This window comes from Oncorhynchus kisutch, linkage group LG2, assembly GCF_002021735.2.
Source record: "Oncorhynchus kisutch isolate 150728-3 linkage group LG2, Okis_V2, whole genome shotgun sequence".
NCBI classification, from domain to species: domain Eukaryota; kingdom Metazoa; phylum Chordata; class Actinopteri; order Salmoniformes; family Salmonidae; genus Oncorhynchus; species Oncorhynchus kisutch.
The window spans coordinates 42857431-42990617 of NC_034175.2; the positions used below are offsets into that span (position 1 = coordinate 42857431).

Sequence of the window (133187 nt, forward strand, 5' to 3'; positions counted from 1 at the left end):
ACAGGAACACGCCAGTCTTCAATGCACCATCTGACAAGTTGTTCTATAGAGGAGCAGGAAAAAAGGCATACATATCCCGCCTCACATCTCTAATACATTGCTAGGTGCTTTCAGTGTTGACAGTATTCAAATAAAACAACTAATGTAGAAAAACATTGTATTACAAGCAAGCTACAATGTGAAATTGCATTTATTCAGATTTTAGAGTGCAAAATCTCCCATAATGCAGTGCTGGCATACGTTGGCGGCACATTAGCCATCGGCAGCACAGAAAGACATGCTAGCTGTCCGATACCTGATATTTTCCTTGCCCAAAAAAACGATACCGATAACCGATATTTACAATTTTAACGGCCTTTTAAGCATTGTAGTACAGTTAAATAGTTAACACACACATATCGACGCAGCTGTCTAAGGCACCGTGTCACGTCTGCTCCCCCCCCCCCCCCCCCCCTGGCACTTGAGGGTGCCAGGCTGCCCTGCATCACACACTCCTATGATCCATTACGCACACCTGCCTTCCCTCGTCACGCGCGTCAGTGATATTGGACTCACCTGGACGCACTCATCACCTGTTATTACCTCTCCTATATTTGTCAGTTCCCCTGCTCTGTTCCCTGCTGATGCATTAATTGTTTTTTGTCTGTGTTACCTGTTTGCTGACGCTGTTCCTGTCTCGTTCCATGTCCGTTCTATATTAATGTTTTACTCCCCGTACCTGATTCTACTCTCCAGTGTCATCCATGTGACACACTGTGTCTCAGTGCAAGAGGCGTCACTATGGTCCCTGGTCCGAATCCAGGCTTTATCACATTCGGGCCGTGATTGGGAGTAAACCCACCTCAAACTTGTATGTCAAACAGGCCGTTTCAAAACTGCTTCCTATTTCTTCATAGAACAGGATGAATTGGCCAATCAGTGAATGAATTGGCCAATTCACCTGCATGAATATTTTTAATGACTGGTATATGCCCACACCATTCCAACACAGAAAAGCAGATTTTGACATACTTAATACATTTTAAAAATTACCATATTTCACTCATACTGTAAGTAATTATATGTCATACAGTATTTCAGTATCATACAGTATATACAGTAAGCCAGCAGCATACCACCCTGCATCCCCCTGCTGGTTTGCTTCTGAAGCTAAGCAGGGTTGGTCCTGGTCAGTCCCTAGGTAGGAGACTGCTGCTGGAAGTGGTGTTGGAGGCACTCTTTCCTCAGGTCTAAAAAACTTTAGACTCTCTGTAGTCACTAAAGATCCCATTGCACTTATCGTAAGAGTAGGGGTGTTAACCCCCAAGCTGTCCCTCATACCATCACGGTCACCTAACCATCCTCAGCTTACAATTGGCTCATTCATCCCCCTCCTCTACCCTGTAACTATTCCCCAGGTTGTTGCTGTAAATGAGAATGTGTTCTCCGTCAACTTACCTGATAAAATAATGGTAAAATTAAATTAAAAATACATTCAAAAAATTAATAGAAACTTGGAAATGTCATGTTGGAATGAATGATTCGGGAGACAGACGAAGGAAGGCGTAATATATATTTTTTTATTAAGCCCCAAATTACAGCGTGCCGTGTAAAGTCACGGGAACGAAGACCAAACAAACACGTAACAAAACACAGGGTAGAATCCCAAAACAAAAGAGCGAGGAGCACCTCGAGTAAATAACACACACGCACAATGATTAACACACGGGACGAGACCCGTCATCATCTGCGCAATCCACAAGGGCAGAAAAGCCCTATACACACAGCAGAGGTACTCACACGCACCAAAGGACATTGTAACAATAATCAGCACTACAATGGTGAACAAAGGGCACATATACTGTATGAGGAAATACAATCATTGGAAATAGGGGCCAGGTGTGCGCAATGAAAGTTCCAGAGGGATCCGTGACAGGAAACACCGGGCAGTTATTTTAATGTAGAAAGAAGAACAAATGCAATTTCCACGTTCAGCTGAAATTGTCCTTCATCAGGGTTCAAATATGTGCCCCCTGAGGTTAACGTGGAAATTAGCAAAATAATTTGACTCTTCTGTAGATTTTCTATGAAAGTATCATTAATTATTCCAAGATTATGGATTAAAGCCATTGTAATCAGCTCAAAAAGGAGTGATTAAGTAAAACCATTGTTTTCACACAAGCCAGCAGTGTGCAGCGAACCGTTCCTGACTTGCTCTTTTCATTTTTTTTTTACATGATCTTGCCTCAAGGTAACAATGTCCATGAAATGCATTAGAGGTTTTTGACTCATTGATTAAAGCTGTTATGATTGCAAGGAGCTAAGGGAATTGAGTGTGACCTCGCTGTAAGCAAAGTGCCCTCACATAACCTATTATCCCAGTCTCAAATTATAGCCCTATCAGAAATCATCCGTTTTTCCCATGTTATTTGTCACATGCGACGAATACAACAGGTGTAGACTTTACTGTGAAATGCTTACTTACGAGCCATTTCCCAACAAGGCAGAGTAAACAAGTACAAAATGTGCACAAAATTACAAAGAAGGGAATAGTAACATAATAAAATAACAATATACACAGGGGTCCACGACCGAGTCAATGTGCTGGGGCACAAGTTAGTTGAGGTGATTGAGGTACTATGTACATGTAGGTAAGGGTAAAAGTGACTAGGCAATCAGGATAGATAACAAACAGAGTAGCAGCAGGTGTGAAGAGTGTGAAAGAGTATGAAAGTGTGTCTGTATGTGTGTGTGGGAGTGAGTGAGTGAATGTGGCGTCAATATACATGTGTGCGTGTGTGTGTTTTGTATGTGTGAGTGTATGTAGCGAGTGTGTGTGTGTGTTTTTTGTATGTGTGAGTGTATGTAGCGAGTGTGTGTGTGTGTGTGTGTGTGTGTGTGTGTGTGTGTGTGTGTGTGTGTGTGTGTGTGTGTGTGTGTGTGTGTGTGTGTGTGTGTGTGTGTGTGTGTGTGTGTGTGTGTGTTGAAGTGTCAATGTAGTATGTGTGAGTGTGTGGGTAGAGTCCAGTGAGTGTGCATAGAGCTAGTGCTTGAAAGTCTGTCTCCAAAAAAAGGAGGTCAATGCAAATAGTCCAGATCAATTCAAATCAAATGTATTTATATAGCCCTTCTTACATCAGCTGATATCTCAAAGTGCTGTACAGAAACCCTGCCATAACAGGAAGCCAGTGTAGGGGGGCTAGCACTGGAGTAATATGATCAATTTTTTTGGTTCTAGTCAGGATTCTAGCAGCCATATTTAGCACTAACTGAAGTTTATTTAGTGCTTTATCCGGGTAGCCGGAAAGTAGTGCATTGCAGTTGTCTAGAAGTAACAAAAGCATGGATACATTTTTCTGCATCATTTTTGGACAGAAAGTTTCAGATTTTTGCAATGTTACATAGATGGAAAAAAGCTGTCCTTGAAACAGTCTTGAAATATTCATCAAAAGAGAGATCAGGGTCCAGAGTAACGCCGAGGTCCTTCACAGTTTTATTTGAGACAACCATTAAGATTAATTGTCAGATTTAACAGAAGATCTCTTTGTTTCTTGGGATCTAGACCAAGCATCTCTGTTTTGTCCGAGTTTAAACGTAGAAAGTAGCCATCCGCTTCCTTATGTCTGAAACACAGGCTTCTAGCGAGGGCAATTTTGGGACCATGTTTCATTGAAATGTACAGCTGTGGGTCATCCGCAAAGCAGTGAAAGTTAACATTATGTTTTCGAATGACAACCCTCATGAGGTAAAATATATAGTGAAAATAATAGTAGTCCTAAAACGGAACCTTGAGGAACACCGAAATTTACAGTTGATTTGTCAGAGGACAAACCATTCACAGAGACAAAGTGATATCTTTGCGACAGATAAGATCTTAACCAGGCCAGAACTTGTCCGTGTAGATCAATTTGGGTTTCCAATCTCTCCAAAAGAATGTGGTGATCGATGGTATCAAAAGCAGCACTAAGGTCTAGAAGCACGAGGGCAGATGCAGCGCCTCGGTCTGACGCCATTAAAAGATCATTTACCACCTTCACAAGTGCAGTCTCAGTGCTATGATGGGGTCTAAAACCAGACTGAAGCATTTCGTATACATTGTTTGTCTTCAGGAATGCAGTGAGTTGCTGCGCAACAGCTTTTTCTAACATTTTTGAGAGGAATGGAAGATTTGATATAGGCCGATAGTTTTTAATATTTTCTGGGTCAAGGTTTGGCTTTTTCAAGAGAGGCTTTATTACTGCCACTTTTAGTGAGTTTGGTACACATCCGGTGGATAGAGAGCCGTTTATTATGTTCAACATAGGAGTGCCAAGCACAGGAAGCAGCTATTTCAGTAGTTTAGTTGGAATAGGGTCCAGTATGCAGCTTGAAGCTTGAAATTTCCTCAATTAAGTTTGAAAAATAGGATGATCGAGCAGCAGTGAGGGCTCTTCGATACTGCACGGTACTGTCTTTCCAAGCTAGTCGGAAGACTTCCAGTTTGGTGTGGCACCATTTCCGTTCCAATTTTGTGGAAGCTTGCTTCAGAGCTCGGGTATTTTCTGTGTACAAGGGAGCTAGTTTCTTATGACAAATGTTTTTGGGTATTGCACAAGGTTAAATTGAGTTCCTCAGCTAGGTGGTTAACTGATTTTTTGGTCTGAGTGGATTATTTGTTGCTATTGCAAACGTAATAAAATGGTGGTCCGATAGTCCAGATCCACAACATTTATTCCATGGGACAAAACTAGGTCCAGAGAATGACTGTGACAGTGAGTAGCTCCAGAGACATGTTGGACAAAACCCACTGGGTCGATGATGGCTCACAAAGCCTTTTGGAGTGGGTCTGTGGACTTTTCCATGTGAATATTAAAATCATCATAAATTACAGTATTATCTGTTATGACTACAAGGTCCGATAAGAATTCAGGGAACTCAGTGAGGAACGCTGTATATGGCCCAGGAGGTCTGTAAACAGTAGCTATAAAAAGTGATTGAGTAGGCTGCATAGATTTCATGACTAGAAGCTCAAAAGACGAAAACTGCATTTTTTTTTGTAAATTTAAATTTGCTATCGTAAATGTTAGCAACACCTCCGCCTTTGCGGGATGCACGGGGGATATGGTCACTAGTGTAGCCAGGAGGTGAGGCCTCATTTAACACAGAAAATTCATCAGGCTTAAGCCATGTTTCAGTCAGGCCAATCACATCAAGATTATGATCCGTGATTAGTTAATTGACTATAACTGCCTTTGAAGTGAGGGATCTAACGTTAAGTAGCCCTATTTTGAGATGTGAGGTATCACGATCTCTTTCAATAATGGCAGGAATGGAGGAGGTCTTTATCCTAGTGAGATTGCTCAGGCGAACACCGCCATGTTTAGTTTTGCCCAACCTAGGTCGAGGCACAGACACGGTCTCAATGGGGATAGCTGAGCTGACTACACTGACTGTGCTAGTGGCAGACTCCACTAAGCTGGCAGGCTGGCTAACAGCCTGCTGCCTGGCCTGCACCCTATTCCATTGTGGAGCTAGAGGAGTTAGAGCCCTGTCTATGTTGGTAGATAAGATGAGAGCACCCCTCCAGCTAGGATGGAGTCCGTCACTCCTCAGCAGGTCAGGCTTGGTCCTGTTTGTGGGTGAGTCCCAGAAAGAGGGCCAATTATCTACAAATTCTATCAAATCAAATCAAATCAAATGTATTTATATGGCCCTTTGTACATCAGCTGATATCTCAAAGTGCTGTACAGAAAACCAGCCTAAAACCCCAAACAGCAAGCAATGCAGGTGTAGAAGCACGGTGGCTAGGAAAAACTCCCTAGAAAGGCCAAAACCTAGGAAGAAACCTAGAGAGGAACCAGGCTATGTGGGGTGGCCAGTCCTCTTCTGGCTGTGCCGGGTGGAGATTATAACAGAACATGGCCAAGATGTTCAAATGTTCATAAATGATCAGCATGTTCGAATAATAAGATGGCAGAACAGTTGAAACTGGAGCAGCAGCACGGCCAGGTGGACTGGGGACAGCAAGGAGTCATCATGTCAGGTAAATCTGGGGCATGGTCCTAGGGCTCAGGTCCTCCGAGAGAGAGAAAGAAAGAGAGAAGGAGAGAATTAGAGAACGCACACTTAGATTCACACAGGACACCGAATAGGACAGGAGAAGTACTCCAGAAATAACAAACTGACCCTAGCCCCCCGACACATAAACTACTGCAGCATAAATACTGGAGGCTGAGACACTGTGGACCCATCCGAGGACACCCCCGGACAGGGCCAAACAGGAAGGATATAACCCCACCCACTTTGCCAAAGCACAGCCCCCACACCACTAGAGGGAGTGGGCAGAAAACAGCTTTTGGGAGGGGCAGAAAACAGTTTTCAACCAGCGATTGAGTTGTGAGACTCTGCTGTAGAGCTCATCACTCCCCCTAACTGGGAGGGGGCCAGAGACAATTACTTGATGCCGACTCATCTTTCTAGCTGATTTACACGCTGAAGCTATGTTGCGCTTGGTGAACTCTGTTTCATCCTAACATCGTTGGTGCCGACGTGTATAACAATATCTCTATACTCGCCAGTTTTAGCTTTAGCCAGCACCATCTTCAGATTAGCCTTAACGTCGGTGGCCCTGCCCCCTGATAAACAGTGTATGATCGCTGGATGATTCGTTTTCAGTCTAATACTACGGGTAATGGAGTCGCCAATGACTAGAGTTTTCAATTTGTCAGAGCTAATGGTGGGAAGCTTCGGCGTCTCAGACCCTGTAACGGGAGGAGTAGAGACAAGAGAAGGCTCAGCCTCAGACTCCGACTCGCTGCTTAATGGGGAAAACCGGTTGAAAGTTTCTGTCGGCTGAATGAGCGACACCGGTGGAGCACTCCTACAGCATTCCCTCCAGAAGCCATGAGAAAGTTGTCCGGCTGCGGGGACCGTGCATTACTATCTGTACCCCTCATAGCCTGGTTCCTCTCTAGGTTTCTTCCTAGGTTTTGGCCTTTCTAGGGAGTTTTTCCTAGCCACCGTGCTCCTACACCTACATTGCTTGCTGTTTGGGGTTTTAGGCTGGGTTTCTGTACAGCACTTTGAGATATCAGCTGATGTACGAAGGGCTATATAAATACATTTGATTTGATTTACTTACTGGTGGCACAGACGCTGTTTCATCCTTCCCTACACTGAAATTACCCTTGCCTAACGATTGCGTCTGAAGCTGGGCTTGCAGCACAGCTAACCTCGCCGTAAGGCGATCGTTCTCCTGTATATTATGAGTACAGCGACTGCAATTAGAAGGCATCATGTTAATATTACTACTTAGCTTCGGCTGTTGGAGGTCCTGACGAACCATGTCCAGATAAAGCGTCCGGAGTGAAAAAGTTGAATTTAAAAAAAGTGGAGTGAGGGAAAAACAAAAATATAAACGGTAATTAAAAAGTAAAAACCGTAAAGTTGGCAGGTAGCAAAGTAAGGTTGGCAACAAAATGCACAGATACACATAAACAAGTCTGCGAGTTGTGACCGGAAATTACGAATGACGAATTTGGTTGCAGAAATAGATAGCCTATTTGATTAACTGTACAGCAGTCTTATGGCTTGGGGGCAGAAGCTTTTCAGGAGCCTTTAGATACCAGACCTGGTGCTTCGGTACTGCTTGCCATGCGGTAGCAGAGAGAACAGTCTATGACTCGGGTGGCTGGCGTCTTTGACAATCTTTAGGACCTTCCTCTGACACCGCCTGGTATAGAGGTCCTGAATGGCAGGGAGCTCTGTAGCGCCTTGCGATCGGATGCCAGGCAGTTGCCATACCAAGTGGTGATGCAGCCAGTCAAGATGCTCTCAATGTTGCAGCTGTAGAATTTATGGATGTGATGGCCCATGCCAAATCTTTTCAGCCTCCTGAGGGGGAAGAGGCATTGTTCTGCCCTCTTCACGACTGTGTTTGGACCATGGTAGGTCCTTAGTGATGTGGATACTGATGAACTTGAAGCTCACACTCTCCACTACAGCCCTGTTGATGTGAATGGGGGCGTGCTCGGCCCTCTGTTTCCTGTAGTCCACGATCAGCTCCTTTGTCTTGCTGACGTTGAGGGACAGGTTGATGTACTGGCACCACACTGCCAGGTCTCTAACGTCCTCCCTGTAGGCAGTCTTGTCGTCGTCAGTGATCAGGCCTACCACCGTCGTGTCGGTGCAGTAATTCCTCTCAGTGCTCTTTCTCAGAGAACTAATCATAAATCAAGCCTAATTGGAGGCAGAATGGAGATATTAATGTCATTTTAATACAGAGTAATGCTTTCTATGTTAGAGTAGGAAAAAATGAAAGTAGCACCACCATTGTTGCACTGCTTAGATGTTAGCAGTAGCGGCTAACATCTTAATGTTCATCTCAATTCAGGACTAGTGCCTTTAAAGGGCCAGTACATGTTTTTTTTATTGAAAATAACAATTCATTTCTTTGAATGAAAAGGTTGCTTTGATAAGCTGTACATGGATGGACCGGCGCATTTTAAGAATACTGTATTTATTAATGGCAAGCAGTATAAATGCATTTACACAAAAAAGAGATGTCCTTCCAGGATGTGTTCTTGCTTTCATAATTATGTAACAACATCATTGAACATTTTCGATAATTCCGATAGTTGTTTTGGCCAACTGCTGAGAAGATCATTGCATGCTCTGGAAGCCCTTAGGCCTCCCTCTGCTCTGCTGTCTGGTGGAAGACATTATGAATGAATGAAGGGCATGATAACCTTACTGTGAAAATGTAATCAATTTGGCACAGAGGGACTCTCTGTCCATACACGTTGAAGTCAAGTTATTGATGAGATAACAGGGAGTAGGGAGAAGCTAACATTTTCTCAAATGTTCACTCATACGATTTAGCCACTTTTGATCTATTGCTACACATCTTATCAGTTTGATTGATGGATTTAATGATTGATTGCGTGGTAGTGTTGCGCAAGCACAATGAAGACTCTAGAACTGTTTCTATGTTACAGTAGATTACAGTAGTCTACACACCCTTTCACTTGATTGGAGTGTGCATGCCACTTATCTGCGACAGAGCTCCAGCACTGTATGTGATGAGGATAGAAAAACCAGCATAGAGACCAACCAGCAGAAGCACCCCATCTGCCACATTAGTGACTACCTACCTGCTCAGTGCTCTGGCATCTTTGGTTGGAGAGATCTCTTCTGCAACAAACATCCCCCTCATTACATGTGCTCAGGCTCACGTAGGAATCTCAACCTGCTGCTAGATGTGAGGAGCAGATGATTAGGGCTGTCTGGTTTAAAACACACACAGAAACACGGCTTCAACAGCACCTGCCTCACTGAACTCGTTGACCTCTCACTGAAGAGACAAGGTGGTTTTACTTTGCACCGTGTTTATAGTGTGCAGGAGTATGCAAATCTCTCCATCATTGCTATGTTTTGTGATAATGGCTAATTGTTTTAACTGTCAAACACTTAAATGGATTTCCAATTGAAGGCAAACATTTGACTATTTTTAAGTACATAAAATAAGTATGTTTTTGTGTTTTTTTGCCCTGAAGTCAAGGCTTGCATACTAAAATCTGGAATTTTTAGATTTTTGCATGATTTCTTCAGAATAGGTTGTAATATCACCCAGAGCAGAGTGTGTTTGCTTGGCATTTCAGGACTGATTCTCGTTGACATTTCCACAAAGATGAATATTTGCATAATATCTTGATAGTGCACATTTGTCAACAACATTCCAGCTGTGATGTGTTATTGCACAGAAAATAGTATGGCCATGATGTACATTTCACTGCTCACATATTAGCCGTGATGATTTAGACAAACATCCAGCTCATGATATTTTGACTTGGGTCCGTGGGTAGGATAATCCAAATGAGGGAAATTGAGCTTGAAAAAGACAATGAACAAAGGGTTCTGCAAAATGCCACTCGTGAATCCCAATGACACACCACAAACCTGGAGAATAAATGGAAAGTACTGTATTTCTATAAACCTTCTGTGAACGTCTTATGTGTCTAGAATAGGTTGTGTTCACTTCCCTGCATTCAGACAGCAGAAGCATGTAGTGTCCAATGCCCTTTAAGATGTCCTGTCCCTGCTTTTACTCATGTCAAACATCTCATCTTCTCCCCTAGTGAGCCAGCCATCTTTAATAGAATACCAATAATGAATTTAGTTTCACTTTGGCAGCACTGTCCCTGTGGCTAACAGAGCAATCAGTGTGCTGGAAGAGAGAGAACCAGGGATTTCGTTCTCTCCTCATCCGAAAGCTGTCAGCTTCTGGCAGATGTCTTTTACGCCAATTACATTTCAAAAGAGAATTTATTGCGCTCATTTGCAACGGCATCTGTATTTGTTTGTTTACAGTGGGATGTATTTCCCCTCCCCAGAATAGGGTTGTTTTTCATGAACCATCACCGTTCTCAGACGCGGTTCATCAGCATTTACCACAGCAGCTTCCGTCTCCCAGACACCAGGGTCAATAAATTCCTGTCATGGTATGTTCACTCCAGAAGTTTGACTGGATTAGCATAGTTTGATGGAGTTCTGAAACCAGCGTTTGTCTCATATGATTTTCTATATTTTAGATAACAAGTAATGCAAGTTTGGCCGGCGTCACCTGGGATGACACATCAGAGCCAATTAACTTGGCGTGGCATAACTGTGTTTAAGGAATCATTTGCGAAGCTGGTGGCTGCGCTTGCAGAAAACTCCCCTATCTTTATTTAAATTTGATCCGTTCCCTCTTTTCAGAAATAGCAATTATGGGGACAGCCAGAGAACCTGAGAGCAGATTCACTGAAAGCGGAATGGAAAGTCTCTATTAAGCTGGTTCATAAGGAACTACACAGTCTTCTTTGTAAAACTAACACCTCCTAACCATTGATTACCATTTTATCAGCATGGCTCAGATTTGAAAGACTCGGCTAGAGAGATGTGAATAACTTTGCTTCCACCACAAAGAAGATGTCAGTCTTGCCTCATTTAGACATCCATCATGTGTGAATGGGATATACCTTCCATTTCCCAAATTGGATACTTTTTCTATAGAGGTATTGGTTTCGCCATGGGGCTAGAGGCAGGGTGTCAGAGGATGGTGAAGTAAATTGTTCCATAACGTGAAATGTAAAGTTTCTGTTAAAAGTACAACTGTAGTAGCCCTAGTAGGTGCTGGGCTTGGAAAAGATTGCTCTTTAGAAGTCATATCAATTCATTCATGTTGATATGACTTTAGAATACTTTTTCAAGAGCAGTTGACATATTGCTTATCTTAGCCATCTAATTTAGATTTGTGATTTATTATTTATATGAATATATTCAAGAAGGTTCTTTAAATAGCATAATGTCTTCATATACACTACCGGTCAAAAGTTTTATTCCTACTCATTCATGGGGTTTTCTTTATTTTTACTATTTTACTATTTCTTTATTTTTACTATTTTCTACATTGTAGAATAATAGTGAAGACATCAGGTCTATGAAATAACACATATGGAATCATGTAGTAACCCAAAAAGTGTTGAACAAGTCAAAATATAGTTTATATTTGAGATTCTTCAAAGTAGCCACCCTTTGCCTTGACGACAGCGTTGCACACTCTTGCCATTCTCTCAACCAGCTTCACCTGGAATCCTTTTTCAACAGTCTTGAAGGAGTTTCCACATATGCTGAGCAGTTGTTGGCTGCTTTTCCTTCACTCTAAGGTCCAACTCATCCCAAACCATCTCAATTTGGTTGAGGTCGGGGGATTGTGGAGGCCAGGTCATCTGATGCAGCACTCCATCACTCTAATTCTTGGTAAAATAGCCCTTTCACAGCCTGGAGGTGTGTTGGGTCATTGTCCCAAACCAGATGGGATGTCGTATTGCTGCAGAATGCTGTGGTAGCCATGCTGGTTAAGTGTAGCTTGAATTCTAAATAAATCACAGACAGTGTCAAATCAAATCAAATCAAATGTATTTATATAGCCCTTCGTACATCAGCTGATATCTCAAAGTGCTGTACAGAAACCCAGCCTAAAACCCCAAACAGCAAGCAATGCAGGTGTAGAAGCACGGTGACTAGGAAAAACTCCCTAGAAAGGCCAAAACCTAGGAAGAAACCTAGAGAGGAACCAGGCTATGTGGGGTGGCCAGTCCTCTTCTGGCTGTGCCGGGTGGAGATTATAACAAAACATGGCCAAGATGTTCAAATGTTCATAAATGACCAGCATGGTCAAATAATAATAAGGCAGAACAGTTGAAACTGGAGCAGCAGCACAGTCAGGTGGACTGGGGACAGCAAGGAGTCATCATGTCAGGTAGTCCTGGGGCACGGTCCTAGGGCTCAGGTCCTCCGAGAGAGAGAAAGAAAGAGAGAATTAGAGAGAGCATATGTGGGGTGGCCAGTCCTCTTCTGGCTGTGCCGGGTGGAGATGATAACAGAACATGGCCAAGATGTTCAAATGTTCATAAATGACCAGCATGGTCGAATAATAATAAGGCAGAACAGTTGAAACTGGAGTGTCACCAGCAAATCACCCCCACACCATAACACCTCCTCCTCCATGCTTTACGTTGGGAAATACACATGCGGAGATCATCCGTTCACCCACACCGCGTCTCACAAAGACACAGCGGTTGGAACCAAAAATCTCAAATTTGGACTCCAGACCAAAGGACAGATTTCCAACAGTCTAATGTCCACTGCTCATTTTTCTTGGCCCAAGGAAGTCTCTTATTATTATTGGTGTCCTTTAGTAGTGGTTTCTTTGCAGCAAGTTAAAAATGAAGGCCTGATTAACACAGTCTCCTCTGAACAGCTGATGTTGACATGTGTCTGTTACTTGAACTCTGCAGTATTTATTTGGGCTCCAATTTCTGAGGCTGGTAACTCTAATGAACTTATCCTCTGCAGCAGAGGTAACTCTGGGTCTTCCGTTCCTGTGGCGATCCTCATGAGAGCCAGTTTCATCATAGCGCTTGATGGTTTTTGCGACTTCACTTGAAGAAACGTTAAAAGTTCTTGAAATGTTCCGGATTGACTGACCTTCATGTCTTAATTAAAGTAATGATGGACTGTTGTTTCTCTTCGCTTATTTGAGCAGTTCTTGCCATAATATGGACTTGATTTTTTACCAAATAGGGCTATCTTCTGTGTACCACCCCTACCTTGTCACAACACAACTGATTGGCTCAAACACATTAAGAAGGAAAGACATTCCACAAATTAACTTTTAATAAGAAGGCACACCTGTAAATTGAAATTCATTCCAGTGACTACCACATGAAGCTGGTTGAGAGAATGCCAAGAGTGTGCAAAGCTGTCATCAAGGCAAAGGGTGGCTATTTGAAGAATCTCAAATATAATTTTTTGGGGTTACTACATGATTCCATAGTGTTATTTCATAGTTTTGATGTCTTCACTATTATTCTACATTGTAAAAAATTTTACAAATAAATAAAAACCTTGAACGATTAGGTGTTCTAAAACTTTTGACCGGTATTGTACACTACATACCCTGCTCATCGAATATCTCATTCAAAATCATGGGCATTAATATGGAGTTGGCCCCCCCATTTGCTGGTATAACAGCCTCCACTCTTCTGGAAAGGCTTTCCACTAGATGTTGGAACATTGCTGCAGAGACTTGCTTACATTCAGCCACAAGAGCATTAGTGAGGTCGGGCACTGATGTTGGGCGATTAGGCCTGGCTAGCAGTCGCCGTTCCAATTCATGCCAAAGGTGTTTGATGGGGTAAAGGTCAGTGCTCCGTGCAGGCCAGTCTAGTTCTTCCACACCGATCTCGACAAACCATTTCTTTATGGACCTTGCTTCGTGCATGGGGGCATTGTCATGCTGAAACAGGAAAGTGCCTTCCCCAAACTGTTGCCACAAAGTTGGAAGCACAGAATTGTCTAGAATGTAATTGTATGCTGTAGCATTAAGATTTCCCTTCACTGGAACTAAGGGGTCTAGCCCGAACCATGAAAAACAGACCCAGACCATTATTCCTCCCATGGACTGCCAGATGGTGAAGCATGATTCTTCACTCCAAAGAACGCGTTTCCACTGCTCCAGAGTTCAATGAAGGCGAGCTTTACACCACTCCATCCGACGCTTGGCATTGCGGATGGTGATCATAGGCTTGTGTGCGGCTACTCGGACATGGAAACCCATTTCATGAAGCTCCCGACAAACAGTTCAGGCTGACATTGTTTCCAGAGGCAGTTTGGAACTCGGTAGTGAGTGTTGCAACCGAGGACAGACAATTTTTACACGCTAAGCGCGTCAGCATTCGGGGGTCCCGTTCTGTGAGCTTGTTGTTGCCCCTAGACTTTTCCACTTCACAATAACAGCATTTACAGTTGACCGGGGAAGCTGTAGCAGAACAGAACTGACTTGTTGGAAAGGTGGCATCCTATGATGGTGCCACTTTTAAATTCACTGAGCTCTTCAGTAAGGCCATTCTACTGGCAATGTTTGTCTATGGGGATTGCATGGCTGTGGGCTTGATTTTATACACCTGTCAGCAACGGGTGTGGCTGAAATAGCCGAATCCACTAATTTGAAGGGTTGTTCACATACTTTTGGCCATGTAGTGCATAACCATCTGATATCGTCCTGTTGTGATGATAAAAATGTAGGTATTACGGTGTCTACGTGTCTCTTCATTAGGTTGAGCAGTGGATGGTGGGTAATTGCACAGGGCACTAGTAATGATGTAAAAGTTAGCGCTTCATTTCCTCTGCAGTAATGTGTCATAGCTCCCTGCAGTGGTCTGGGCTCCCTCTTTTCAGACCAGCGGTGAATAACACTGACACATTACTGTATATTGACCTACACAGCTACACACAGCCTTCACTTGAAGTCAAAATACAGTAATATTTTTGCCACAAAACTCTTTCCCTTGTTGTGACCATGCAGAAGAGAGAGGGATGAGTGAAGAGTGGAGACGTTTTTTGTAAGAAAACGGCACACTGTACTGTCAAGGTGTGCTCTACTTTTGATAAATAGGAAGTCCATGACATGTCCTTCTTTGGTTTGGTGCATTTTTGGACACTGTATGGCAGGCCCTGGGGAAGAGAGCAAAGATCAGTGGGCAGCATCATCTGTGCAGAGTGCTGTTGGCCTCAACCCAGTAGGGATCCAGCTCTGTGTTTGAGAGCAGCTCTGCACAGAGCAGCTCAATACTCGTGGAGATACAGTACGTCTCAAGCATCTGTTACCAGAGGGTTTAGGGGGTTGATAAGGGGTTGATAGGTTCCCCGCAGGACTGGGAGTTAGGATCTTTGACTCATCTCTCCAGACAGATAGACCCCCCCCCCTCTCCCCCCTCTCTCCTGTCCTCATCATTACTCCCCCAGCCCACAGCTCGACACCACCTGCCGTCTAACAGTGCGGCCTGAGAGATGAGCCTTATTGTTTCAGACATGCCTAATGATTTATTTACAGCCTCTGCTGTGTCATGCTTAAAATTAGCAACAACAGCTTTCCCACCAAGTGGGTCTATGTAGGATCTCATAGAATGCTGCATTTTCTGCCTGGCATCTGGGATAAATCAGTGATTCTACTGGGGAGGTAATGTAATTGCCGTCCTCATTCATCTTAAAGAGGATTCTATCTGCTGGTCCTTTGTAGTTGTTTGTAGAGGCTTATTTAAGACGATTAAGATTTATTTCCAGTGTGGCATCAAAGAACGAACTGACTAGCTTTGTGAATTAAGCCAAGCCATGCCCCTGCTCTGTGTGTACTTTGGTATACATGAATAAATATGGCAAGTATGAATAAGGACAATTTAATTCGGAAGTTTACATACACTTAAGTTGGAGTCATTAAAACAAATTTTTCAACCACTCCACAAATTTCTTGTAAACAAACTATAGTTTTGGCAAGTCGGTTAGGACATCTACTATGTGCATGCGACAAATCATTTTTCCAACAATTGTTTACAGACATATTATTTAACTTATAATTCACTGTATCACAATTCCAGTGGGTCAGAAGATTACATACACTAAGTTGACTGTGCCGTTAAATAGCTTGGAAAATTCCAGAAAATGATGTCATGGCTTTACAAGCTTCTGATAGGCTAATTGACATGATTTGAGTCAATTGGAGGTGTACCTGTGGATGTATTTCAAGACCTACCTCCAAACTCAGTGCATCTTAGCTTGACATCATGGAAAAATCTAAAGAAATCAGCCAAGACCTCAGGAAAAAAATTGTAGACCTCCACAACCACTAGGCTACCCTGGGGCGGCAGAGCATTGGACTAGTAACCGGAAGGTTGCAAGTTCAAACCCCCGAGCTGACAAGGTGCAAATCTGTCATTCTGCCCCTGAACAGGCAGTTAACCCACTGTTCCTAGGCCGTCATTGAAAATAAGAATTTGTTCTTAACTGAATTGCCTAGTTAAATAAAGGTAAAAAAAAAAAAGTCTGGTTCATCCTTGGGAGTCATTTCCAAATGCCTGAAGGTACCACGTTCATCTGTACAAACAATAGTACGCAAGTATAAACACCATGGGACCACGCAGCCGCCATACCGCTCAGGAAGGAGATGCGTTTTGTCTCCAAGAGATTAACGTACTTTGGTACGAAAAGTGCAAATCAATCCCAGAACAACAGCAAAGGACATTGTGAAGATGCTGGAGGAAGCAGGTACAAAAGTATCTATATCCACAGTAAAACGAGTCCTATATCGACATAACCTGAAAGGCTGCTAAACAAGGAAGAAGTCACTGCTCCAAAACCGCCGTAAAAAAGACAGACTACGGTTTGCAACTGCACATGGGGACAAAGATCGTACTTTTGAAACAAAAATAGAACTGTTTTGCCATAATGACCATCGATATGTTTGGAGGAAAAAGGGGGATGCTTGCAAGCCGAAGAATACCATCCCAACCGTGAAGCACGGGGGTGGCAGCATCATTTTGTGGGGGTGCTTTGCTGCAGGAGGGACTGGTGCACTTCACAAAATAGATGGCATCATGAGGCAGGAAATGTATGTGGATATATTGAAGCAACATCTCAAGACATCAGTCAAGAAGTTAAAACTTGGTTGCAAATGTGTCTTCCAAATGGACAATTACCTCAAGCATACTTCCAAAGTTGTGGCAAAATGGATTGGACAACAAAGTCAAGGTATTGGAGTGGCCATCACAAAGCCCTGACGTCAATCCTTTAGAAAATGTGTGGGCAGAACTGAAAAGGTGTGTGCGAGAAAGGAGGCCGACAAACCTGACTCAGTTACACCAGCTCTGTCAGGAGGAATGGGACAAAATTCACCCAACTTATTGTGGGAAGTTTGTGGAAGGCTACCCAAAACGTTTGACCCAAGTTAAAAAATGTAAAGGCAATGCTACCAAATACTAATTGAGTGTAAACTTCTGACCCACTTAGAATGTGATGAAAGAAATAAAAGCTGAAATAAATCATTCTCTCTACTATTATTCTGACATTTCACATTCTAAAAATAAAGTGGTGATCCTAACTGACCTAAAACAGGGAAATTTGACTCAAATTAAATGTCAGGAATTGTGGAAAAACTGAGTTTAAATGTATTTGGCTAAGGTGTATGTAAACTTCCGACTTCAACTGTACATATGATATGAGTAATATAAGATATGTAAACATTATTAAAGTGACATTATTTCAAGTGCCGTTGTTTAAACCTCTTATGGCTGAGATCCCGCTAATGGGATCGATATGACAACAGCCAGTGAAAGTGAAAGGGCGCCAAATTCAAACAACAGAGATATCATAATTAAAATTCCTCAAGCATACAACTATTTCACACCATTTTAAAGATACACTTCTTGTTAATCCCACCACAGTGTCCAATTTCAAATCGGCTTTACAGCGAAAGCACCACAAACAATTATGTTAGGTTAGAGCCAAGTCACAGAAAAACACAGCCATTTTTCCAGCCAAAGAGTGGAGTCACAAAAATCAGAAATAGAGATGGAATTAATCACTAACCTTTGATGATCTTCATCAGATGACACTCATAGGACTTCATGTTACACAATAAATGTATATTTTGTTCGATAAAGTTCATATTTATATCGAAAATCTCAGTATACTTTGCAGCGTTATGTTCAGTAGTTCCAAAAACATCTGGTGATTTTGCAGTAAGCCACATCAATTTACAGAAATACTCATAATAAATGTGAGTGTTATACATGGAACTTTAGATACACTTCTCCTTAATGCAACCGCTGTGCCAGATTTTTTTTTAACTTTACAGAAAAAGCAAACCATGCAATAATCTGAGTAAGGCGCTCAGAGACCAAAACAACCCAAGCAGATATCCGCCATGTTGGAGTCAACAGAAGTCACTTACCTTTGATGATCTTCATCAGAATGCACTCCCAGGAATCCCAGTTCCACAATAAATGTTTGTTTTGTTCGATAATGTCCATCATTTATGTCCAAATAGCTCCTTTTGTTAGCGTGTTCAGTTCACAAATCAAAATTCATGACGCGCGTTCACTAGGAGCAGACGAAAAGTCAAAAAGTTCTGTTACAGTCCGTAGAAACATGTCAAACGAAGTATAGAATTAATCTTTAGGATGTTTTTAACATAAATCTTCAATAATGTTCCAACCGGAGAATTCCTTTGTCTGTAGAAATGCAATGGAACAGAGCTCGCTCTCACGTGAACAAGCATCACCAGCTCGTGGCTCTCTGGCAGACCTCTGACTCATTCCCCTCTCATTCGCCCCCCCTTCACAGTAGAAGCATCAAACAAGGTTCTGTTGACTGTTGACATCTAGTGGAAGCCTTAGGAAGTACAACATGACCAATATCCCACTGTATCTTCAATAGGGAATGAGTTGAAAAACGACCAACCTCAGATTTCCCACTTCCTGGTTAGATTTTTTCTCAGGTTTTTGCCTGCCATATGAGTTCTGTTATACTCACAGACGTCATTCAAACAGTTTTAGAAACTTCCGTTTTCTATCCAAATATATATATATATATATATGCAAATATTAGCTTCTGGGACCAGGTAGCAGGCAGTTTACTCTGGGCACCTCTGGACACCTTATTCATCCAAGCTACTCAATACTGCCCCCAGCCATAAGAAGTTAAAGTGACTAGTGATCCATTTGTTAATGTGGCCAGTGATTGGATCTCCATGTAGGCAGCAGCCTCTCTGAGTTTGTGATTGTTGTTTAGCAATTTGATGGCCTTGAGATGGAGGCTGTTCTTCAGTCTCTCGGTCCCAGCTTTGATGCACCTGTACTGACCTCGCCTGCACCTGTACTGACTTCGCAAGGTGCTTCTAAAGAAAAGCCCCTCTGATAGGTGTGGTTGTGGGCATAGTCAGCTAATTAAATCCTCTCCAGATGTTACGTCCAACTATTGTATTGGTTAGGCTGTGAATTGGCTGCTGTACAGGGCTCTCAAGTGGACATATGGTATTGCTTTGTGTGGATGGGCTCAGCCTCAGGCTGCTTGGCAGCTTGTGTAGAGGAGGTGGTTCTGTGTAAGTATTCTGAGACCTGAAGATCAGTAACCTTGCCTGTGACATAGGCTTTAGCTCAGTGGGATAACCTGGCCTTGAGTCATTGCAGACTGTTAGGTTGGTGTGTATCAGCAGCTGGGGTATCTGCAGGGGGAGAAGGTTCCCTGACAGGAGTGGCAAAGTTGTGGAGATATTTGAAACCAGGACATTTCCCCACATAGTTTCCTTTTCCATTCAGAGGTTCAAACAAGGTTAACCTTCCACTTGTTGTACTTACATTATACAGAAACTTACTATAGTGGCTCTAATATTTTCACTTTTTCTAGAATGCTGGATCTAAAATAGGAACACTGGCCTGGATGGGTACAATCACAGTGAGTACTGACACCTTTTCCAGTCTGCTTCAATCACTGCTTACAAGTCCCAGTAAGCATTTTTTTGGACAGTGTATACCATGTGTATCCCGTACGTACATACGACTAATAAAACTTGAAATTGGAAAAATGACAAGCATATTGATATGTTTCCTGTTAGTTCAGACTAACATCCCTTGTTATGACAGGCCTTTTAGCATGAATATTCCACCATAAAGATTCTGGCAAGGGTTGGAACCGGTTCAGGGTAAATAATCTAAAACTGGAAAATAACGAAAACATTTTAGGAACAGAATCAGAACCGGGAACGCAAGTGAATTGTTATTTTCAAAGCATGGGAACCGGTTAATAACAATGTTTTACGTTCCGGGCATGTCCGGTCCCCCCAAAAAAACTCAACAAAGAGCCTATGCAAAGCCTTCACTCTGTCACTAAGAAAATCTAAAAAAAATTGTCAGTGTGTGTAGGCTACCTGCCCCTCTCACGCTAAAGCACCGGCTGCTGACATTACAAGCGTGATTCAGAAACAAGGGAAACATTTGAGAAGAATGGATAAACTTTTTCAGTGCTAATTCAGGATACTATAGTTGTCATGTTTCACATCGAATTTATTAACTACAAAAAGGTAACACGAGTTTTTATTTCAAGCGTGTTAGCTAGCTATCTAGCTAGCTTTGGTCCAACGTTAAGGTCAAAGACATTCAAAGTTCCTTCATAGAAGCTGCTCCTTCTTAGTTATAATTGTGTGGGCCTAATTCAGATAATGCATGTCAAAACAACATGCCCAGCACTTAAAGCCAAGACTCCCCGCTTCCACCCTCTCTTGCTCTCTCCCCTCCCACAAAACTTCAGTCGTGACATGCCCTACACTTTTCTGACTTCGGTCCAATGCTTGCCTGCTCCATAGCAAGCTGCTCTATCCACACTGATTGGTGAAGTAATTTAATATCGCTCTGAATGTAAAAAAAGTAATTTATTTCAGAGGTTTAAAAAGGAGTAGAAAGGAGTTATATAAACTGTTACTTTATTTTGCTGGTCAGAACAGTGGAACGAAACAGAAAAATTATGGAAATAATTTAGGTTCCAACTAGAAACAGAAAGTCTAGCAGCCTAAACTGAAACAATGCTGACTAATTTACCTCAGGGCTTTAGGTGTGATAGAGATGCATTCTCACTACTTGACTTTTCCATATTTTGAGTTATAGCCTGAATTTAAAATGGATTACATTTTGATTTACAGTATCCCATTATGACAAAGTGGAATTAAGTTTTTAGAAATGTTTACAAATTAATAAAATATGAAAAGCTGACATTTTCTGGAGTCAATAAGTATTCAACCCCTTTGTTATGGCAAGCCAAAAAAAAATCAGGATTAAACATTTTCTTAACGTGTCACATAATAAGTTGTGTGGACTCACTCTGTGTGCAATAATAGTGTTTAACATTACTTTTGAATAACTACCTAGTCTATATACACCACACATACAATTATCTGTAAGGTCCCTCAGTCGAGCATTGAATTTAAAACACAGATTAAACCACAAAGACCACAGAGGTTTTCCAATGCTTCGCAAAGAGGGGCACCTATTGGTAGTTTGGTAAAAATATAAAAAAATACTGAATATCCCTTTGAGTATGGTGAAAATATTAATCACACTTTGGATGGTGTATCAATACACCCAGTCACTACAAAGATACACGCGTCCTTCCTACCTCAGTTGCTGGAGAGGAAGGAAACCAATCAGGGATTTCACCATGAGCTCAATGGTGACTATAAAACAGTTTAATGGCTGTGATGGGAGAAAACTGACAACAACATTGTGTGAAAGGAAGAAAGCCTATACAGAATAAAACTCTTCCAAAACATTCCTTCTGTTTGCAACAAGGCACTAAAGTAATATTGCAAAAAATGTAGCAAAGCAATTAACTTTTTGTCCTGAATAAAACGTGTTATGTTTGGGGCAAATCCAATACAACACATTACTGAATACCACTCTCCATATTTTCAAGCATAGTAGTGGCTGCATCATGCTATGGGTATGCTTGTAGTCATTAAGGACTGGGGAGTTACTCTTGATAAAAAATAAATGGAATGGAGCTAAGCACAGACAAAATTCAAAAGGAAAACCTGGTTCAGTCTGCTTTCCACCAGACACGGGGACATCTATTCACCTTTCAGCAGGACAATAACCTAAAACACAAGGCCAATCTACACTGGAGTTGCTTACAAAGAATAGAGTGAAGACAGAGTGGCCGAGTTACAGTTTTGACTTAAATCTGCTTGAAAATCTATGGCAATACTTGAAAATGGTTGTCCAACAATTATCAACAACCAATTTGACAGAGCTTGAAGAATATTTAAAAGAATAATGGGAGAATATTGTATAATCCAGTTGTGCAAGGCTCTTAGAGACTTACCCAGAAAGACTCACTGCTGTAATCACTGCCAATGGTGGTTCTAAAATGTACTGACTCAGGGGTGTTTTTATTATTATTATTATTTTTTACCTTTATTTAACCAGGCAAGTCAGTTAAGAACAAATGTTTATCTTCAATGACAGCCTAGGAACAGTGGGTTAACTGCCTGTTCAGGGGCAGAATGACAGATTTGTACCTTGTAAGCTCGGGGGGTTTGAACTTGCAACCTTCCGGTTACTAGTCCAACTCTCTAACCACTAGGCTACCCTGCTAGGCTACACGGCTACCCTGAATACATTTCTAAAAACATATTTTTACTATTGTCATTATTGTGTGTACTGTAGATAGGTGAGACAAAACATATATTGAATGCATTTAGAATTCAGGCTGTAACACAACAAAATGTGGAATAAGTCAAGAGGTATGAATACTTTCTGAAGGCACTGTGCATATAATATAATATTGCCTCTGAGACTTGATCTCTCTATGTATGGAATAATGTAACAGTGATGCCAATTTTATGAGCTTGTTTGTCTTTTTCAGTCTTTCCTTAAGTTTTCATTCAGCTTAATGTGGCTTCGCTCATTTAACTGTCTAATAGATTTTCCATCTCGTTTCCCTTGCTTTGGTAGTGAAACAAAATGTAAATCAACTCCTAAGCATGAAACATGTAAATGCCAACATTTCTCTAATGTTTCAGTGATCGAGCAACAAATGAGATAGGAGGTTTCATTTTTGGAAGGCAGTGATATTGATTCCTTGATTCACACAATATCTGCATGTCATTACTCTCTTCCTCTGAGTGTACGTGGGGGTTAAACAGAGAGATAATGTGACCCAGAGGTGTAGTGGAATATGAATCAGTTAGAATATGGAGATAGATTTAATTTATTATGCATGTTTTCTTTTCCATGTACACTCAAGAAAACATTAACCACTACATGCTCTATTGATCCCCTTAATACACTTCACATTTCAGCAGTGTTATGATGACAGAATTATAACGTACCAGTCCATTGTCAGAACGTACGGTAAACCGGCAGATAGACAAAGATAAAGCTACAATACTGTCGTCGTTTCAAGGCTCTGCTCAAATTCAAATTGCAGCTCAAAGCACCACAAATAGCTTACCAGCACTGTCAGCTATGTTACTTTCCTCCTCACTGACATTGCCAAAACTCCAAAGCCATTTATCTCACCGGGAACAATAGATTACACAAGGTCTGTCTATATTGATGAAACGGGCAGTGGAATTAGTTTTCAATGACAGTTGCATGAAAACTTGGTTATTGCCTGTAAACTGGGGATAGTCTTCAACGGTAGAATCTTGACTAAGATAACAAATGACTGCACCATTATGGGGGAAAGCACACTGAAAACTAGTTAAATGTTACTCAGTGTGATCGAAAGTCTAATCTACGTAATCCCCCAAAGTAATTATTTATCATGTGAAGGCCAAAAACAATAACATGTAATGCTGCATACTTCTATAAAGGTTCAAATCTCACCTTTCTGGCGAAATGTTTTTATAAATTGCTGAGGTGTCGTCACTTTTGAGGACACAAGCTGAGGTACGCAGTACAAATGTGACATCTTTGATATGATGTATATCCTATTCAACAAAACTGTATGAATAAGGCTTGAAATGACTGATATGCTTTCTAAATATACACTGAACAAACATGTAAACGCAACATGCAACATTTTCAAAAGATACAGTTCAGCCAATTTAAATAAATAAATTAGGCCCTGATCTATGGTTTTCACATGCCTGAGAATACAGATATGCATCTGTTGGTCACAGATGCCTTCAGAAAAAAGTTGGGGGCATGGATCAGAAAACCAGTCAGTATCTGGTCTGACAACCATTTTTGCCTCATCCAGCATGACACATGATTGAATTTGAGTGAATTTATTAGACAATTTTTTAAATGCATACATAAGGTTGCTCCAGCCGGTGATGCCTCCACATACAATTTAAGAAAATCATCAAGGACAACACAATAAAACTTAAACGCTTATTTCTAGTGTGGTCCTTTTTTAGGGGGAAGGGGGGATGCAATTGTAGTGCCAACAAACAATGACAGACAAAATTGTTGTTTTATTCATAAAATGATCTAATTAGTACAGTTTCCTAATAAACAACTATGGACAGGCACATCTCCCTTGTCTCACATACCCTTACTATATAACACAATCAATTCCTAATAAATACAAGACAATCACAATATTATACGCAATAGACACCAAAAGGTAGACCGTATGTTATCCCGGGAATTTTCTTCTCAGCCACGTACTACAATCTTACGACTCACTTTTGAGACATGCTACTATTTAGCAATTTTTTCAATGAGAACTTAAAATTCTTTGGAAGTACATATTTCCCCATTTTATTTCCCCATACCGCTTTTAAATCTAAAAGGAACAACATCAGTTTCACTCCTTCTAGTGGAATAGTTATGGTTATCCCTTACTAAGTTAAAGTAGTTACATAGGTACCTTGGGACCATACTGTGGACGATCTTATGTACAAGAGACAATTTCATCTGAGAGACTCTCTCCTCCACTTTGAACCATCTGAGGCTTTCAAAATGGAATGGTCAAGATTAGTATTTGCTGGAAGTTTAAGAATAATCATTTTTTCTGCGATGTCTACAATTTAGTTTTTATTATCTTAGGGGCACTATTGTACCAGGAAGAGCATGCATAGTAAAAGTGGCACTGAACAAGAGCCCCTGCCAATGACACCATTGCATTCTTATCCAGATATTTGGAGGTTCTTGCCAGAAATCGAATTTTATAGTTCACTTTGGAGATAACTTTTTGTGCCATGCCCCTTTAAAAACCTCCCCTGTCAGATGGTTATCTAGCACACATCCAAGATAATTAACAGAGTCGTTTTTTGCTGTGACTACTGTCACCTACTACCACCTTAAAATCAGGGGATTTCCTCAGTTCCACTTTGGACCCGAACAAGATGGATTCTGTTTTTCCAAGGTGAAGTGACAGTTTATTGTCAAATAGTAATTTACTGACATTCAGAAGTTCAGCACTGAGGGCTTTCTCAACCACATTTTTGTCTTTGTGGGAAACCAACAGTGCAGAATCATCTGCATAGAGTAAAAGGTCATGTACAGGCAGATTTCAGATCATTTATATACAACAGAAAGAAAAGTGGACCCAGCACACTCCCTTGGGGTACCACGCAGTTCACGATTTGGGATTTAGACAGGGTCCCATCCACATCCACTATCTGTTTTCTTCCTTGCAGATAAGAGTGAACCCATTTTACGGCTAAGTTGTTAAAGCCCATGGCTCTTAGTTTGATTAAGAGAATCTCATGATCCACTGTATCAAATGCCTTTTGGAGATCCAACCATACCACAACATTTACCTCCATCTACTTCCTTCCTGATGTGTTCAGTTAGATGTAATAGGCAAGTGCGAGGTGGAATGGGATTTCCTAAAGCCAGATTGGAGATCATATAGTAGGTTATGTAAGGAAATATAACTGTCAATCTGCTCTAACATAATTTTTCGATGACCTTCGATAAAATACACAGGATTGAGACAGGCCAATAGTTTCCATGATCTAATTTATTCCCTTTTTTATATAGAGGAATGACCTTTGCAAGTTTTAGTTCACTGGGGGGAAAAGACCTCTCTCAATAGACAGATTTACAATGTGAGTTTCACGGGGGGTGATAATTATCGGTGTCCCTTAGAAATCTGGCAGGAATGTTGCCACGGCCAGTTGCTTAGAAGGCTTAAATTCTTTCAGCTTCTTTAGCACAGTTGACTCAGACACTTTTTCAAATTAAAAAGTATCTACTTGAATCCCCTCCTGTGAGTAAAACTGCTTGACTTGACTCTCCCCATAGCAACCTGATTGACAAGGTAACTTACTAACTAATGTATTAGCTATTGTTGTAAAATAGATATTCAGACTGTCTGCAACCATGGTCTTGTCTGATGTAACCATTCCTCTAATATCCAAGCAAAAATTTCTAGCTCTAGTCTTCAGAAACTTCCATAATTTTTACTCAGATTGTTCCTATTCTCAACTATTTTGTAATAAAAAAAGTATATTTTTTGGGCTTCTCTATCCTGTTTACCTAATTTCTTAATTTCTTATTGTCTATAAAAACATAATCTGCCGTGGATTTCCTGAACTCCAGAAAGTGTTCATTTCCATGGTTCTGTTCTTTGCTTAATTCTAACCTTGTCTACAGCATCTCAAAACAGTGTTTTAAAATGGCTCCTCTGCTGTCTTCAACCAGGATCTCAGCGATCACTGCCTCATTGCCTGCGTCCGTAATGGGTCTGCGGTCAAGCGACCACCCCTTATCACTGTCAAACGCTCCCTAAACACTTCAGTGAGCAGGCCTTTCTAATCGACCTTGCCCAGGTATCCTGGAAGGATATTGGCCTCATTCCGTCAGTAACGGATGCCTGGTTATTCCTTAAAAGTTATTTCCTCACCATCTTAAATAAGCATGACCCATTCAAAACATGTAGAACCAGGAACAGACATAGCCCTTGGTTCACTCCAGACCTGACTGCCCTTGACCAGCACAAAAACATCCTGTGGCGTACTGCATTAGCATCGAATAGCCCCCGCGATATGCAACTTTTCAGGGAAGTTAAGAACCAAAATACACAGGCAGTTAGGAAAGCAAAGGCTAGCTTTTTCAAACAGAAATTTGCATCCTGTAGCACTAACTCCAAAATGTTATGGGACACTGTAAAGTCCATGGAGAATAAGAGCACCCCCTCCCAGTTGCCCACTGCACTGAGGCTAGGTAACACTGTCTTCACCGATAAATCCGTGATAATTGAGAATTTCAATAAGCATTTTTCTACGGCTGGCCATGCTTTCCACCTGGCTACCCCTAACCCGGTCAACAGCCCTGCACACCTCACTGCAATTTGCCCAAGCCTCCCCATTTCTCCTTCACCCAAATCCAGATAGCTGATGTTCTGAAAGAGATGCAAAATCTGGACCCCTACAAATCAGCAGGGGTAGACAATCTGGACCCTCTCTTCCTAAAATTATTGTAGCAAATTGTTGCAACCCCTATTACTAGCTTGTTCAACCTCTCTTTCGTATCGTCTGAGATCCCCAAAGATTGGAAAGCTGCCGCGGTCATCCCCCTCTTCAAAGGGGGAGACACTCTAGACTCAAACTGCTACAGACAATATCTATCCTACCCTGCCTTTCTAAGGTCTTCGAAAGCAAAGTTAACAAACAGATCACTGACCATTTAAAATCCCACCGTACCTTCTCCGCTTTGCAATCTGGTTTCCGAGCTGGTCATGGGTTCACCTCAGCCACGCTCAAGGTCAATAACCTCCATCGATAAGAGACAATACTTTGCAGCTGTATTCATCGACCTGGCCAAGGCTTTCGACTCCAATTACCACATTCTTATCGGCAGACTCAACAGCCTTGGTTTCTCAAGTGACTGCCTCGCCTGGTTCACCAACTACTTCTCAGACAGAGTTCAGTGTGTCAAATCGGAGGGCCTGTTGTCCGTATCTCTGGCCGTCTCTATGGGGGTGCCACAGGGTTCAATCCTTGAGCCGACTCTTTTCTCTGTATACATCAATGATGTCGCTCTTGCTGCTGGTGATTCTCTGATCCACCTCTACGCAGACGACACCATTCTGTATACTTCTGGCCCTTCTTTGGACACTGTGTTAACTAACCTCTAGACGAGCTTCAATGCCATACACCTCTCCTTCCTTGGCCCCCAACTGCTCTTAAATGCAAGCAAAACTAAATGCATGCTCTTCAACTGATCTCTGCCCACACCTACCCACCCGTCCAGCATCACTACTCTGGACGGTTCTGACTTAGAATATGTGGACAACTGCAAATACCTAGGTGTCTGGTTAGACTGTAAACTCTCCTTCCAGACTCACGTTAAGCATCTCCAATCCAAAATTAAATCTAGTATTGGCTTCATATTCGCAACAAAGCATCCTTCACTCATGCTGCCAAATATACCCTCGTAAAACTGACTATCCTACCGATCCTTGACTTTGGCGATGTCATTTACAAAATAGCCTCCAACACTCTACTCAGTAAATTGGATGCAGTCTATCACAGGGCCATCGGTTTTGTCACCAAAGCCCCATATACTACCCACCACTGTGCCCTGTATGCTCTCGTTGGCTGGCCCTCGCTTCATATCCGTTGCCAAACCCACTGGCTCCGGGTCATCTATAAGTCGTTGCTAGGTAAAGCCCCGCCTTATCTCAGCTCACTGGTCACCATAGCAGCACCCACCCGTAGCACACGCTCTTGTAGGTATATTTCACCGGTCACCCCCAAAGCCAATTCCTCCTTTGGCCGCCTTTCCTTCCAGTTCTCCGCTTTAAGCACCAGCTGTCAGAGCAACTCACAAATCACTGCAACTGTACATACCAATATGTAAATAGCCCATCCAACTACCTCATCACCATATTGTTATTTATTTTATTTATTTTGCTCCTTTGCACCCCAGTATTGCTACTTGCACACTCATCTTCTGCACACCTATCACCCCAGGGTTTAATTTGCCATACTGTAATTATTTTGCCACTATGGCCTATTTATTCCCTCACCCCCCTTATTCTACCTCATTTGTACACACTGTATTTAGACTTTCTCTATTGTATTATTGACTGTATATTTGTTTATTCCATGTCTATCTCTGTGTTGTTGTCTGTGTCGCACTGCTTTGCTTTATCTTGGCCAGGTCCCAGTTGTAAATGAGAACTTGTTCTCAACTAGCCTACCTGGTTAAATAAAGATGAAATAAATACATTTAAAAATTCCATAGTTTACAACCCCATTGTTTGACATCCTTGATCTATCTGATACCAACACAAGGTCAATGATGGTTTGGGTAGAAGGACAGACCCTGGTGGGCTCAATCAGCAGGTGTAAGGAAAACAGATTGCAGAAATTCTTAAGAGCTTTAAAAGTAGCATTATCCTTTTTGAGAATGATTTACCAAAATCTTTACAGTTGGAGCAAGTCTCCTCCAACAATTCATAACACTTGTACTGGTCTGGTGGTCTGTAACAGTTTCCGACTATAATGGGTTTGCATTTTGGTAATAGAATGTCCAACCACACAGCTTCAATCTCATCATGGCTTAAATTTGATCTACACTTGAACCCAATATCTGATCTTACATAAATACAAACTTCCCCGCCTTTGCGATTGTGGTCTCTTCTAAATTACTGCATCATTTCCCACTTTAATCTCGGTAAAGCAAAGCACTGCCACCTTACAGTTACTGGAGAGTAGGCAAATGTCTTGGGAAGAAGGCTTCTAACGTTGAGATGAAGGATGTGCAGTCCTCTCGTAGAAAACAGTTCTCATCTGTTGGAAATTGTTCACTTGAGATGAGTGTTGACTCCCTGCAGGAATGTTGTCCCACTCGTCTTCAATGGCTGTGCGAACTTGCTGGATATTGGCGGGAACTGAAACATGCTGTCGTACACATTGATCAAGAGCACTCTAAACTTACTCAATGGATGACATGTCTGGTGAGTATGCAGGCAATGGACGATCTTGGACATTTTCAGCTTCCAGGAATTGTGTACAGATTCTTGTGACCTGGCGCCATGCTGAAACATGAGAACATGAGGTGATGACGGTGAATGAATGGCCCGACAATGGGCCTCAGGATCTCGTCATGGTATCTCTGTGCATTCAAATTGCCATTGATAAAATGCTATTGTGTTCGTTGCCCGTAGCTTATGCCTGCCCATACCATAACGGGGCACTCTGTTCACAATGTTGACATCAGCAAACCTCTCGACCATACCACGCCATACACTCTGTCAGCTGTCTGCCAGGGCACAGTTGAAATTGGTATTCATCCGTGAAGAGCGTGCCAGTGGCCATCGAAAGTGAGCATTTGTCCACTGAAGTCATTTACGAGGCCAAACTGCAGTCAGGTCAAGACCCTGGTGAGGATGACGAGTATGCAGATGAGCTTCCCTGAGATGGTTTCTGAAAGTTTTGGCAGAAATTCTTTGGTTGTGCAAACCCACAGTTTCATCAGCTGTCCGGGTGGCTGGGCTGAGACGATTCCGCAGGTAAAAAGCTGGCTGTGGAGATTCTGGGCTGTTGTGGTTACACATGTTCTGTGGTTGAGAGCCTGGTTGGACGTACTGCCACATTCTCTAATACGAATTTGGAGGCGGCTCATGGTAGAAAAATGAACATTCAATTCTCTGGCAGCATCTCTGGACATTCCTGCAGTCAACATGCCAATTGCATGCTCCCATTTCACATTCTATGTCACACAGGCTCAGAAAATATACTGCTGTGTCTGTGGGAACCAAGGCTATCGCTCAATGCAAGCCATTTCAATCTATGGTGTCCACAGATCGATTTATAAGTAAAAATGTCAGTCTGAACCAGTACCAGAACCACGCAGGTCACCTAAACGGGGGACTTTAAATCTAAGTTAAAACACACCACACCATTCTGCACTGCATCCTGTCAACTTCCATATTATTTTTCACACATCTCTTCTCTGCCAGGCTGTCTTGCCATCAGCATTTCATACCAGTAATCGTTCAATTATGTGATATCGTGAGAAAACCCAGAGCCATGCCAGTAGTCTTATCAACAAAATGTATATTAGAAATTCTGAAGAAAATAAGTAGGGATTTAACCTTGAGAAAGACCATGCACCATTGCCTCACCCCATGTTCAAGAATGTCCTTTTCCCCTTTATTCAGATTACAACCTCTGACTTGTGATTCTTTGAAAATGAAATCATATCCAAAATATAGCTATTTTTAAAACAAGCCATAGAAAGTTGGTTGCAATTTCAGTTTAATCCACCAGAAAAGACAGGACAAATATTACAGCAAGTATTATGGTTAAACCCTGCACCAAAGTCAAGGGCAGAACAGAAACAAGTTCTCCAAATATAGATTCCCTTGCTCATGTGTGGTTCGGACGGACCAGTTCATCACTGGGGGCGAAATCCCAGTCATCAGCACTATCTGCAGTTCCTCTATTCAAATGTCTCTCTCCTAACTCACACGCCATACGTTGCTGCCACTATTATAATTTTTTATCCTGCTGCTCAGCCACTTTTACCCCTGATTGTATGCATATAACTACCTCATCCATCGCTGAAATCTTTATTGATATTATTCTTGTACATACTGTATATTGTTTTCTTTATATTGACACTATCTATTTTCGATATTGCTACTATGCAAGTAACTATTTCGCTGTACCGTTTACACTTTCTGTAGACACCCATCCACTTAGCAAGATGTGCCGGGGGGTTATCGCGTGTCTTTCACATGACACATCAATTTAGACAAGTGTGTCTGGGTAAGCATCATCTAATATTCATAAAATATTTTTAACTGGACACTTTCTGTTTACCTGGATTTTTTCCTTGTTGTAGGCTACTACTTTTACCACTTTTAGTCTTAATCTTTACTACACTACTCACAGTTTAGCACATAGCCTCGCTATGTGAATCCTTAAAGAGATGGGTGGGGCTAAGGCTTAAGAGGATGTGAACCATGCTGAATGGGTGTAGACAAAGAAGAGCTCTCCAGTAGGTGTACCAAAACATTCAAGGGACATTTTCTCAAAAGTGAGTTTACAAGTTTATCAACTTTCAGAGAATTACTTTCCCATTGTTCCTCAAATGCAATGTATGATATACTATTTTGTAGCTCTGTGTCTCTGCTTTTAATCAATGTAAAAAACACCATTTCCAATTTTGCTGCATAACACCAACCCAAAGCGGTCGGTCATATATACTAATTGATAAAAAATAAATATTTTTTTTTAAAGTATAATCTTTCTAAATTACAGTGCCTTGCGAAAGTATAAATGTCGTTCCACTTCATGATTGTGTCCCACTTGTTGTTGATTCTTCACAAAAAAATACAGTTTTATATCTTTATGTTTGAAGCCTGAAATGTGGCAAAAGGTCGCAAAGTTCAAGGGGGCCGAATACTTTCGCAAGGCATAAACAGGGTCAGAAGAGTTATTTCACACATGCAGCTAACAAAAATTAATGGAAATGTCTGCTCTGCTCAAAATTACAACCAACTAATTGCAGCATTACCACAAAAATGGAAGAGGCAAGTGGAAGGGGGAGAAAGTAAGGAACTTGTCTGTTGGCCCTGCATTAAAGACCAAAATTGCCGAAAGAAAATTGTGATAAATAACGTTCCTGGCACATGGTTTATGAACTGATACACAAAACAACGCTGGATTCAAAACATAGTTTTTCCATTTAAATTATTATACAAAACTCTTGCAACCAATATAACTTTATATATATATATATACAGTTGAAGTCGGAAGTATACATACACTTAGGTTGGAGTCATTAAAACTCGTTTTTCAACCACTCCACAAATTTCTTAACAAACTATAGTTTTGGCAAGTCGATTAGGACATCTACTTTGTGCATGACACAAGTCATTTTTCCAACAATTGTTGACAGACAGATTATTTCACTTATAATTCACTGTATCACAAATCCAGTGGGTCAGAAGTTTAAATACACTAAGTTGACTGTGCCTTTAAACAGCTTGGAAAATTCCAGAAAATGATGTCATGGCTTTGGAAGCTTCTGATAGGCTAATTGACATGATTTGAGTCAATTGGAGGTATACCTGTGGATGCATTTCAAGGCCTACCTTCAAACTCATTGCCTCTTTGCTTGACATCATGGGAAAATAAAAATAAATCAGCCAAGACCTCAGAAAAGAAATTGTAGATCTCCACAAGTCTGGTTCATCCTCGGGAGTAATTTCCAAATGCCTGAAGGTACCACGTTCATCTGTACAAACAATAGTATGCAAGTATAACCACCATGGGACCACGCAGCCGTCATACCGCTCAGGAAGGAGACGCGTTCTGTCTCCTAGAGATGAACGTACTTTGGTGCAAAAAGTGAAAATCAATCCCAGAACAACAGCAAAGGACCTTGTGAAGATGCTGGAGGAAACAGGTACAAACGTATCTATATCCACAGTAAAAACGAGTCCTATATCGACATAACCTGATAGGCTCTTCAGTAAGGAAGAAGCCACTGCTCCAAAACTGCCATAAAAAAAACCAGACTCCGGTTTGCAACTGCACATGGCGACAAAGATCGTACTTTTTGGAGAAATGTCCTCTGGTCTGATGAAACAAAAATAGAACTGTTTTGCCATAATGACCATTGTTATGTTTGGAGGAAAAAGGGGGATGCTTGCAAGCCGAGGAACACCATCCCAACCATGAAGCATGGGGGGTGGCAGCATTATGTTGTGGGGGTGCTTTGCTGCAGGAGGGACTGGTGCACTTTACAAAATAGATGGCATCGGGAGGAGGGAAATTATGTAGATACATTGAAGCAACATCTCAAGACATCAGTCAGAAAGTTAAAGCTTGGTCGCAAATGGGTCTTCCAAATGGACAATGACCCCAAGCATACTTCCAAAGTTGTGGCAAAATGGCTTTTAGGACAACAAAGTCAAGTTATTGGAGTGGCCATCACAAAGCCCTGACCTCAATCCAATAGAAAATCTGTGGGCAGAACTGAAAAAGCATGTGTGAGCAAGGAGGTCTACAAACCTGACTCAGTTACACCACCTCTGTCAGGAGGAATGGGCCAAAATTCACCCAACTTATTGTGGGAAGCTTGTGGAAGGCTACCTGAAACGTTTGACCCAAGTTAAACAATTTAAACGCAATGCTACCAAATACTAATTGAGTGTATGCAAACTTCTGACCCACTGGGAATGTGGTGAAAGAAATACAAGCTGAAAGAAATCATTCTCTCTACTATTATTCTGACATTTCACATTGTTAAAATAAAGTGGTGTCCTAACTGACCTAAGACAGGGAATTTTTACTAGGATTAAATGTCAGGAATTGTGAAAAACTGAGTTTAAATGTATTTGGCTAAGGTGCATGTAAACTTCTGACTTCAACTGTATACAGTGGGGCAAAAAAGTATTTAGTCAGCCACCAATTGTGCAACTTCTCCCACTTAAAAATATGAGAGAGGCCTGTAATTTTCATCATAGGTACACTTCAACTATGACAGACAAAATTAGAAAAGAATCCAGAAAATCACATTGTAGGATTTTTTATGAATTTATTTGCAAATATGGTGGAAAATAAGTATTTGGTCACCTACAAACCAGCAAGATTTCTGGCTCTCACAGACCTGTAACTTCTTCTTTAAGAGGCTCCTCTGTCCTCCACTCGTTACCTGTATTAATGGCACCTGTTTGAACTTGTTATCAGTATAAAAGACACCTGTCCACAACCTCAAACAGTCACACTCCAAACTCCACTATGGCCAAGACCAAAGAGCTGTCAAAGGACACCAGAAACAAAATGGTAGACCTGCACCAGGCTGGGAAGACTGAATCTGCAATAGGTAAGCAGCTTGGTTTGAAGAAATCAACTGTGGGAGCAATTATTAGGAAATGGAAGACATACAAGACCACTGATAATCTCCCTCGATCTGGGGCTCCATGCAAGATCTCACCCCGTGGGGTCAAAAGGATCACAAGAACAGTGAGAAAAAATCCCAGAACCACACAAGGGGACCTAGTGAATGATCTGCAGAGAGCTGGGACCAAAGTAACAAAGCCTACCATCAGCAAGGGCATTGAAGATGAAACGTGGCTGGGTCTTTCAGCATGACAATGATCCCAAACCCACCTCCCGGGCAATGAAGGAGTGGCTTCGTAAGAAGTAGTAGGTGAGCGGTGAGTAGGTGAGCGGATGATCTCTGCATGTGTAGTTCCCACTGTGAGGCATGGAGGAGGAGGTGTGATTGTGTGTGGGTGGTTTGCTGGTGACAAAATCATTAGATCATTTGTTTTGGGGCGTACACACTACCCTCTGTAGTGCCTTGCGGTCAGATGCCGAGCAGTTGCCATACCAGGCGGTGATGTAACCAGTCAGGATGCTCTCGATGGTACAGCTGTATAACTTTTTGAGGATCTGAGGACCCATGCCAAATATTTTCAGTCTCCTGAGGGGAAATAGGCATTGTCGTGCCCTCTTCACGACTGTCATGGTGTGTTTGGATCATGATAGTTTGTTGGTGATGTGGACACCAAGGAACTTGAAGCTCTCAACTTGCTCCACTACAGCCTCATCGATGAGCTTTGGGGCGTGCTCTGTCCTCCTTTTCCTGTAGCCCACAATCATCTCATTTGTCTTGAATCATGTTGAGGGAGAGGGTGTTATGCTTGCACCTATAGGCCTACCACTGTTGTGTCGTCTGCAAACTTAATTATGGTATTTGAGTCGTGCTTGGCCATGCTGTCATGGGTGAACAGGGAGTACAGGAGTAGACTCAGCACGCACCCCTGAGGGCCCCCCAGTGGTGAGGATCAGCATGGAAGATGTGTTGTTACCTACCCTTCCACCTGGGGGTGGCCCGTCAACACACCTCCAGGCTGTGTAAGGGCTATTTGACCCAGAAGGAGAGTGATGGAGCGCTGTATCAGATGACCTGGCCTCCAAATTCACCCGACCTCAACCCAATTAGGATGGTTTGGAAGGAGTTGGACCGCAGAGTGAAGGAAAAGCAGCCAACAATTGCTCATCATATGATGGAACTCCATCAAGAGTATTGGAAAAGCATTCCCAATTAAGCTGTTTGAGAGAATGCCAAGAGTGTGGCTACTTTGAAGAATCTCAAATATAAAATATATTTTGATTTGTTTAACACTTTTTCGGATCCTACATGATTCCATGTGTTATTTCATATGTTGATGTCTTCACTATTATTCTACAATGTAGAAAATAGTTTTTAAAAATAAAGAAAACCTTTCAATGAGTAGGTGGCTCCAAACTTTTGACTGGTACTGTATATTTAGAAAAAAATATATGTGGGATTGGAAATTATGTGGACATTTATACATTGATGGAAGCCACAATGTATCTGCAATATTAAAGCTGACCCCCAAAAAGACCATACCACATTGAACATCAGGGGGAATGTATAATGTTTTGAAAATGTAAGGCAACAACCAGGCTCACGGAGAATTATTAAACACAATATTAGAATGGGGAATAGCTGAATAGCTGAAAAAAACACTCATGAAAACAGGTCCTTTACATAATTGACAGTCTTGTTCAATCGACTAAGTACTTGGACTGGTCTTTCAAGTGAAGGAAAAATTGTTTCTGTAGGTCCATTGAAAAAAAGCGATTGTGAAAAGAAAGGTAGGATGGGTGCAACCTTTCCCTGTAATGTGTGGATCTGTTAATAGAACCTGGCACCTATTAGACGTGGTTATTGGAAAAACATTTGAAAGGTGTGTCCATAGATCGGCATGGGGCTATAAATCAAGTCATTTCTTGTTGTGTGGAGAGGACTGTATAACAGCCCTTTTTTACAAACCAGTGTTCAAACCGCTCCACTTTCAGCCAGGGAGAAAGGCATGTCACTTTGTGATGAATGTTTGTCTTTGTATTGCACTTCTAACACGGGTTTGCCCCTTGCCATACAATCCATCATGACAAATTGGGTCTCTTTTTGTTGCTTTGAATAATTATTTGACCATTTCTCGACAGTCCCCAAGATTTGTTGGGTTGCTTTCCCTCAGTTTTTATACGAGGCTGTGAGATGAAGCCTACCATGTGCATTTCAAACCAAAGTTCAGTTCAATATGATTAAAGCACCTGCAGCAATGTGTGTGTCTGAGTCTAAACAGGAGAGAGATAAGGTCAGTGGTCTTTTTGTTATAGTGTCCTCTCTTGACAGACAGTCAGCAACCTGGTCCAGTCATATAGCAGACATTATGATTGGCTCTCTGCATGACATCCAACAATAGCCCTGCAAAGGTCTGGCTGGCTGCCCAGGGGGCTGCAACACGCTACAGCAATCTAAACAGAGGCTTATACACCGACACAGACCTTACATACAGCAGCAGAAAATATACACATGCATACAAACAGGAAAACATACACATGCATACAAACAGGAAAATATACACATGCATACAAACAGGAAAACATACACATGCATACAAACAGGAAAATATACACATGCATACAAACAGGAAAACATACACATGCATACAAACAGGAAAATATACAATGCCAGAGAATCTGCTATACAATATACTATACTCAATGCACAGTCGTATTGATACCTTTAATGGTGATGGAAGTCAAATTGTCCAGGCTTTATTGGATGACTTGAAATGCTATGATGAAAAAACCCTGTTAAAAATCTAGAATGAGATGACACAGACTCCGATCCACCAGTAGATCTGTCTGGTCCAGGTTTGGTTGAAAAACGACTATTGCCACAGGAATTGGCATGAGTTCTGCTATGTTTTCCCAGTACAGTAAGTTCTTCCATGGTCAATTCCAAAAATACTGTTAAATAGAAGTAACATAATGAAAAATTCCCCATCACAATTCGTAAATTTAAGCTAGAGATATCTGTTTTGCATTGGACTGCGTCTCAATCCACAGTATCCGCCGTTGTCGCACTTCCACATTTGCGGTGAAATGTGGCAGAGCTAGAGCAGTGTTTGTTAGACCGCAAGACATCCCGATAATCGGTCTTCTCACAGAAACGTCTGTAGCGTCCGAATGTTGTGACCTGGAAACTGTTATGACCACTCTATGGAAAGGGGAGACTCTCACATTTTGCCCATCGTTAAGTTTGCAGACGACACAACAGTGCCTGTTCACAGACAACGATGAGACAGCCTATAGGGAGGAGGTCAGAGACCTGGCCGGGTGGTTCCAGAATAATAACCTATCCCTCAACGTAACCAAGACTAAGGAGATGATTGTGGACTACAGGAAAAGGAGGACCGAGCACGCCCCCATTCTCATCGACGGGGCTGTAGTGGAGCAGGTTGAGCGCTTCAAGTTCCTTGGTGTCCACATCAACAAAAAACTAGAATGGTCTAAACACACCAAGACAGTCATGAAGAGGGCACGACAAAGCCTATTCCCCCTCAGGAAACTAAAAAGATTTGGCATGGGTCCTGAGATCCTCAAAAGGTTCTACAGCTGCAACATCGAGAGCATCCTGGCTGGTTGCATCACTGCCTGGTACGGCAATTGCTCAGCCTCCGACCGCAAGGCACTACAGAGGGTAGTGCATACAGCCCAGTACATCACTGGGGCTAAGCTGCCTGGCATCCAGGACCTCTACAAATTGTGAAAGACCCCAGCCACCCCAGTCATAGACTGCTCTCTCTACTACCGCATGGCAAGCGGTACCGGAGTGCCAAGTCTAGGACAAAAAGGCTTCTCAACAATTTTTACTCACAAGCCATAAGAATCCTGAACAGGTAATCAAATGGCTACCCGGACTATTTGCATTGTGTGCCCCCCCCTCCAAACCCTCTTTTTATGCTACTGCTACTCTCTGTTTATCATATATGCATAGTCACTTTGTTAACTATACATACATGTACATACTACCTCAATTGGGCCGACTAACCAGTCCTCCCAGACATTGGCTAACCGGGCTATCTGCATTGTGTCCCGCCACCCACAACCCGCCAACCCCTCTTTTACGCTACTGCTACTCTCTGTTCATCATATATGCATAGTCACTTTAACCATATCTACATGTAAATACTACCTCAATCAGCCTGACTAACCGGTGTCTGTATGTAGCATCGCTACTTTTATAGCCTCGCTACTGTCTATAGCCTGTCTTTTTACTGTTGTTTTATTTCTTTACTTACCTATTGTTCACCTAACACCTTTTTTGCACTATTGGATAGAGCCTGTAAGTAAGCATTTCACTGTAAGGTCTACACCTGTTGTATTCGGGGGGACGTGACAAATCAACTTTGATTTGATTTGACCCCACAAGTGTCAGGGGACTCGTCTGAAGTCAATACCATCGATGTGCCAACTTCTGTTTGTCGTGTCCAAACTGTTTGGGCTACAAACTAATGTTACCCAACTGTGGAAAGGGGAGATTCTCACAAACATGGTGGTGTTCTCTGTTTTGCTCTACAACCCCGACAAGTGTCACCGGTTTTAGAAAATGAAGTACAGTATTAAGATAGTTTTGTGCCTAACCAAAAAAGGGGGTAAATATGTGTAAAAAAACATGTAAAAATATTTCCTGAGCTTTTTGAGCTTTTTAATATCTCATAGATATAGGACAAACACTTCAAAACCTTGTTTCGAAATTATTTATTTTTTGACTGTATTTTTTGCCATTATGAATGTGTTATTCAATGTGTTTCTCTTGGCTATAGTAGTAAAAGTCCAAATCAATATTTTATCCAAAACAAAATGTTATATATTTTTTTTATACCTAAAGGGATCCTACAATTCTAAATCAAATAGCTAAATGATCCATAGTATTAACCAACTTAAAACAATTCTAATTCCAACGGCTTACACATTTAAGAATTAAGGCACATTCTGTTCTTTGTTCCATTACGGCCGCCAGTCTCCAAACACTTAGATGAGTCAATCACTTAGCTATGAATTTAAAAGAGTAACCTTTTATTGCCATTTTACTTAATCAACTTAAAATTGCAATGTGTCACCAGTAGGCATTGCTTAGTGAAATTCAGTGGCACTGGAACACATAATTACACTGTAGGACTGTTAAAGTGAGTCTGTAAGAGCTGTTCAGACCATACTTCCTGACTGCTGCTGTGTACTCTCTCTCTCTCTCTGTTTCTCTCACTCTCTCCATCTCTGTTTTTCTCTCTCAGCTTCATGCTCCCTAGCTCACCCCACTTTTTGCTGTTGACTTCAGCCCGCTTCCATGGCAACTAAAAGCCCCTGTCTCTCAATCAAGTTGGATTTGATTTTGGACATTTTTAGATGCCTTCAATTGCAGCAATTATGTTTGTATTCAAAAAACACTATAATGAGAAATATTATTAACACAATGTCATTTGGCTGTTGAGTCACCTGCATGTTGCTTGTAATTTGGCTGTAGTTTTGGTTGTAGTCACTCAGGCTCGCTACATCTGCTGGCAATGAACTCTTTCATGGCTGGACTACTAATGCTACTCTGTACAGTTAAGGCTTAGATGCATTGGATATTATTCTCATTGAATTAGGTCTAGCACTGCACATTGTAGAAAAAAATAGGGCACATTTTCTGTGACTGACTGCAGAATCAGGGACAAATGTAATGTAAGATTTGAATGCACTGGGGCATAATGTAGCTGAGAATTCATGAGACATGAGCTTAGAAATGGTTCAGTCTAAATAGCCACTAGAGGACTTTATGTTTTACAAATTGCCAGCTGAATGTGATGTCACATAATAAAGTCCTCCCAAATAAAATTTGTGCTGAAGTCAGGAAAGAAATGGATTGGAAAGTGATAAACCGCATGGTATTTTTCACTAATCAGTGTCTGTATCTGTGTGTGTGGTGGCATTGCTGGCAGACCTTGTGCTACTGTGATGTATTTGTCCTCCACCGCTGAAACAAAGCCCCTCTTTAGTGTTCAACTTTTCAAGTTAATGAGAGATGAGGTGTACTTGTCCTATGTTTCATACAAGAAAGAATGGGCTTTCCAGGTTGACTTGTGGGGTTTTGAGTGGACAGTTACAACAGAGAGCAATAATAACCTTTCGTCTCAAATAAATTCTTAGGTCAGTTTATTCAATAGAGGAGATACTGTATATGGAATGCAAACAGACTGAATAACTCAGTGACTGGAATATAGTGTGCCTCCACAGAGAAATAAGACATTTACAGTTGAAGTCGGACGTTTACATACACTTAGGTTGGAGTCATTAAAACTCGTTTTTCAACCACTCCACAAATGTCTTGTTAACAATCTATAGTTTGGGCAAGTCGGTTAGGACATCTACTTTGTGCATGACACAAGTCATTTTTCCAACAATTGTTTACAGACAGATTATTTCACTTATAATTCACTGTATCACAATTCCAGTGGGTCAGAAGTTTACATTCATTAAGTTGACTGTTCCTTTAAACAGCTTGGAAAATTCCAGAAAATTATGTCATGGCTTTGGAAGCTTCTGATATGCTAATTGACATCATTTGAGTCAATTGGAGGTGTACCTGTGGATGTATTTCAAGGCCTACCTTCAAACTCAGTGCCTCTTTGCTTGATATCATGGGAAAATCAAATGAAATCAGCCAAGACCTCCACAAGTCTGGTTCATCCTTGGGAGTCATTTCCAAATGCCTGAAGGTACCACGTTCATCTGTACAAACAATAGTACGCAAGTATAAACACCATGGGACCACGCAGCCATCATACCGCTCAGGTGGGAGACGCGTTCTTTCTCCTAGAGATAAATGTACTTTGGTGCAAATCAATCCCAGAACAACAGCAAAGGACCTTGTGAAGATGCTGGAGGAAACATGTACAAAAGTATCTATATCCACAGTAAAACAAGTCCTATATCGACATAACCTGAAAGGCCACTCAGCAAGGAAGAAGCCACTACTCCAAAACCACTATAAGAACAACGGTTTGCAACTGCACATGGGGACAAAGATTGTACTTTTTGCAGAAATGTCCTCTGGTCTGATGAAACAAAATTAGAACTGTTTGGCCATAATGACCATTGTTATGTTTGGAGGAAAACTGGGGATGCTTGCAAGACGAAGAACACCATCCCAACTGTGAAGCACGGGGGTGGCAGCATCATGTTGTGGGGGTGCTTTGCTGCAGGAGGAACTGGTGCACTTCACAAAATAGATGGCATCAGGAGGAAGGAAGATTATGTGAATATATTGAAGCAACATCTCAAGACATCAGTCAGGAAGTTAAAGTTTGGTCGCAAATGGGTCTTCCAAATGGATAATGACCCCAAGCATACTTCCAAAGTTGTGGCAAAATGGCTTAAGGACAACAAAGTCAAGGTATTGGAGTGGCCATCGCAAAGCCCCTCACCTCAATACAATAGAAAATTTGTGGGCAGAACTGAAAAAGCGTGTGAGCGCAAGGAGGCCTACAAACCTGACTCAGTTACACCAGCCCTGTCAGGAGGAATGGGCCAAAATTCCCCCAACTTATTGTGGGAAGCTTGTGGAAGGCTATGCAAAACGTTTGACCCAAGTTAAACAAAGGCAATGCTAGTAAATAATAATTGAGTGTATGTAAACTTCTGACCCACTGGGAATGTGATAAAATAAATAAAAGCTGAAATAAATCATTCTCTCTGCTATTATTCTGACATTTCACATTGTTAAAATAAAGTGGTGATCCTAACTGACCTAAAAACAGAGAATTTTTACTAGGATTAAATGTCAGGAATTGTGAAAAACTGAGTTTAAATGTATTTGGCTAAGGTGTATGTAAACTTCCGACTTCAACTGTACAACACACTGAGAGCGTCTTAGATTGATGCTTTGATACTTCTAGCGTTCTCAATGTCAAGAAGATCGTGACAAAAGACATCTAGAAAATAGGAAAACGGGGCCAGAGGGAGAGCAGACTGCATTATTCACAGCGAAAGTATCATGCCCTGACCGTAGATTGCTTTGTATGTTTCTATTTTTAGTTTGGTCAGGGTGTGATGTGGGTGGGTATTCTATGTTTTGTTCTATGTTTGTATTTCTATGTGTTTGGCCTGGTATGGTTCCCAATCAGAGGCAGCTGTCAATTGTTGTCTCTGATTGAGAACCATACTTAGGCAGTCTGGTTTCACCCTTGAGTTGTGGGTAGTTGTTTTCTGTTTTGTGTTTTGTGTGTATCACATAACAGAACTGTTTCGTTCACGTTATTCCTCGTTGTTATTTTGTTTAGTGTTCCGTTTTGATTAAATTTACAACATGAACACTTACCACGCTGTGTTTTGGTCTACTCCCTCTTCCACCAATGTCAACCGTTACAGAAAGGAGAGAATAAGGGAAGGATTTAGGGGGAGAATGGAATTACAGTAATCACTGTCTGATGAAGGGAGAGTGAGGATAAGGCAGGTATAGAATAGAAAGATTGAGAGCGGTTTCTGATGGTAATCACTGCCAAAAAGGAACAATATAAACTGTCTGAGATTCTAGCAGATTAAAAACAATTTGTCTTTTAAACAGACATGGGGGACAGGTACTGTAGGATATTGAAGAGTTCAGCATGAACGGGACTCTATCTACTGATATGAATCTGTTTTATTTTTACAAGGCACAGAAGTTTAGCATCATTTTGATGCTATTTCTAAAATAAGTGATCAATATGTAAAACAAAAGTTGTTCTAAACTTTTTGTACTTTCTACATGGAATCGGTTCTCTTACAGTTGAAGCCAGTTTCAAACAGTTTTCGAATCCCAGACTAGCTTTAATAGAAAACATGTTTTTCACTGTGTGATAAGCTGTTGATTCCAGTGCCTACGCTAATACACACCACAATCTCACCATCTTCCACTTATGGTTTTAGCTATATATCATGAGGCCTACAGACTGATTTTATCCAGGTGATATCTGAGACCTTCATTTAGTCAGGTTAATGTGTCTGGTGGCGGGACTCTGTCAGTGTGTTTAAAGGCAGAGATATATGTTGAGAATTGATCAGAATACAGGTTTTCACCCATCACCCGTACATGCCAGAATGAAACCAACCTGTGACCAAACCGTATTTGTAAAGCATTGATTATGCCTTGATACTGTATGCTATCACGTCCTGTGTGGGCGGGTAAATATATATATTTTTTATTTTTTTTATTTTACCTTTATTTAACCAGGTAGGCAAGTTGAGAACAAGTTCTCATTTACAATTGCGACCTGGCCAAGATAAAGCAAAGCAGTTCGACAGATACAACGACACAGAGTTACACATGGAGTAAAACAAACATACAGTCAATAATACAGTATAAACAAGTCTATATACAATGTGAGCAAATGAGGTGAGAAGGGAGGTAAAGGCAAAAAAGGCCATGATGGCAAAGTAAATACAATATAGCAAGTAAAACACTGGAACGGTAGTTTTGCAATGGAAGAATGTGCAAAGTAGAAATAAAAATAATGGGGTGCAAAGGAGCAAAATAAATAAATAAATAAAAATTAAATACAGTTGGGAAAGAGGTAGTTGTTTGGGCTAAATTATAGGTGGGCTATGTACAGGTGCAGTAATCTGTGAGCTGCTCTGACAGTTGGTGCTTAAAGCTAGTGAGGGAGGTAAGTGTTTCCAGTTTCAGAGATTTTTGTAGTTCGTTCCAGTCATTGGCAGCAGAGAACTGGAAGGAGAGGCGGCCAAAGAAAGAATTGGTTTTGGGGGTGACTAGAGAGATATACCTGCTGGAGCGTGTGCTACAGGTGGGAGATGCTATGGTGACCAGCGAGCTGAGATAAGGGGGGACTTTACCTAGCAGGGTCTTGTAGATGACATGGAGCCAGTGGGTTTGGCGACGAGTATGAAGCGAGGGCCAGCCAACGAGAGCGTACAGGTCGCAATGGTAGGTAGTATATGGGGCTTTGGTGATAAAACGGATTGCACTGTGATAGACTGCATCCAATTTGTTGAGTAGGGTATTGGAGGCTATTTTGTAAATGACATCGCCAAAGTCGAGGATTGGTAGGATGGTCAGTTTTACAAGGGTATGTTTGGCAGCATGAGTGAAGGATGCTTTGTTGCAAAATAGGAAGCCAATTCTAGATTTAACTTTGGATTGGAGATGTTTGATATGGGTCTGGAAGGAGAGTTTACAGTCTAACCAGACACCTAAGTATTTGTAGTTGTCCACGTATTCTAAGTCAGAGCCGTCCAGAGTAGTGATGTTGGACAGGCGGGTAGGTGCAGGTAGCGATCGGTTGAAGAGCATGCATTTAGTTTTACTTGTATTTAAGAGCAATTGGAGGCCACGGAAGGAGAGTTGTATGGCATTGAAGCTTGCCTGGAGGGTTGTTAACACAGTGTCCAAAGAAGGGCCGGAAGTATACAGAATGGTGTCGTCTGCGTAGAGGTGGATCAGGGACTCACCAGCAGCAAGAGCGACCTCATTGATGTATACAGAGAAGAGAGTCGGTCCAAGAATTGAACCCTGTGGCACCCCCATAGAGACTGCCAGAGGTCCGGACAGCAGACCCTCCGATTTGACACACTGAACTCTATCAGAGAAGTAGTTGGTGAACCAGGCGAGGCAATCATTTGAAAAACCAAGGCTGTCGAGTCTGCCGATGAGGATATGGTGATTGACAGAGTCGAAAGCCTTGGCCAGATCAATGAATACGGCTGCACAGTAATGTTTCTTATCGATGGCGGTTAAGATATCGTTTAGGACCTTGAGCGTGGCTGAGGTGCACCCATGACCAGCTCTGAAACCAGATTGCATAGCAGAGAAGGTATGGTGAGATTCGAAATGGTCGGTAATCTGTTTGTTGACTTGGCTTTCGAAGACCTTAGAAAGGCACGGTAGGATAGATATAGGTCTGTAGCAGTTTGGGTCAAGAGTGTCCCCCCCTTTGAAAAGGGGGATGACCGCAGCTGCTTTCCAATCTTTGGGAATCTCAGACGACACGAAAGAGAGGTTGAACAGGCTAGTAATAGGGGTGGCAACAATTTCGGCAGATAATTTTAGAAAGAAAGGGTCCAGATTGTCTAGCCCGGCTGATTTGTAGGGGTCCAGATTTTGCAGCTCTTTCAGAACATCAGCTGAATGGATTTGGGAGAAGGAGAAATGGGGAAGGCTTGGGCGAGTTGCTGTTGGGGGTGCAGTGCTGTTGTCCGGGGTAGGAGTAGCCAGGTGGAAAGCATGGCCAGCCGTAGAAAAATGCTTATTGAAATTCTCAATTATGGTGGATTTATCAGTGGTGACAGTGTTTCCTATCTTCAGTGCAGTGGGCAGCTGGGAGGAGGTGTTTTTATTCTCCATGGACTTTACAGTGTCCCAGAACTTTTTTGAGTTAGTGTTGCAGGAAGCAAATTTCTGCTTGAAAAAGCTAGCCTTGGCTTTTCTAACTGCCTGTGTATAATGGTTTCTAGCTTCCCTGAACAGCTGCATATCACGGGGGCTGTTCGATGCTAACGCAGAACGCCATAGGATGTTTTTGTGTTGGTTAAGGGCAGTCAGGTCTGGGGAGAACCAAGGGCTATATCTGTTCCTGGTTCTAAATTTCTTGAATGGGGCATGTCTATTTAAGATGGTTAGGAAGGCATTTAAAAAAAATATCCAGGCATCCTCTACTGACGGAAATATCACAAATGTAAGAGCAATGATAACCTACGAAAATCCCTTATACAGTGCCTTGCAAAAGTATTCATCCCCCTTGCCGTTTTCCCTATTTTGTTGCATTACAACCTGTAATTTAAATGGATTTTTATTTGGATTTCATGTATATCATTTTTTTTTTTTACGTTAAAGTGGTGCATACATATGTTATCATCCCCATTGCTATGATGCCCCTATATAAGATATGGTGCAAATAATTACCTGCAGAAGTCACATAATTAGTTAAATAACTTCCACCTGTGTGCAATCTAAGTGTCACATGATCTCAGTATATATATACAGCTGTTCTGAAAGGCCCCAGATTCTGCAACACCACTAAGCAAGGGGCACCACCAAGCAAGCAGCACCATGAAGACCAAGGAGCTCTCCAAACAGGTCAGGGACAAAGATGTGGAGTACAGATCAGGGTTGGGTTATAAAAAAATATCTGAAACTTTGAACATCCCACGGAGCACCATTAAATCCATTATTAAAAAATTGAAAGAATATGGCACCATAACAAACCTGCCAAGAGAGGGCCGCCCACCAAAACACACGGACCAGACAAGGAGGGCATTCATCAGAGAGGCAACAAAGAGACAAAAGATAACCCTGAAGGAGCGGCAAACCTCCACAGCGGAGATTGGAATTAGTAGTCCATAGGACCACTTTAAGCCGTATACTCCACAGAGCTGGGCTTTACAGAAGAGTGGCCAGAAAAAAGCCGTTGCTTAAAGAAACAAATAACCAAACACGTTTGGTGTTCTCCAAAAGGCATGTGGGAGACTCCACAAACATATGGAAGAAGGTACTCTGATCAGATGAGACTAAAATTGAGCTTTTGGCCATCAAGGAAAACACTATGTCTGTCGCAAACCCAACACCTCTCATCACCCCAAGAACAACATCCCCACAGTGAAGCATGGTGGTGGCAGCATCATGCTGTGGGGATGTTTTTAATCGGCAGGGACTGGGAAACGGAGCAGAATTGAAGGATGGCACTACATACTGGGAAATTCTTGAGGGAAACCTGTTTCTGTTTTCCAGAGATGTGAGAATGGGACGGAGGTTCACCCAAGGTACACTCGAGTGGTAAGGGGAAACATTTAAATGTCTTGGAATGGCCTAGTCAAAGCCCAGACCTCAATCCAATTGAAAATCTGTCATATGACTTAAAGATTGCTGTACACCAGCGGAACCCATCCAACTTGAAGGAGCTGGAGCAATTTTGCATTGAAGAATGGGCAAAAATCCCAATGGCTAGATGTGCCAAGCTTATAGAGACATACCCCAAGAGACTTGCAGCTGTAATTGCTGCAAAAGGTGTCTCTACAAAAGTATTGACTTTGTGGGGGGTGAATAGTTATGCACGCTCTTTTTTTGTGTTATTTCTTGTTTGTTTCACAAGAAAAAATATTTAGCATCTTCAAAGTGGTTTTCATGTTGTGTAAATCAAATGATACATACCCCCCAAAACGATTTTAATTCCAGGTTCTAAGGCAACAAAATAGGAAAAATGCCAAGGGAGTGAATACTTTCGCAAGCCACTGTACACTTCAGTACCAACCACCTTTTCTAATGTATAGACGCAAACGGACACCACAGTCTAATACCACCATACTGTCTGAAATCTTTGAATGGCTGAAAAATATGAGGATGTTATACAGTATATATGAGTGTGAGATTTCAGTTGACTCAGTAATAGCACCATGATAGCAGTTCATTATTTTCCCCATAGATGCTACCATTTTCACTCCAGGGAGCTATGTTCCCTTCACCAGCATATCACTCTGTCATAGAGAGCAGGCGGACAGAGCATTGCCAAAGCCAGAGCTACCCTGGGCCAGGGAGAGCTCACACCATCACTACCTCTATTCTACTATTAACATGATTTTGTCCTGTTTTAGCTTTAAAGGGACATTTGTCCATGCAAGTTTAATGCTGAGGATAATACATGAGTCGACTGAGAGAAATCTGTTCTTAAACCTAAAATTTAGGCTAGACATCTAAGTGGATTCTTATTTGCATAGAGCGGGAGACCCTATTCCCTGTTTCGTGCACTACTTTTAACCAGAGGCACCCTATATAGTGCACTACTTTTGACCAGAGTCCTATGGGCCCTGTTTAAAATCAGTGTGCTATATAGAGAATATGGTGCCCTTTGAGATGCACACATACTATACGGTTGACTTACACTGCAGTCATTTAATCAGTTTGATACCAAGGGGGCTCTTTAACCACATGATTTGTTTCCACGGAGAATAGCCCAAGATGCAAATCACCAGGGGCTCATTCTGGAGCATTTGCTCTCATAAATAGCATGCAGGGATGTGTCCTCAGCTCACTGCAGTGTCATTAAACAGGTGCTTGCCAAGGTCGCTTGTCATGTGCAGGAGCATAACAAAGAGCCTGTAATGTCTCTGTCTGAGGCAAAGATTTAAAGCAAGAATTAAACAGACAAGCATTTTGAAGTGAACACCTTCCTTAAACTGCCTCAGTGCAGCGCTGTATTAATAACAAGTCAGAATATATTTGTCCTGGTTATTTTCTCTCTCTCTCTCTGTGTCTCTCTCTCTGTGTCTCTCTGTGTCTCTCTCTCTCTCTCTCTCTCTCTCTCTCTCTGTCTCTCTCTTTTCTCTCTCTCTCTCTCTCTCTCTCTCTTCGCTCTCTCTCTCTCTCTCTTTCTCTCTCTCTCTCTCTCTCTCTCTCTCTCTCTCTCACTCTCTCTGTGTCTCTCTGTGTCTCTTTTCTCTCTCTCTGTCTCTCTCTCTTTTCTCTCTTTCTCTCTCTTTCTCTCTCTTTTCTCTCTCTCTCTCTCTTTCTCTCTCTTTCTCTCTCTTTTTTATATATTAAAAGTCAATCGTTTCAAATATATGCCTACTGGATTGGAAAAATGTTGCTTGTAAAATGCTTTTTAGTGACGGATGCACAAAAAGATCAAGTCAGGTCAATCATGTTTATTTTGTGTGCGCTCTCAGTATAGTGCAGTGTTCTAATAATGATATGGGTGTCATACGGTGGGAATCTGAAAGTCCTTTGATGTGCCACTTTCAATGTCACTACTTTAATACGCTTTTGTACTACAGATTTCATGTCAAAATGAGCATCTCAGTGATATATTGAACATGCAGTATTTTTATGTGGCCTTGTTTAATAAATGAGGCCCATTCTGTTAATAAGCCTTACGAAAAACGATTGCAGCCAGAGTGCAGTATAACTGCAGTGCACTGCAGTATAACTGCAGTCAGAGTGCAGCATAACTGCAGTATGCTACAAATACTGCGTCCATAATAACACTGTTATTTTTTACTGCAGTACACTGCAGTTATTCTGTAATTACTGCGTCCGGAATACCACAGTCGACTACAGTTAATGCACTTTTACTGCCGTTTCAAAACGGCTATCTTTTTTTGTAAGGGCACGGTTGAAGTTGGAAATGTGTGCAGCAGAGTCTTATAACCATTTACTACCTCTGACCCATCATTAAAGTGTTTTGTAAAGCATAAGGGCATGCCTATAAAGTGGCTAGTTCTATGCCAAGTATCCCGAGTGTAGCCGAAGCACTAGCAACATGCACTATGTTTTAGTCTGTTGTGGCTAAGACAGTAATTGCCCAATTATGCCCACTGCAGACATTTCTAAACTTGCTCCATCACAACCACTTATTAATAAGAATGTAAGCTATATGACTGCACCAAATCAATGTGTAGTGTCAGTTGATCTGTGTTTAGTGAAGATATTACAGGTTTGGTGTCAAGAGTTCTCTAAATACACTGAGGGGATGCACTCTTTCTAGGACCTCAGGAGGAGTATGACACTTTGCAGTTGGCAGCATTTAACAATTTCCTTACTGCATTAGTGTAAGGCCTTGTGTGAGAGATAGTGATTCAATGAGACTTCATTCTTTTAACCTCAGAGTAGATTCTCTCTCAGGACTTCTGATACAGGTACTTCATTCTATAAACTGGAATGTATAGACTTCAATTCAATTAGCCATCCAAAAGATCAATAGACTTGTTCAATGTCGCCAAAGTTGTTTTTTGAGCAGCTTAGAACTCATAGAATTCTGTATAAGCATTTTCTTTTAAAGTACACACTCCTGTGTTAAAGCAAAATTGAGTCTAGATGCAGTACAAAGGCATAACTCTAATCAAATGCTGTTGGTTGTAACTGCTGAGTACTGATTTTAGAGAAACTCTTAACACTGCCTTTTGATAAAACTTGTAGTTATTTTATTTCTCAGAAGGGTGTACTCTCTGATTCTATTAAGACCTATCTGTTTGTTCTGGCGTTAAGATCTTCCTCTGTCTCTGTTTTTCAGATGTAAATGGAGAAGCAGAAGTGTCAAGAAGAAAAACAGGACATCTGCACGGCTGCAAACCGGATTTGCGTTAAAAGGCAAACAACAACATCCCACCACTTTCCTCTAATGCAATCCATAACTGACAATTAATGTCAAGCAGCACATCGGTGCAGCATTATGCTGCCTTGCTGGAAGGAACACTGCTAATGGAGAGAAAACCTTATAAGATTCAATGCATTAAATACATATAAATGCAGCAGAATGCCTTCAAAAGTCTCATGCTTGTACGTGTTGACAGTCGTTTGCTGGGCAAGTGCTCTTTGGTACTTGGGTATATCCCGCCCGACATCCTCCTATGTCAGTGGGCAGATGTCTTTGCCGATCCGGAAGACTGTGAAAACCCTTAAGAACACTACGTTCAGCAACATCCGGACGCGAACGCTGAACCCACACGCCTTCGACTTTGTCATCAACGAGCCTAAGAAATGTGAGAGCAACACGCCCTTCCTGGTCATCCTGATCAGCACCACACACAAAGACTTTGATGCTCGTCAGGCCATCCGGGAGACCTGGGGCGATGAGAGCACCTACAGCGACATCCGCATCATCACCCTCTTCCTGCTGGGCCGCAACACGGACGCCGTCCTCAACCAGATGGTGGAACAGGAAAGCCAGATCTTCCACGACATTGTGGTGGAGGACTTCATAGACTCGTACCACAACCTCACCCTCAAGACCCTGATGGGCATGCGCTGGGTGGCCACCTTCTGCTCCCAGGCCCAGTACGTCATGAAGACGGACAGTGACATCTTCGTCAACATGGACAATCTGGTCTACAAGCTTCTGAAGCCCACCACCAAGCCCAAGAGGAGGTACTTCACGGGCTACGTCATCAACGGCGGTCCCATCAGAGACATGCGCAGTAAGTGGTACATGCCCAGAGACCTGTACCCCGAGGCTAAGTACCCCCCGTTCTGCTCGGGCACGGGGTACGTGTTCTCAGTGGACGTGGCTGAGCTGATCTACAAGACCTCTCTGCACACCAGACTGCTTCACCTGGAGGATGTGTACGTGGGACTGTGTCTGAGGAAGCTGGGCATCCACCCCTATCAGAACAGTGGCTTCAATCACTGGAAAATGGCCTACAGCCTGTGCAGGTACCGTCGTGTTATCACTGTCCATCAGATCTCACCGGAAGAAATGCACCGAATCTGGAACGACATGTCTAGCAAGAAACACCTCAGATGCTAGTGGCACCTGAGGACAACTCAACTTGGACTCTTCTTCATTTTCTGACAGTATTAGCTCTCTGTGGGCTACTAGCATACTACTGGATCCACTCTGTAGCTGTTGGGTGCATGAAGCTTGTAAAGCGCATGTTCTCATTCAAACACACACTAAAATAGTCTTGTTGCTAGTCATTTTGTAATCTGTCTAGAATTCCAACTATAGACTTCACAAACTCATTTTGATGAACATTTACTCTCTAATGTACATTTTTTAAAGTAACATTTACAAGTGAAACCAGAGAGTTATTATTGAAAGAAAAAAACTATTTATTTGTCAGTGTAAATCTATATACTTTATGTCAAGTTCTCATGCTGTTTTGGGGGATGCCGGTATTTCCTTACAGCCTCACCCACATCATGTCTCATCCATCCTACCAATCTTATGGCTGGTCAACTACTGTACACACAATAATAATACATACAATTTGAAATGGCAAATAACGCTGCAACAATGACAACAAACATAGACCAAGTGTGAATGTTGTTGGTTGTTTTCATATTGTTGCCATTTATTAAGAAATGAAGACATCTCTGCTGGAATGGTATTCAACACTGTCGGTAGTGATGTTCACTACTGCAGTCTTCAAAACTACATGTGTGGGTAAAACAGATGCTATACATTTTTATTTGCCTGGGTATTTTTGGTTTAAATATCGGTGTAAATGTAGGCTAACTGTCACTTCTTCGGGAAAGAAACATTGATGTAATTTATATCTTTTTTTACTCTATTATTTTTCTTACGGTGTACTTTAAGTAATTAATAGTGTCATGCTACAGGCTTCTGATAAAACTGGCTTCTATTACTTTATACTGTACGTAAAGAGCTGATTCATTAACAATTCATTACCGCTACCAAGTCTCAACAGGCATAAATATCATCTTGTGCAAGTGACAATTTACATAGCAACAACTATCTACATTCACAAATGAATGTATTATCATGTCTATTTGGCATATCTTTACTGAAGCACTGCTTTTGAAGTAATGTGAAATAATTATATTTTCTAGAACTTGGATGGCTGTTATGGTCCAAATGTAATTCAAGTATTTTTTTTAAAGTCTAGTATTATACTGAACAAAAATATAAATGCAACATGCAACAATTTCTATGATTTTTCTGAGAAACAGTTCATATAAGGAAATCAGTCAATTGAAATAAATAAATTAGGCCCTAATCTACGGATTTCACGACTGGGAAAACAGATATGCATCTGTTAGTCACAGAGACTTTTTAAAAAAAGGTAGGGGTGTTGATCAGAAAACCAGTCAGTATCTGATGTGACCACCATTTGCGTCATGCAGCGCGACACATCTCCTTTGCATAGAGTTGATCAGGCTGTTGACTGTGGTCTGTGTAATGTTGTCCCACTCCTCTTCAATGGCTGTGCAAAGTTGCTGGATATTGGTGGGAACTGGAACACACGGTCGTACAAGTCGATTCAGAGCATCCCAAACATGCTCAATGAGTGACATGTCTGGTGAGTACAGTATGTAGACCATGTGGAAGAACTGGACATTTTCAGCTTCCAGGACTTGCGACATGGGGCTGTGCATTATCATACTGAAACATATGGGGATGGCGGTGGAGGAATGGCACAACAATGGACCTCAGGATCATTTAATGGTATTTCTGTGCATTCAAATTGCCATCGATAAAATGTGATTGTGTTCGTTGTCCGTAGCTTATGCCTGCCCATACCATAACCCCACGCCACCATGGGGTACTCTGTTCACAAAGCTGACATCGGCACACGCTTGCCCACACAACGTCATACACATGGCCTGCGGGTGTGAGGCCATTTGAACATCCTGACAAATTCTCTACAATGTTTGAGGCGGCTTATGGTAGAGAAATTAACATTAAATTATATTTTTTATTGTCCCCAGCACAAGGTGCACATGTGTAACAGCAGTTTCTTGATATCCCACACCTGTCAGGTGGATGGATTATCTTGGCAAAGGAGAAATTCTCACTAATAGGGATGTAAACCAATTTGTGCAAAATAATTTTGAGAAATACGCTTTTTTTGTGCGTATGGAAACATGGGACCAACACCTTTTGCGTTTATGTTTTTGTTCAGTGTATAAGCTATTGTGACATTTGACTGTGAAAGTTTAAAGATCCATCCTGAAGGGGTTGTTGTGACATACAGTGTGTTTTATTTACATAAAAAAATATATACATACTTGAAAATAATAAATCCTATTCAATGCCTTGTATACTTGTTGACCCTAATTATGCATTTATGTCAATGACATTTGTTTTTGGGGTTTAGATTTGTTGAATTACAGCTACTTGTATGGATTTTCATGTTCATCAAATGTTTTGTATTTGTCAACAAACTCGAGTACCATCCACAAATTACTCCCAGCAACAAATATTTTTCTTTATATTTCCATGTAAATGTGTGCATTTGTAAAATTTTTCATTTTCAGTGGATCTAGCCAGTTCAACTCCCCTTGAGGATCTGCCAAACATCCACATGCCACATAGTGTCACTTGGCAGACTGTTCCCGACAGCAGTGTATCTGCCAGATGGAGACATTGCCAAATTCTGTAACTTGTTTATAATAAATGGAGGAACTATTTGGGTGAAAGGATTCCTCACCATTTCATTGCCTCTTCCGTATGTACTTGGGATGTGGGAGGAGTGTCCTTCACAAAGTTGTCCAAACTGTTCTAATTCATTTCCATTAGGACAGGTATTCCCATTAGGACAGGTAATCCCAGGGGTACCCACAATGCCGTCGGGGGTACGCCAAATAAAAATGTGATTCACATTTTTTTAAATAAATACAATTAAAACCATCTAATGTTCAGCAAAATAAACAACACGATGTCAGATACAGGGACCCTAGTCAAATAATTAACATCCAATCAGATTAACCGTTACTCTCTGTAGCCAAACGTAGCTGCTGCTCATGTTGGTATCTGTACTGATGGTGCAAAAGCCATGACAGGGAGACATAGTGGAGTGCTAACACGCGTGCAAGCAGTTGTTCCTGACGCCACTTGGGTACAGTGCAGCATCCACCGAGAAACTCTTGCTGCCAAGGGAATGCCTGACAGCTTGAAAGACGTTTTGGACACTACAGTGAAAATGGTTAACTTTGTTAAAGCAAGACCCCTGAACTCTCGTGTATTTTCTGCACTATGCAATGATATGGGCAGCGACCATGTAGCGCTTTTACAACATACAGAAGTGCGCTGGTTATCAAGGGGTAAATTATTGACACATTTTTTAAATTGAGAGACGAGCTTAAAGTTTTCCTTACTGACCATAATTTTCACTTGTCTGACCGCTTGCCTGATGATGAGTTTCTCACACGACTGGCCTATCTGGGTGATGTTTTTTCTCGCCTGAATGATCTGAATCTAGGATTACAGGGACTCTCCACAACTATATTCAATGTGTGGGACAGAATTTAGGCTATGATTAAGAAGTTGGAACTCTTCTCTGTCTGCATCACAAGGAAAACACACAGGTATTTCCATCATTGTATGTTTTTTTGTGTGCAAATGAACTCAAGCTTACGGACAATGTCAAATGTGATATAGCGGAGCACCTGAGTGAGTTGGGTGCGCAATTACGCAGGTACTTTCCAGAAACAGATGACACAAACAACCGGATTCGTTATCCTGTTCATGCCCTGCCTCCATTCCACTTACCGATATCTGAACAAGAGAGCATCGTCAAAATTGCAACAAGTGGTTCTGTGAAAATGGAATTAAATCAGAAGCCACTGACAGATTTCTGGATTGTGCTCAGAGTATCCTGCCTTGGTAAATTGCGCTGTTAAGACACTGATGCCCTTTGCAACCACATACCTATGTGAGAGTGGATTCTCGGCCCTCACTAACATGAAAACTAAATACAGGCACAGACTGTGTGTAGAAAATGATTTAAGACGGAGACTCTCTCCAATACAACCCAACATTGCAGAGTTATGTGCTTCCTTTCACACCCTTCTCATTAACCTGTGGTGAGTTATTCACAATTTTAGATGAACAAATACGGTTTTATATGTAAGATGGTTAAATAAAGAGCTAAATTGATTATTATTTAGTTTCAAAAACATTCAACTCACACTCATTCTTATGTTTAATAAATGTATCGTATAGTGTGTGTTGTGGCAGGCTTACAATGATTTGAGAGTGTGCTGACCCTGCTGCTAGAGGGGGTACGCAAATGGAGGTTGAATGTTTGAAGGGGTACGGGACTATAAAAAGTTTGGGAACCACTGCATTAGAACATTGTAATGTGTTACACTCTGGACAGGATTACTTCAGTCAGTTAACTTTTAAGAAAATCAACATCTATTGCAGTAAAATGAAAACCAACTCACCACAACATTAGTTTTAATAATTGCAATTAATTTTTATTTGTTGCTCCTCTGCAGAAATGTTTAAATCGGCCGATTACAGAAAGGGAACAAAGATAATATGCAGAAATGTTTTAAATTGGCCGATTACAGAAAGGGAACAAAAATAAAATGCAGAAATGGTACACATACTGTACATAAAAAAACACATTCATTTAGCTATTCAAATAACGTATTTAGTACAAGTTAATATTTATTTTCCACTTTAGAAAATAATTATAATTTAGAGCTACTGTACTTGTTTGGACAAACAAATGGCTCATCAACCTTTCAATAGTTGCCTTTGGGTTTCGTTTGCAGATGCATTGTTATACAGTACATTTCAGACTAATATATTTAGGAAAAAACATCTTGTAGTGCAGTAAGACAGAGCAAGAAACTACATTTTTCAAGATTTTGGCCTAGATTTAATCAGATCAAGCATTAACCGTCGGTAGCCCACACCCGCATAGCTGATGTTTCTGGCGGTGTCATAAGTGTAACTGCGTTGGAGCTGTCAAATCGGTGAGCAGCTGCTCTTGATCATTGTCACGAAGCCACACCCATCCCACTCGCATTAGAAGTTCAGAACGAGAATGTGTAGGCTATATAGAAATGACGACACTCAAATAGAAAATCATTCATCGATTAATTTCTACCAGCCTAATCGAGGTGTAGATGACATCTCACATTCCAGTGTTCGAAATTGTAAACGTGGCTGCATGGCATTTCTCTTAATGCGACTTGGTGCCACCAATGGCAATGTCCGCTTTAGGTATAATGCCAGGAGCCACATGTGGATGTGACAGCTCTACCGCAGTTCCACCTCCAACACCAACAAAGCAACCGCCATGCGGATGCTGGCTAAAGCGGATCTGATTGAATAGAGCCCTTTATCAATTAATTTGGCTTCCGAAAACACATCAGCTGAAGCATATTACAGGATTATGGTTTGTGTTATGTTTCAAATGACCATTGTTGTCTGACGACAAAGCATACAGGTTAAATTCTCATTACAATTCATAACGTGAGTCTCCCAGGGCTAAGCATTGTTTTGTCAGGTGCATATACTCTGCCCAAAAGTGCATTGTAGCTTGTCCTTAGAGGATAACTATTGACTTGAGAAAATACTACCATTGAGTTGTATCACTGCTGGAATATACAGATGTATGTTTGTGAAATGGTCTTAAATCAACCAACATAAACAAGTTCTGCTTTTCGCGGTCTCACTCATTACCTACGTTCGTAGGTACAGATCAATGAACAAGGCACCTCTAGCATTTTTAAGCATCAACACTGTCATATGAATAAGCAGCACATTACACACGGCAGCATTCAGGTTTCACCTATCCTTCACTTTCAACGAAAGCGGGTCCCTTCAATGTATTGGTTTACGTTCATCTATACACAGTACAGTTCATTCCATTTACAACATTCATAATGTTATCATGAAAATGTGCTTCTTCCATCAAAATGAAATCTTACATTCTGAAGAGGGACTACAACACAGAGCTAAGGGAAACATTTCTTCATCTCAAATGAGTAGTCTGTGAAATGGAAGTTGAAGAAGCAAATATTTTCCACCATGAAAACATGACGGTGAGAAACAAATAAAAGTTTATAAATTCAATAAATAATAGTAAGAGCTTCGCTGAAAGCAGAGGTAACATAATAAAAAAAAAAACACAACCCCTAAGCCACTGTTTTATCCCCAGCTATAACCACCTGAGAACATCTTTAGTTTTCTTGGCTGAATCCTGTTCCGTACACATGACCTAGCCTGGGGGGCGGAGGGGGCAGTGAGCCAGTGGCGGGGGCGGGGGAGGAGCTAGCGGAGTGGATCTGTGACAGAGCTGGCCATCGGGGCAGGGGAGAATGTAAGAAAGGAAGGGGCGTCTGTCTGACTATCTGCTCTGACCTGACTCCTCCATCTCACCTGCTATGGCCACGATGAGGCGGGCATCAGCTAACACTCAGCTGGGCGAAGCCAATCAACTTCACGTTGTCTGGGATCTCAGTGTCATCACAGCCAGAGACCTGAGGGAGGAACAGATCAACAGGGTTGGTGGGGGCCATGAAATCCTAACACTTGCGTACACCACAACATTACCAGACATTATCCAACACCCAATGAACAGCTGTACCCTAACAATACAGATTGGTTTTGGGACTGATCCTACTTTAAGTAGTAAGCCACTATTTAACGGATTAATATTATTTTGACCTCTTTTGCTCTTAAAATCCTATAAACCAAGAAAACTTGAAGTACAGGAGATTTGTCCCCTTTTTAAAGGACCATGAAGACATGAGAGCAGAGTGGAGGAATTACAGTCCTTCAAAAGATCATTTGCCAATGAAACATTTACGGCAAGAGCTTTGAAAAGTATCTACACTATTTCACCTACAGCCAAGGTGGTAGAACAATGTAATTCCTCCATTTGATAGTAGAAAATGCTTCATATCATCCGTGACTACGTCTTTAACAGCTCTATTAATTACTATATCAAGGTATCTTTCATTACTGTTGTTACTAGAAATCATGTGAAACAAGCAATGCAAAATGCACAAAGACAACTGTAATTTCCCTTCAGATATTCATTTAATCTAATAACTAACAATATTCTGATGCAACATCTTCTACTGTGAAGGGTTGCAGTGCAAACTACTGTGCTGTGCTTTGAACTGAGAAAGATTGGATATGTTCCTTGTTAAAATCTCTATGACTATGTTGCACAGGTCTGTGTTGCATTTAATCATGATGATATTGGCATCCTGAGACCTGGGGGGTTTCACAGGCAGGAAAAGCTAAAAGTGATCCAGAAATATCACAAAGCTCCCCTATCATGTTCAATGCTTTTTGTAAATAAGACGTGCCGTTTGAAAAAAGAACATACAACAAACAGATAATTATTTTATCTGCATTTGAGTTATTGGCATGGCTAACTCCAAAAAAAGCCATTTTAATTTGTATTTATTCATTTAACCTTTATTTAACCAGGTAGGCTAGTTGAGAACAAGTTCTCATTTACAACTGCCGAGGTTGGAGTAGCCAGGAGGAAGGCATGGCCAGCCGTTGAGAAATGCTTGTTGAAGTTTTCGATTATCATGGATTTATCGGTGGTGACCGTGTTACCTAGCCTCAGTGCAGTGGGCAGCTGGGAAGAGGTGCTCTTGTTCTCCATGGACTTTACAGTTTCCCAGAACTTTTTGGAGTTAGAGCTACAGGATGCAAATGTCTGGCCTTTGCTTTCCTGACTGACTGTGTGTATTGGTTCCTGACTTCCCTGAACAGTTGCATATCGCAGGGACTATTCGATGCTATTGCAATCCGCCACAGGATGTTTTTGTGCTGGTCGAGGGCAGTCAGGTCTGGGGTGAACCAAGGGCTATTAGAAAGGCCTGCTCGCAGAAGTGTTTCAGAACTAGAGGAGCTTTTGCTGAAATATAAGTGGTATTTTATTGAAAAGTTCATTAGAGAGTGAGTGTGGCTAAATATGGCTAAATTCTAAACTCGTTATGCTAACTATGCTGACCCACAAGAATGCCTTATTACTGGTCAGACACATTCAGAATGGTTTGAGTGCAGTCTTGTTATATATTTTTCACATCGCTATCCCCCTGGAAGTGGTACAGCATGAGTCAGTGGCCTGATGTCTGCCCGCCACCAGCAATTTAGAGCGGAGAATGGAGAGAGGTTCTGTCACTCCCCGGATAGACTGGTGGGTCTATCCTGTGGTATAAACCCTCTTGGTAAAACGTTCGGAATTGTTCTCTGAGCGAAGATAATTATTCTCACTGTCGGAATGTGTAGTGAAAGCACGAACATAGTTCAGTGTTTTTAGTCGATATTTGGAGTTGAGTGGCTGTGTGTGATTTCGTGCCGTCTAGAACTGGAACACTGTGTTAACAAATTGAAATGGGAAAGTGCTCTGGCCAATATATTTAACCAGCCATGCCCCAGCCAGCAGCACAGTCTGGATGCTGCTGCACTAACCCCTCTGATGCAGTTCTGCACACCAGGGAGTATCTCCAGTGACATTCACCAGCTGCTGATAAGACGTACATGGCAGAAAGGTCAAATAGTGATGTACTGTGACCAACCGCACAGATGTTGTTTACCTCATCCACACCTTCCAAAAGGGTGCTAATAAATAGCCCTAATATTACAGCAAACCCACCGGGAGCGGCATTAATTGCTCCCTTAATTCTTCTCTGTCGAGAATTTGCATTGTTCCGCTCGTTGTCGATCAATCACATAGTGGTGTGCACAGAGGGAAGCATATGTGCAGATTAGGAGTGTCAACCATCAGTTATTTCACTTAGAGGACAAAGTCAGTGCCGCGACACTGTCATCACAGGTTTCTCCCATTCTCTAGCACCAGTGCTCATTTGGGATTTGAGTGTGTCAGTATTTCCAGAAACCACCACCCTAAAGCATTGTGATTTAATTGGTGTGAGACATATTTTCTATGTAGCTTGAGAGTTGTGGAAGTCAATCAATCTGTGTGATGTAACATTCTGGTTTTTGGAAGCGTCCCTCTTACTTCCTGTACTGTAGCTAGCTTGAGACATGAGGTGGTGTGACATTTATCATCTGGGCACTCACCAGTTTAAAGGTCAACACTTTGTAGGTAGTCGGGTCATCTACAATTTTCTGAAGGTTAGCAGCAACTGAAAGGTAATGTTATATATAGAGTATGTGTTACTAGTGTTATTGCACAGTCACATCAGATTATCTACCATAGATCAAAACTGTACATCGCTGCTCTTATACCTCTCATTGACTTTGAGAGGGATATGATTATTTTGAAAATACTAGTCCTAGGTCAAATACATTTGTCAAATACGTTTACATACTTGAACCGCACTTGATTTAGTTTGCCCGGTAAAATAGTCCCAAATGCACCAACTCCCGAGTTAAATCAAACGCATCTCAAATACTTTCAAGTATTTTACACATGTATTTGACCTAGGTATGGAGAATACATGCTAAGCATGTGGGTTTAAATAAGCCCTGCATTACATCAGAAAACAAGGATGAGACTTTTACCGACAACAACATCGTGTCCATTGACAAGGCCAGCTGAGAACAGCTCCTGGGAAACCCCATCGGCAGTGTCTATGGAGAGAATAACATACAACATTAGAACCAGGTGAGAAGTTAACATGTGACATACGGTACTACACTTCAATACAATATCAAATGGTGCTAACAACCACATTCTAACATTAGCTTCTTCATTGTGTGCACCTCTTACCTCGGCCAGGGGTGAACTCAAACCGGATGTCATTCAGCTCCTTCTTGGAGTTCCTGGCGAGAGAGTTGGGAAGGTGATAAGTATTTAAGATGAGTCACATGTGAACAGACAGTGGGTCCAGGACCTGGTTAGCCTGTTTGTGCTTTACAACTCCATGGCATGACAACAATAGTCAGAGGAGTTGGCTACAATACAGATCTGGGGCCAGGCCAAGAGTCCCCGTGTGTTCTATTTGATTCAGACTGTCTGAAAAGGATCCTGACAAGCAGACCCTCAGGAATGGAAAGAGTGGAAAGAGACAGCCCGTCTGCCACATCGACACTTTAACTCTCTAGGCTTCACACACTGGGCCATGTTAAGCCCATCGTTTTCCTAACTAACTGCTTAATCAGTGTTACTTCTAGCTACTGTAATATCCCACCTGTATTTATTTAAGGACGACACAGTTGGTGTAGCATTAGTGGTAAAATGTTTATCCTTGCACGTGACTCATGTATATTAAATAGGCTGCAATGTAAAGCCCAATAAATGTGATTATTTTGAGTTGCCATGATGGGGGTAAGTCTCATGAAGAGTTCCAAAGAACAGCTGACTGATGTTTATAGTAAACAGCAGCCTCTCTGTGCATTGGCCAAACCCTCCTTCTGGTCAATGTACCAGTGGTGAACATGCATACTGTACAGGTTGGGCAAAACTCATCTACGTACTGTATATAGCCTATTGTGGTGACTACAACGTCATCAAATCAAACGTTACTGGTTGCTTACACACATATTTTGCAGATGTTATCGCAGGTGCAGAAAAATTATGTTTCTAGCTCCAACAGTGCAGCAATACCTAACAAAACAAAACAATACACACAAAACGAGCAATGTCCGAGTCAGGAATATAAATATAAAGTCCCAGTCAAAAGTTTGGACACAAACTCATTCAAGGGTTTTTCTTTAATTGTACTATTTTCTACATTGTAGAATAACACTGAAGACATCAAAACTATGAAATAACACACGTTGAAACATGTAGTAACACAAAAAAGTGTTAAATGTAAAATATATTTGGATTTGTTTAAGATTCTTAAGTAGCCACCCTTTGCCTTGATGACAGCTTTGCACACTCCTGGCATTCTCTCAACCAGTTTCACCTGGAATGCTTTTAAGGAGTTCCCACATATGCTGAGCACTTGTTGGCTGCTTTTCCTTCATGCTGCAGTCCAATTCATCCCAAACCATCTCAATTGGGTTGAGGTCAGGTGATTGTGGAGGCCAGGTCATCTGATGCAGCACTCCATCACTTTCCTTCTAGGTCAAATAGCCCTTACACAGCCTGGAGGTGTGTTGGGTCGTTATCCTGTTGAAAAACAAATGATAATCCCAGTAAACGCAAACCAGATGGGATGGCATATCGCTACAGAATGCTGTGGTAGCCATGCTGGTTAAGTGTGCCTTAAATTCTAAATAAAATCACAGACAGTGTCACCAGCAAAGCACCCCCACACCATCTCCTCCATGCTTCACGGTGGGAACCACACATGCGGAGATCATCCGTTCACCTACTCTGCGTCTCACACGGTTGGAACCAAAAATCTCAAATTTAGACTCATTTCATGTTGATATGTGTCTGCTACTTGAACTCTGTGAATAATTTATGTGGGCTGAAATTTCTGAGGCTGTTAACTCTAACGAATGTATCTTCTGCAGCATAGGTGACTCTGGGTCTTCTTTTTCTGTGGTGGTACTCATGACAGCCAGTTTCAACCATGTAGAAAATAATAAAAATAAACAAAAACCCTGGAATGAGTAGGTGTGTCCAAACTTTTGACTGGCACTGTATATGTATAGCAGTGGAGGCTCATCAGAGGAGGAAGGGGAGGACCATCCTCAGTGAATAAAAAAATAAAAAAATATTGAAACATTAAAAACATCATCCTATACTAATGTCACCAAATAATTGATTAAAACACAGTAATTTGCAATAATGGTTTACAGTAGCCTCAACAACACTCCGTAAGGTAGCACCATGGCTAGTTTCCATCCTCCTCTGGGTACATTGTCTTCAATACAAAACTTCCAGAGGATGTCCTCCAACCTATCAGAGCTCTTGCAGTATGGACTGACATGTTGTCCACCCAATCAAATTAATTAACCTAATACTAAAAGCATAAGCTACAGCTAGCTAGCACTGCAGTGCATAAAATGTAGTGAGTTGTTGACTAAAAAAGAGAGGAAGACAATATTTAAACAGTTTTGAACAAACTAATTTCCTTTAAAAAATTGAGACACGAGAGAGAGAGAAAGAGAGAGAGTGCTAGCTATATTTCATTGTATTTTTTCCACTTTCACTTAGCTAGCGACTGCAGCTAGCAAGTTTAGTCTACTCAAACACATGGCTCAAACAGAGAGGGATCCTATGCTAGCTAGCTGGCTAATGGCATCCAACACTGGAACTCTTCCAAGTCAAGGTAAGCTTTTGGTTTTATGAATTTATTGCCACTGGGGCCCACTGGTATAACTGCTAAACTGCTTGCTGACCACTGTACTGCATGATTGAAGCGGGTTTACTAACAAGTTAGTTCTAGTAGCTATGTTGACTAGCTATGACAGTAGCTAATATGGTGACAACGAAGTAGGCTGTGTGTAGCGGTTATGATATTAAGGTTTGGCTTGGAAAGGTTTTTTCACCTAGTCACAGATAGCTGATGTGTTGTGCACTGAAGTCCACAAGCTAAGGAAAAAGATGAAGAGGAGAGCGCGGAGATTCAAGAAGAAATTCTACAATGGGCAGAATTATTATGCTGTTTGTATGTGCCTGCTATAAAAGTGAACTGTGTTCGTGTGTGATCAGGGGTGTATTCATTCCGCCGAATCTGTTGAAAAACATTCCTTAAATGTAAGCAAACGTAACCAAACGAGGATAAACATACCTGAATTTATTATGACGTGATCGTGACGTGATCAAGACAGCAGGTAAAATTACTGAACCAAATCAACAACAGAGAACAGATCGTGATTGGATTGTCCTACTCCTTAGAATATCAGGAATGCCAGAAATGTAAATGGGAAAATAACACTTTCAGGAAATGATTCTAGAAGTAGGCTAACATGATTATGTTAAGAAACTTGACACCGTGTGTCAGCAGGAATAGAGTCCATTAAAGACAAATCTCAAGAAGTAGATATGGTAACTGTGCTAATGGAATTTTGTACTTGCGGCTGTGTAAGACTGACATATTTGGATTTGAAGTGTCCTTGCAGTGGAATGACCAGAGTAATGTACAACGTTTAAAATCACTCAAACAGTGTAATTGTCATTGTTTGTTAGTGCTGAGCGATTAATGCTTTTTGAGTTAGGTTTTCAGTTCAATTATTTTTTTAAAGATTACGGTTTTCAATGTAGATGGGTTTTTTTCAACATTTAATGCATTATGAGGCAATGACATCACAATGATTTTACAGCTTTAAACACGGAAATTCCAAATCCTAAAATAGTGAACATTCAATTTCCAAAACATTTAAAATATTCCATTGTCTGTGTCATGGTCCACATTGGATAGACATCAATGGAAAAATAGGACATGACTAAGAAATAATAAAATATTTTAGTTGTGTATATTATTCCTTAAAGTCATCATCTCATCTCTGCTCAGGCATAAGCATGGGCATTAGCAGCTACCACATGCTGTGTTGTCATATGTTGCTGCCTTGCTATGTTGTCGTCTCAGGTCTCTCTTTATGTAGTGTTGTGTTGTCTCTCTTGTTGTGATGTGTGTTTAATCCTATATTTATATTTTATTTATTTATTTATTTTAATCCCAGGCCCCCGTCCCCACAGGAGGCCTTTTTACCGTTTGGTAGGCTGTCATTGTAAATAAGAATTTGTTCTTAACTGACTTGCCTAGTTAAATAAAAGGTTAAATACACGAAGAAGAAAAAAACTCCATGAAGGCCATCCAGTGAATTTCCATATTTGTCACATGCCCGATTGATCCTTTCCTAAGGTCAAATGAAGTGTTGAAATGCAGCTGAAACGTAGAATATAGCAGCTCAAATGCGTTGTATAATTGATTTAATGTAAAACAGGTAGAACCTTTTAATCTTTCAGAGGGTGATAGAAGTATTACAGTAGCAGGAGGTTGGCTGAGGATAATAATGTAAAGGGGGACTAGTTTTACTAGTTCCATATTGTGTGAAGGTAACATCTGTCTGTGAGCTCTCCTGCCTCAGAGCTCCCATCTGGCTACGAACTAAAGCAGCCTACTAATTCATACAGCTTTCTTATACAGCAACTTCAAACCAGCAAAGATGCATAAAGTTCCATCTGCATGTTTATCCTATGTCAACTTTAAACTGTACTACCCCATGTTAAATTCTCTCTAACATTGGCATTAATACAGTACATGGAGTCAGTATAACAACAGCACAATGACTGGTAGCTTTAAAAGGAGGGGAGTGGCTGGGCAGGCTACTGTACACAGCGTTGTGGGAGTGGGATTAAATTGGGCTGTACTTAAGACGCATAAATCACATCCATCTCCGCCCGCCTGGTAGCTCTTGACCTACATTTTACAGGAGATTTTGTTAGGAACATGCTCCGACACATCTGTGAGGGCTAACTTAGTTCTGCGAGATAGAGCGAGAGAGAAATAGAGAGAGAGAGAGAGAGAGAGGCAGTAGGAAGAGAAGTAGGAGTGGATTTCCATCAGCTGTCTGTGAGTCAACTTTACTTGTCCAATTCTGCAGATTCACAACTAGAGAGAAGTCAGGGGTGAAACTTGAGTTTAGCAGATGGATGTAGGATGAATAAGATCTCTCCAGTTCATCCACGGACAGTGGGAGCATGCTGGACCTGAGCCCTGCGTCTCCAACTACCAACTAAGTCCTCCTCCAGAGAGATCGGCAGCAGATTCTTGGAAAGTCCCTGTCAGATTACATTGTAGGAGGTAAATAGATCGCAGAGGACAGTCGGAGCTAAGCCGCACACACAGATTGAGAAACCGTTTAGAAGTTTTAGGGATTTTATGTGCTACTTTTAAAAACGTCAATCTTCCAGAGTCTTACTAGGAGTGTTAAGATGTTCTTAAACAACTGTGTTACTATCAACCCATCAGCACAGGGACAGAATAAGCCATGAATAAACAGACAGAATAAACCATGATTTTGCTCAGTCAGCTTCAAATCCCAGCATCCCACACCTTCCAAATGAATCACCAGAGACGTCAGTGGGCACTAACAAGCATTGGGGCGATTGGAGTGTTTACCAGGTAAAGCATGAGCTGAAATAATTAATATAGAGAGGTCTTCTATCTACTAAAATAGATTTCCCCTGGTAGGCAAAGGAGACTCAGGCAAACACTTGACTGGCAAACACAGAGAGAGTGCCATTCAAGGAGGGGAGAATCTCCACTGTAAAACATGACAGAATGTCATCACTCCCAGGTCCCCTGAGTAATTCAAGTAATGTTTGTCTATAGAACAATTTAATACTTCTGAACTGCACTCTGACACTGAAGCTGTTTGCAATGTGTCCTGTCCAGACTTATGATTGGTATGTTGGGGAAAGTTAGCTGTAAAGCTCTCTAGCACAGAGAGCGTTCACTGCAGTTCAAGGCCGAGGCCAGGTAAACAGATGGTCTGTTGTGTATAGACTACACACAGGGACTGACAGTGACCAGAAATCGGCGTTGACATTTCTAACACACCGGCCCATTTTTTTCCTCGATGACCCCACACCTGCCCAGTTTATTCGTTGAGGCCCCCATTATTAGCCAGTTAATTATAACCCCCCCCCCCCCCAAAAAAAAAAGTTAGACAGGCCCACCAGGATAAAAATGGACCAGCATATCTGGTATTTGTCCGAAATGTCAGATGGTCACTCCGCCCCTGACTACACAGGAGAACTCTAAATCCTGTGTGGCATTGACAGGGAGGTTATTTCTTAAAACACCAACAAACAATCAATACACACATCTGGGGAGTGTTTGGAGTCAGAGGGAAAGTACTTCAGAGCTCCGGCCTTGGAAAAGCCTACATGAACGGGCCCACTGTGTGAGAGGAGATAGTATTAAATGTGCTAGTAATTAATTTTCAAAATAAAGGAGAGTAATTTGACTTCCTCGTGGGTTTTAAAGAATGAGTTTACACACGGCAACACACAATAATCAAAAGTTTTTGTCTGAGTCTACACAAGGCAGGGTGGGCTGCGTGGGCATGATAACACCAGCCCATGGACAGACGGAATAAATATGCCACATCTGCATGGAGCTTTATTGGTTAATTGTCTGACTTCTATCCTCCCATGATTACATACCCTATTGAATCAGCAATCAATTGCCAGTGAGGATGAAACGTCAATATGTGCCAAAGTCTTTCTTTCATGGAGCAGATCAAATGTTCAATTTCTTCTGTACAAAATAAAAAATGTCAACTCCCAGGTCATTCAAACTTTTCCTGTCATTCTTATTGTCTTTTAATTGAAGTTTCCTGGCGGTTCCAAGTCCCCCAACTAAACTATTGACTTCACAACTGCCACCAGTTTGCTGCCAAAATATTGACAACAAATACATAGACTTAGTAAAATAAATACAAGTGTAAACATTTTTTAAAGGATATTATGCTGAAACCCTCATATTAAGCACCAATGGTATTCACTAAATTGATGGTTTATATTTAGGATGTTTTACAGCTTTGTCATTCTGCTTTATTTTTTAAATCATCTTATTTAATTATGTCATATATTTTCCATGTGATAAGGCCACACAGAGAGCCAGACATAATTACAGACACCTTAGATAATCTGAAGTACCCATAAAGGCCACTAGATATCTTGTGATCGATTACATGAAATCCTTGAAAGATATCAAAATTCTGATAGTTTCCATGTAAAATTAGAAAGTTTCCAGTAACATACCCTGCCTTTGCAACCATAGCCATGGTCAACTCACCATAGCATCCCATCTGAATACAATTCTCGAAAGAACCTTAATTTATGGGTTCACGCTAGCATAAATCCCTTTCTAATCAGCCTTAACATCCTTATCAGATTTGGGAGGAGAATTTATATAGTCTTGTGTTTGTTCTTTCAGATGCAATTAAGTTTCTCAAATTAGTTTTGTATTTTTACCCAAGAGAACACCACCACCACCACACAACGCAGCTCTTATACCACCAGAAATCTGTTCATGGTTTACTCTCAGTGAAGTAATTGTTGGATTAAAACTATAATTACATTTGAATCTGCATTGATTATTATGATTACAAAACTGAAGCCTAAGAAACTTGTCAATGCAAGTCTTTTGTAAAAGCAACGAGATACATCTGGCTACTATTGTATGGAAGAGTATAACATAATATTACGATCGGTGGAACGTGGTGTGTCCCATCTGACTGCCGATCAATCACTGATTCAAATAGAAAGACGTATCTAGAAGAGAGTGATTACTGTAATTCGATTGTGACAGGAAAGAGACAACGCCGGCACTATTCCATATGGGCTTAAATAATGCTATAGGTTTCAGGTTGAATCAGGTTAGATAGCTCCAACAATTTCCCTGTCTGTTTCCCACAACATAAATTCACTTTGAATGGAAATAAACTACACTTATCTCACTTGTCCTACTATTATGTTAACTAGATAGTCAGCACAGAAACAATGGAAGAATTGTACGAAAACATTTCCTATGCTCCCTGGGGATGCCCTATGAATTATTCAAAATAACATTCCTTTCTGTGATTCCTTTCACCAAACATGCACCCTCAGTACCCTCAGTACATTTTCTACAGGGACCTCCTAACTCTGACTTTTATGAAGCTTAGCCTTAATCCTGTTGTCAAGCTCTCACTAAAGACACGTCGTTAAAGACGTGTCAACCCCTCGGTTGCTGGATTTCTAGCATCTGTTCCACCCGTCCTCTCAGACAAAGAGGTCGGTCGTTCTCCGCATCTGTCCTTGCGAGTACGGCTGCATCCAAAAAGGCACGCTTCAAAAGTATTTCCCCCTTTTACTGTATCTGCTTAAGGACCTGTTTGTCACTCATAGTCTGACCAGTACCCATGTCATCTCCTGATCCTCTGGGGACTGGGTACGGCAGACGTCTTTAGGCTGATGCATTACAAACTGTAGTGGCAAACATATTTTCTGTCAGGTGAAAAGAGATGGTGAGTGTAGATGATGGTGTTATAACGGAACACTTGTTTTACTGCACTGACTCAGGACTGTGGAGAATATATAGTATTGCGTTATACCAGTTTACGACATATTCAAAAGCTGTGCAATGTCACCAATGTAATTCAGCCCAGCGAATCAAATGTAATGTAATGCTCTTTCAAGTGCTCCCAGAACTGCTTTTACAGTTCATGGACTAAATGGGGTTATATAGAAATCTCTCTGCAAATATATCCACATCATAATTCTACATAAAGTGTCAAAACCGATTGCAACAAAGCCCCATTATTGCTCTATGGGAGATTGGGAGTTGACAGGGCTAAGCTAAAGCCATTTGAGTTTATCTGAACAAGTCCTTCAGCCAAAGGAGGGCTTGAAATTGAGAGTCCTGATAAATGTGCTGCTCTCCTTGGGCTGCTGCATGACAGGGACTGACTGTTTCAGCACAGATCACAGAGGTGTGGATCTTGTCAGTTTACTTTGGACTTAATCTACCAAGACACACGTCACTGCAATCCTTTTGCTGTGGCGAGACTGCCCTCAGCGCAGACCAGGATTGGTTTAATACATAGCACATACAGCAAACCACTTATTAGCAAAAGATACATCGCTCCCCATACACTGCCAAGGAAAACAGCCTGAAACGGCTGCAATGAATAGAACCACGGCCACTGACAAATAACGACAGCCCCACTACTCACAGAACTGTCCATTTATTTACATGTAAAGGTTAGAATAATTACACTTCTCCAGTAGCCAGCCCTCCAGTTGGCCTGCTGTTGGCATGCAGTGGAGAGGATGGCTTTGTGTGTTGCACAGTGGGCCTGGGGAGGGCCCTTCAGATGCTGCCTGCGATCTCATCGACCCAGAGCCTACTATGCTACACTGCACCCAGTGCTGTATTTTGCTCTTCAAGGGGCAGCAGGCAGACTTCAAACTGTCCAGAAATACTCCATTGTCCATGTCTGTGGCAGACATCTGTGTGTGTGCGTGCGTCATAGTTTTGCACATTTGCCTTGCATATCCTGCTTTCAGACGGTGTTTAAACCTGCTTCCATTTTGCTGTGGGGGAAGTAAAACGGATTTAAATTCAATGTAATAAATATAAACTGCCATCCTCTTGGGAAAGGATTTGACTTATTGGAGGAGTCTGAAGCCTAAACGACACTAGTTATCATACATGTATCATAAAAGGACAAAATATATAAAGAGTGATAAGTCTGAGCCTAAATCGAATCCTAAACCTATTCCATATTGGTCACAGGTCTTGTTACAGCCTTGAATTGTCTTTTAGCAATAGGTCTTTAACCTGGCAGATACGTCCCAGTGGCTGAAAGTGCCTGGACTAGCTGAAATGAAGGTAAAGTCAGATCAGGTCAGTGCTGGTAAGTCTGGTGGCAGCGCAGGTCATTAACAGCCCTCTAATTCAGTCCCTGAGAACACAGTAATGTGGAGCGGGGCCAATGGAAAGTCAATCGAGTGTAACACTCGCCCTCTTCCAACCCAACCTCTCAGCCAGATTAGAGAGACCAGATCCTTGGTTAAGTCAGATCATCTCTTTAGAGAGCCAAGACATCATTATGTCATCATTAGGTCTATGAGCAGCAGGGTACATGTTGAGTGATCCTCAGACTTCTGTTTGGGTGAAGCGGACGTAAGGAGGATGAGGCCAAATTGAGACTCTGCTTACCTTAGCCTTAGGACCATATTTAGAGCACCTTGAATATAGGGCCCTGTGTTCTTCTCAAATGGTTGAACCTGTAAGTAAAGAGTGAGTCAATAAAGCCAGAAAGTACTCAATATCTCCTGGAGCATGAAAAAAATATAACTGACTATACACCGGTTAAACTACAAAAGCAACAGAAGAATACATCAGTTATATCACACAAAATACATTCAATATATACAGTGTATTGTATTGATGTATTCTGACAAGATCGTTGAGTTCTGTTTTTGAGGAGGCACAATCCTTTGATTAGGCCCTGACTCAACAAAGTAAGAACCACAGTAGCACTTATGGCCTCGAGCCATATCACACTTTCTGTAGCCATGGGGACAGTGTTGTGTAGGCAATGAAGCTTGCTTGGTTCCTTGATCTGATCTACAGGCTATGCATCAAAGTAGTCTATTTTGTATTGATAAGCAAATAAAATCTCAGTGACTGTTCAAACAACAATGTAGCCTTATCAATCGCCCAAAAATGTATTTTGTTTAGAAGTACTAACTATTGATTCCAGGCTAGTGGACCAAAACTTGTGTGAATACATTCAAGTAGCATATCAAACTAGGATAACGTTGTAGGTTACACCGGTAAGTATAAGAATATTTGTTTAGAAGTACTAACTATTGATTCCAGGCTAGTGGACCAAAACTTGTGTGAATACATTCAAGTAGCATATCAAACTAGGATAACGTTGTAGGTTACACCGGTAAGTATAAGAATATTTGTTTAGAAGTACTAACTATTGATTCCAGGCTAGTGGACCAAAACTTGTGTGAATACATTCAAGTAGCATATCAAACTAGGACAACGTTGTAGGTTACACCGGCAAGTATAAGAATATTTGCCAGGGCATATTATTTCATTATAAATCTGATTATTTTACATGAAGATGTGGGAAGCTAAAAAGTTATCTAGCTTGCAGTGTTTAGCCAACTTGCTAGAAAGGGAAGACAGCAAGACAAGACACTTTTTTTGCTTTCACAACAAATAAGACAACAAGAATTCACCCAAAAAGGTATTTTGTTAAGAATGGATAACTCATTTTTACAGGCTATTGTGAAACTATAGAACTTGCTGTAGCCAACTAGCTAGCCATGTGCTTTTTTCTCAATGACCAAAACATTACGTTTTATTTTTAGTTGATATGGGAAAGGTCACAAAAGCAGCATATCAAACTGAGATTATGTTTGAGGTTATTATTTTTAATTATAAATCGGATTATTTCACATGGAGATGTGGGAAGCTAAAAGGCTATCTAGCTTGCTATGTTTTTAGCCAGGCTAAACCCGCCAGGCTGCAAGCTAGCTCCTAGTAGCAATGGAAGGTGACTCTTCCCTTGTTTTCACAAAACGAAAAGACAAAAATAAAATATTTTGCTATCACCCCCTTGTGAACGGGAGTGGGACCGGCGAGGATATCATGTTACCAAAAGGTGTCTGCAACTCCAGAAATCCCACTCCACCCACGCGCACGCAGTGGAGCTTGTAGTAACCTTAACAGCTAAGCCCTGAGCTGGCAGTGTCAGCAGGACAGCCATTTACTCTGACTTATTACTGCTGAAAAGGGCCCCTCCATGAGCCTCAGGGATACTGGCACATACTCACTCAAACACACACAAACACACACACTCAGTGGTGCATCAAGGTCACTGAATCATGACAAATAACATCTGCCTCTGTTGCTGCTCCTGAAAGCCTCACCTGTGGATGCTGAATGGATAGCCCTTCAATGGGAATAGTGTTGGCGTTCTCCTCATCCTGTGGCACAAAACGAAAGGCATACAGTAAATATATAACATACACTAGTCCTTTTTTCTGTGCTATAGAGGAGCATCGTTAGCAATAACAAATCTTTGCACAAGATTAGACATCGCTCATCTCAGTCAGCAAATAGAGAAGTCAATACAAAACAATCCATATGTAAAACATTTTGTTGTTTTTGAACAATCAATCAAATAGAGAAAGCATGCACACACGTTCACCCTGGGCTTAAAATCAATGAGTCCGAGAGATTGTGGCGGGTGAGACGTACTAGGTTTTCCCCCCAGATTTAATCATTTATACACAACCTGCTCCCTGTTAAGGCAGGCAATTGGATTTTCCAATGATGCCCTTTGTAAAGTAATCAAATTATACAGGAAGAAACAGGGACAAAGTAAGTCTATTAACCTTGTCAATGTGCAGGTTTACATACTTATAAAAATCAATCTTCCCCCACATTTCACCTGAGGATCTGTCTCAATGATGTCAAAAAGACACCAACGATGATAAACCATGCATATGTGTTTATAGAACAGAAAAGAGCTAACTTACGTCTTCGTTTTCATCTTCGTTCTCCTCTCTGACCCTTCGCGACTGGAAGGCAATATCAAACACAAACAAAATGATCTTCTCAGTCTTGACAAATCTAAATATGACTGCCAGGTGTAGAACTCAATCCCTGCAGAATAATTAGCATAATGTCGTGGAGGCAACTGAACATTCAAAGCTGAAGCAGACAGAACATCATTATCAGCATTTGTCACATAATTGCTTTGTGTAATTATTCCCTGTAAGAGCCATTCAGGTTATGCATCTATATCAAATAACCTTTTGATCTTTGATCATGGCTGTCTTCCCCTCTCCCTCCCCAGCCCCCTACAGCCATCTTCAAACCCTTACCAACTACCTATAGTGACTTGTGACTCTAGTGACATGTGACATGTGACTCTAGTGACAGCTAGCTCACTGCTCTCACAGAGATCCATGCAGGATCTAGGACTGTACAAAGGCTAAAGAAAAGGAGAGTTTCATGTCTTCAACATGACCCTCTGAAAAAATGGTTCCCAAAGGGTTCTTCGGCTGTCCCCATGTAGAGCCCTTTATAAAGAGGGTGCTACGCGGAACCGAAAAGGGTTCTACACGGAACCGAAAAGGGTTCTACACGTAACCCAAAAGGGTTCTACACGTAACCCAAAAGGGTTCTACATGTAACCCAAAAGGGTTCTACATGTAACCCAAAAGGGTTCTACATGTAACCCAAAAGGGTTCTACATGTAACCCAAAAGGGTTCTACATGTAACCCAAAAGGGTTCTACATGTAACCCAAAAGGGTTCTACATGTAACCCAAAAGGGTTCTATCTGGAACCAAAAGGGTTCTACCTGCAAACAAAAAGGGTTCTTCATAGGATTATCCTATGGGGACAGCTTTTAGGTTCTAGATAGCACCTTTTACCTAAGAGTGTAGTTGTTCCATTTTTCTCCAGCCTGTGGCTTTAGTTTGGATGCGTATCTCTTGTCATGGTCTCACCTACCCTGCCTTGATTGACAGCAGCCTTGCCCTCCTCGCTCCCCTCGTCCAGCTCATCATCGCTCCACTCCCAGTCTCCGTCTTCCGTCTTGTGCAGATGGCCGCTGGACCCTGGAACTCTCCTCACCTGGGCCAAACACAGCACAACTGTTAACCCACACCATCAAACTGTAGGGCGGAGAGACAACACACATTTAGTAGCATACCCCTTCTGAGGTTCTCTCACTAAGTCAGCACAACATCAAATGTTATTCATCTGTCTTATATGAGTTTGTAGGATTTTTGAAATATACACTCGTACTATATGAGAGTGCAGTTGAATTGATCAAACACTAGCTTGGGCTTGGATTCCTCTCTGAGAGTGTTTAAGGTCTACAAAACGGCTGCTATGAGCTAGCAGAAAACAAAAGAACCGAGAACACCAAAACGAAACACAGAGAAAACAAAACACAAAAACTCCTTAATAAGAAGCTAACTCTGGATGAATCTAAGCGGAAGCACCCAGCATTCTAGGGCTAAGTCAAAGAACATGTACCCTTCTGACGGCATCAAGTTCTTTCTCCGAACCTGACACAGAGCCCATGCTCCTGGAATTCTGCTCTGGCTCCTTGAGCAAAACAAAAAAGCATCAGTCCACTGTGTGTGGATGCATGTGACAGTTCAGTGGCCTGTATGTCTCTCTACACACACACATATATGGAACCACCAAGCTGTCTATGCCAAAACATGTGTACAACTACATTTAGTACTATAGGAACAGAAATTTCAATATTTATGAGCATGCACATTTAGAGAAACACACAAACAGAAGATATGGGATTAAGATGTACATACAGGCAAATTACAAGAGCCATATATAGATGCAATGACTCTAAACTGTATTATCTGTGTACTAGTGTGGGAAATCACTCAGCATTATATCAGTATTATTTTCCAACTTTCAATTACGTAACACATCAGTGACTGCTGCAGCCGACCACCCTCGGTGTCAGCCTCCAGAAATAATCTTTGCTCAGTACCTCCTGCAGGTCTCCCTATTAGGAGATCAACTAAGGAGCAAGGGTGCCCTCTGCTGGCCAATGAACAACTGCTGAAATCCTGTCCTTTGCATGGAGATGCATGTCTTGAATATTACTATTTTGTATTCAACTCTGGTTGAATTAATACGCCTGCACAGCCCATGATCCAATATGGACTTCTCTATAGATTGCTAAATCACAGTCTACCCATGTTTAGAACTTCCCTTCTGATGTAAAAATAGGTACCCTACACAATAAACTCCTTGCATTTCTATTGCAAAATCTACCTTTCCTTGCTCCTCTGGGGAGCGACTCCAATGTTTAACAAGCCTATAGCTCGTGGGAGCAGATTCTTAGAGCAGAAAAGGGAAGACAGGAGAGAAGGGAGGCTCAGTGAAGGGGCAGGGGGAGAGAGAGAGGGCAGGAGAGGAGAGAGAATGAGGGACGGGCAAGGGGAAGAGATACTCAAGGAGGCGCAGTGGAGAAATACTGAGGGAGGGGCAGGGGGAGAGGCTGAGGCAGGAGGGAAAGAATGGAGGGAGTCTCAGGGACGGGCAGGGGAGAAGGGAGAGGGGGCTACCTAGTCAGTTGCACAATGCACAGAATGCATTCAACCGAAATGTGTATTCCGTATTTAACCAAACCCCTCTGAATCAGAGAGGTACGGTAAGAGAGGGGGCAGGGGAAAAGGGAGGCTAAGGGAGGGGGGAAGGGGAGGAAGGGAGTCTGCAGAAGGGGGCAGGTGATAGACTGGAACACAGTTTTGACTACTCCTACAGTTTTGCTTCGGTACTGCAGCATAAATGTCGCCCGGCTCAGAAAAACAATTTCCATGCATGGCCACATAGAGAAGTCAAATTTGAAAATAAGACACTTTAGTCATCACCTTTGTGCACAAAACATCCATTGAATTACTCAAATAACTGTCGCTGAGGCCAATATTTTTCCATCACTCACAGCCGAAGATATTAACATTTTATATTCATCCAATGTCTGCCATGTTTTTGGATGACGTGACCGCTGCTCGCTCTGCACCCTGTGCGCACTGAGTGCTAGTGCGTATGTGATGGTGGTCCGTATAAACTGGATGCAACTCAGATATAGGCGGTCCATGAATCGGCGTATGCAAACGTGAGTAGATTATCCTGTAAACAATGGTCGGACATCTTGGACGCAGTTTCCAGTTCTTATTAAACCTCAATGAGAGACAGAAAGAGGGGGGGGGGGGGGCAAGCAGGGAAAGAGACTGATCTGGTCCATGATGTGGACAGGTCACAGTGTCCTGAGATGATAATGTTTCTGCTAGGTTTCTTCTCTGTGCAGGCTGGCCTGTGTCTGCTGAGTGGATAATGTGGGTGACTCTCCATAGGTCAGAACAGCACACAAGCAAACCATTCTATTATCAGAGGCAACACAGAGGACACAGAGGACACTACTCTATGACTCGCACTCCTCATCTGCAATCAAGTGAGACAGACTCAACACAGCTCCATTACTGTACGTGCAAGCTGTGCATTTACGCCAGAAGACAAAACTGTGATGTGTTCGCAGGATCAGGATTGGCTGAAAAGGGCATCACGATTATATTACAGCCTCAGAATAGAATACTAATCATTGTACTGTCATGCTCCAATCAACCATAATCTCACATTAAACTATGTTCCCAAATTGAATCAACCCACACGATCTGAATGATTGGGACTGTTGTTCTGACCAGCAACTGTCCACCCCTCCATCTGACAACTCTGTCACGAGTCACTTCCCTCTCTATTGACATTATGCACTGCTAAATGATTGTTTCGCGCGACACCCATGTCCCCCCCAGTCACCCCTCCCCCCCCCAGTCACCCCTTCCTCCCCCCAGTCACCCCTTCCTCCCCCCAGTCACCCCTTCCCTCCCCAGTCACCCCTCCCCAGTCACCCCTCCCCAGTCACCCATGTCCCGGCCAGTCACCCATGTCCCGGCCAGTCACCCATGTCCCCCCCAGTCACCCATGTCCCCCCCCAGTCACCCATGTCCCCCCCCAGTCACCCATGTCCCCCCCCAGTCACCCATGTCCCCCCCCAGTCACCCATGCCCTGTCAGTGAATTTCCATCCAATCCGTTCACCCTGACCTTTTTGCCTCCTGAGAATAGAAGGATGATGGCATACCAAACATCAGCCTTGCCTGCCACACTGCTGCATCCCAGTTGGCTGTGACCGCAAGGCAACTGAGCATGCAAATGGTGTGTTTAAGTGCACCTCTCCGTTACCTAACCACTCACGTTAAATCCCATTTGTCTTTGTCTCTGCCACTTGCAGTGAGCGTCTGAGCGACATTACAGACCACTAATGCGTGAGTTGTCAGCACATCCATTCTGCATGACTGATATTGTTCCAGCAGTGGCCCATATTTGCAGCCACCCCCACATAACAGTTGGAGCACAAAGTGAATGAAGTGTTGAAGAGAGAGAGACAGAGAGAGACAGAGAGAGAGAGGACACTCGATGTGTGTTGACTGGGGGAGAGTGTCCTGCCAAACCTTAGCATACTTTGTTCATAATGTTTAGTCAATATTGGGATTGCTTTAATGGGAATTATGTTTGTTTAGACATTACCCTTTTGGCTCTCTGGGTTATGTTCGGTGCTCTGCATAGCAGCTTTTCAATCAGATACTCTCTGTTCTGAAAATGAAAATCACAACCCACATTAAAAACATCAACCTACCAATTCTTTACCCCACCAATAGAACAGGTACAATTCTGGCAGTAAAAGCATACCTTGGCCTTCTGGAAAAATTTACATTTCAAAAGTTCTGTTGCTGTAGGCCTAAAGAGAAGCAAAATATATGGAGATATAAGAACACTTAAAAATCATTGGCCTGGAACTGAATGTACCATTCCTACAATCTGTCTGTGTGAGAATATATATCTTATTGTGTGGGTATGGGTGAGACCACTAAATATGACTGTATTTCAGGACTCTCTTGTAAAAGTGGATGATGCTCTACAGAGACTCGATCACCACCCAAGGCCATCAGAGTTACTGTATCATCAACCGGTGACAGACTCCACAGATATACAGTGTAGGTTTAATGCAGTTCACAGAATGGCAGACATGCACAAACCTCTTGGCGGGCTCCTTCTGAAGGCACAGGGTTATTAGCTTCCTAAATGATTTCCCATATTTTTTCAGCATCTCTTTATCCTCCACACCCGTGTCTAAGGTGGGGGGATCATTCTGTAAGGTCAGCATTAAGACCTGGGAAGAGAAGAGGAAGGGTCAAAAGCATGCACACGGTGTCTCGGTAGTTACATAGACACAGGGTAGAAATCTGCCTTTCGTGGTTCATTAGTTAAGATGTAGGCATATTCCACTGGCAGCTGGATATACAGCGATCAGGCTCACCTTCATGGGTGGGTATCGGTGGTAAGGTGCAGACCCTGTGGCCAACTCTATGGCAGTGATTCCAAAACTCCAAATGTCTGCTTTGAAATCATAGCCTCGTACCTGTGGGCATAGCGGCACTACTGTTAGTGTTGTAGTCTATGTGAAAACAGCTGGTAGATGTTACTAAAACTGGCCACAAGACAGTCTCACCTGTTCCATTACTTCAGGGGCCATCCAACATGGTGTGCCCACAAAGGTCTTTCGTACTTTGTTTCTGGTCATATCCCCTCCAGTGGCCAAAAAGGCACTAACTCCAAAATCTATTGGGAAATATGTATAATTCAGATGAAATGCATTGATGTAATTAATGTTACACCTAATTAACATCTTATAAAACGGAATATATTGATGCTATGCAGTATTTTCACAACTATTTCATGTTCTCCACCTTATACAAACTGTGCACACTCAATATCTTCCGTTGCATTCATGTTAGAAAGATTTTATTTTGAGTGTTTGTTGAATAGGTCGTCCAACTATATGACAGAGACCATAGGCCTCTTGTGATTTATGATGGGGGACCTGTTTGACTACCTTTATGTTAATGTTATTCAGTAAATATTGTGAACTACTTTTGATTGGTGAAGTCTGGCGTTTTGTCTATTATGCTTTTGAATTAACTGGATGTATGGAAACATCATAAAAAGTCATATATAACTGTGGCAAGTGAGCGAGCTGTGAGAACAGAATGTGACAGGTGAAGGTGGGGTGAAATAGGGACATTACTCACACACCTGCAATCTGAACAGAGCCGTCCTCTCCCAACAGGATGTTCCCAGCCTTCACATCCCTGAAGTCACACACAAAAACACCCCAGTCATGCCCAAACAGTATCTCTCTATGTAAGTGGGGCAGCATCGATTGCATCAATGTGTGTAAATTTGTTTTGCAGCCTGCTGTCATTTGGAATACAGGCCAAGGGGGTAATAGTGGTTTAGTTTTTTATGACCTTGACATCCAGGAAAGTTTAAAAAAAACACACAACCTATGTGTGATCAAAGGGAAGTTCAAACAACACAAGTTCAAACAAATTATGTCAATAAATGACATTGAAACAGAATAGTCAACACAATTTATCTAACACTATGTAACTCCTAGATTACATTTTATAGATTCATATTTTGGAACTTTTATATTCGATCTTCTTTCCTTAAATCATATATATATATAAATGTTTAAACTCCAGGGTATCTTACCTGTGAATCTGTCCATTTCTGTGCAGATAGTCAAGTCCCTCAAGGACCTCTTTTAGTATGGTTGCAATGATGAGCTCATCAAGGACTCCATTTTTGTGCTCTCCTTTGCTAAAGGTATGCTTTATTATATCCAACATGGATCCTAAAAAGAAGAAGCAGACAGAAAAACAGAGTGCCCACAATGCCCAAGGCTGACATGTCATTACATGTCAACTATTCCATTTAATCATTCTGCCTTAAGCAAGTTTGTTAGAGTTGAAGTCGGAAGTTTACATACACCTTAGCCAAATACATTTAAACTTCCTGACATTTAATCCTAGTAAAAAGTCCCTGTCTTAGGTCAGTTAGGATCACCACTTTATTTTGTGAATGTGAAATGTCAGAATAATAGTAGAGAGAATGATTTATTTCAGCTTTTATTTCTTTCATCACATTCCTAGTGGGTCAGAAGTTTACATACACTCCATTAGTATCTGGTAGCATTGCCTTTAAATTGTTTAACTTGGGTCAAGCGTCTAACGTAGCTTTCCACAAGCTTCCCACAATAAGTTGGGTGAATTTTGGCCCATTCCTCCGAAAGCTGGTGTAACTGAGTCAGGTTTGAAGGCCTCCATGCTCTCACACGCTTTTTCAGTTCCGCACACACATTTTCTATATGATTGACGTCAGGGCTTTGTGATGGTCGCTCCAATACCTTGACTTTGTTATCCTTAAGCCATTTTGCCACAACTTTGGAAGTATGCTTGGGGTCATTGTCCATTTGGAAGGCCAATTTGCAACCAAGCTTTAACTTCCTGACTGATGTCTTGAGATGTTGCTTCAATATATCCACATAATTTTCCTTCCTCATGTATCCATCTATTTTGTGAAGTACACCAGTCCCTCCTACAGCAAAGCACCCCCACAACATGATGCTGCCACCCTCGTGCTTTACGGTTGGGATGGTGTTCTTCGGCTTGCAAGCCTCCCCCTTTTTCCTACAAACATAACAATGGTCACTATGGCCAAACAGTTCTATTTTTGTATCATCAGACCAGAGGGCATTTCTCCGAAAAGTACAATCTTTGTCCCCATGTGCAGTTGCAAACCGTAGTCTGGCTTTTTTATGGTCGGTTCTGGAGCAGTGGCTTCTTCCTTGCTGAGCGGCCTTTCAGGTTATGTCGATACAGGACTCGTTTTACTGTGGATATAGATACTTTTGTACCTGCTTCCTCCAGCATCTTCACAAGGTCCTTTGCTGTTGTTCTGGGATTGATTTGCATTTCTCGCACCAAAGTATGTTCATCTCTAGGAGACAGAATGTGTCTCCTTCCTGAGTGGCATGACGGCTGCGTGGTCCCATGCTACTTATACTTGCGTACTATTGTTTGTACAGATGAACGTGGTACCTTCAGGCGTTTGGAAATTGTTCCCAAGGATGAACCAGACTTGTGAGGTCTACAATTATTTTTCTGAGGTCTTGGCTGATTTCTTTTGATTTTCCCATGATGTCAAGCAAAGAGGCACTGAGTTTGAAGGTAGGCCTTGAAATACATCCACAGGTACACCTCCAATTGACTCAAATGATGTCAATTAGCCTATCAGAACTTCTGACCCACTGGAATTGTGATACAGTGAATTATAAGTGAAATAATCTGTCTGTAAACAATTGTTGGAAAAATGACATGTCATGCACAAAGTAGATGTCCTAACCGACTTGCCAAAACTATAGTTTGTTAACAAGAAATGTGTGTAGTGGTTGAAAACGACTTTTAATGACTCCAACCTAAGTGTATGTAAACTTCCGACTTCAACTGTGCCATCTTTAATATTCATTACAGCCATTTACATGGTGGGATGCCACTGCACATAGGTCTACAGTAAACTGGTCCAAAGGATGGACAATCGCTTGTTGACATTTGATGAGATCAATGTCCCGACATATGAAAGAACTCACAATCGTAGTCCATAACAGTGTTTATGTGTTATGTTATTATGGCCACTTTCAATGCTTAGTGTGGAAGTAAAAAAGAGATGGCAGCTATATTTTGCTAAGATGTTGTAGGTAAAAGCTTACCTCCACTCAGAAGTTTCATGACTAACCAAAGTTCATCCTTTACAACAAATGAGGTGTAGTAGGTGACAACATTTGGATGGTTGCATTGGCTCATGGCTTGAATTTCTTTCTATTGTTTAAGAGGAAAGAGGCACACATGAGACAAAATAAAGTCAACAACTTGACAACCTTTCATATTTTGTCATTTTTGTCATTTACTTCACTAAATATATTACTTCCAAATATACAAAGTAATAGTTTACCAAATACTTAATAATGTCAACAAATACTAATTTCTTATTCAAATGGGCACTTTAGTGTAGCACAGCCCTCACAGATCCTACTCAGCCTCTAGTACACACACAAAGAGAGAATAGCAAAGTAAAATTACTGCTCAATCAGGAAAGTGTGGGCCAGAGAAGGCCAGAGGCACTGTGGACACACACAATGAAAATATAGCCTTTATTTATTGTTATGCTCACCAATAGCTCATCCATGCTGGTCTGGCATTTCTCCAGGTTTATTCTCTTTATGGCCACGCGTTCTTGTCTGGGGGTGCAGAGGGCAGCCTGCACTACGGCTGTGGCCCCACTGCCTGGAATCACAGACAAAAAGAGGTGCAATTAACAACCAGGACAGGAGACAGTACATGACAATACAGTGACATCAAAAGTGACCAAGGTGAAAAGCATAAGGGATCATTGACACATGCAGGATCATTGTTGGTCTATTTGGGATATTAAGCCCTTTTTGTGACATTTAGATGATAAATAATATGACTGCAACAACAATTCAGAGCACCATTGCACCAATACAGTATGTGCAAACATATTTTCCAATCATAAGCTAAATTCCTATGCATAACAGTCAGTGTATCCAAGACAACTTTGAGAATAGGGGTTATGTTGTACTAAGAATGTGACACAGTACATACCATGCCAACTGCTGGTGACAGGTAAGGATGAGAGGAGATCGGACTGCTCAACAGTTGATTATATGCACATGACAGATGACTAACTAGCCACAGCAGCTCTTGGCTGTAGTAATGCTATCCCTTATCAGCATTGAATAGGTTTTCTTTAGCTGTCGGTGTCAGCTCATCTATATGCAAAATTCATTTTCATCCCTCTGGACAAAAGCTAATTAGACAGATCCAAAGGTCTCCCACAGTTTGCACGTGACAGAATTCTTAAATGAGCAAAAAAAAATCTTAAGCATTTGGGAAATGACCATGAATAAGTGCATTATAGGCCTACCAAATGAAGTCTGATGTTAATACCAGTAGAGAGAGGGTGTGGAGAGTAATGCTGACCAGCAGCGAGTGAGCTCAGTACTGTAACCGGTTCTATAACTCCTTGATGTAACCTAATAGAAGTGCAAATACACCTCGATGACCTACGAAACTTGACTGACGTGCTGAAACAATAAACTAAACATTCCTTTCCACTGTAATGATTTAGCTATGGATTATAGAATTAAAAAAATATCATATTGCTTCCTCCTATAGGCTCACTAATATTTATAACGGTGTTTGGTGAGGCAGGGCAATATATTAAAATGTATTGAATTGTTTTTACAACTATCATAATTACATTGACATGAGAGGCTATAGGTCGAATGGGCTGTTTGTGATTTATTGTCCAGAGCAGTCGCTAATCTGTGAGAACTATTTTTTTCTTGTAAGTAGGCAAAAATGTGGCATAACCAAATAACAATACTCAACATAAATCATCACAAAAGGCCTAAATAATAATAATAATATTCATAATAAAATGGGACTTTTGATGTAAGAGTAGACCCTCTGTCTAACTTCAGAGTTGGCATGTAATTGAATATCCCTGCTCTACTCAACGACACCATGCCATTCCCGTGAGGGCGGCAGGTGCATGATCAAAACAATTACATGCGATTTTCATTCAGATGATCCATACATATACATAGACACATCTATTTCAATATAGCCTAGTGGACACGTGCCATAATTGAGCATCGTTCGGCATAGAAGAAATCGACTGCATTAAAAACGCATTTACATGAAATGGCATTCCTACCCATATACATATAACTTTACCGTGACTATAAATATCTCTCTATGTGATGAAAAAAGTGGTTTCCTCTTACAAGAAGAAGCGAATTGCGGTTGTTAAGATCCGCATTGCAAAGCATTACAGAGACGCTGTTGAATATAAAAAAAGCCGGTAGGCCCTCGTCGTCATTCACCACTGATAACCGGCCGAGCCATATCCATGACAAAACATTACAATATAAACAATATAATCATATCAAGAGGTAGCCTACTAACCTATGACTTCCTGTAACTCGTAAGACTCCCTGGTAATTGGCCAGCTCATTGTCAGCACTGGTTGCGGATTCTGGACAGGAGCAGGAGATCCGCCTTGCTCCGCCATGATGCTGCTGCTGCTACTGAGCTACTTAGCGACCCCAGACCTTCTCCTCCTGACTACAGAAGTGTCAGCTGCTGCGGAGAATTACTACGGCCTGTGATGAAAACATCCGGAAATAGCCGCGCAACCTTCACCACAAAAATACGGCAATAAATTATAACGCAAAATCATGTCCAAAACCGTGCACTTGAATTTGTGATAGGCCTACAACATTTGGTCGTTTTAGAACAATTTTCAATTCCAAAAGTGAACGTTTTGTTTTTGTAGTCGCCAAATTAAATAATGAATCAATCAAATAAATGGCCTATTATTTGTTAATAACTTGATAATAACTTAATTTGAACCAATTCAGTTGTTTTAAGCCTACGGCATTTCAGCTTTGGTTACAGTTTAGCCTGGATGTTAGATTTGTTACAGATCTATTTTGGATCACGCAGTGATGAAAATGTGACATTCTATCTTGGATCATGAAAGTTGCTACAAAGGATCACAGTGACCACTAATCAAATATGTCCACTAGATGGCAATATTATACCTTCAATCACATACCATGGCCATATAGACTTATGTACTCTTGCGAAAACTGCTTACACTAATAAAATAATGTTTGCCTTTTCATTAATATTAATTAAATGAAAATAATTATTAAATGTACATTAGCCTATGTATTTACACTTATCCATTCATTTATCCTATAATAACATCGACATTGACAATTGGCGCAGCGTTGTCCTGGTTAGAGTTTGGCCGGGGTAGCCCTTCTAGCATCACTACTCTGGACAGTTCTGACTTAGAATATGTGGACAACTACAAATACCTAGGTGTCTGGTTAGACGGTAAACTCTCCTTCCAGACTCACATTAAGCATCTCCAATCCAAAGTTAAATCTGGAATTGTCTTCCATTTCATAACAAAGCATCCTTCACTCATGCTGCCACACTGACTATCCTACAGATCCTTGACTTCGGCGATGTCATTTACAAATTAGTCTCCAACACTCGACACAGCAAATTGGATGCAGTCTATTACAGTGCCATCCGTTTTGTCACCAAAGCATCATATACTACCCACCACTGCGACCTGTATGCTCTCGTTGGCTGGCCATCGCTTCATATCCGTCGCCAAACCCACTGGCTCCAGGTCATCTATAAGTCTTTGCTAGGTAAAGCCCCGCCTTATCTCAGCTCACTGGTCACCATAGCAACACCCACCCGTAGCACGTGCTCCAGCAGGTATATTTCACTGGTCACCCCCAAAGCCAACTCCTGCTTTGGCCGCCTTTCCTTCCAGTTCTCTGCTGCCAATGACTGGAACGAATTGCAAAAATCACTGAAGCTGGAGACACATATCTCCCTCACTAGCTTTAAGCATTAGCTGTCATCCCCATATGGTTATTTTTTGTTTTGCTCCATTGCACCCCAGTATCTCTACTTGCACATTCATCTTCTGCACATCTATCACTCCAGTGTTTTTGCTAAATTGTAATTATTTCACCACTATGGCCTATTTATTGCCTTACCTCCCTAATCTTACTACATTTGCACACACTGTATATAGACTTTTATATTGACTGTACGTTTGTTTACTCCATGTGTAACTGTTGTTTGTGTCGCAATGCTTTGCTTTATCTTGGTCAGGTCGCAGTTGTAAATGGGAACTTGTTCTCAACTTGCCTAGCTGGTTAAATAAAGGTGAAATAAAAAATAAAATAAATAAAATATAACGTCTGCTAAAATATAACTTCTGCTATGAGTGTGCTGGTCAGTAGGTGGCATGATTTACCAAGTATTCATGATGATACTGTTCGTTTGCCTGATATTTCATAAATGGGACATTTGCCTAACCAAAACGTGGTAGGAACAGTCAGGACACGAATATATTATGAGTTGGCTAGCCTATCAAAAATAGCCTAACCGAATTATTCTGCATGGGATTGAGGAAATGATGACCTAATCCACAATCAATGGACAGCCAGCCTATTCCATAAATTAAACAAAATACCTTGCTATTGCCATAACCTACAACACATTAAACCATAGACCTTTAAACATGATACTTCTGGATTGCGACTGCATGTTTGACATTTCAATGCACCAATCACTCGCTGAGGAGCAGATGCCTACTTCCCTACACTGGAAAGAGCGAGGGGGTAAATAGACTGGCGGGGCATACACTGATCCATCACACTAAAAACCTGCAAAGATCGCCCGTGAGACTGCTGCAACTACGCTATAGGCCATTGATATCGCGTTCATTTCTGGTCAATTGGTAAGGGGGACAAAGTGTCCATAATACAAGGAAATGGCAGGTATTTTGGCATGGTTTTGGAACGAGAGATTTTGGCTCCCTCACAATGTAACCTGGGCTGACCTAAAAAACACAGATGAGGCAGCCTTCCCGCAAGCTGAGGATTTGTATCTGGCTTGTCCTTTAGCCTTCTGCATCTTTATGATTCGACTGGTTTTCGAAAGGTGGGTGCATGTATAAGTGATTGGTATAACTGAAGATAATGTTGGTTTCGTTTCATTTACATGTAGCCTAAAGAAAGCCTATTTTAAAGAATACTATATCGGGTATTGAAGCATGTTTAGCTCACACCGAATTTCTAGACAATGACATCCACATGGTGATGCGATTTATCCAATAGTGAAGGTAACGTTAACGTTTCTCTATATGCCTGTCTGTATTGTCACAAAGCTTTTTCGAGATATGTATCGTATCAATAGACCTGAATTATTTTCCACAGTGAGATACATGTTGACTTTGCTTCCAAGCTGCAGCTGTCAGTAGTCGAGGGCATTATTCGAGTCATGCTCGTCTCATTTAGCCTAGGCTTCTATTGACCTCGCAAGGGTCTGTGCTGCCTATGTCTTAATGGTGATCATTGTGTTTAGCTTCATGTAGCCTATTATTTGTTGTAAGCCTGCCTATCCCAATTGTACATAGCCTACCAAGCTAAGTGTTGATGCTAGCCTGGTACATCGCTCAGACACAGACTCTGTGCAATAGACATCAACCCACAGACAGGAACCCACAGCAGTTTCTCAATATTTCCTAATACCACACTTTTTATAAAGGCTCATGATGTGCATATAGGTGTATATACGTCAGTAGGCTACAGTTGAAATGTGTCTTACTGTAGGCTACATACTGTACATGATGTCACTGATTGGATGCCTGTCATAAGGTCATTCTGCTGAGTCCACCACCATGACACCTCACTCACCAACCCACCACCTCAAGTCACAATGGGAATTGGACTTTTCATTTAAATATGTGTGCTGTATAAGTCTTCATTGGACTGTTGAGAGGCTTGTTGTTAAATGTACATTTTCTTGATTACTGATGATATGACCTGTAATACCAGTCAAATGTTTGGACACACCTACTCATTCCATTGGGGCAGCAGGTAACCTAGTGGTTAGAGCATTGGGCCAGTGACCGAAAGGTTGCTAGATCGATTCCCTGAGCTGACAAGGTATAATCAGTTGTTCTGTCCCTGAACAAGGAAGTTAACCCACTGTTTATAAGCTGTCATTTTAAATAAGAATTTGTTCTTAACTGACTTTCCTAGTTAAATACAAAAAAATCCAGGGTTTTTCTTTATTTTTTACTATTTTCTACATTGTAGAATAATAGTGAAGACATCAAAACTATGAAACAACATCTATGGAATCATGTAGTAACCAAAAAAAGTGTGAAGAATCTTAAATATATTTTGATTTCTTTAAAAGTAGCCACCCTTTGCCTTGATGACAGCTTTGCACACTCTTGGCATTCTCTCAACCAGCTTCATGAGGTAGTCACCTGGAATGCATTTCAATGAACAGGTGTACCTTCTTAAAAGTTAATTTGTGGAATGTCTTTCCTTCTTAATGCGTTTCAGCCAATCAGTTGTGTTGTGACAAGGTAGTGGTGGTATACAGAAGATAGCCCTACTTGGTAAAAGATAAAGTCCATATTATGGCAAGAACAGCTCAAATAAGCAAAGAGAAACTACAGTCTATCATTAATTTAAGACATGAAGGTCAGTCAATACAGAACATTTCAAGAACTTTTAAAGTTTCTTCAAGTGCAGTCGCAAAAAACATCAAGCGCTATGATGAAACTGGATCTCATGAGGACCGCCATAGGAAAATGAGCCCCAGAGTTCATTAGTTACCAGCCTCAGAAATTGCCCAAATAAATGCTTCAGAGTTCAAGTAACAGACACATCTCAACATCAACTGTTCGGTGGAGACTGCGTGAATCAGGCCTTCATGGTCGAAATTGCTGCAAAGAAACCACTACTAAAGGACACCAATAAGAAGAAGAGACTTGCCTGGACCAAGCAACACGAGCAATGGACATTAGACGGGTGGAAATCTGTCTCAGTGCAAATTTGAGGTTTTTGGTTCCAACCTCCGTGTCTTTGTGAGACGCAGAGTAGGTGAACGGATGATCTCCGCATGTGTGGTTCCCACCGTGAGGCATGGAGGAGGAGGTGTGGGGGTGCTTTGCTGGTGACCCTGTCAGTGTGATTTATTTAGAATTCAAGGCAGACTTAACCAGCAAGGCTACCACCTGATTTGCGCTTCGTGGGACTATCATTTGTTTTTCAATGGGACAATGACCCAAGTCACCTCCAGGCTGTGTATGGGCTAGTTTACCTAGAATGAAAGTGATGGAGTGGTGCCTCAGATGACCTGGCCTACACAATCACCTGACCTCAACCCAATTGAGAAGTTTCAAATCGAAACAAATCAAACTTTATTTGCCACATGTGCCGAATACAACAAGTGTAGACTTTACTGTGAAATGCTTACTTACAAGCTCTTAACCAACAGTGCAGTTCAAGAAGAAAATATTTACCAAGTAGGCTAAATTAAAAAGTAATAATAAAAAGTAACACAATAAGAATAACAATAATGAGGCTATAATACAGGCGGCATGGGTACAGAGTCGGTGTGCAGGGGTACAGGCTTATTTAGGTAATCTGTACATGTAGGTGGGGGCAAAGTGACTATGCATAGGTAACAAACAAACATCGAGTAACAGCAGTGTACGGCGGGGGGGGGTTAATGTAAGTTGTCAGGTGGTGTTTTTTATGAATTGTTCAGCAGTCTAATGGCTTGGGGGTAGAAGCTTTTGAGGAGCCTTTTGGTCATAGACTTGGTGCTCCGGTACAGCTTGCCGTGCGGTAGCAGAGAAAACAGTCTAACTTGGGTGACTGGAGTCTCTGACAATTTTATGGGCTTTCCTCTGACATCAACTATTCTCTAGGTCCTGGATGGCAGAAAGCTTGGCCCCACTGATGTACTAGGCCGTTCGCACTACCCTTTGTGGCGCCTTACGGTCAGATGCAGAGCAGTTGACATACCAGACATTGATGCAGCCGGTCAGGATGCTCTCGATGGTGCAGCTGTAGAACCTTTTGCGGATCTGGGGGCTCATGCCAAATCTTTTCAGTCTCCTGAGGGGGAAAAGGTTTTGTCGTGCCCTCTTCACAACTGTCTTGGTATGTTTGGACCATGATAGTTCTTTGGTGATGTGGGCACCAAGGAACTTGAAACTCTCGACTCAGTTTGGGATGAGTTGGACCGCAGAGTGAAGGAAAAGAAGCCAACAAGTGCTCCGCATATGTGAGAACTTCTTCAAGAATGTTGGAAAAGCATTCCAGGTGAAGCTGGTTGAGAGTGCCAACAGTGTGCAAAGCTGTCATCAAGGCAAAGGGTGGCTACTTTGAAGAATCTAAACTCTAAAATATATTTTGATTTGTTGAACACTTTTTTTTATTTTTTACACTACATGATTCCATGTGTTATTTCATAGTTTTTTTTTAATGTCTTCACTATTATTCTACAATGTAGAAAATAGTAAAACATAAAGACAAACCCTGGAATGAGTAGGTGTGTCCAAACTTTTGACTGGTACTGTATAAAATGTGTGTGCCAAGACCAAGATGTTTGCTTTTTAAATGTAGATTATACACACAGCTTGCGTATGCACACACAAGTCTCACATGTACTATTATTGTTCAAGGGCATCTATGATACTATTTACTGAAACATATAGTAGTACTGGATTAGTATCCATTGAACCTGCCAACAACTGCTGTTGCCCTTATGTTGCCTCTCACTGAGCACAGTATCTCTGTCAATGGCAGCTAGACAGCAAGAATTAGAAATGTCGGTTTTCACAATTCACAACTTGTAAGGCAGCGTTTTAACACATTAGGTTTTTATAGATACAACTGAAAGGTCTGTTTAGGCTGGTCCCTCCAGATTAGATTTTCTGATTGCTGACGGCACACTTCATTTGCAGAGTAAGGACTTTTTTTATGAATAGACTACTAGACCGCTAATCTCTCTCTCTCTCTCTCAGCTGTCTCTCTCTCACAGCTGTCTGCACATGGACATTTCATCTTGATCTTGGCAACACTTCCAGCAGTTTAATCTCCCATAACCCTTTGTCCATGAATGTGACTGTTACTCAATCATAGAACGTCACGATACCATCTTTCATTTATACAGTTGTGAAATTTTGCCAGATTCTTACATTGCGAATTGCTGACGATGTATACAGAAATACTGATTCAGAAATTCACACATTGTACTTATAGTTGGATAAGATTTTGAAGCTTTTGAGATGTTAAAAATACAACTGGTTGTCAGTATTGTCAATGTTGCTGCCACGATGGTCCCCATTTACCACAAACAAAAACACTTTTCCGATGAACAACAATTGGATGGTGATTATACAGTAACTACTGTGAGAATATTCTGACATTGTTGTGTTTATTCTTTTGTAGGTTTATTGCCAGACCGTGTGCCTTGGGTCTCAAGATACAAGCCAATGGACCACAGAAAGCCCAGCCCAATGCCATTTTGGAGAAGGTGTTCACTGCTATCACCAAGGTAAAAGTAGTGCCTGTGTTTCCACTATGTCATGTCTTTGTTTGCATTTTAGTACTGATAACTGAGATTAAAAGCCATCTCTTTGCAAAAAAGATATTGGATTCAGTTTGAGTCCAGAAAGCAAGACTTCATGAAAATATGTGCACCATTTGTTATTATTCACTCAGAAAGGAAGTGAGATTCTTCAACAAATGCTCAGATTCACCTACTGAGCACTTTAGCAGACTACCTCCACACTGGGTAGACATTCTGAGGTGGAAACAAAGGCACTTTAAGGCTTCTTCTTTTCAGGAGACCGTAAACTGGTTCAATTGATGGACAATTGCAACAGTTTTACTGTCCCTTAGTACGTGATGCTGATGAAACGTTCAGACATTGATTGCCTTTTATCTCTGCGAATATCAAGACTGTTTTAACTTCTGACATGTCACACCTTCCCCACAATAATGGCAGCCTTGTTAACAGTCAGGTGTCTGGATCTTGTGTTTCCTAGCATCCAGATGAGAAGAGGTTGGAGGGTCTGTCCAAACAGCTGGACTGGGATGTACGGACCATCCAGCGCTGGTTCCGACAGCGCAGGAACCAGGAGAAACCCAGCACGTTGGCTCGCTTTTGTGAGAGCATGTAAGAGGTCTTGACAGCTTCAAAATTCTACATACTATCACTAATATAAACACATAGGTGCGCGTTTGTTCAGTGGAAACCGATTTTAGGTGTGGATACATAGGCTTTCCAGTCATTGCCTTTACTGGAGCAGGCCTGTCAGAGTGGGCTCATGTCTGACACCATTGGAGCCAGACTGGCAGTGGGAGAGGCAGTGAGGGACAGAGTGGGTCTCTGAGGCCCTGGGGCTGCCCACTCAGGGGCTCACTGTTGAAGGGATTCTCTGCTTAGACGACTGGCAAGTTCATTATTTGATCTTCAAAGAGAAATACCAGATTCAGTTTGTCGGTGTGAAATGTGCCATGGTTCAGCAACTGGATTCGGTTACTTTTTAGTGGAATAATCAAATAAAAACGTCTCTCAAAAGCATAGCCTCTATGTAACTGGAGCAAATCTCTGCCTGTTTTCTCAATATTTTAAGCTCACATTTAATAGAGGATGTCCCTACATTCTAAATATATGCAGTGTCGTGTCTGTAGGCAGAATGGAGTTGACAGACTCCGAATGGATTGGATGCCTGATTGGTTTCTTTGTTGTATCATTTGCTTAAAATGTAATTTTGTAAACTGACCCAGGCACACTCGTCTCAGCAGTAATCCTACTGTAATTAGTGTTTGGGTTTGAGAGGACGCTGTTGTCTCCGACACTTCAGGATGGCAAAGCTGAGGCCACTGTTCCCTTTTTCATAATTTTGAGAAAGAGAGACAAATTTAGACTGGAGACAGCGGATCCCAAAGAAGCTGCATGCCGTTTTAACGGGACAGTCGGGTCCCCAGTCCCCAGTGGGGCACGTGCTTTGTTTTCTACCACAGTGCTGGATGTCTGAACTGTTCTGCCTCCACTCCTCTGTGGTTAGTTTCTGTAAAGAAGAAAAGAGCCAAAGGCAGCAGATTATAATCCACTGAACCTTAAAAGACAAAGCTCAGATTTGTGTTTTGTAAAATAGAAAGCCTGGAACGTCCTAATGCGGAATAAAAAAAATAAGCAATAACTTATAAGAATATCTATTATAAAGCAGCAAAGAACATTATGTCCACATCTGTTTCTGCTGCTTTCTGCTCAATGATGACCATAGAACAGCACAGAACTGTATGAAGAGTAATTACTTCAGTATCATGCTTTCATGGATTTGAATGCAACAGCATGGTATTTAACAGGACCGTGTATTTGGTACACAGTCACCAGCAAAAGTATTTTCAGCAAAAGTAATTGTGAGTCATAGTAATTGTACATAAATAGCACTGATTCAGCAGCACTTGAAGCACAATGTTTGACAGTGTTTGACTAACCAGTTGCTAAGTTACCGTCTTCTTGACCTATGGTTAGGTCAATGCATCCAGCTCATTTGTTTTTTAAATGAATGAAGCACAGAGAGCTATTACTGGTGGCTTGATTATTTGAATTCCATGAACGATGGCCTTTCTTTTCATTCAAATGTTTTAACACCTTCTCACAATGCAACTGTTTTGATTATGCACATTATGCATGATCACAATTTCCCTCAACCCAATTTCCCTAAAATAACATAAGGGTGTATACACTGGTATTCCAGTCGAAAAGCAGCACAAGTGTGAATTCAACCAGTGGCAGAGACCTGGGTATACTAGACCAATTCTACGGTACGCTAGTCTGCCCTGAGGCCTGCTAGCCTGTCAGAGATGTGGCCGGAGTGCCAGGGCTCTCACCTCCCAGCGTCTGCATTCCAGGGTGAGTCACTGCCACTGGAGCCCGGACGCCACTGCACTGCACTACCTCGTGGCAAAGAGGGAGGCAGGCACGCCCAGTCCCAACCTCTGCTCTGCTCTGGACTTACATAACCCTGCACATACCCAAAACTGCTGCACATTGATTGGACGGGAAAGTTTCTCCTGTGATCATGGACTTTTCTAGCTCTCGGGCAGAGCTGTTCCAGTTGATAGTTCAGAGATCAAAGCCACACTGAGCAGGGAGATGCTGCTGCACAGGCCATAACAACCAACAAACGACTGCACTGAGAGAAGGAATGAGAGACAATAACAAAACACACGTCCTTCTCAGACATTACAAGGGGGGTTACATAATGAAATTACACTGGCCAAAAATATAAACGCAACATGCAACATGCCTCATGTGACATGACACATATCCTTCACATAGAGTTGATCAGGCTGTTGATTGTGGCCTTTGGAATGTTGTACCACTCCTCTTCAATGGCTGTGTGAAGTTGCTGGATATTGGCGGGAACTGGAGCATGCTGTCGTACAGGTCGATCCAGAGCATCCCAAACATGCTCAATGGGTGACATGTCTGGTTAGTATGTGTACTGATCCTTGCGACATGGGGCAGTGCATTATCATGCTGAAACATGATGTGAGGGCGGCAGATGAATGGCACAACAATGGGCCTCACGGTATCGCTGTCCATTCAAATTGCCATTTCAAAAAAAATACATTGAGTTCGTTGTCCGCAGCTTATGCCTGCCCATACCATAACCCCACCACCACCATGGGGCACTCTGTTCACAACGTTGACCTCAGCAAACCGGTCACCCACACAACACCATGCATGCTGTCTGCCATTTGCCCGGTACAGTTGAAACCGGGATTAATGTGTGAAGTGCACACTTCTGCAGCGTGCCAGTGGCCATCGAATGTGAGCATTTGCCCACTGAAGTGGGTTACAACGCCAAACTGCAGTCAAGTCAAGACCCTGGTGAGGACGACGAACATGCAGATGAGCTTCCCTGAGACAGTTTCTGACAGTTTGTACAGAAATTCTTCAGTTGTGCAAACCCACTGTTTCATCAGATGTCTGGGTGGCTTGTCTCAGACGATCCCGCAGTAAAGAAGCTGTGTGTTGAGGTACTGGGCTGGCGGGGTTACACGTGGTCTGCGACTGTGAGGCCGGTTGGACATACTGCTAAATTCTGTAAAATGACGTTCAAGGCGGCTTATGGTAGAGAAATTAACATTAAATTATCTGGCAACAGCTCTGGTGGATATTCCAGCAGTCATCATGCCAGTTGAACGCTCCCTCAACTTGAGGCACCTCTGGCATTGTGTTGTGACAGAATTGCACATTTTAGAGTGGCCTTTTATTGTCCCAAGCGCAAGGTGCACCAAAGTAATGAACATGCTGTTTTAATCAGCTTCTTGATATGCCACACCAGTCAGGTGGATGGATTATTTTGGCAAAGGAGAAATGCTCACTAACAGGGATATTTTTGAAAAAATATGCTTTTTGTGCATATGGAACATTTCTGGGATCTTTTATTTCAGCTCATGAAACATGGGACCAACACTTTGCATGTTGCATTTTTATATTTTTGTTTAGTAGTTATTAAAAAAAAATATATATATATATATATATATATATATATTTGACTTAAATACATGATTTCTTCTGGCTATTAATGATGCCAAAATGCATCAATCATTCAGGACTGAGTCTCTCCATTAATATGGCCTCTCATAGGTGGAGCTGCCTGTCAGCTGCAGATGTACTCTTTCACACAGTCACAGCAGCACACAGGCATACCCATCATGTACCAGGCTACAAATTACAGACAAGAAGTTCCAACTCTGAATAGCACAATGTGACAGGGATGTTGTATGAACCTAATAGGTACTGACTGGCCTCCGAGGGGGAACTTGACAAAATGGTGATCATGCTGTGTGACATTGGGAGTTTTCCATACATCTCAGGTGGTTTTAGTGTGCGTAGCTTTAGCTGGCCTTACAAGAAGTAAGTATTTCTGACAGCAGTAGACAGAAAACGCACCACAATATGCAATGCTGAATACACTACAGTAAATCCAGTCCCGGGGTATTAAATGTCAGTGATCACAATACGGGAGGCTTTACCTGTACTCCGGTTACGATCAGAAAATCCATTTAAAGTTCACAGTTAGCCGTTGTTATGTAAATGCAGGCTGAAAAGTACCAGTGGCCTGGCTTTGGGCCAAAGTGAGAGCTGGTCCGCCCAGTGTAGGTGGAAACAGAAATGTCTGAGCCTTTTGGATAAAACGCTGAGGTAAATCCTGCATGGAAATGTAACATTGGCACTCTTCTCTTAGGTTAAACTGAGTAGCTGATCAACATGACTAATGACTTTCATTTTTTCATAAGCTATTTTCATTTGATTCAGTAACTTTTTTAAATCATTTGGAATATGATACTTCTATTGTGTTCACCACTAATTGGCCTAAGAAGTAAAAGCTGTGTATATAATTACCACCAGTGATTCAGTGCTTACAATAAAAATTCCTGTTAGATTGAGAAAAATAGAACAAAAAAAACAAAGAGAAGGGTCCTAAGCAATATGGAGATGCATGTGCCATTTAGTAAATGCGTGTAGAGCGTGTGCCCTATTCTGATTACCAGCTGTTGTCAAACACACTTCCTCAATACTGTGCAGCAAATTCTACCTGTTGAATAGCAGAAATTAGTATGACATCCTGGCATTTAAAACATAATCCAAAATTTCTGTTCTATTTTCGCATACCCAAAAAGCCTACTATTTAGAACGCAAGTATGGGTATTCAGAACTAGCCAATGGCTTTCTTGGCTGTCCTTGGATTGGCCTCCCTTACAGCAGCTTAGACATGGCCTCTTTTTTTTGACATTCCACAGAGGATGCATCCAAACCCCAAAAGTGTGTTACTGACTGATGTTCTGTTGTCTTTGGGGTTTTTTTTTCACAGGTGGCGATTTACATTTTACCTCTATATATTTACCTATGGAGTGCGTTTCCTTAAAAAGGTGAGTGTGCTACTTTCCAAAATATTTTTGTTGATAAAGTTATTAGAGCACTTTTTGTATTGAAGGCACGTTATTCAAGGAGGAGCTGTAACAGAGGCTTGCGCACTCGAGGATACCCGGAAGAGGTGGATCTTGCTTGGTGAATATTGCTATGAAAGAGGGACCAAGTGACATATAATGCACCTCTCAAACACTCCAACCAGTGCTCACTGATAAATAATGGATACATTTGCTCTCAGCACAGCATCCATTATGAAGATATTACTGTCTTTGAGCACATGCACAGTTGAGAAACTAGTTCCCCGTTAACTGTCATCTTCAGTCTAACACTATTGTTACTCTATACTGTACCAGTCAAAAGTTTGGACACACTTACTCATTCCAGGTTTTTTCTTAATTTTTTACATTGTAGAATAATAGTGAAGAAATCAACTATGAAATAACATATAGATTCATGTAGTAACCAAAACAAGTATTAAACAAATCAAAATAGATTTTATATTTAAGATTCTTCACAGTAGCCACCCTTTGCCTTGATGACAGCTTTGCACACTTGGCATTCTCTCAACCAGCTTCATGAGGCAGTCACCTAGAATGTATTTCAATTATTTTCTTCCTAATGCGTTTGAGCCAATCAGTTGTTGTGACAAGGTAGGGGGGTATACAGAAGATAAACCTATTTTGTAATGACCAACGCTGGAGATGAGAAGCAGGTACGGGGAGTCAACATTTATATTTATTCAGGAACAGACAGTGGAAGGCAGATGTGTGTGATGATGGTGGCAGGAGTGCGTAATGCTGGGGCAGCTGGGGCGTGAAAGGAAGTTGATCCCACTGAGGCGTGGGAGCCCAATAATCCGGTGGAGGCGTAGCAGCCTGACGAGCCAGCTGAGGCCTGACGTGGGATGGGTGCCTTCCGGGGCAAGAACCTCTCAAGCCAGCTAGGGCGTGACAGCCCGACAAGCTGGCGTAGGCACTCCCGGTTCCATTGGTGGCGGCCCCCGTACCTGACATCACCACCAATCGCAACGCCAGCACTCCCCGATGCTTCATATGATGGCTTCAGCATTCTGTAATGACCGACGCTGGAGATGAGAAGCAGGTACGGGGAGTCAACATTAATTCAGGAACAGACAGGTAACAAAACAGGAACAGCATCAGCAGATGTAAACAACGGCAAACGACAATTAATGCTGAAGCAGGGAACCAGACCGATATATAGTGGAGATGTGATTGAGTCCAATAATCAATTATTCACGTGACGGGCGGAAGGCAGGCGTGTGTAATGATGGTGGGAGGAGTGCGTAATGCTGTTGAGCCTGGCTCCTTCGAGCACCGGGGGGGGAGTGGGAGCAGGCGTGACATATTTGGTTAAAGACCAAGTCCATATTATGTCAAGAACAGCTCAAATAAGCAAAGAGAAATGACAGTCCATCATTGCTTTAAGACATGAAGGTCAGTCAAAGTTTCCTCAAGTGCAGTCGCAAAAACCATCAAGCGCTATGATGAAACTGGCTCTCATGAGGACTGCCACAAGAATGGAAGACCCAGAGTTACCTCTGCTGCAGAGGATAAGTTTGAGTTACCAGCCTCAGAAATTGCAGCCCAAATAAATGCTTCAGAGTTCAAGTAACAGACACATCTCAACATCAACTGTTTAGAGGAGACTATGTGAATCAGGCCTTCATGGTCGAATTGCTGCAAAGAAACCACTACTAAAGGACACCAATAAGAGTAGAGACTTGTTTGGACCAAGAAACACGAGCAATGGACATTAGACAGGTGGAAATCTGTCCTTTGGTCTGTTGAGTCCCAATGTGAGATTTTTGGTTCCAACCGCCGTGTCTTTGTGAGAAGCGGTGTGGGTGAACGGATGATCTCTGGGTGTGTATTTGGTGTGGGGGTGCTTTGCTGTGGACACTGTCAGTGATTTATTTGGAAATCAAGGCACGCTTAACCAGCATGGCTACCACAGCATTTTGCAGCGATACACCATCCCATCTGGTTTGCACTTAGTCCCACTATAATTTTGTTTTGCAACAGGACAATGACCCAACACACCTCCAGGCTGTGCAAGGGCTATTTTACCAAGAAGGAGAGTGATGGAGTGCTGCATCAGATGACCTGGCCTCCAAAATCGCCTGAACTCAACCAAATTAGCCCCCAAAAATTGCTTTGTCATTATGGTGTATTGTGTGTAGATTGATGGGGGGGGGGGGACTATTTCATCAATGTTATAATAAGGCTGTACCGTAACTAAATGTAAAAAGTCAAGGGATCTGAATACTTTCCGAAGGCACTGTATAAGGAAATACAACTGAAAATAGTTTGAGGGTATCTTTTTGTTTTTTATGTGTTTGACTCTGTGCTCACTGATATTGTGTAATGTACTGAGGCCAAAAGCCTTTTGTGTCTGTAGTAATTGAATGCTGCTGATGATGCCGTTGATCAGGAATCATGATTAGGGGGTGAATAGGAGACATTGCGGCAAGGATCATTTCTCATTGCAACAACTTGCATGACGATACACTTTGTGGAATGAGTTCATTTCCTACAGTTGGGCCTAGTGAGTCTCCCGGGTGTGTTGAGACTCAATAGGCCCAACATGCTTGCTGGTAGAAAAAGGGCACTGTATCTATTACAAATCTATACACTATAGACCTACAAAATACGTTTAAATCCCTAATGTAAGAGTCTGTGTTTGCATGTCAACTTAAGCAGAGTTTGCAGTTTTAAGTAGGTTATATTTGGTTTGGTCCAGAATCATCTGTCATTGAAGGCAAACACCCTGTGAGAGATGATTATGATGATAAGCAACTCATTACCATGCCTTTGTAGTTGAAGTCCCTCTTGTGTCAAGACCTAAGACAGTCTTAACCACATCCCCCAGTTCACTACAGCATTCATCATGTAGCCTTCGACCAGAATGAGCATTCTCAGTTTTGTCCCCAGGCTAACACGTTCATTCTTAACTTGCACTACTAGCGTACAGCAAAAGTTTCCTTTGATTAAATTAAGTTTCCCTTAATGAAAATACAATCTGACATGGTTACGGTTGCAATGTTATTGATGTGCTGAATCTTTTAAGCAAACATTTAGTATTGAGCCAGAGGCAGCATAGCATACAGGTGTGGCAATCAATAGCACTTTATGAATGTAATACTTTTTTGGGGAAACAGCATAACAATACATTTAATATTCTGTTCATGTTTGTGTGTGTCTGCAGACACCATGGTTATGGAACACAAGAGAGTGCTGGTACGACTATCCTTATCAGGTAATGTTTTGATCATGAGAAAATTCTCCAATGTTTTCCCTGTTAATTATTTTCACCTAGCTACAACAGTTATTGTATTTGAAAGGAAAGCTGTATTGATTTGTGTGTGTGTGTGTGTGTGTTTTCACAGCCACTGACGGCGGACATCCACTATTACTATATACTGGAGTTGTCGTTCTACCTGTCCCTACTCTTCTCCCAGTTCACAGATATCAGAAGGAAGGTAGGATACCAATTTTAGTCAATTCATTAATATAATATAGTCAATCAATGTTTGTTTATCACATTGCTTGCTCAATAGATATTTGTTTGCATATGATTAAACACCCATTTCAAGGTAAATCTATTAATAATACAAAATAATATATAATAAAGTATAATATAATATAATAAAGCCATTTATTAAAGGGATAATCCACTCCAAACCACTAATTCCCATAATTAACCGTGTTAAATAACACATACAGTTGAAGTCGGAAATTTACATACACTTAGGTTGGAGTCGTTAAAACTCGTTTTTCAACCACTCCACAAATTTCTTGTTAACAAACTATAGTTTTGGCAAGTCGGTTAGGACATCTACTATGTGCATGACACAAGTCATTTTTCCAACAATTGTTTACAGACAGATTATTTAACTTTTAATTCACTGAATCACAATTCCAGTGGATCAGAAGTTTACATACACTAAGTTGACTGTGCCTGGAAAGCTTGGAAAATTGGCTTTGGAAGCTTCTGATAGGCTAATTGACATCATTTGAGTCAATTGGAGGTGTACCTGTGGATGTATCTCAAGGCCTACCTTCAAACGTAGTGCCTCTTTACTTGACATCATGGGAAAATCAAAAGTAATCAGCCAAGACCTCAGGAAAAAAATTGTAGACCTCCAAAAGTCTGGTTCATCCTTGGGAGCAATTTCCAAATGCCTAAAAGGTACCACCTTCATCTGTACAAACAATAGTACGCAAGTATAAACACCGTGGGACCACACAGCCGTCACACCGCTCAGGAAGGAGATGCATTCTGTCTCCTAGAGATGAACTTACTTTGGTGCGAAAAGTGCAAATCAATCCCAGAACAACATCAAAGGACCTTGTGAAGATGCTGGAGGAAACCGGTTCAAAAGTATCTATATCCACAGTAAAACGAGTCCTATATCAACATCCTGAAAGGCCACTCAGCAAGGAAGAAGCCACTGCTCCAAAACCGGCATAAAAAAGCCAGACTATGGTTTGCAACTGCACATGGGGACAAAGATCGTACTTTTTGGAGAAATGTCCTAAAATTACCATTGTTATGTTTGGAGGAAAAAGGGGGAGGCTTGCAAGCAGAAGAACACCATCCCAAACATGAAGCACGGGGGTGGCAGCATCATGTTGTTGGGGTATTTTGCTGCAGGAGGGACTGGTGCACTTCACAAAATCGATTGCATCATGAGGCAGGAAAATTATGTGGATATATTGAAGCAACATCTCAAGACATCAGTCAGGAAGTTAAAGCTTGGTCGCAAATGGGTCTTCCAAATGGACAATGACCCCAAGCATACTTCCAAAGTTGTGCCAAAATAGCTTAAGGACAACAAAGTCAAGGTATTGGAGTGGCCATCACAAAGCCCTGACCTCAATCCGATAGAAGATGTGGGCAGAACTGAAAAAGCGTGTGCGAGCAAGGAGGCCTAGAAACCTGACTCAGTTACACAAGCTCTGTCAGGAGGAATGTGCCAAAATTCACCCAGCTTATTGTGGGAAGCTTGTGGAAGGCTACCCTAAAATGTTTGACCCAAGATAAACAATGTAAAGGCAATGCTACCAAATACTACTTGAGTGTATCTAAACTTCTGACCCACTGGGAATGTGATGAAAGAAATAAAAGCTGAAATAAATCATTTTCTCTACTATTATTCTGACATTTCACATCTTAAAATAAAGTGGTGATCCTAACTGACCTAAGACAGGGAATTTTTACTTTATGTATTTGGCTAAGGTGTATGTAAACTTCCGACTTCAACTGTATGTGAACAATATTTTTGGGTAAACAAATGTTTCATTTTGTGTTTATAACAAGGTTGGTAGCAGCATGTAAAAATCGTTGTGGAGATCGGTTGCAGCTCAAGTCAACTACTAATCCCACAATGCTATGCTCTCTGAGCTGGCTGCACACAATAATACCAATGTCAATATTAGCACGTGAAGTAGCTAAACAAACTGCACTATCAATTTAGGAGTCTCTCTCACCGAGTTCAATTAGCAATTCTCTGCCCAGAGCAAGTGCAGCGTATGTTGCTATGGCAACCATAGACGTTTCCCACAGATACACAGGGAGCATTGCGAGATGGTACTTGAAGGAAAAACTGAGTTGAATCATTTGCAACACTGTTTAGCTTGAGCACATCTAAGCGAAAAAATAAACATTGTCATAACAATATAAACGGAGTTCTAGACAGGTATGCCCATTTCATCTATTAACTGATTTGTCAATCTGGAGTGCAGGTAATTGTTTTAAAAGCTTTATGAAAGGGGATAACACACTATACCATATCACCAGTGACGAGAACCATGTAACTATGACATGTTCCTACATGATTTCACAGATGGACCACTTAGAATTTAAATCATGGGGAAAATGTTTCATTTAACCACTGATAGAACAGAAGATTTCACCAAATTGACAGGAGTGTCATGATTTTTATTTCTGGGGTGGATTATCCCTTTAAATCAAAGGGAAATGCCTCATAACTGGTTTTAATACATTCTGAAACCAAATGTGTTCTTTTTACTTTTCTTTTTTTTCTTTGTATTCAAATGTATTTATATAACCCTTCGTACATCAGCTGATATCTCAAAGTGCTGTACAGAAACCCAGCCTAAAACCCCAAACAGCAAGCAATGCAGGTGTAGAAGCACGGTGGCTAGGAAAAACTCCCTAGAAAGGCCAAAACCTAGGAAGAAACCTAGAGAGGAACCAGGTTATGTGGGGTGGCCAGTCCTATTCTGGCTGTGCCGGGTAGAGATTATAACAGAAAATGGCCAAGATGTTCAAATGTTCATAAATGACCAGCATGGTCAAATAATAATAATCACAGGCAGAACAGTTGAAACTGGAGCAGCAGCACAGCCAGGTGGACTGGGGACAGCAAGGAGTCATCATGTCAGGTAGTCCTGAGGCATGGTCCTAGGGCTCAGGGCTCCGAGAGAGAAAGAGAGCATACTTAAATTCACACAGGACACCGGATAGGACAGGAGAAGTACTCAAGATATAACAAACTGACCCTAGCCCCCCGACACACAAACTACTGCAGCATAAATACTGGAGGCTGAGACAGGAGGGGTCAGGAGACACTGTGGCCCCATCCGAGGACACCCCCGGACAGGGTCAAACAGGAAGGATATAACCCCACCCACTTTGCCAAAGCACAGCCCCCACACCACTAGAGGGATATCTTCAACCACTAACTTACCATCCTGAGACAAGGCCGATTATAGCCCACAAAGATCTCCGCCACGGCACAACCCAAGGGGGGAGCGCCAACCCAGACAGGAAGATCACATCAGTGACTCAACCCACTCAAGTGACGCACCCCTCCTAGGGACGGTATGAAAGAGCCCTAGTAAGCCAGTGACTCAGCCCCTATAATAGGGTTAGAGGCAGAGAATCCCAGTGGAAAGGGGGAAACCGGCCAGGCAGAGACAGCAAGGGCGGTTCGTTGCTCCAGAGTCTTTCCGTTCACCTTCCCACTCCTGGGCCAGACTACACTCAATCATATGACCCTTCAGTAAAGAAAGACTTAAAGGTTGAGGCCGAGTTTGCGTCTCTCACATGGGTAGGCAGACCATTCCATAAAAATGGAGCTCTATAGGAGAAAGCCCTGCCTCCAGCTGTTTGCTTAGAAATTCTAGGTACAATTAGGCAGCCTGCGTCTTGTGACCGTAGCGTACGTGTAGGTATGTATGGCAGGACCAAATCAGATGGAAAAAAGCTGTCCTTGAAACAGTCTTGATATGTTCTTCAAAAGAGAGATCAGGGTCCAGAGTAACGCCGAGGCCCTTCACAGTTTTATTAGAGACGACCATTAAGATTAATTGTCAGATTCAACAGAAGATATCTTTGTTTCTTGGGACCTAGAACAAGCATCTCTGTTTTGTCCGAGTTTAAAAGTAGAACGTTTGCAGCCATCCACTTCCTTATGTCTGAAACACATGCTTCTAGCGAGGGCAATTTTGGGGCTTCACCATGTTTAATTGAAATGTACAGCTGTGTGTCATCTGCATAGCAGTGAAAGTTTACATTATGTTTTCAAATGACATCCCCAAGAGGTAAAATATATAGTGAAAACAATAGTGGTCCTAAAACGGAACCTTGAGGAACACCGAAATTTACAGTTGATTTGTCAGAGGACAAACCATTCACAGAGACAAAATGATATCTTTCCGACAGATAAGATCTAAACCAGGCCAGAACTTGTCCGTGTAGACCAATTTGGGTTTCCAATCTCTCCAAAAGAATGTGGTGATCGATGGTATCAAAAGCAGCACTAAGGTCTAGGAGCACGAGGACAGATGCAGAGCCTCGGTCTGACGCCATTAAAAGGTCATTTACCACCTTCAAGTGCAGTCTCACTGCTATGATGGGGTCTAAAACCAGACTGAAGCATTTTGTATACATTGTTTGTCTTCAGGAAGGCAGTGAGTTGCTGCGCAACAGCTTTTTCTAACATTTTTGAGAGGAATGGAAGATTCGATATAGGCCGATCGTTTTTTATATTTTCTGGGTCAAGGTTTGGCTTTTTCAAGAGAGGCTTTATTACTGCCACTTTTAGTGAGTTTGGTACACATCCGGTGGATAGAGAGACGTTTTATTATGTTCAACATAGGAGGGCCAAGCACAGGAAGCAGCTCTTTCAGTAGTTTAGTTGGAATAGGGTCCAGTATGCCGCTTGAAGGTTTAGAGGCCATGATTATTTATCATTGTGTCGAGATATAGTACTAAAACACTTGAGTGTCTCTCTTGATCCTAGGTCCTGGCAGAGTTGTGCAGACTCAGGACAACTGAGCTTTGAAGGAATACGCAGATTTAAAGAGGAGTCCGTAATTTGCTTTCTAATAATCATGATATTTTCCTCAAAGAAGTTCATGAATTTATCACTGCTGAAGTGAAAGCCATCCTCTCTTGGGGAATGCTGCTTTTTAGTTAGCTTTGCGACAGTATCAAAAAGGAATTTCGGATTGTTCTTATTTTCCTCAATTAAGTTGGAAAAATAGGATGATCGAGCAGCAGTAAGGGCTCTTCGATACTGCACGGTACTGTCTTTCCAAGCTAGTTGGAAGACTTCCAGTTTGGTGTGGCGCCATTTCCGTTCCAATTTTCTGGAAGCTTGCTTCAGAGCTTGGGTATTTTCTGTGTACCAGGGAGCTAGTTTCTTATGAGAAATGTTTTTAGTTTTTAGGGGTGCAACTGCATCTAGGGTATAGCGCAAGGTTAAATTGAGTTCCTCAGTTAGGTGGTTAACTGATTTTTGTCCTCTGGCGTCCTTGAGTAGACAGAGGGAATCTGGAAGGACATCAAGGAATCTTTGTGTTGTCTGTGAATTTATAGCACGACTTTTGATGTTCCTTGGTTGGGGTCTGAGCAGATTATTTGTTGCAATTGCAAACGTAATAAAATGGTGGTCCGATAGTCCAGGATTATGAGGAAAAACATTAAGATCCACAACATTTATTCCATGGGACAAAACTAGGTCCAGCGTATGACTGTGACAGTGAGTGGGTCCAGAGACATGTTGGACAAAACCAACTGAGTCGATGATCGCTCCGAAAGCCTTTTGGAGTGGGTCTGTGGACTTTTCCATGTGAATATTAAAGTCATCAAAGATTAGAATATTATCTGCTATGACTACAAGGTCAGATAGCAATTCAGGGAACTCAATGAGGAACACTGTATATGGCCCAGGAGGCCTGTAAACAGTAGCTATAAAAAGTGATTGAGTAGGCTGCATAGATTTCATGACTAGAAGCTCAAAAGACAAACATCTTTTTTTTTTTTGTAAATTGAAATTTGCTATCGTAAATGTTAGGAACACCTCCGCCTTTGCGGGATGCACTGGGGATATGGTCACTAGTGTAGCCAGGAGGTGAGGCCTCATTTAACACAGTAAATTCATCAGGCTTAAGCCATGTTTCAGTCAGGCCAATCACATCAAGATTATGATCAGTGATTAGTTCATTGACTATAATTGCCTTTGAAGTAAGGGATCTAACATTAAGTAGCCCTATTTTGAGATGTGAGGTATCATGATCTCTTTCAATAATGACAGGAAGCTATTCACAAAATAAAAGACAAGAAGGGTAAAATAGTAACAGATCCGCAGGATATTAATAAATGCTTTGCGCAGTTCTACTCAGAGCTATACCAATCAAAATGCGATGCTACTGATCCACAAACTATGGAACGCTTTCTCGCTGAATGTGAACTTCCTAAACTAGACAGGGGGGCAGCTTCTGCACTCGATGCAGGGATAACATTAGAGGAAATTAACACAGCGATAGCACAATTTCCAAACAGCAAGGCTCCTGGGCCAGATGGATATGTAATAGACTGGCGCAGTACTTCTTATAGAATTCTATCTCCACTTATGTTGCAAATGTTTAAACAATCCATAGAAAATGCCAAACTCCCGCAAACACTGTATGAGGCTACAATAGCACTGATCTTGAAAAAAGATAGAGATTCCATGGAGATGTCGTCTTATCGCCCCGTGTCGTTACTCCCCATAGAAAACAAGGTGTTGACAAAGATATTGGCAAATCGATTGAAAACATACATTTCCGACATCATACACCCTGACCAGACAGGTATTATCCCGGGCCGACATATATACTACAATTTGAGACGTCTTTTCAACGTAATGTATCACGATCATAAGGTTGAGGCAGTGGTAATAGCTCTTGATGCAGAGAAGGCGTTTGATCGGATTTAGTGGAAGTATATGATGTCGGTTCTGGAGCACTTCGGGTTTGGAAAGGAATTTATTAATTGGATAAGAATTATTTATGCACACCCAATGGTGTCCGTGGTAACCAATCAAGAAATGTCGCAGTCATTCCACTTGTTCAAGGGGTGCCGACAGGGGTGCCCTATTTTGCCTGCTCTCTTCGCTATAGCCATGGAACCCCTTGCTACTCGCATTCGGGCATGTGCCGATATAGCTTCTGTTAAAATAAAGGACACACAGCACTATATGCAGACGATGTTCTTTTGTTTTTGTCCAAGCCTAAAACTTCTATTCCACCCTTAACTTGATAAACACATTTGGCTCCTTCTCTGGCTACAAGATAAACTGGCAAAAAAGTGAGTTGATGCCTATATCACGGCCTGTGGATATGCAATTTCTGCAATCTACCCCGTTTAGAACAGTGATGGACAAGTTCACAAGCCTTGGCATTGTAGTGACAAGAGACCTTGATCAGCTATTGAAAGCGAATTGGGACATAAATATATCAGCTTAAACAAAATATAGATTTTTGGAAAACTCTGCCTATCTCCTTGGTTGGTCGTATAAACGCTATTAAAAATGGTTGTCCTACCCAGGTTTCTTTACCTCTTCTAATGTCTACCCAATTTCATATCACAAAGCTATTTTAAGAAACTGGATTCAATAGTAACTCCATTTTTATGGGATAACAAGGCAGCCAGAATTTCAAAGAAGCATTTATGCAAGTACAAAATAGAGGGGGGCTTTGGCCTTCCTCACTTTAAACTGTATTATTGGGCTGCTAAACTGAACATTGTGTCTTTCTGGAGGGAAAGTTTACCTGCGATGAGACAGAAGGATATGCCTGCGTGGCTTTTGATTGAGCAGGCCTCCTGTCAACGTTCCTCACTCCCTGCACTTGTTAATAGCCCATCATATGTGAAAAAATCCACTTATGACTCTAACCCAGTCATTTGTCATATGCTTAGGATCTGGAAACAGATTAGGTATTTTCTTAACATACCCACTGTATACATTGACAGTCAGATTTGCCTGAATCATGCTTTCCACCCCGCATTGGATGATGTGGTGTTTTCACAGTGGAGGGAGAAGGGGCTCACAACAATTGGTAATCTATACATAGATGGTCAGTTAGCTTCATTTCAACAATTACAGGGAAAGTTCAACATGCCAACAACACATTTTTTCAGATACCTCCAAATCAGGAATTTCGTAAGGACACATATCCCACAGTATGGCAATAGTCCTACATTAGATAGCTTGATCCTTGTCAAACCCCATTCAAAAGGGTCGGTCTCTAGACTGTATGATGTGCTACAGGCCCACATAGATGTATCCACAGACACCATTAAAAGGGCTTTGGAACAAGAACTTGGGTCAGAAATCTCAGATGAGGACTGGGTAGAAGCTCTCAGGAATATAAACCACAGTTCAGTGAATGCCAGACACAACCTTGTAGAGTTTAAGGTGATACACAGGTTACATTACTCAAAAGTAAAACTGCATAAAATATTCCCGGACACCTCACCACTGTGTGAGAGGTGCAAGCAGGATGAGGGGACGTTGACCCACTTATTCTGGACATGTCTTAAAGTTACATGTTTACGGGGCTCTCATTTTTTATTACTTATCTAGAGCCTTTGATAGAGTTCTAGCCCCAGACCCATTGACCGCTCTGTTTGGTACAGTTGATGGGAATAACCACGAAGGGAAAGCTGTCTCTCTTTGTACTCTATTAGCCAAAAGGCTCATATTGCAATTTTGGAAACTGGAGACTGTACCTAACTTTGAAATGTGGTTACGGGATTTAGGGAATGTAATACATATGGAAACGATTCGATACAATACCTCCAATAGAAGTCCAATGTTTTACAAAATATGGCAGCCGATACTGGATAAATGGTCTAGTCCCGCTTCATAACTGGGTTGACGATCTGCTGCTACTCTGTGCTGTACTCCACTCAATATTTATTTTTGGCTTAATTACACTGCTTGTAATGACTATATGCTGTCTTCTTATACATGTACCACCTAATAGGATTTTGTTTTATTTTGTGTATGTGTGAGTTAAGTTTTGTCCTCTAAATTGGCCATCCCATTCAACAGGACAATCAATGTCATTGTTAGTATTGCTGTCTTTTTTAATTTGATTTTTTTATTGTAAAATAATAAACATATATAAAAAAAAATTAAATGACAGGAATGGAGGAGGTCTTTATCCTAGTGAGATTGCTAAGGCGAACACCGCCATGTTTAGTTTTGCCCAACCTAGGTCGAGGCACAGACACGGTCTCAATGGGGATAGCTGAGCTGACTACACTGACTGTGCTAGTGGCAGACTCCACTATGCTGGCAGGCTGGCTAACAGCCTGCTGCCTGGCCTGCACCCTATTTCATTGTGGGGCTAGAGGAGTTAGAGCCATGTCTATGTTGGTAGACAAGATGAGAGCACCCCTCCAGCTAGGATGGAGTCCGTCATTCCTCAGCAGGTCAGGCTTGGTCCTGTTTGTGGGTGAGTCCCAGAAAGAGGGCCAATTGTCTACAAATTCTATCTTTTGGGAGGGGCAGAAAACAGTTTTCAACCAACGATTGAGTTGTGAGACTCTGCTGTAGAGCTCATCACTCCCCCTAACTGGGAGGGGGCCAGAGACAATTACTCGATGCCGACACATCTTTCTAGCTGATTTACACGCTGAAGCTATGTTGCGCTTGGTGATCTGACTGTTTCATCCTAACATCGTTGGTGCCGACGTGGATAACAATATCTCTATACTCTCTACACTCGCCAGTTTTAGCTTTAGCCAGCACCATCTTCAGATTAGCCTTAACGTCGGTAGCCCTGCCCCCTGGTAAAAAGTGTATGATCGCTGGATGATTCGTTTTAAGTCTAATACTGCGGGTAATGGAGTCGCCAATGACTAGGGTTTTCAATTTGTCAGAGCTAATGGTGGGAAGCTTCGGTGTCTCAGACCCCCGTAACGGGAGGAGTAGAGACGAGAAGTCTCGGCCTCTGACTCCGACTCGCTGCTTAATGGGGAAAACCGGTTGAAAGTTTCTGTCGGCTGAATGAGCGACACCGGTTGAGCATTCCTACAGCATTTCCCTCCAGAAACTGTGAGAAAGTTGTCCGCCTGTGGGGACCGTACGAGGGGATTTATACTATCTGTACTTACTGGTGGCACAGACGCTGTTTCATCCTTTCCTACACTGAAATTACCCTTGCCTAACGATTGCGTCTGAAGCTGGGCTTGTAGCACAGCTATCCTCGCCATAAGGCGATCATTCTCCTGTATATTATGAGTACAGCGACTGCAATTAGAAGGCATCATGTTAATATTACTACTTAGCTTCGGCTGTTGGAGGTCCTGACGAACCATGTCCAGATAAAGCGTCCGGAGTGAAAAAGTTGAATGAAAATAAAAAGTTGAGGGAAAAACCAAAAATATAAACGGTATTTAAAAAGTAAAAACCGTAAAGTTGTCAGGTAGCAAAGTAAGGTTTGCAACAAAACGCACAGCAACACGTAAACAAGTCTGCAAGTCAGTTCTGTTATGCAGTGGTAATCTCAAGAAAGCCTTAATTATTGTTTGTCTGCATTCAGGCCTGCTATTGTCTGTTCTAGGATTTTGTTCGATTTTTTGGTCTTTGCCTTGGTGTGGTGTTTTAGTCTAATCTCTGCTCTGTGAAATCACAGGCCTCTGAGAGGAGGAGATGGATTACTTGAATTTTCTGGCAGACATTGTAAACCGTTTTCCCCTCTTATTTGTTTTCGATTGAGTCTCATTTCATTATTCAGTTCCTAGAATCTGAAGATGATTACATTTCTCCATAATTTTTTATTTATTTCAGTGTCATGTCATTCCTTGTCCCCACTGATAAACTATTATTTAAGAATGAAAAAGATTTATTTGAAATATTTCATATTGAATACGAATTGAGACACAATAAATGGTTTCAAGTTAGTTTTGATATCTGTGAGTGTGTTTTAGACCTGGTTTATCTGAGGTGATTTTGTTAGTAGCACATGTTTTATATATTTTTCGTAACCTAGCCTCTCACTCCACTTCATCCTGAATGATGTTTAAACACAGTAACTGAGGGTCAAACAAACAGCTGTGATGACATCAGGCCCAGTTTTGTGACCCACTCACACTTAATCCCTAGACTAAAGATAAATAATCCATGGAACGTACACACACAGCCGCTATGGAAAAGACCACTGCAGAACTGCTCATCTGCAGACAGACACACATTTGATACACTCACACACACACGCATACACTCTTTCTAATACATCCCATAGTCAGGTTGCCAGAGATTTTCCAGGTCAGGGCACCTCCATGTTTGAGCTGTAAATATTGCCTCAGCATAGCTCTTTTTGCTTCTGTTCTTTTCAATCTTCTTTAGCACTGTTAAGCGGTGTCAAGAACAAGGGGTAGAATATAGGGGGGTGGTATTGTTTATGGAGGGCCCTCCTTGGCCATGGCATTTTCTTTTAAACCAGCTCCCTAGTTGAGTTCAGAGAATGCCAATTTGCATGCCTCCCATCTCTTCCTTCTCTTTCTGCCCCACTCTGTCCACACCACTGAACGCCTAACAATCACTCACAGCTGTCCCATGATGCCGTGGTGTTTATGCCCTCACCTCTCATCTCCGTGTTGACTGTTGGCATGTCTGTTTTTTTTGTTTGTTTCTCCTTTCAGTTTTTTCATTGCACAAAGCTACGCATTGAGGAGGTTCTCTGCACCCCCTGCCAATTCCAGTATGTTCCCTGCACTCTGTTGCTTCCATTCTGTGTTTGCACCACTGCTCCTCCTCCTGCTCTGGGCTGGCTGCTCTGCTGCTGTACTTTGCCTTTTCAACCCTGTGGGGCACAGGAGGGCATGTCATCCTTATTCAGCCACAGCCTCACTCATCAGGGGATATTAACCTTCTAGACTGACTAGAGACCACTTTAGCTGTAGTACATGTAGACTCGCCTCTCTTTTCTTTTCTTTTTTATATAGTACATTTTTACCAGACTTAGTTTTCATATTCATTCATTTGTGAAAAGAATAACTGTCTAGCCACCAAAGTAGATGAGAAAGGAAGGCGTCAGCTGCCCTTGAGTCCTGCGTTCAGTGAAACAATAGAATTGTCAGCACAAAGCAAAAGCAGATGAGGAGGGAAGTTGAATTGTCATTTACGGAGTGTGATGTTTACAAAGGGGCAATGTCCTTGTCAGAATGTCACCCGCACCTTGTCACCATAGATGTTCTGCATAGTGCGCAGCCAGCAAGTGTACAAGGTGCAGAGGAGTCCACTTATCTACTGTGAGCACAAAGAATACAGCAGCGGTCATGTTCTCTGCATGACGCCGAAGCTTTCATAAAACCCACATGCTGTACATGTCTCCTTGATGTGAGTCATGATAGAGAATGCTTTCTCCCTCTACCATTGTGTGACATGACTATGACGCCTGTGCCCCCCCCCCGCAGGACTTCCTGATAATGTTCCTGCACCACCTGGCGACAATCTCCCTCATCACCTTCGCCTACGTCAACAACATGGCTAGAGTGGGCACGCTGGTCATGTGTCTCCACGACTCCGCCGACGTCCTGGTGGAGGTGAGTAGAGACACGGGGACACGTTCAGCAGTCTGGCATGTAGGGGGGGGGGGGGGGGGGATTTTTGTTATTTCTACAAATTACATTTCTCTCAGCAATATTCCACAAGGTTTGCCTGCTGAACGTGGCCCTGATGTGTTCTTCACACCCCACGGACATGTGGGAGGGTCCTGTGTTCTTTTGTGGTTGTTTTAGCTACTGTGCTTGCTTGTGATTCTATCAGAGGGAAAATCGGCCATCTGTAGATTTCAATTATGTACTGCCGAAACCCATTTCAGTGTAGGAAAAAGATAGATACAACATCCACGTTTTGTTCTTGTAACCATTTTGCGTGTGTCTGTGTCATCTGTTGCAGGCTGCCAAAATGGCCAACTATGCCAAGTTTCAGAGACTTTGCAACCTCCTGTTTGTCATGTTTGCAATGGTCTTCATCAGCTCCAGGCTGGGTGTCTATCCTGTATGGTAAGGAGGCTTTGTCTCTACATAGAATGAATGCGTCACAAATGGCACCCTATTCCCTACGGCCACTGGTCAAAAGTAGTGCACTATGTAGGGAATAGGGCGGCATTTGGGACTCAACCAATATCTTCTCTGTGAAAGATTACAGCTCAATTGAAACAATGGAGTTGAGTGTTTTTTAGATGCACTTGTGTGCTGCCAGTTGAGACAGACCAGGATGATACTGTATATCGGAGCATGTTTGTTTCAGTATATATTCTGTCTCCGAATACAGGAGACATGAATTAACTGTAGATCTCAGAATATGGGCTTTGCAATTTTTCCAGGAAGGTTTTCATTTTATACAGGTCTTGGTGAGTTTTGTTGCTTAGTAATAGTTACTATGGATACTACAGCAGCAATATGGACGTAAGCATAAGAGGGAGGGGGAAATAAAAATGAAAGACGGACCATTATTTTGAGATAATTTAATTATGTAAACCAGGGTCAATTTGAGACTGGAATCTGAAATGGCACATTCAATGTACACTTTGAAAACCTCAAGTAACAAATGATTTATGTTATCACAGTGCCTGTATCAGTTGGTATCAATGCCAGAATGTTGTCTTTTTTACATATTGGACTTCCAGTTAGATGACGAATTTGGATTGCACCGGAATGTTTTTGATGTGTCATCAGAGAGACATCCTACCTTTTTTGATATGAGAGAGAGAAGCAGTAGCAAATGAGTCATAGTAGAGGAATATGCGCGCACCATCTTACTGTGTCATGTCCTAAGCACACTCAGCACTACCGTCACTGTACGAGGAGAAAAAGCGACGTGATTTACTATCCCGCTCTGAGACGTCACCCCAATTTTGAGCCCACACTCGAGGACAGCGCGGTTAATTACCAGATCAAAATGACAAACGACTCTTTATTCAAAAGATATTAAAGCATGAACCTCCAGAGTACAGTGCATGTAAATCCTTTAGAAAAGTCTCATTCAGTGATTTCCTCGTTAGTATGCCGTCGTGAGTTATACAGTATATCACAGTGCAGGCAGAGCGCACCACAGCAACCAGAAGGGTAGTGTGACTGTACAACTGTTGCCATGGCTTCAGTATCAGCAGGGTTCATATCATGTACAATTATCCAACTATATCTCTACCTTCACTGAAATAGCTATCAAGCCATTCATCAGAGAAGTGAATGAAGGATTTAATATGTTCTTTAAAGTGGTTTGAGTAGTGTGTACATTATAACAGATTGACTTCATACAGTAAAGTGCTGCATGAGCTTTTCCGCACAGTATAGCGGGGAGAAGGGATAAAGTTATTTGTCTGTCTCCTGGGTAATAATTATCCTTGGCTGTTAAGAGAGGGTCTGTCTCTGCCTGTCTGTCGTGGAGGATGGAGAGCAAGCTAGGGCAGTGTTTTCCAAACTCGGTCCTCAGGACCCCAAGGGTTTTAGGAGACTTCACATTTTGGTTTTTGCCCTAACACTACACAGCTGATTCAAATTATCAAAGCTTGTTGATTATTTGAATCAGCTGTGTAATGCTAAGGCAAAAAAAAAAAAAGACGGGACCCTAAGGGGTGCACGAGGACCGAGTTTGGGAAACCCTTAGCTAGGGGCTGAAGGCTCTGGACGTTACCCTCAGGGACAACATAAGAGGCTCCCTCTCAACCACCTGGCCATCTGTATTCCTCCACTCTACCTTAGAGCACCAGGAACATTTACTGTCTTCTGTTCACCTAGAATTCTAAGACAATAACAAGTAGCTTATTTGGTGACAGCTGCCTCAGACTGGGTTTTCTGGCGTGTACTTTAGTTGACAGGTTTTTGTTAATTTCAGAGAGAGAGCCGTATTAAAACCAATAAGTATTTCCAGTCTGTTACCCAATTCCCAATAGAGACGTTGTGGTTGTCTCATTACTACATCCTGTCATTATGAGCTGCTCTGAATGTGTGTGTAGTGTGGTTTACTTATCAAATGAGTTGACAAATTATTTATCTTGCTCTCTCTCTCTTTCACGTAGGATTTTAAACACTACCTTGTTTGAGAGCTGGGAGATCGTGGGGCCGTACCCCTCCTGGTGGGTGTTCAACCTACTGCTGATCCTGCTGCAGTTCCTGCACTCCTTCTGGTCCTACCTCATAGTGAAGATAGCCTGTCGAGCCATCTCCAGAGGAAAGGTGAGAGACAAAGGGAGAGTCTCAATTACAATTTCTTGACTCCTCGCGTCCTCTCGCCAGGTTCTCAAAACTCATTGGTTGAGAATGTCAGAGGTCCCTCTCTGAGCTTCTCCTCTTCTCCTGAGTTGAGAATAGAATACGAGTAGTCAAGGAAATGTTATTGAGATTCTCCCCCAGTTCGCATTTCAGGGTCCTAACTGGCATCATATGTAGTGCACTACTTTTGACCAGGGCCCATAGGGAATAGGGTGCCATTTGGCAGACATTGTCATATTTTCATAGAGTACACTCAAGAGGACCGTCTTTATGTAGTTAGAAAGTCATTCTCATTATGTATGTAGTTAGAATTTAGCACTACCATGTTACTTTTTGTAATTGTAAATGCAAAGCGTTGGGTAATCTTTGCAGTCAAGCTCACTGTACATGTACTGTACTACAGAAGCTATTTCACTAAAGGGCCTGTTTTGTTGTCAATAACCTTCATTGATTTTACTTTTTCTATCCCTCACGCTAACCTTTCAACCTAGGCAGGGAAGTGGAATCCTTTACATGTAAGTAGTTGGAACAGAAGGGGAACAAACTTCTTTGTGTATTGTCACTTCATCTCACTATCAAGTCACAATCACATGACATCCCTTTTTTTTTACATGATCTTATTTGTAAAATGAGGAAACCAATAGCGATGGCCAACTGCTTTTACTTCCTCTGTCATGACATCAGATGGTATATGAGCTGTTCTGACAGCGTCTGCACCTCTCCACAGGTGTCGAAAGACGACCGCAGTGACATTGAGTCCAGCTCGGACGAGGACAACGGTCCTCCGCCCACTCCTGTTCAGAAGCACCACAACAGCACCACCAACGGGACCAATAAAGCCCACGGGACTAATGGGTACCTGTCAGCAGGGGCCCCATGTCTAGATGAACACTGACCACTGCTATGAGACATTTTATAAGCACTGGAGCAAAGCTGCAGACACCATTCATAGATACTACATGTGTGTGACATGAACAACATTGCCTGTCTGGTACTGGAAGTTTTCAGTTTGATTATTTCCATGTTTCCCCTCCATTTTATTATCTTTCTCTATATTTGCATCAAACTGCATTCAATGAAATATCAAAGCACTCCTGTCGGTACAGCCCAGTCTCTCTGTTTAGCCAACGAATGAACGCATTCCACTATTATGGCGAAAGCATGCTGTTTAAACGTAGTCTGACTGGCATACTGGGGGTAGTTAATTATGTTATGTGTCTATGTTATTTATTTTGGATAGATATACAGTACCAGTCAAAAGTTTGGACACCTACTCATTCCAGGATTTTTCTTAATTTTTACTCTTTTTTTTTTTACATTGTAGAATAGCAGTGAAGACATCAAAACTATGAAATAACACATGAAATATATTTTAGATTCTTCAAAGTAGCCACCCTTTGCCTTGATGATAGCTTTGCACACTGTTGGCACTCTCAACCAGTTTCACCTGCAACGCATTTCCAACTGTCTTGAAGAAGGAGTTCCTACATATGCTGAGCATTTGTTGGCTGCTTTTCCTTCACTCTGCGGTGCAACTCATCCCAAACCATCTCAATTGGGTTGAGGTCGGGTGATTTGTGGAGGAAAGGTAATCTGATGCAGCACTCCATCACTCTCCTTTGTAAAATAGCCCTTACATAGCCTGGAGGTGTGTTGGGTCATTGTCCTGTTGAAAAACAAATGATAGTCCCACTAAGCACAGACCAGGTGGTAGCCATGCTGGTGAAGTGTCCCTTGAATTCTAAATAAATCACTGACAGTGTCACCAGCAAAGCACCATCACACCACCTCCTCCATGCTTCACGGTGGGAGCCACACATGCGGAAATCATCCATTCACCTACTCTGCGTCTCACAAAGACACGGCGGTTGGAACCAACAATTTCAAATTTGGCCTCATCAGACCAAAGGACAAATTTCCACCGGTCTAATGTCCATTGCTCGTGTTTCTTGGCCGAAGCAAGTCTCTTCTTCTCATTGGTGTGCTTTAGTAGTGGTTTCTTTGCAGCAATTTCAACCATGAAGGCCTGAACAGTTGATGTTGAAATCAAATGTCTGTTACTTGAACTCTGTGCAGCAGGCTGGTAACTCAAAGTTCCCGAATTCTTCTGCATTGACTGACCTTAGGGTAATGATGGATTGTTGTTTCTCTTTGCTTATTTGAGCAGTTCTTGACATAATATGGACTTCATCTTTTTCCAAATAGGGCTATCTTCTGTATACCATCCCTACGTTGTTAAAACACAACTGATTGGCTCAAACACATTAAGAAGGAAAGAATTTCCACAAATTAACCTTTAACAATGCACACATGTTAATTGGATTGCATTCCAGGTGACTACATCATGAAGCTGGTTGAGAGAAAGCCAAGAGTGTGCAAAGTTCTCAAGGCAGAGTAGCTACTTTGAAGAATCTCAAGAATCTCATGATTCCATATGTGTTATAATAGTTTATGTCTTCACTATTATTCTACAATGTAGAATAATGAGTAGATGTGTCCAAACTTTTGACTGGTACTGTAAATTTGCAAGTTATTGTCAACATGTCTCAATGACTTTGTCAGTGTTAAGATTGGCTAATTGTGAACCAATCCGTAATGCATATCATTTCACTATTCCATCAACGGGTACACACATTACAGCATGAGTCTTGTCATTGGCAAAAATGCAAAACAAATGGATTTGTTTTCAGTGATGCCCTCCCCCCCTCACTTGCTAAAACTGATTGCATTTGTTTTTCTCACAAATGAATAGTAATGTGGTCTTACAACAATGCATTATTATGGGAAATACACACATTATCCATCCATAAGCTGTAAGAGATATCAGTAACAGCATTATGTATGTGTGTGTGTAAAAATAGGGCCATGCTATATTTCCAATTAAATTTTGTTAAGTATTCTACAACATTTCTGGTAAGTATTTCGTTAATTGTTCATGGCCCTCTTGGAAGACAGAGGAAGGTATTATTAAGCAATGATGCATTTACAACCCTTGACAATATTAAAGATTGCAAGTAAGAAAATATATTTGTCGATCTGATTAATTGAAACTAGCAGTTGCTGTACATACTTGTTCTTGTGAGAAGCAACGGAGTAATATTGGTAGATTACAGAATTAGAATTGTGGCATGGCAAGTTGACTATGAAGGATTGTTATTTTTTTGTTCCAAAACTGATTCCCTCTCAAGGCTAAGTGAATAATTAATGTGATTGCATAATTATGACTGAATTCTTGTCATTGATATTCATTCAACAATACTTTCGGGACATTCATCTCGCTAATCCATTCTCATTATACATTCTCATTGAAATATAACTAGATGTATTGCATATTCAACTTCAAGTAGCGTTTGTGTTTCAGAGAAATATAATAGCTCTCCAGGAGCCCATGTAATTTCTCTTTTTACTTGTATTGGCATATATGAATCATCCAAGGACACATGGATTGAATAGAATGTGTATTGTGTAGGTCTCTAATGCAGTATCGATCATCCCTGTTGTTGATGGGAAAAGGGTTTTCATGAATTAAGTAATTATTGACATTCATTTTCATGTGCACAAAGTGACAGTGGATGGGTGAGGACATAAATGGTTGAATCTTCCAATGGAATTTTCCTTTGTGCACTGGCTATATACTAAGTGTACTAAACATTAGGAACACCAAGGTGTTAAGCATTCCACAAGGATGCTGGTCCATGTTGACTCCAATGCTTCCCACAGTTGTGTTAAATTGGCTGGATCTCCTTCGGGTGGTGGACCATTCTTGAAACACAGGAAACTGATGCGTGTGAAAAACCCAGCAGCGTTGCAGTTCTTGACACACCCAAACTGGTGCGTCTGGCACCTACTACCATACCCCATTCAAAAGCACAAATATTTTGTCTGCCCCATTCAACCTCTGAATGGAACACATACGCAATCCATGTCTCAATTGTCATAAGGCTTAAAAATCATTTAACATGTCTCCTCCCCTTCATCTACACTGAAGTGGATTTAACAAGTGACAAGTGGATCATAGCTTTCACCTGGATTCACCTCTCCTAAAGTAATTCATGCGGAAATCACCTGAACATATACACTGAGGACGCAAAACATATTCTTAATGTTTTGTATGCTCAGGTGATTTCTGCAAAAATGGCTTTAGGAGGAGCGTGTTCAAAGTGCAAAGTCAATAAACCACCTTAGACTGAAAATGCCGGACCCTGTGAGCAACTGTACGGTGAGTACTCACTCAAAGACAACTTTTAGTCAAATGGCAAAGAGAAATGTTGCTTATTTCTCCTTTATATGTGTGTACCATAATTTAAAATGTAATGGATTTTCTTGAAAGCTGTTTGTATTAGTGGTTACTCAAGATAGCCGCAGCTTGACAACACCATGACTTGGCGAATGTGTTATAGTACAACCCGTTGTACCGAGATCTAAAGAGGTTTTCCAACAATGGGGAGCATTTCTGCAAGGTCATGACAGTATGTCAGCAAAGGTATGGTCAATGTGATGTACTGTATTTGCATACACAACTCCTTGAGAATATCCTTTGAGGTCATTTATTTGAGCATAGTATGCTCTCTCAGGTTGGAAAAGTTACACTTTTGAAGCTGGACTGCGCATATTTATTTTTCATGACATTTCCATTCATTTTTTGGGACGTACCTACACATGCATTCAGACTTGCATGCTGAAGTCCTAACTTCCGGATTGAATTTGAATTACCTGTAGTTACGGTTTCACCTCAGTGTGACAAAAGTAATGTGCCTTGATGACATTTCTCTGTGACTAGGGCTGAGCTGGAGGTCAGTTATGCCAAGGGACTGCAGAAGTTTGCTGGGAAACTCAAGGCATCCAAGTTGATGAATGACAAGTGAGTAGGTTACCTTTTCTATAAAATATCTACTGTAAGTGTAAGTCATGTGCCAATGTATATAAAAGTTGTAATAGTGCTGTAAAAACACTGCATGAAGTTCCACCAACCGAGCATGGTGCCATGTATCTATTGAAATGTACTATACAGCAGACACACACACACACACACACACACACACAGGTATTATACGCATGACCTTATTATGAGCCTTTCCTGTAGTAAAGATGTTTTGTACTCTGAGATGATGTTTTAGAGCACTAGGAAGTGCTTTTCAGGCAGAAGCCATTTTAGAAATAGAGGAGCACAACAAGAGGAAGAGACCTGTAAGTTATTTGGATCATTTATTCCTACCAACACATCACTCTACGTCATTCTACATTGAGACATTCTATTCTTATCCCTTTCTTGAATAGCTTGATGTTGTTGAGGAAACCAGAAAAGTTGTGACTAACTGGAGTGAACAAATCAAGGTAAGCCTTCCTTAAAAAAATAAAAGGTTTATAAAGAATTTATTTAACTTAGGCAAGTCAGTCAAGAACAAATTCTTATTTACACTGCTGGCCTACAAAAAGGCCTCCTGTGGGGACAGGGGCTGGGATTAAAATAAAAATATTGGACAAAACACAATTCACGACAAAGAGACACCACAACACTACATAAAGAGAGACCCAAGACAACAACATAGCATAGGAGCAACACGTCATATGGTGTTGCTACCATGCTAACAACATGGTATAGTAGCAACAAAAATGGTACAAACATTATTGGGCACAGACAACAGCACAAAGGCAAAAAGGCAGAGACAATACATCAGGCGAAGTAGCCACAACTGTCAGTAAGAGTGTCCATGATTGAGTCTTTGGATGAGTGGTTTTTGCAGCTCGTTGCAGTTGCTAGCAGCAGCAAACTTAAAAGAGGAGCGACCCAGGGATGTGTGCGCTTTGGGGACATTTAAGAGAATATGACTGGCAGAACGGGTGTTGTATGTAGAGGATGAGGGCTGCAGTAGATATCTCAGATAGGGCAGAGTGAGGCCTAAGAGGGTTTTTATAAATAATCATCAACCAGTGGGTCTTGCAATGGGTATATGGAGATGAACAGTTTAATAGTGCAGTGAGGTCCTAGTGTCACGTGTGCTCCCTTCTCTGGCCTCTAGGTCACCAGGCTGCTCGTTTATGGCGCACACCTGTCACCAGCATTTCATGCAATTGTGCATAATGACACTCACCTGGACTCCATCACCTCCTTGATTACCTGCCCTTTATATGTCACTCCCTTTGGTTTCTTCCCCAGTCGTCATTGTTTCTGTTTCATGTCGGTGCGCCGTTTGTATTTATTTATTAAATGTATTCACTCCCTGAACTTGCTTCCGGACTCTCAGCATACATCATTACACCTATAAGGAGCACTGGTGGCAAATTGATAGCCGAATGGTAAAGAACATCTAGCCGCTCGAGAGCACCCTTACCTGCAGATCTATAAATTATGTCTCTGTAATCTAGCAGGGGTAGGAATCAAGGTACTCTGAATCAGGGTTGTTTGGCAGTTGGGGTGAAAGAGGAGCGATTCCAAGAGGAATTGTAATAATGGCACCAGAGAAGATGACTGCCTTTTTTACGGGCTCCTAACCAATTGTGCAATAGTTTTTTTTGCGTTATTTGTAAAATTTTGTACAGTATGTTTCCGCCATCGTCTCGTATGACCGAAAAGAGCTTCTGAATATCAGAACAGCGATTAATCACCTTGTACTGGACGAAGACACCAGACAAGGCCCAAATCCCTGTCATTCGCATGAAGAAGAGATTAAGATATAGGGGTAGGTCGGGGTGTCTTGTAAGACTCCGACGGCGATTGGGTAACCCGCCTCTACCATCAGTCCTATTAGCCAACGTGCAATCATTGAATAATAAACTGGATGAGCTCTGATCAAGACTATCCTACCAACGGGACATTAAACTGTAATATCTTATGTTTTACCGAGTCGTGGCTGAATGACGACATGGATAACATACAGCTGGCTGAGTTTTCGGTGCATCGGTAAGATAGAACAGCTGCCTCCGGTAAGATAAGGGGTGGCGGTCTGTGTCTATTTGTCAATAACAGCTGGTGCAAGAAATCTAATATTAAGGTTTTGCTTACCTGAGGTAGCTGTAGACTATTTACTCTCTTGGTAAATAAACTATTTACCAAGAGAGTTTATCTATATTTATCATAGCTGTCTTATTTACCACCATAAACCGATGCTGGCACTAAGACCACACTCAACGAGTTGTATAAGGCCATAAGCAAAGAAGAAAATGCTCATCCAGAGGCGCCACTCCTAGTGGCCAGGGACTTTAATGCAGGGAAACATATCTGTTTCACCTCATGTCTATCAGCATGTTACATGTTCAACCTGAGGGGGAAATAAAACTCCAGACCACCTTTACTCCACACACAGAGACGCGTACAAAACTCTCCCTCACCCTCCATACTTGATACTCCCGATTCCCGCTTACAAGCAAAAACTAAAGCAGGAAGTACCAGTGACGGAAGTGGTCAGATGAAGGAGATGCTAAGAACAGGACTGTTTCACTAGCAGAGACTGGAATATGTTTCTGGGATTCTTCCAATGGCATTGAGGAGTACACCACATAAGTCACTGGCTTTATCAATAAGTGTACCGATGATGTCGTCCCCACAGTGACCGTACCACAGTGACCGTACCCAACCAGAAGCCATGGATTACAGGAAACATCCGCACTGAACTAAAGGCTAGAGCTGCTGCTTTCAAGGAGCAGGAATCTAACCTGGATGCTTAGAAGAAATCCCGCTATGCCCTCAGACAAACCATCAAAAAGGCAAAGCATCAATACAGGACAAAGATTGAATCCTACTGCACCGGCTCAGACGCTCGTTGGATATGGCCGGGCTTGTAAACTATTACTGACTACAAAAGGTAAGCACAGCCGTGAGATGCCCAGTGACATGAGCCTACCAGACAAGCTAAATTACGTCTATGCGTGCTTCTAGGCAAGCAACACTGAGGCATGCATGAGAACACTAGCTGTTCCAGACGACTGTGTGATCACGCTCTCCGTAGCCGATGTGAGGAAGACCTTTAAAACAGGTCAACATTCACAAGGCCATTAATATGGAGTTCGTTCCCCCTTTGCTGATACAATAGCCTCCACTGTTCTGGGAAGGCTTTCCACTAGATATTTTTACGAGGACTTGCTTCCATTCAGCCACAAGAGCATTAGTTAGGTCAGGCACTGATGTTGGGCGATTAGGCCTGGATGCAGTCGGTGTTCCAATTCTTGGGGTTAAGGTCAGGGTTCTGTGCAGGCCAGTCAAGTTCTTCCACACCGATCTCAACAAACCATTTCTGTATGGACCTCACTTTTTGCACGGGGACATTGTCATGCTGAAACAGGAAAGGGCCTTTGTTGCCACAAGTTGGAAGCACAGAATTGTCTAGAATGTCATTGTATGCTGTAGCATTAAGTGTTCCCTTCATTGGAACTAGCCTGAACCATGGAAAGGCAGCCCAATACCCTTATTCCTCCTCCACCAGACTTTACAGTTGGCACTATGTATTCGGGTAGGTAGCGTTCTCCTGGCATTTGCCAAACCCAGATTCGTCCGTTGAGATGTGGCATGGTAATCTTTGTCTTGTGTGCAGCTGTTCGGACGTAAACACATTTCATGAAGCTCCTGATGAGCAGTTCTTGTGCTGACGTTGCTTCCAGTGGCAGTTTGGAACTTGTGAGTGTTGAAACAGAGGACAGAAGATTTTTACACACTACAAGCTTCAGCAATCGGATGTCCCGTTCTGTGAACTTGTGTGGCCTGCCACTTCACGGCTTAGCCGTTGTTGCTCCTAGACATATCCACTTCACAATAACAGCACATACTGTACAATTGACCTGGGCAGCTCTAGGAGGGCAGAAATTTGACAAACTGACTTGTTGGAAAGATGGCATCCTATGAGGGTGCCACATTGGTAGTAGAATGGCCTGTGACTTTCAATGTTAATTTATGGAGATTGCATGGCCGTGTGCTCGATTTTATACACCCGTCAGCAACGAGTGTGGCTGAAATAACCGAATCAACTAATTTGAAAGGGTGTCCACATACTTTTGATTACATATAGTGTAGGTTCATAACCAATGTGCATTTGTCAGAGCATTGAGCAAATTCATTCTAGCCTAGATATAATTTACAACCTATACAGTTCATTCCATATTGTGCATGTTCATTCAGATTTAGACAGCACAAACACCATAGCATAACCTTTGACACAACACTATATGCAATTCAAAAAGTATGTTAATTAATATTACATCCTAACCAGATTATGTTCTGTTTTCAAAAGGATTGTGAGCACAGTATTATTCAATTGGCTCGTCCAGTCAAAATCAGGAGCTCCATCATTTACTAAGGACGCTCTGAGTGAGATCAGAGGCCCCAGTGAAAGCAAACAGTCTTCAATGCTTTCATCCAAGATAGAGCCACAGCCAAGACTGATGAAGAGGAAAGTAACACCCATACACAAGTACGATCAAAGATTTATCATTCTGATTTTGCCTTTGAATAACAACATTCATGATAAAGCTACAAGTTGCCCAAACCACTTGTTATTGTACTCTACTATTTACTGTACTCACTCTGGTATGATCCTCCTTCATGGATCCTCAGCATGAAGGTGTATGTACAGTTGAAGTCGGAAATTTACATACACCTTAGCCAAATGCATTTAAACTCAGTTTACTCCTAGTAAAAAAGTCCATGTCTTAGGTCAGTTAGGATCACCACTTTATTTTAAGATGTGAAATGTCAGAATAATAGTAGAGAGAATTATTTATTTCAGCTTTTATTTCTTTCATCACATTCCTAGTGGGTCAGAAGTTTACAAACACTCAATTAGTATTTGGTTGCATTGCCTTTAAATTGTTTAACTTGGGTCAAACATTTAGGGTAGCCTTCCACAAGCTTCCCAGAATAAGCTGGGTGAATTTTGGCACATTCCTCCTGACAGAGCTGGTGTAACAGAGTCAGGCTTCTAGGCCTCCTTGCTCGCACATGCTTTCTCAGTTCTGCCCACATCTATCGGATTGAGGTCAGGGCTTTGTGATGGCCACTCCACTACCTTGACTTTGTTGTCCTTAAGCCATTTTGCCACAACTTTGGAAGTATGCTTGGGGTCATTGGCCATTTGGTTGGGATGGTGTTCTCTGGCTTGCAAGCCTCCCCCTTTTTCCTACAAACATAACGATCATTATGGCCAAACAGTTCTAGTTTTATCAGACCAGAGGACATTTCTCCAAAAAGTACGATCTTTGTCCCCATGTGCAGTGGCAAACCGTAGTCTGGCTTTTTTATGGCGGTTTTGGAGCAGTGGCTTCTTCCTTGCTGAGCAGCCTTTCAGGTTATGTCGATACAGGACTCGTTTTACTGTGGATATAGATACTTTTGTACCGGTTTCCTCCAGCATCTTCACAAGGTCCTTTTGCTGTTGTTCTGGGATTGATTTTCCCTTTTTGCACCAAAGTACGTTCATCTCTAAGAGACAGAACGTGTCTCCTTCCTGATCGGTATGATGACTGCGTGGTCCCATGGTGTTAATACTAGTGTACAATTTTTTGTACAGATGAAGGTGGTACCTTCAGGCGTTTGGAAATTGATCCCAAGGATGAACCAGACTTGTGGAGGTCTACAATGTTTTGGCCGATTTTCTTTTGATTTTCCCATGATGTCAAGCAGAGGCACGGAGTTTGACGGTAGGCCTTGAAATACATCCACAGGTACACCTCCAATTGACTCAAATTATGTCAATTAGCCTATCAGAAGGTTCTAAAGCCATGACAATTTTTGGGAATTTTCCAAGCTGTTTGAAGGCAGTGAACTTAGTGTATGTAAACTTCTGACCCACTGGAATTGTGATACAGTGAATTAAGTGAAATAATCCATCTGTAAACAATTGTTGGAAAAATGACTTGTGTCATGCACAAAGTAGATGTCCTAACCGACTTGCCAAAACTATAGTTTGCTAACAAGACATTTGTGGAGTGGTTGAAAACTACTTTTAATGACTCCAACCTAAGTGTATGCACAGTCAGTCACTTTGGTTGATGTCTCGGAAAATAAAATGCAATATCTCACCTTGAATAAAAGAAAAACAAATCATTTGACTTCTGTGGTTTATCACATGGTCAACATTCAAATGGTACAATATTACCAACAGATTTCTTCCCAATTTACCATAAATTGCTCTAATTTCCAATCCCGAAATCCCTGTTTGGCATTGTTGATATATTCTGTCTTTCTTGGCTTTGTTTTGGGACACAATCACTTTAAAGAAAGGAAAAGTATACGTGTTCTGTTTTTTCCTGGATACTCATCTATTGAGACCAACAAAAAAGTGTATATAGGACAAAATCAAATAATCCACTACAAATCTAATTTTACTGGTCACATACACATGGTTAGCAGATAATGTGAGTGTCGCAAAATGCTTGTGCTTCTTTTTATTTAACCATTTACAACTGCGACCTGGCCAAGATAAAGAAAAGCAGCTTGACAAAAACACAGTTACACATGGGATAAAACAAACGTACAGTCAATAACACAATAGAAAAATCTATATACAGTGTGTGCAAATGTAGTAAGATTAGGGAGGTAAGGCAATAAATAGGCCATAGTGGTGAAATAATTTCAATTTAGAAATTAAACACTCGAGTGAGATGTGCAGAAGATGATTGATGCAAATACAGATACTGGGGTGCAAAAGAGCAACAAAAAAATAACAATATTGGTGGGCTATTTACAGATGGCTGTGTACAGGTGCAGTGATCGGTAAGCTGCTCTGACAGCTGATGCTTAAAGTTAGTGAGGGAGATATGAGTCTCCAGCTTCAGTGACTTTTGCAATTAGTCCCAGTCATTGGCAGCAGAGAACTGGAAGGAAAGGCAGCCAATTAGGTGTTGGCTTTGGGGATGACCAGTGAAATATACCTGCTGGAGCACGTGTTATGGGTGGGTGCTGCTATGGTGACCAGTGAGCTGAGAAGGCGGGGCTTTACCTAGCAAAGACTTATAGATGGACCTGTAGCCAGTGGGTTTGGCGACGAATATGAAGCGAGGGCCAGCCAACGAGAGCATACCAGGTCGCAGTGGTGGGTAGTATATGGGGCTTTGGTGACAAAATGGATGGCACTGTGATTACTCAGCAAATTGGATGCAGTCTGAGTGTTGAAGGCTATTTTGTGAATGACATCGACGAAGTCCAGGATCGGTAGGATAGTCAGTTATACGAGGGTGAGTGAAGGAGGCTTTGTTGCGAATTAGGATCCAATTCTAGTTTTAATTTTAGATTGGAGATGCTTAATGCGAGGCTGGAAGGAGTGTTTACAGTCTAGCCAGACACCTAGGTATTTGAAGTTGTCCACATATTCTAAGTCAGAACCGTCCAGAGTAGTGATGCTAGGCAGGTGAGCGGCGATCGGTTGAAGAGCATGCATTTAGTTTTACTAGCATTAAAGAGCAGTTGGAGGCCACAGAAGGAGTGTTGTATGGCATTGAAGCTCATTTGGAGGTTTGTTCACAGTGTCCAAAGAAGTGCCAGAAGTATACAGAATGGTGTTGTCTGTGTAGAGGTGGATCAGAGAATCACCAGCAGCAAGAGCGACATCATTGATGTATACAGAGAAAATAATCGGCCCGAGAATTGAACACTGTGGCACCCCCATAGAGACTGCCAGAGGTCCAGACAACAGGCCCTCCGATTTGAAATACTGAATTCTATCTGAGAAGTAGTTGGTGAACCAGGCGAGACAGTCACTTGAGAAACCAAGGCTGTTGAGTCTGCCGATAAGAACGTGGTGATTGACAGAGTCGAAAGCCTTGGCCAGGTCGATGAAGACGGCTGCACAGTATTGTCTTTTATCGATGGCGGTTATGATATCATTTAGGACCTTTAACGTGGCTGAGGTGCACTAATGACCAGCTCGGAAACCAGATTGCATAGCGGAGAAGGTACGGTGGGATTCGAAATGGTCGGTGATCTGTTTGTTAACTTGGCTTTTGAAGACATTAGAAAAGGCAGGATAGGATAGATATAGGTCTGGAACAGTTTGGGTCAAGAGTGTCTCCCCCTTTGAAGAGGGGGATGACCTCGGCAGCTTTCCAATCTTTAGGGATCTCAGACGATACGAAAGAGTTTGAACAGTCTAGTAATAGGGGTTGCAACAATTGAGGCTGATCATTTTCAAAAGAGGGTCCAGATTGTCTTGCCCAGATGATTTGTAGGGGTCCAGATTTTGCAGCTCTTTCAGAACATCAGCCATCTGGATTTGGGTGAAGGAGAAGCAGGGGGCTTGGGCAAGTTGCTGCAGGGGGTGCAGAGCTTTTGGCCGGGGTAGCCAGGTGGAAAGCATGGCCAGCCGAGGAGAAAAATGCTTATTGAAATTCTCGATTATCGTCGGTGACAGTGTTTCCTAGCCTCAGTGCAGTGGGCTGCTGGGAGGAGGTGCTTTTATTCTCCATGGACTTTACAGTGTCCCAGAACTTTGGGGAATTTGTGCTACAGGATGCAAATTTCTGTTTCAAAAAGCTAGCCTTTGCTTTCATAACTGACTGTATATTGGTTCCCAACTTCCCTGAAAAGTTGCATATCGTGGGGGCTATTCGATGCTAATGCAGTACACCACAGGATGTTTTTGTGCTGGTCAGGGCAGTCAAGTCTGTAGTGAACCAAGGGCTATATCTGTTCTTTGTTCTACAATTTTTGGGATGGGGCATGCTTATTTAAATCTTCTTACGGATAGGCGGGACAGTCGCGTCCCACAAAAACAGGGAAAATGCAGCGCAGCAAATGTTTTAAAAAATGATATAAAAATCTAACTTTCATTAAATTACACAAATAAGATACTCAATTAAATCTACACTCGTTGGCTGGATTCACAACATGTCAGATTTAAAATAAAATAAAAAGGCTTTTTGGCGAAAGCATAAGAAGCTATTATCTGATAGCACAACCAGTAAACAAAGAGGGTAGCATATTTCAACCCTGCAGGCGCTACACAAAACGCAGAAATAAAATAAAACATGAATTACCTTTGACGAGCTTATTTTGTTGGCACTCCAATATGTCCCATAAACATCACAATTGGTCCTTTTGTTCGATTAATTCCTTCCATATATATCCAAATGTTAAATTTATAAAGCGCTTGATCCAGAAAAAAACAACTTCCAAAAAACGCAACGTCACTACAAAATATTTTAAAAAGTTGCCTATAAACTCTGCCAAAATATTTCAAACAACTTTTGTAATACAACTTTAGGTATTTTTAAACGTTAATAATCGATCGAATTGTTGACGGGTCTCTCTTGTTCAATACAGGAAGACAACAAACCAGCGCTACTTTTCACGTCTTGCGCAACTCTCAACGGTGTTACCCAGTTCCTAGTTGGCCTACTTCTTCATTGCACAAAGGAATAACCTGAACCAAATTCCAAAGACTGGTGACACCCAGTGGAAGCAGTAGGAAATAAAAACCAGTGCCTAAGAAATATCGTTTGCCAACGAGAACTCACTGAACAGACAGAGACCTCAAAAAAAAAATCTCAACTGTTAGTCCTCAGGGTTTTGCCTGCTATATACGTTCTGTTATACTCACAGACATGATTCAAACAGTTTTAGAAACTTCCGAGTGTTTTCTATCCAAATCTACAAATAATATGCATATCTTATATTCTTGGCATGAGTAGCAGGAAGTTGAAATTGGGCACGATTTTTATCCAAAAGTGAAAATTCTGCCCCCTTGCCCCAAGAGGTTAACAAGAAATTTGTGGAGTGATTGAAAAACAAGTTTTAATGACTCCAACCTAAGTGTATGTAAACTTCCGACTTCAACTGTATATGGATGAGCGATGGCTGTGCGGCATAGGCAAGATACTGTATTTATTTATTTATTTTACCTTTATTTAACCAGGTAGGCAAGTTGAGAACAAGTTCTCATTTACAATTGCGACCTGGCCAAGATAAAGCAAAGCAGTTCGACAGATAAAACGACACAGAGTTACACATGGAGTAAAAACAAACATACAGTCAATAATGCAGTATAAACAAGTCTATATACAATGTGAGCAAATGAGGTGAGAAGGGAGGTAAAGGCAAAAAAGGCCATGATGGCAAAGTAAATACAATATAGCAAGTAAAATACTGGAATGGTAGTTTTGCAATGGAAGAATGTGCAAAGTAGAAATAAAAAAATAATGGGGTGCAAAGGAGCAAAATAAATAAATTAATTAAAATTAAATACAGTTGGGAAAGAGGTAGTTGTTTGGGCTAAATTATAGGTGGGCTATGTACAGGTGCAGTAATCTGTGAGCTGCTCTGACAGTTGGTGCTTAAAGCTAGTGAGGGAGATAAGTGTTTCCAGTTTCAGAGATTTTTGTAGTTCGTTCCAGTCATTGGCAGCAGAGAACTGGAAGGAGAGGCGGCCAAAGAAAGAATTGGTTTTGGGGGTGACTAGAGAGATATACCTGCTGGAGCGTGTGCTACAGGTGGGAGATGCTATGGTGACCAGCGAGCTGAGATAAGGGGGGACTTTACCTAGCAGGGTCTTGTAGATGACATGGAGCCAGTGGGTTTGGCGACGAGTATGAAGCGAGGGCCAGCCAACGAGAGCGTACAGGTCGCAATGGTGGGTAGTATATGGGGCTTTGGTGATAAAACGGATTGCACTGTGATAGACTGCATCCAATTTGTTGAGGAAGGTATTGGAGGCTATTTTGTAAATGACATCGCCAAAGTCGAGGATTGGTAGGATGGTCAGTTTTACAAGGGTATGTTTGGCAGCATGAGTGAAGGATGCTTTGTTGCAAAATAGGAAGCCAATTCTAGATTTAACTTTGGATTGGAGATGTTTGATATGGGTCTGGAAGGAGAGTTTACAGTCTAACCAGACACCTAAGTATTTGTAGTTGTCCACGTATTCTAAGTCAGAGCCGTCCAGAGTAGTGATGTTGGACAGGCGGGTAGGTGCAGGTAGCGATCGGTTGAAGAGCATGCATTTAGTTTTACTTGTATTTAAGAGCAATTGGAGGCCACGGAAGGAGAGTTGTATGGCATTGAAGCTTGCCTGGAGGGTTGTTAACACAGTGTCCAAAGAAGGGCCGGAAGTATACAGAATGGTGTCGTCTGCGTAGAGGTGGATCAGGGACTCACCAGCAGCAAGAGCGACCTCATTGATGTATACAGAGATTCTATACCATCTACTGCATCTACATATGAGATGAGTAATGTAGGATATGTAGATATTATTAAAGTGGCGTTATTTAAAGTGACTACTGATACCTTTAATCAGTTTAATGAATAGATTTAATAAAGTGGCCATAGATTTGTGTCTGTATGTTAGTGACAGCTGTTTTAACAGTCTGATGGCCTTGAGATAGAAACTGTGTTTCAGTCTCTCGGTCCCAGCTTTGATGCACCTGTACCTGACCTCGCCTTCTGGATGATAGCAGGGTGAACAGGCAGTGGCTCGGGTGGTTGTTGTCCTTGATGATCTTTTTGGCCTTCCTGTGATATCGGGTGCTGTAGGTGTCCTGGAGGGCAGGTAGTTTGCCCCCGGTGATGAGTTGTGCAGACCGCACCATCCTCTGGAGAGCCTTGCGGTTGAGGGCGCAGTGGTTGCCGTACCAGGCGGTGATACAGCCATGGTTGTGCCTTCTTCACAATGCTGTTTGTGTGGCTGAGAACGCACCCTTGTGGGGACCCAGTGTTGATGATCAGCGGGGTGGAGATGTTTCCTACCCTCACCACCTGGGGGCGGCCCGTCAAAGTCCAGGACCCAGTTGCACAGGATGGGGTTGAGACCCAGGGTCTCGAGCTTAATGTCGAGTTTGGAGGGTACTATGGTGTTAAATGCTGGGCTATAGTCAATTAACAGCATTCTGACATTGGTATTCCTCGTCTAGATGGGATAGGGCAGTGTGCAGGCGATTGCGTCGTCTGTGGACCTATTGGGGCGGTAAGCAAATTGGAGTGGGTCTAGGGTATCAGGGGGGTGGTGATATGATCCTTGACTAGTATCTCAAAGCACTTCATGATGACAGACGTGAGTGCTACAGCATTCTAGTCATTTAGTCATTTAGTTCAGTTACCTTAGCTTTCTTGGGAACAAGAACAATGGTGGCCATCTTGAAGCATGTGGACACAGCAGACTGGAATAGGGATTGAATATGCCCGTAAACACACCAGCCAGCCGGTCTGTGCATGCGGAGGACTCTGCAAGGGATGCCATCTGGGCCAGCAGCCTTGCGATGGTTAATACATTTAAATGTTTTACTCACATTGGCGACGGTGAAGGAGAGCCCACAGGCTTTGGTAGCGGGCCGTGTCAGTGGCACTGAATTGTCCTCAAAGCGAGCAATTTGTCTGGGAGCAAGATGTCAATGTCCGATGGGGCTGGTTTTCTTTTTGTAATCCGTGATTGACTGTAGACCCTGCCACATACGTCTCGTGTTTGAGCCGTTGAATTGCGACTCTACTTTGTCTCTATACTGATGCTTTGCTTGTTTGATTGCCTTGGAAGGAATAGCTACACTGTTCGTATTCTGTCATGTTTCCAGTTGCCTTGCCATGATTAAAAGTGGTGATTCGCGCTTTCTGTTTTGGCGAATGCA

General features: G+C 41.8%; 3 protein-coding genes across 3 annotated transcripts; 2 read left to right on the forward strand and 1 right to left on the reverse strand.

The window, feature by feature from the left end:
* Positions 1-50668: 50668 nt before the first annotated feature.
* LOC109902501 (beta-1,3-galactosyltransferase 1) lies at positions 50669-54540 on the forward strand. Its single transcript, XM_031794802.1, has one exon. It carries the CDS (start codon positions 50908-50910, stop codon positions 51895-51897), a length of 990 nt encoding a protein of 329 aa, XP_031650662.1. The 5' UTR covers positions 50669-50907; the 3' UTR covers positions 51898-54540.
* A 1749-nt stretch (positions 54541-56289) lies between these two features.
* Positions 56290-84935, reverse strand: LOC109866391 (STE20/SPS1-related proline-alanine-rich protein kinase). The gene is made up of 18 exons (XM_020455075.2): positions 84708-84935; positions 82888-83000; positions 82427-82535; positions 80371-80512; positions 79909-79964; positions 79325-79434; positions 79133-79234; positions 78852-78985; positions 78505-78553; positions 78343-78408; positions 74729-74851; positions 73748-73789; positions 73136-73192; positions 71403-71470; positions 61556-61608; positions 61348-61416; positions 60904-60968; positions 56290-58334 (listed from the first exon to the last, which is right to left on the reverse strand). The coding sequence occupies exons 1-18, from the start codon at positions 84811-84813 to the stop codon at positions 58260-58262; spliced, it is 1539 nt and encodes a 512-aa protein (XP_020310664.2). The 5' UTR covers positions 84814-84935; the 3' UTR covers positions 56290-58259.
* A 1993-nt stretch (positions 84936-86928) lies between these two features.
* LOC109866408 (ceramide synthase 6-like) lies at positions 86929-118675 on the forward strand. The gene is made up of 11 exons (XM_020455086.2): positions 86929-87281; positions 91601-91706; positions 92200-92330; positions 97051-97108; positions 100335-100385; positions 100516-100608; positions 112851-112979; positions 113335-113441; positions 115460-115616; positions 116144-116167; positions 116380-118675. Exons 1-11 carry the CDS (start codon positions 87112-87114, stop codon positions 116545-116547), a joined length of 1194 nt encoding a protein of 397 aa, XP_020310675.1. The 5' UTR covers positions 86929-87111; the 3' UTR covers positions 116548-118675.
* Positions 118676-133187: the final 14512 nt, after the last annotated feature.

Excerpts from the sequence above, each read along its gene's own strand:
- LOC109866408 (XM_020455086.2), top strand. The coding sequence starts at position 87,112 with ATGGCAGGTATTTTGGCATGGTTTTGGAACGAGAGATTTTGGCTCCCT. Across the intron at positions 100,386-100,515 it reads GGTACGACTATCCTTATCAG|CCACTGACGGCGGACATCCA; the intron begins GTAATGTTTTGA and ends GTGTTTTCACAG. Across the intron at positions 113,442-115,459 it reads CTGGGTGTCTATCCTGTATG|GATTTTAAACACTACCTTGT; the intron begins GTAAGGAGGCTT and ends TCTTTCACGTAG.
- LOC109866391 (XM_020455075.2), bottom strand. The coding sequence starts at position 84,813 with ATGGCGGAGCAAGGCGGATCTCCTGCTCCTGTCCAGAATCCGCAACCA. Across the intron at positions 78,986-79,132 it reads ACCGATACCCACCCATGAAG|GTCTTAATGCTGACCTTACA; the intron begins GTGAGCCTGATC and ends TTCTCTTCCCAG. Across the intron at positions 61,417-61,555 it reads TGAGTTCACCCCTGGCCGAG|ACACTGCCGATGGGGTTTCC; the intron begins GTAAGAGGTGCA and ends TTCTCTCCATAG.
- LOC109902501 (XM_031794802.1), top strand. The coding sequence starts at position 50,908 with ATGCCTTCAAAAGTCTCATGCTTGTACGTGTTGACAGTCGTTTGCTGG.